The 143,053-nt window shown below is 36.0% G+C and overlaps 6 protein-coding genes across 12 annotated transcripts; 5 read left to right on the top strand and 1 right to left on the bottom strand.

The window, feature by feature from the left end:
• Positions 1-14,903: 14,903 nt before the first annotated feature.
• LOC124531806 (transmembrane protein 147) lies at positions 14,904-16,483 on the top strand. Its single transcript, XM_047106334.1, has 4 exons — positions 14,904-15,100; positions 15,189-15,327; positions 15,644-15,766; positions 15,990-16,483. The coding sequence occupies exons 1-4, from the start codon at positions 15,024-15,026 to the stop codon at positions 16,335-16,337; spliced, it is 687 nt and encodes a 228-aa protein (XP_046962290.1). The 5' UTR covers positions 14,904-15,023; the 3' UTR covers positions 16,338-16,483.
• A 3,712-nt stretch (positions 16,484-20,195) lies between these two features.
• On the top strand, positions 20,196-25,444 carry LOC124531970. The gene is made up of 6 exons (XM_047106572.1): positions 20,196-20,904; positions 21,435-21,613; positions 22,054-22,135; positions 23,604-23,944; positions 24,011-24,412; positions 24,474-25,444. Exons 1-6 carry the CDS (start codon positions 20,599-20,601, stop codon positions 24,703-24,705), a joined length of 1,542 nt encoding a protein of 513 aa, XP_046962528.1. The 5' UTR covers positions 20,196-20,598; the 3' UTR covers positions 24,706-25,444.
• Positions 25,445-30,289: 4,845 nt separating this feature from the next.
• Positions 30,290-80,216, top strand: LOC124531926. 7 transcript variants are annotated; one of them, XR_006966614.1, is made up of 8 exons: positions 30,298-30,890; positions 31,194-31,251; positions 49,145-49,195; positions 60,960-61,066; positions 69,011-69,187; positions 69,445-69,642; positions 77,792-77,939; positions 78,409-80,216. XR_006966614.1 is itself a non-coding variant. In XM_047106500.1 (8 exons), exons 1-7 carry the CDS (start codon positions 30,825-30,827, stop codon positions 77,873-77,875), a joined length of 741 nt encoding a protein of 246 aa, XP_046962456.1. In that variant the 5' UTR covers positions 30,299-30,824; the 3' UTR covers positions 77,876-77,903; positions 78,409-80,216. The 7 variants fall into 7 exon arrangements, 5 of the variants coding, with proteins under 5 accessions (XP_046962457.1, XP_046962456.1, XP_046962455.1 ...); XR_006966613.1 differs by having other exon boundaries at positions 78,364-80,216; XM_047106500.1 differs by having other exon boundaries at positions 30,299-30,890; positions 77,792-77,903.
• A 44-nt stretch (positions 80,217-80,260) lies between these two features.
• On the bottom strand, positions 80,261-84,495 carry LOC124531802 (protein lethal(2)denticleless). Its single transcript, XM_047106328.1, has 4 exons — positions 84,361-84,495; positions 84,070-84,266; positions 83,266-83,377; positions 80,261-83,073 (listed from the first exon to the last, which is right to left on the bottom strand). Exons 1-4 carry the CDS (start codon positions 84,401-84,403, stop codon positions 81,545-81,547), a joined length of 1,881 nt encoding a protein of 626 aa, XP_046962284.1. The 5' UTR covers positions 84,404-84,495; the 3' UTR covers positions 80,261-81,544.
• A 247-nt stretch (positions 84,496-84,742) lies between these two features.
• On the top strand, positions 84,743-87,822 carry LOC124531878 (uncharacterized protein DDB_G0286591-like). The gene is made up of 2 exons (XM_047106446.1): positions 84,743-85,057; positions 85,258-87,822. Exon 2 carries the CDS (start codon positions 85,262-85,264, stop codon positions 87,140-87,142), a length of 1,881 nt encoding a protein of 626 aa, XP_046962402.1. The 5' UTR covers positions 84,743-85,057; positions 85,258-85,261; the 3' UTR covers positions 87,143-87,822.
• A 26,358-nt stretch (positions 87,823-114,180) lies between these two features.
• Positions 114,181-115,515, top strand: LOC124532024. The gene has a single exon (XM_047106649.1). It carries the CDS (start codon positions 114,343-114,345, stop codon positions 115,420-115,422), a length of 1,080 nt encoding a protein of 359 aa, XP_046962605.1. The 5' UTR covers positions 114,181-114,342; the 3' UTR covers positions 115,423-115,515.
• The last annotated feature ends 27,538 nt before the right edge of the window (positions 115,516-143,053 follow it).

Here is a 143,053-nt window from a genome sequence, read left to right as displayed (position 1 = left end):
GGTACCATGGTTTACATGATAGAGGTTAATTATAATATAAGATATAAAAAAAATACAAAATCATCTCATTATCCACTAGTAACGAATATCACACGCACACTTATAGTATTACATATACGCGAGAGATTAACACAAGAACTCAATTTCATAGACATTCACATTTTCTTAAATTGGTTAAGGTACAATCTTCAGCATTATGTATTTCTAATAAACGACCAACCTATATCCAAATGACAACAATATATAAGGCGAAAATAAAAAGACAACTCCAAATCTTTCTCATTCTCATGCTGTATAGAAATAATGCCCACGAAATATAAGCGGGCATGCATTCGGTTGAATGTATAACATGAATGCCTGCGATGAAATGCCCTAAGCAGCCATTATACAGCGTTAAACATAAATTAAACACTTCCATAAACAATAAAAAATTAACTTTATGAGTAAGCATAATTATGTGTACGGTTGATCGGGAACATCAAAGGAAATACCGTCGAGCTGAATATCTAGCGCGCAACTGTGAAGAAATGGACTATTGAAATTTTACTATTGATGCATGTTTGGAGACGGTTATTTTAATGCCTTGCTCTCTGTTTGTTTTTGTTTCATATAAGCCGCCAATTCTTCGAGACTACTCGTACATTTATATGGACTCATTCGCTTTTTGTGAAATTGATGTTAAAAGGAATTGACACACAAAAAGGACTAAGGAACTCTTACACCATTTTATTTGCTTACCTATAATTCTATCTGCGTTACATATGAATGCTTTAAATTTGCTAAATACAAAATGTATAACTTTGTAGTACTAACACAGAACACATTTCGATTGATGAACCCGCCGAGTCAGACAATTACCACATATATAATTATAGTACAATATTTAATTTATTTGCCATATTAAATGTCAAGTAATAATTGACATCTTAAACTTGTAATGGCTGTAAGTAAGATGTGTACTTTGGAGATTATAAAAGTTGTTTACAGCTGACTTCTCTTATGTTTGTTTACAATACATTATATTCATATTTTCTCAGAACTTAATAAATTTATAAATGAAAACATAAATATACTAACCTACAACTCAACTTATTATTTTACATACGACCTTTTGCACTGTAGCGATATGAATGTACGCAAAATCAAGCATATATAAGTATACGTACTCGTACAAAGATCTTAACGCGGATAAGCCTAGAAGCTTAATTGCTTAAATAATGAAGGCATTAACAGTATCACTATAATTATCAAGTCATCGACGAAAACCGACGCACCGTGCGATCTTATGTTATTTTTTACTCATAATTTATAGACTTTATTAAAGGTCAAATATTCATGTTATTTTAAGTTACCGAGTAAAATATCGTTTTATTTAAAATTCATTTACTGAAGCAAATTATATAGTTTTATAAAAAGAATACGATGAAGTATGTTAACATGTACCTACTTTACAAAATAATATAATTAGAAAAAAAAGAATAAACCTAGGCTGTATTTTGTTGTTAAATTAGCACGAATTCCATGCACGAAACAGTAGTCATAGAGAGGAATTATTTAAGACAATATAACAAATAATTGTCTAAAACGTTGAAACAGCATCACAATGGCACCCTCGTTATCGCTAAAATAATAATGACAGTCATCTCGGACACGGGTCTCATTCCATTCAAATCCTCGAAGTCGTCCTTCTCATCACCGCTCGTCACCGTAAGTCCGTCCTGGTCCGACGGAATGCGAATTGTTTTGTTGCATTCCACTCCGATACCGTTAAATTTGAATTTGCGTATAGTAATGACGCGGTAGTGTGTGTCTGCGCGCTCAGTGGTGTGCGCGGTATGCGCATGCGCGTTGTCGCAGACTGATGGATGACAGTTGACGTCGGCGCCGCAAAGGGCCAGGGGTGCACAAATCTACGCGGAATTTTTGTAAATACTATAAATGCATAATTAACTAATTAATTATTACCTTGGGGAATTATATATATTTTTTAAATATGTCGAATTATTATCGGTGGCTAATACGTTTGCTAACAAACAAAAAAATAAAAAAAATTACCCAAAGCTGGAATATCTTAAGATCACTAACTAGAAATAATATAATATGTACCTTGGAAATATACATTATATTACAAATGCCTAACTTCGTCATCAACGAGTTTTTTATGAGAACACTTCAATCAAACGAAAAATAATGTTCTAAAAAGGCACTTTTAAAAAAAAATTGACATTAAAATCTACTGTCGTATGTTTGACAAACACACAATTGAACCTTCTATTTGCTAGTCGGGAGGAGCTGCGCTAAGCCCTGGCGAGGCGCAGATCATTAGACATTCATAGGTTTGAAGACTGAGACGGCGCGGATTCTGCGGTCGGCACAAAGCATGCCGACGCTGTGCATCGCAGGCTCTATCACGGCTGCCCTGTGACAAACGCTTACATTCAAATTACCTCACCGAGATTATGGAGATGGGTATCTTCACGTCATTAAACTGTCCTACTCTAAAATAGACACAAATGTATTTAACACACGCAATTGCTAGTTACTTAGTTTTATTTCGTTCTTCTGAATGTTATTTGAGTTAGATTTTTGAGAACAGGTTATAATTTTTAATTGGGACTTTTTTGGGACGATATCACAAAAAGTCATCTCTGCTCCCTCTACAATTTCCATTTACTTGAAGAGTACTTGTATCTTGATTGCTCGCAGATTCTCTTCAACTTATCTTATACTTAACTGAATGCTTAAAAGGTTGTGTTAAATATTGCAAAATTTTATTGAGAGTCCCAAAAAGACGGAATCGAATAAACAACTTTATAAAGTAAGCTTTAAGAATCATAATAGAATACAGATTTTAAACCTAAATAGTTAGAATTGTTCAGAAAAGAAGAGCCAGCGATATCGCTAATGAAATAAAAATAAGAAAATTTTTAATCTCTTCGCGTACAACGAACACAGTCTCGTGAGAATTGATTGGTAAAACTTGGAAAAGTTTCATGACAAGAACTGTAATAATAAGATCAAGAGTGCCGTAAATGAAAATTCAAAACATTTTTCACGAGTAAAACGTCGTCGAATTAAAAAAAAGTTAAACCTTCTACGGGTTAAACGAGTACTAACTTTCAGATCATAACTTACTACATATTTCTTTCCACTCCATAGGATGTACACTATACTTTGAGTCAATAGTCAATTATTTATTCATCGATCTATGACGATACTTAAAGGAGGCACAATTGTATACTATTTATTACGATAAAGGCAGTTTTTTACATGTTCCATAGGATATGTTAAACCACATTATATTTATTAAGTTCTAATGTAAATAAATCAATCATTTTGTAAAAAGAAGTTTAAATGTTAAAGATGATCAGCAGTCTTCTTTTCTATTGATTTTAATGAGTGTGCGGTTCAAATATTTGACAATAATTTTGAAGCAATGTTATGATCAATTAGTTAAAGGTCTCTGTGCGGGAGCGCGATAACAATAGGAAAGGCAGTGTGCGAAGGTCGTGGGTAGGTAAGTAGAGTTATGATATAAGGTCAAACTCACAGTTACGTGTCCTTGCAATATGTTATTCAAGGCGGGCTGCACCGCACATAAAACTGCAGGGAGGACATAAAATGTCATTCATTACACGTAAACGACGCCGGCGTTATTACACGCGCCCCACTTTTCTGTTCTTTAGTATAAAGATGTCTCACGGTGACGAAGATGTTGTTTTCGTAAAAAAGTATCAAGTGTTTGAGCGTTATAAGATACTTTTAGCTTTTCTTACCAATTTCAATTATCATTTCATTATTGACTGATGCAATATTTGCTCTATAAAAAACAAATCGGTGTTCTGAAATACCAATACATTGATACGCACGACTAGGTATATGTTTGAGGTAGTGGAGGCCGTGCTTGAAGCGTGCATTCCCCTAGCGGTTTACATGTATCTGCGTGAAAATGAGATAGTAAGCTGGTACGTGGGTCGGACATCCATAAAACATCTCGTGGGCTAAAACACGCCCGCGCCCGCGCGAGATAAGTCGCATCAATTTTTTCTACCGCCGCTAAAAATCCCCTGACGACGTCCTCGCCTAAAATATTCCCCACTTTATACGTAGAATAATAAGGATGGGTCGAGAGGGCTCTTATAAAAAGGCTTGTAACGAAATTTCTTATAAAATATTTTCATCATCTCAAGTTATTTTTAGTAATTTTGATTTGAATCGTAACAAAAATATGTACTTTTATGGTTATTAATTTCTTTTATTCAAAGTCCAAGTATGTTTCAAAACAAAGGAGATTTTGATACAACTAATTACACCCAATATAAATAAACCAAAGTATAAAACTTTTGTCAAAGTATATATTTTTGATTTTTAAGATGTATCCGTTTTTGCAAACGCCTATTATTAAAAATAAACTTAAAAACATTTCTGCAAGTAATACTCGTTTTCTGAGGACACTACCTTATTTTGTATTTGTAAGTCAACTCTGGAAGAATAACAAGGACGGAGAAAAAACGCACTAAAGTTCGGTAAAAAATACACGATCTTAGTGTCTCCCACAAAAACAGTGCGGCTCGCCGGCGATGTTTATTGTATGAGTCGCTGAAATTCAAGTGTTCAGCTTAATGGATTGTACCGCCAGACCTTAACTTTAGCCTACATAAAACGTGCTGAGTATGAAATAATTCTTGCCGCTCCGCATTTTTCTTGTCACATTATATCTTGTTATAATAAATGAAACATTGTCTCCGAGAGTAATTGTTTCGTGAAGGTTTACGTTTTAAGGAGACTACAGAATTAAAACAAGAATTGTGTAAGCTATGTTTTATATTTGTGTTCATACTTAAGTATCCATTTTTTTTAATTAAGTAAACATTGTTGATACGGAATTCAGGTAAATTTAGAAAAAATAATATCATTACATAGTATAAATCAAAATCGCTTGCCGCTGTCTGTCCATAGGTGTGCTTAGATCATTAAAGTTAAGCAACTGATTTTGATGCAATTTTTTTAATAGATAGAGTAATTCAAGAGGAATGTTTTTGTATAAGAAAACGGTAATTTTTAAAGTTTCTAATGTGATATATATATATAAACAAATTCTGTAGTATATTTAGTATCAGCATTGCACCCGTACGAAGCCGGGTCAGGTTGCTAGTAAATATATGAATGAAAAATGAAATATTTATAATACAAGCCCTCCCAATAAATCGGCAAGTCTAATTTTATATACTTCTTTGTCGACTAAAAATATGAAAAGTAAACAAGCAATAATAGAATGTAAACTAAATATACGTAGCGCATAAGCGATAGACAGCCGGTCGATTGGTTGCAGCAAGTCACGACTGAAATATTAATCACGAGGGTCTTTCAGGGTTGAATTTCATAAAGCAACTTTATGGTAATGGATTTGATTAATTGTATAACCAGCAACTCATGTTCTCCGAACGGCTGACTCGGGAGCCAACTTATTCTTTGGTTATTATAGAAGCTACAACGCTCGTTCGGAAAGTCGATACGTTGTGGCTTCACTTGGTTTAACTTTTACTCCCTTTATTGTTACATCATCGTTCTGTAAAGCTGTTAACTAATAGCGAAAACATATATCTTATAAATGTCATAATGTAGAGTCTGATCGAGATGTTGAAGATTGAATTGAATATACAATGAATCGTGTCTAAGCTACTTCATTGTGTCAAAGCACACAAGTTTCTAAAGGTTAAAAATACAATTCTGTCCAATCTATAGACGACAATTATCATTAGCTCGACGCGAGGTTTGCACGAAGGCGTCGATGCGTTAATGGCACTATCGCGTCTAAACAAAAGGCTCATCGATCATTTACTGGCGGCCATAACGCACTACAACCCTTTCTTCGGCGTCTACTTACAAAGTGTCATCTGCAACTATCAATCATTTATGATACTTTTACCTATTAATATACTTACGTACCTCTGTGTAGGTACTCATTGATTCAAAGTTTATTCAACACAAATTCTTGCGAACCGTTATAATTAAATCCATTAATCAATTTAATTTTTGAACAGTCAATAAGCTTTGAAGTTTTATTCAAATATTACATATAATTGCGCATTTGGCTTCACTAAAGGTCGCCTTATATTAACAGAAAAAGTTACAATATTTGCGATAAAACCTTATCAGGAACAAAAACTTGCGACGTCACGCAACGAAATACCTTAATTCCGCAAATGAAACCAATTTTTGCTGGAATATGGCTGTAGTTATTACGATCATATTTCCACGCTGAGTACGTACTGGGCAAAAATTATTACATAGCGATGTAGATGCAGTCGTGAAAACACAATAAAAGATTTAACTACGACACGCCTCGCGAACATTTCGCTTGCAATAACCGCGGACAATATCTCCCTTACGATTTATAATGTATCTCTTTTATTACCATAGGGCGGCGCGGAGGACGCGGCCGAGGCGATGAGACCGGCGCTCAATAATGCAGCGCAATAAGTGCATTTTATAATTCCCCGTAAAGCATGCACGGAACGCGAATGCTTCGATATGCTTACGAGCGTGTCGTAAAGTGTTTTATGCAATCTGCTGCGACGCGTGGGATCGACGCGATGAGAGAACCGCCAGGCATTACATTAGAATAAACATTTAATCTAAACATTACTAAGCTAATTAAATCTTAGTATGTAGATACTTAGTATATAATTAGCCATCCATCGAGACTTAGATAAGAGAACCATTTGAGATTCACCCAAAGACAATTACACCGAGCCAGGCGCTATTCGCCTGTACTGCACATTCCACTGCACATCCCATATTTCTTTATTGATATGTTTGTTCAATAACCTCATAATGTACCTTGAATTACTGGTTGATTGTTTAAACCTCAAAGTGGTCATTGTACCTTTAAAAGATAAATTATACGGACTTTTTAACGATCTTCCTCGTAGATATTAATTGTACTTATGCATTAAATCGAAATTGCATTAAAGTGAAATGTGCAACGCTTTCAAGAGCTTAGTTCTTTTTAATACTGTATTAGTGCCTTTTGTCAAACGCGCCAAGTATTAAAATAATTCAAAGTTATAACTCGTATTTATTAATAAAAGTCAAATTATCGCCCATATGTACTTTTTTTTGGATTAAAAAAATGACCATACCCTAAATCATAAAAACCATTACTAGTTAAGAAGCATTCCGTGTAATGACTGGCGAATCGTTAGAAACGGTTTATTGGTTTCCAGGATGTAGTCGTAATAGTAAAATGATCTTAAATATCGCATAAACCTCCTTTTACTTTCACGGTTGACATATTGACAATAAGTATCCCGACAAGACCGCGAACTATAGCTAACATTTACAAAGAATTTTACGAATGCGCTGCAATGAGTACGTTTTTATCTTCTAATAATTATGGTGTTACTCAAATGTCGCTCCTAATCCTTATGATTATGTTTAATTGACGTTTCCGTTTTTTTGTACATATTACTCGCGTATCGATGCATTTATTAGTAATTTGGCACCTGTCACCTCTTATGTACGGCGCATTGTGGGCCCACCGGACATACGTACACACGTATAGAGAACTAATAACTCAATTGTATTGCTTGCTAATAGTTTAATTTGTCGTCTCTTTTTACATCAAGCGGGCTTAAACAAAGTCTTTACTTCAGCAATATTAAAACATAGATATTTGATACCAATCACTTTTTGAGGAATTGCTTTCTAAAATTAAAGTATGACATTTTCAGTTCAATAAAACTAGATAACAGTATTAAAATGTATAACATTTTTTTATAACAACAAACTCCCCTAAATTGAGCCGCACAACAGGGTCAGAGGGTGAAATAGAAATTTAAAATAAATCCCTTACTAGCTCAAAACACCCTTGAATTCGCACTATTTTATTATAATGGGCAAACTGTAACAACTAAACTTAGTACTTATTGCGACCTAATAGAAATCAGTCTTCAACAGAATATGTCAGTGAGCGTTGCAACAATTATTTCGGCCGTACCAAACCGCTTTGTGCCTATTTCTCCTTTAGTTCGTAATGGTCATTCGCAATTTTCGATTGTTAGCTTAATACTCCATTTTCAACGCTTTTTCTGAACCGGATTAAGGCATCGTGGGAGTGTATTAATTTATGAATGGTTTGAAGATTTATTACATCGGATTTTAATTTTTATTTATTTGTTTTGCGACTGATCTTAGCAAGATCGATGAAAAGTAATTGATGTGAAAAATGTGATGATGAAGAAAAACATTTATAGGAAACCTGAAAGTTTCGAAAGTAATTCTAACATATGTATGTATATTAACCCAACGCGCAATAGAGCCACTTGATGGAATAAGTTCCAAACACTTTTCCTTCGCCCGGCGGAACTTTGACAGCCTATTTATATCTTACAAATTCCCACTAACTTGTATGTTTTATTATTAAAATATAAACAATGAGCTAATGAGCAGAATATCTATTTTTATCAATAACTTCCACTTACATACATACCGTAAGTGATAACTGTTAACCATGGGCACTGTAAGAAGTATAGGCCTAACAAAATAGATCAAGGGCTATGGCACTCTCCTTAGCGTAGACTACAATTACTAATTGTAAGAATTTTAATACTTAAATTTTATATTTGTTGAAAGATCAATTTTGATGAATTCATTATTTAGTATTTGAGTTGCCAATTAATTTAAGTATTTTTCGGGAACATGCACAACTCAACGACGTAAAAACAGGTTACATTATTAAAAACATAATATCGCTACATTGTTTGAGATGTGCTTTGTTTGAGATACCAAAACTGATGTTAAGCAAATGTATGTGAGTGACAACTCTTAACCAGTCGAAAACACTATGTATGATACAAATATGGGTATATCTTAGAATATATTTTGTTTGCACTAGTTGGTGTATCTATTATATAAAGAATACAATTATTTCCTGATAGTGTAAAAAAACATAACATTGTGTAAGTATGTTTAACGCAAACAACGAGTATCCATTCAGCAACGCGATCCCTTGTATCCAATGGCTCAAATCGTAGCGCACCTCCGCAAATCGTAATCCTCTTAGAAAACATTTCCAATTTAAAAAGAATTCCACCTTTTATCCCTTCGAGGAGGGCACGCGTAAAAAATAAAAGGAAAAACCGTGTGACACGCGTCCGAGACGGACGTACTCGTACCGTACGTATATATATACCCGGATTTTTCGGGTCCCTCCACTCGACTCTTTACAGGTCGCTTCTTCCATCGAGAAAGCATCTATTGAAACTCCACTCAGGCCGTGTTAGCTGCCTATTAAGTATAAAAAGGGTCGAGAATTTCCCCGAGATCCTTTTTTATCTAAAGGTGGGCCCACCCCCGTCACCCGTCGCCGTACGCCGTGGACCCGACTCTATGTAACGACCGAGCGGCCTTCAGTTTCATCGATGTGCTATTAAATTTACTTACCCTTGGTCCTTTTAAACTTATACAAATAAAACTTATGGTCATTGTTATTTAAATTGACAACCAATCATAAATTCAAATATTCAAAAGAATACATACTCATATTCATTACATTTTTCATAACTTTACAATGTGTAATCATCTGAATTCACTACCTGACCAAACCGATTCAAATTGTTACTCGTAAAACAATATTTCACATAAGAATTCGAAAACGGAAAATAAAGTTATCAGTTTTTATGAGTATCCATTTACTTCATTCCCTGTAGTAACATCAGTTCAAATATTTAAAGGGCGGCTGAATTTGATCCGGGCCCGCGAGTGGCCGCAATTGGATCACACGAGCGGTTTCCATCCTCCCAAGTTATTTCACTGAAATTAACTTATCCAAGCAAATTCGATTTCAATGGCCTAAAGTAAACTTAAATTTGTATCAATTTCGAACCCCGATCGTCGTAAAAGCTATTATTACTGTGAGCTATTCCAGCGATACAATTTAGTTTTCTATATAAAAATTGATTAATATGTATAAGATATATGACAAAATCCATGCGTTATATATCTACCACATAGCAAACTTCTCTGAATGTAATAAAATATAATTCTTCGCAATAATTATCCTACTTATCCTAAATCTCCATACATCCTATAACATGGCGACTCAAAAATGCGTATAATATAGGAACTTATTGAAAATAGAATATACCTATATTTTTAATGGGCAATATAAAAGTCAGTACATTAAATACCCTAATAACTCTAACTATTATTTTCTTATAACACAGATCCAAGAAAAAAGTAGGATTAGTTTTTATTTCAAATATAATACATACATTATTAAACCATGCCAAGGGGAATCGGACAGCTTTCCTTTCAAAATTTGACCGAAAATAGGAATTGGAAAACAGAACAATTCGCATAAGAAGACAGCGACGGCGAATCGCCTAGGGATCGGTTAACCCATGTTACTCGACGCGTCCGCTGCGCTCCCAGAGGAGAATTCCGACTTTCCACAAAGAAAATAGCAATCAAAATTTGATTTACTGCCACCCGCGGCCATACATCACATCTCTCTAATCCGCGAACAGAGAAAGCCTAAAATCTAAGGGGATCCGTCGAGGTCGAATTGAAAATCCTTCCGACATGAACTGTCTTTAATATTTATGAGGCAAACGTATAGCCGAACAGTCCCTCACTTTAGTTACATACATTTTTAGGAAAATTTACACAAACCTCGATATCGAAAAGAAGTTACAAAGGTCCTCGTTAAATTACACTTTTTTCACAACAAACCAGCACGGTTTTTCGTCTTGCAAAATGTTGCGAATTATACGGCGACCCGTCGCTCAATATTCAGTGGCATATAAAACTGAATTGGACTTTTTGATCAGCCACCAAAAAATTCTATGATACGCTCGACGATAGCCTATGCATAACGAATGAATCCTGCCCTTGCTTCGGCAGGCTATGTTCAAATAAACCAACATCATTGTCAGTTACAAACGAACAAATTATATTCATCATATTTTTTATTAAAATCTATGAAAGGGGGTCATAAATGAGAAATATGGATTTTATCAAAATTGGTTTGAGTTTATTAATTACACTGTGAAAATTTATTAAAATTCGTTTACAGTTTATATATTCACGTCATTTTAAGTGGCAATATTAAAATTTTATTGATACAGTCAATTATATGACCAACCGCTTCGTAGAGTACGATTTTTCTCGCTTGCACATGATTTGAAATCAATGATATTGAAGTGTTCATTCTAATTGTACAATGTAAATATAATTTTAATGTACCTGAAATACCTCAGGCAACAAGGATTTACATCGAATTGGAAAAAATTGCTTTGAAACCACCTTGCAAACCACCTATGGCTTTATTATTAGATTTAATTAGAAATATATAAAAATAATTATCATTAATTTATCTCAAAAGACAGACGCTATCGCGTTTCTTTAGACTTTTTACATTTTCTAATACAGTTTAAGCCGCCGTTAGTAATGTAAACGTAGAAAAACAGTTTTTTATCAAAGCACCGCCATAGTTCAGATGGTTTGTACAAATTATTTTAACAAATCACCGTTCATCGCTCTTTCTATAAGTATTTCAGAAGAAGAAAGTAGAATTAGAAACAGAAAGCGACTTCATTGTTTACTTACCAATGGGTATGCTTAAATACATCATATTCGTTAACAGGAAACGATAAAAATACAATCTTGTTTCTTGTATGACTTATCGGAAAAGTAGCATTATTACCGACATTCAGTAGACTTTTTATATTTCTGATGAAATTAACTTATCAGAGTATTTATTCATACATGAATAACGAATAAACTTATAGGAAATCTTTCGTCGGTGTCAAAAACCCGATACGGTAATAAAATAAAATTATTAGTAAGAACAAAACTAGCATCCCCAGCGGCGAGCAGTAATTTTGCATTGAGATCGATCGACGGAGGGAGCGGGACTCGGCTAGGGCCGGTGAGGAATGTCGCATTAGGGAGTTTGCATGGGGTCACCGTAAGCCGTTTCCGATAAGGCCCCCCGGCGAACTCGGACTTTCGGTATTCTCGGCTCAATACGCGCTTATCTGCCTGCCACACTCGCCTGCAGCGTGCGTGAGCTGAATAATGCATCCGACGTCCACTCACTCCCCAAATTGAAATAATTTTTCTATAACTTCATAGTAATGATGGCTATTCTTATCTTGTAGCTTAGGTGCGACGGAGACTCGATACATGAATGTTTTTGTTGTAACTGTTTATTTACGTTCAATGTTGTAGCTTCGAACCGATTTGAGGATGGAGCTGGCTAGATTACTCTTCAATATTTAGTCTCATTTGTTTTATTAGGTACTGGGTAATCTAGTACATTTAGATTTAGATAAAACATAACTTGTTAATACATTAGAGTAAAAGGAGCTAGTAAATAAAACGAATTACATCATATATCAAAGTAAATATTATAATGCTATTAGTTGCCTAATGAATTTGAAACAAACCCAAAAACCAAGACACTTGAAATGAAAAGTCGAGTAGGTACGTTAAACGCGGATTAAGTCCGTTAACAAAAACTTTCGCGCCATCTCTAGATTGAGATCTCGAGCTCCACTTCACATCTCCACATGATAAATAACCGCTTCCCCGCTTTTTACGCGCCGAGGGTGTCACGCAAAAAAATGAATAAGGAAATTTACCTAATGGCTGCGATTCTTTATACTCTATCTCCATTGTCAGAGGACAATGCTGTAATGGAGGGATAACGTGAGCGGACTGTGCTGAAGATTCGCATTTTATATCCGTCTATCTTCATGTTGGAAATTAAGCGCTCTAACCTGTACCAATGTGTTCATTTTTAATGCACGAATTAACTTTTACCCGACTCGCGAGATACTTTTTTTAAGTTACCGATATTTACTGTTTCTATAGCTAGTAAGTGTTGCGTAGTCTTCCTTTTAGTATTCCGTAATGGAAACCGTCTAATGATTATGATAATAATGTCAATGATGAATAAGGGTGATGTCTAATTGATTTTTTATTGGTGTACAATAAAGAGTATTTTAATTTTGTTTTTTTTTTTTTTACTTTCAAGAACTCAAGCACTTTTTTTAAATATATTGACGGTCGAGTAAATGGCCAGCTGACGGTAAATGCTCACCGCGGCCACCGTTCTTACATCGACAATGCGCCACCAATTTAGGGAACTATGATGTCATGACCCTTTTGTTATGGCCATAGTGACACTAATCTTCTGTTTAAATTTTTCGTGTCTATCAAAGCTAAAATATAACTTCGTTTAGGAAAGACATTTCAGTGATATCATACATTTTCATATAGTATTTGATAAAAAATTATACCAAAAAATGAATTTCTTTAATATTTAATACATAACCTACAATGAAAAGTGAAAAAATTTACATTATGTAAATTAAAATTATTTTAACATGCCTCATTTAGCTTAATATTGTTAAAAAAATCAACTAAAATTATTTTTAATAAAAATAAAGTATTATTGTTTTTTTAATTTGATTTAAGTATTATAGTAATCTATTCATTATTAAAATGCACTGTAGCATAAAAGAAACATCTTAAAATGTCAAGAAAATTCTTAATTATCATTGGTATTATATTCTTCTTAGCACACATAAAATATTGTATTACAATAAGATATGATTCTTATAAGATTCCATTAACAGTACACCGTTTAGGATCATTTAAGGAAATTATTTTTAGCCTTTAAATATATTTTAAATAAATTAATTTCTCTTTTTGTTCTCATTTTCTTATGATCATTATAAGAAAATTAAAAGTATACTTGAAAAAGACTCACCAGGTAATATATTTTCAGAAAAAACATCCATTTCCTTCAAATTTTCACACACCCTTAGAGAAATTGTAAAACTATGAAATATATTAATTTTAAATATCATTTCTTAAGTTGTTTCAACTAATGAAATTAATACTTAATGAATAAAAATGACTATGCATATATAAGAGACAGCATTATCCAGTAAAATACAAAGGGGTACTGCGGAGAAATGTTGCCCGAGGTCTCACCGAGCAAAGACCAAACTATTCTACGGACGAATAAAATCTGAATTTGATAAACTCTTCTCTGTGATTGGATAAAAATATCCGAACCCCTTTGCGCGTGTGCTAAAAAACGAAAGGGTTGAAAACGTTACCCTTTTTTTAGTGTCCCCTTAGCTTTCATCCCTTCCTGTCAGTCCAATATACTCTAAGCAAAGAGAATTTTATTGTTAAGGTATCATTTTTTATTGCAAATTTAAAATAAGATTTTTTTACTTGTTTATTAATATAACAAAAAAAAAATTACATTCATTTAAATTACTCACTTGTAGTTTGTTCAGTTGTTCCTACTTAAATTATGCTTTTGTAAACTTTTTTAATATCTATTCATAGTACTCCGAAATCTGCATTAGATCTTTAAAGAATTGAGTTAATAAGTAAGAAAGTAAAATTAAACAATCAAGAAAACAAATTTGTACAAATTTTCATGCACTTTGAATTAAAACCCCGCCGAAAGAAATTACGTTCCAATATACACAGTTCACATAGCTGTCATATACTGTTTAAAAATATTCATAGCATAATAAAGAATATTAATAATTAAATATTAGTATTATTTTATTAGTGTTAAGAATTGCTATTTATTGACTTGATAAAAAGTTTTATGCTGAACACATAGGAACCATTTTGATATAAATAATATATTACATCTTCCTACGTAGAACGTAATGTAATGAGGGAAAATATCAGCGATCGCATACACTAATATTTATGCTATTGATATGACATATTTTCTCTTCAAAGTAATACGTTAACGTTACTATAATTAGTTTTTCTTGAATTAATAAATATAAAACGAATGCAGAGAGTTTTGTGTCTGTGATTTTTTTATCTTCACGAGACTCTTGTCATTTACATTTGACATTATTTTGACAAGTCACTCAACTCTCGGGAAACGGAGTATATCGAAGTTAACTTTTACGGTTAATTATATTAAAAATATATTATAAATTATATTTACAAATAAACGTAAAGTCAAAATGACTTTATATCACTTCGGTAATTGCTTAGCGTTAGTTTACGCTCCATATCATATGGCGTATAAATTTTCGGGAATGTAAGCGTATTTATCTAATTAGGTTAAAGCTACCTTTTAGAGTTTTCTATCGCTGATATTATTATTATAAAATGAATAATTTTTCCAGATCTGAATACGCAACATTTTCGAAATGCGTGTATGCTGGAGGACTGTATATTTTCACACAGCTTTGTAAAATGTTGCTGCTAGCAACTTTTTTCCCCGATTCAGATAACATTCAAGGCGGTGAATATGATATATTTCTTGTAAGTATTCGTTGATTGAACAGCTAACTGATATATATATATTGACAGCATTAGCTCATTATAAATAGTAAGTAACACATTATTACACAGAAGCAAGGTTAGACTCATATTTGGCAATGTAAAAACAGCCAGAATTACTAAAAATGCACAAATAAAAAACAAAGTTTGTAATTCAGAATGCAAGAATTTGAATGATATTCTCAAGTATTAAGTGTTTCATTACTTCAATGTATTTTTAAAATAAAATATCTCAAAGCCAAATATATTGAAAGTTCACATAACTTTATCAATGAAAACATTTTTTTCTTACTTACAGGAAATTCTCAAAGCAACAGTGGATCTTGCTGATCTTCTTGGTTTATATTTTGCTCTGAATTCAATACCGGGCAAAGGACATGCAAAGATCTTAACAGCAGCTATAGGTTGGGCCAGTGCTGAGGTAAGCAGAGCCAAGTTTGACTTAATAAGGTCTAATAAATAATAGTATTCTTGATCTTTTTTTTATATGTACATAAGCAAAAGATGCAGAAATATTGTAATTAAACAAAGGTTTTTAGAAAACTACATAAGACAGTAAATATATAAATTCAAATTTTAAAACATCCTTAGGATATTTGTGTCATACAAAGAAAGTTCTAAAGTAAGAAAATTTCTTTTGACAGGTCCTGGTGACCCGCAGTATTCTTCTCTGGGTTGGTGCAAGAGGTTCAGAGTTTGACTGGCGATATGTGCGCTCTTGTGCTGAGTCCAATGTAGCATTATTACAGCATGCCTCTACTGCTGCTCTTGTTTGGCTCTGGACCCGCAGTGACCTACCTCGAAAACATTTCCCCATAGTTGTTACACTTTTAGCTATATCTCCGTACAAAAGTCTGATAGAAGAAGCCATTGGCAGTATTTTTTCTCTCAGTGCTTGGGCTTTATTAGGCCTTCGTACAGTACACGCCACTGCAATTGGTCTCACTGCTTTAGCTATGTATGCAGTCTTAGCTCAACAAATTGGAATATAACTGTTAAATAGTGATGAGTATAAGTTCATACCTTTGTATTTATTTTATTTGAAAGCAATTTGGTGAGTGTCCGATTAAGCAAAATAAGTACCTAATTTAAGTGTAGGTTAAATTTATAATTTAAAATAAAATGTTCATTGTTTTAATGTGCATTCATTAATGTCAAAACCCTACCAAACAAAAATCATTTTAATATAACCTTTTTTGTTATGACTACAATAAAAAACTTAAAAATATGAATAGTTTTATGTAGCTTGGAAGTATTAATTTTCTCCTTTAAATAGTGCACCATCTTATATTAAATCTGCATAATCTCATTGGCATTTAGTACCAGGAGTGATGGATTGCTGGTGAATGGCAAAAGTGATACAATAAAGATACTAAATTAATAATGATTTTTATTTTCTTGTGATACTATATCAATTTCAGTTATGTTAACTTAGCATTGATTTACTATTTCAAATTAACAATCTTTTCTAATACAAAATGTTGTTGAAAACAAACAATTAATAACTAGAACTGTTAACAAAGATTTGAAATAGTAAAAAATTGTACATAAAACGTATTTCGACGCTCGATGCATAGCTTGAAAGTTTCAATACTAATTATATTGATGGACGATGGCAAGGTGCTGCTGAGTGCGGCAATGTTTAGAGTTGCAACACTTGCTCTGTGATGTTCGCATCACTGAACATCATCTTCTAAAATAAAATGTGAGTAAAAGTAAACTCATACCCTTTGAGGCCAAAGCTAAGAGTATGGTTAACTTTTCAGAAGTTAAATTAAATGGAACGCCGTAGACTGACCTCTATGACGTCATAGAGGGCGCTGGCGGTATGGCCTACCATGAATGAACTCAGGTTGAACGTTACTCTACAGATGTTAAAACTATTCTGTTTATATCATACTGGGGTCGGCATTAGAAATTCGCATCCCGAATTTGATGATAGTAGGGGTTGTTTCTTAAAGGGGTTGTTCCCCTCTCTCGAAATTTACCACTCTCAACCCGCGGAAACCCATAGTTTTTTTTTAATGTGCGTTTAAAGTTACGTGTAACGGATCGATATTTTACATTATAATTAACCTTAAATCATTATTTTTATGTTTATTAGCTTTTTTCTGTATTATATTTTAACAAATACGATATTAATTTATAGTAAAAAAAACGTGTAAAAATTTAATTTAATTTTGTAGTGAAGTGATTCTTTTGTAAAGAAAATAATAATCACCCAGAATATTTTACGAACATGATAATAGAATACAATATAATATAAAAAAGATCCATTTATCGCATTATTAAATGTAGACAGTGATATATATACAGATAAATGGTTCTTATAAATTTCTAAAATATACCTATTGTTGTTTCTATTTTTCACCCAAAATTAACAGCTGTAAGGGGCACAGGAGTGGCGAAGCCACTCCGGCAACAAAAATAGTAGATAGTTATAGTAGCTAAGGATAGGTTAGGTTAGATTTTATGACCAAACGCTGCGCAAGCCGAGCGAGCGAAGCGAGCGTGCCGCGGCAGCGGCCGGCGCAGCGCCAGAAATCACATTGTATACCAATAATTGGAATTTTATATCTCTCCCCTTCGAAAATTTAACTAACAGTACGAATTTTGATGATTTTAGTATTGAAATTTAAAAATTGAAAAAAAAAAAAATAATGATTTCCGCGCGGGGGGAGTGGTGGTGTAGGTACTACACCACCCCCCCTTACCCCCCACCCCTTCCCCAACCATAAATTCGGGATGCGAATTTCTAATGCAATCCCTCATACTGTACTAACTACTAGTGCAGCATGTGTTTTTATTACCCTGCAGGTCCAGTACAACGATGCGTTTAGAATGCTGAGGGGGCTACCACGCTATTCTGTAGAGCGTCGGGAATATTCGCTTTCACAATATCTCGTTCGTTTTTAAGCTGCAATTAATAAAAGATGCGCAACGCTAGTGCAAAGAGTCAGTGGCAGCACTAACAGCATCCTTAGCATGATCGCCAGTAGGCTTTACTGCTTATGTATGTAACCAATAACTAATAGGGTAAGCAAATTGTTACTAACACAATAAGCATACCTACCTCTACTTTGAAATAAATAAGTTATTGCTATTATTGTAAAGATTTGGTGCATATTACTCGCCATCCGTTAAAAGTGCCATATGAATTGACATTTCTTAAAAAAAATAATTCTATATACATTTAGTTAATGCACCGTTGTTACCTATGCACTTTTGCCATTTCATGGGTAGTTTTTTAAGTCATTGATCTCTACTAAAAAACCATAGAACTGAAAGTCAATAAACTCTTTGAATGTGGTTTGGACTGCCACATAAGAGTTTAATTTTTTCCTTGTAAGAAGTTGTCCAAAAATCGGTAGGAAGGTTCGGGGACTGCGCTGAATGCTTCAGACCTTCTAAATATCGCTTAGCAATTAAAACAAAATAACAAAAAAAAGTGATTGTTAATTGTTGTGCTATGTGTGCTATGCATAAAGTAACAGTCGCCTAAAGCGACTGATTAATCTCGCTTGTTTAGTTGGCAGTCTTTCCTTCATGATTTATAGTTGTTGACATAAGACGTCTGCCGTAATCGTTTGACCAAATTTTAGAAAGGTGTAGTAAACGACAGTGCCAGTCCACTAAACAGTCACATCGCAGAATCTGGCTGCGTCTCCAGGATTCAGTGATTGCGACAAACGCTTCCGATTAACCTTACCGTATCACTTTTCATCACAAGATATGATTCGATTTAAAAGTCATTAATTATTGTGACCTTAGAAAAAATTAACACAGCAGTCGACGGGTTTGCAAGTTCGATTCATGACGTTCCATACCGTGGTTCAAATTTTTTTCTAGTACATGAATACAGTTTTATCACTTACCGCAGCTATATTTGAAGCTTTGTAATGGGTCTGCTTCCACAATATCCTTTAATTATTCATTTTCCACTTTGGTCTCCGGCCTTCTACCGGGTTGGCTCTGAAGGCTGAATTTTCCAGACCAATAACCCACCGACCTTTCTTTTGCAACACCAACGCCGTATTCAATATGAATACTTCGATCTGTTTCTGTAGCATTGGTGTCACCTTAGACTCAAACTTGTAAATATAGGTACCCATATTTCCTGTTTTCATTGTGCGGTAAAAAAAAAAGAGGGAAAACAAATAAATGACTGTGTTCAAACTCAAATGTACCAGTAAAATCAATTTATAAATTTGAATTGGGAATTCGTAACCAGAGATTTAAAATCAAAGTGACCGTATCCAACGCAAAGTGGAGTTCACGACGAATTCACTCGAATTAACGACGGTCAAGCCCTTTCCGATCTGCTTGATCCATTAGCTTTGCGTAAAAATTTTGGCTCACTCTGCATCTTCTACCGAATGTTTCAAGGGACATATTCCGAGGAATTGTACAGATTAATCACGGCTGCTGAATTTGAATTTCACCTTCAGATATCTCGTCAAAATTCGAGGTTTCACCCGCACCACTCAGATGTCTAGAAATGAACAACAGCACGTTTTTAAGACATTCCCTACCTCACTAAATCACTTTGTGGAACCAGCTTTCGCCAGCAGTTTACCGAACCGATACGACTTGGGAACCTTCAAGCCTTTACCTACCTACGTGCCTAAAAGAATCAAGATTTTCTTTGTTTATTATTTCATTCAAAACTGTACGAAAACTAGTAGGAACAAATTAAGTAATTTGCTCAGTGAACCAATAACTTACAAAATCAAACCGTGTAAATGGAAAATATTTTGATACAACAGTAAACTTATTGCCATGTATAAAAAATAATTTAGTAACTACATATAACCTGTGATACAATTGTCAATGTCAAATTAGTCTGTAATCTGTACTTTATGGTACGCCTTCAGCTTACCTATATCTTGATAATAGTAATAAATTTAATCAAAAGGTCACAAGTACAAATTTAGCTGAAGCGGACGATTAAACAAATATATTTTAAAGTCCTAGTTCGCTTTTGGAGGAATAAAAGATACAATTAACATGTAAGGCTGGAATAGCGTGGGGGTCGTGGAGCAAGGATCTCTAGGGGTATAACTGTTTATAACATCAGTGACGCTTACGTTACTGAAAAATGGTTTTTATCTACGACTAGAATTACCAGTTACTTTTTCGCAGCGATAACCCCCTGACCATTTGTTTTATAAATTTTACGCACTGTCCGTTCATATACAATGTTTTATAAACTATATAAGTGATATCGTTATGCCGTGATCGACAGCAATAAACATGAAGAAAAAGTTGTTTTTGTTTTTACTTCTCTGTTATTTAACTAAGGCTGAGTACAATGCCAAGTGTAGTGATAATTTACAAAGTGGATTAACTTTCGAAGCTATGAACGATGGTGTGGAGGGAAGATACAGGGTGGAGTGGTGTACGATGGCTGATAAAAATGTTACCACCTGGGAGCTCGTTATGCGATACGATGACACTCGGCCTCCCAGTCGTTGCGTGAAGTACAGTGTTGACATCCCACCTGGAGCAGTACACTCTCGTTTTACTGAGAGAGTGCATCTCAATTTAAATTGTACTAATGTAAGTGCTCTTACTTTCATCAAATATCAAATAGTTATTTGCCATACAACTTAACACGGTATATGAAATTATCCATATAATGAATTATAACATCAGGTCAAGACTTGATATTAACGTTTAAAAAAAGGTTCCTTAAGCACACACATGATACACTTTGTAATATTCACAACCAACCAACCAAACTTTATTTGTTTTTTTTGTAAACTTAATAAGAAAAAATGTCAGATTTAACTATGCATTATCTAACTCGTTACAATGCCAGAGTCCATATCATCCATTACATCAAAACATTAATTGTTATATATAGATCAACACTATTGTGTTAAAATATGAATATTTCAGTTCAGTTTTATTTATGAAGTTGAAAATAAAGGATAAAACTTCAAGTGGTTCATCACTAATCACTTTCAGATTTCTAAATAAGGCTACAAGTATTGTAATAATATGTAGTATCAATTATGATTTTCTACATACTTTCAAACCTAAAGTCTTAAGTTTAATAACATTAATGTCTCATTTAAATATTTCAGATCTGTTTCTCCACATACCTGGATTTAATATTCAATGGTACATGCTATCACATCAAGACGGTGCTCCACCGAGGGACCAAGAGCTCCAGTCCTCATGACTCTTTACACTATGTTTTAAACCCATATCCCAAAGAACATTTCACTGAGAGCATAGCTCTGGTTAGGGCATTGAGTAAGGAGTAAGTATAGTAATTAAATTAAAACAAAATAGATCTTAAGCTTCAACAAGGACCACAGTGACATATAATTTTCACTAATAAACTCAACAAGGCAAGACAAGAGAATTTTTTTTTATATTTTTACACTACCTGTGCCTGTGGCCTTGTAAGCGTTTGAATTTAACAAACAAAAATGTATTGTAGCCTAAGTTACTCCTTATTATATCAGTTATCTGCCCGTGAAAGTCACCTCAAAATCTGTCCAGCCGCTCTAGAGATTACCCAAAACAACCAGACAGACAGACAGACAATAATTGTAAAAAATGTTATTTTCGTATATGTACAAAAAGGCCCATTTATTACAAGCAGACACTCCAATTTTATTATATATATTTATAGATAAACATCTGTATGGTTAGGTTATATGGTGTTGATGCTAAATATAAATTTTCAATTTCCAGTGAGGAGCTCATTGTGCACTGGTACCTGGGCTATGTGCCGGCCGCTGATTACACAATGGAGCTTTGCACAGAAGACTTCCAGGTGAACAATTAAAAATTACCTTTTTATTTAATACCCTGCTAGTCTGATACAGAAAGTATTCTATTTCTCTGATCCAAGTATTTTTACAGCTTATCAAGTTACATTACAAATGGTATATCGAAAACTGACAAATTATAAAAATTAATCATTCCCATGGTCATTTCTTAATGAAAGCAAGGCCATTTCTATGTATATAGATAAAAAGTATGCTTTTACAAAATATATTATTGACTAAAGACATATTTGATGACAGAACAACATTCATAACGCTATAAAATTTTAATTGAAGTGACATGTGATAAGAAAGCCATTAATACAAGTAGTATTCTAGTAGTTATAATGTCGTCACACGGCAATCTTACCTCTTGATATTCTATTAGCAGCAAATGCGCGTCATAAAAACCTGTCGTAAAATGTTACAAACATAATTTATGAATAGTTCATGGCTATTTTGGGAATAATGCCACTTTTTGTCTATTTACATACACTCAAGGTTCTCGGCTTTGTACTTTGTATAAAGGCTTAAGTGTACAGTGAAACTGGATTTTATTTGACAGATATTCATATCAAATTATTATTGTAAAAGTATATGAAACAAGTTTTACAAAAATATTCATGTAATTAATACTTTTATAATATTGTTAGTGGAAATCAGTAATCTTAAGTGTCTTTTTTAGTGATAATTATTACTTATTACTTAATACTATCTGTTTGAGCTGAAGGGTCATGTTTTTGCAACAGTTGTGGCACATTTTTCTGGTTACTGATATGGTGCTGATTACTATTGTATTAGAGTGAACACATACACGATACAATATAAGTACACTATAAATAGTTTATTTTTATCACTACAGTTACAGTTTTATAGATATTACAAGTTAGTTGAATGAATGAAATCACTTAACTCACTGCTGTTCTGGACATCCTATGTACTCAGTGTATTTGTTTATATATCAGATATTAGATGCATATGTTGGTGCATTAGAACTTTACTGCAATTAGAACATAACCAGTTCTGAAGAAATATAAGTAAAGTAAAATCCACTTTTAAATAAAGGCCATCAGTACAATCGAATGTTATCTATAAAGTATAGTTAGTTGATACATAAAAAATACGATCTGTTTACGTTACGCACGTACGCTAGTGATATCAGGCCCCCTTGACCTCTCCTCGTGCGTACTCCTCCAAATTCGATCTCTAAGATTTTCCTCAATGTTTATGTACTACTACTAGCAAGCTCGCTACTACGCTCTAAATATACACAATGTTAGTGATTTCTAGCTTCAATATACAAAATGGACGTAAAGCCACTCCAATGACATCACAGCTACCAGTGTGATGTCATCGGATACTTCGCAGCACTCTCTCGGATTGTCTCCTATCGTACAATTTGTGGCCGAGATACTTTTATCGTGCTCAAAAATAGTCGCTAACGTAGTCAGCTAACGATGGCCATTGCGTCGGCAGTGGTGCGTCGACATCGGCGGCAACTGCAGCACGCGCGGCGCCGCGCGCACCGAGGTGCGCTGCGAGCTGCGCGCGCCGCCCGGCTGCTACAGCGCGCGCCTGCAGCAGCGCGCGCCCTGGACCGCCGCGCTCGCGCTCTTCCGCCCGCAGGCCAGCGCCGCCTCGCGCCTGTGCCACCGCGCCGCGCCCCCGCTGCCCGCCGCCGCCCCGCGCGCCACGCTCTGGGGCCTCTGCGCCGCCGCCGCGCTCGCCGCGCTGGCGCTGGCGCTGCTGCTGCGCGCGCACCGCGCCCGCCTCGCCGCCGCGCTGCGCCTGCGCGTGCTGCACCACTGGCTCGACAGGTGCGCGCCGCCCGCCCGGCCGGCCCGGGGACGCGCTCGCGCTCACGCCGACGGTCTCGCTCGCAGGTCGGAGGCGGAGGCAGCCAAGCCCATCAACAACAACGAGGCGGAGGAGCGGCCGCGCGTGGTGCTGCTGTACGCGCGCGACTGCGCGGCGCTGGCGCGCGTGGCGGGCGCGCTGGGCCGCGTGCTGCGCGAGGCGGGCTGCGCCGTGCTGGACCTGTACGCGGCCGACGCCGTGCGCGCCGCGGCGCCCGCGCCCGCCGACTGGCTGCAGCGCCAACTGGCGGCCGACGGCGCGCGCGTGGTGCTGCTGCAGTCGCCCGCCGCCGCCGCCGCCGCCGCCGCGCCGGCGCGCGCGCGCGTGGCGGCGCCGCACTCGGCCGACGCGCTGCTGGCGCTGGCGCTGCGCCGCCTGGCCGAGACGGGCCACGCGGGCCTGCCCTACCGGAAGTACTTCGTGGCGCAGTGAGTGTCGCCCCGGCGCGCGGTGTCGCGTCCCGGCTCGCTCTCACGGCTCGGGTTGCAGGGTGGCGGGGCTGGAGGCGGAGGTGCTGCCGCACCTGACGCGGCTGCGGCGCTACGTGCTGCCGGCGGGCGCGGAGCTGCTGCTGCGCGACGTGTGCGGCGGCGCGGGGGGCGCGGCGGGCGGTGCGGGCGGGGCGGAGGCGCTGTCGGAGCTGTCGGCGGCGGCGGCGGAGCTGGCGCAGTTCGTGCGCGAGCACCCGGACTACATGTCGGAGCTGTTCCAAGTCTGCTGAGCGGGTGCCGCTCGCGCGATACTTTCTGCCGTTGACGAAGTTCTGTTTCGTGTAACGCGTGCAGGGCGCGGCATTGTTGTCGCTGAAGTAAGCTTGTTTTATGACCGACTTGAATGAATCCTTGAATTTGATGCAAAGGTGAAGCTGAGTATCGAACTCGTAGCCACTCAATTGTGACACCAAAAATTTTGATAAAATTAGTCGTCAAATTTTGAGAGAACGCGGTGCTTATATGAAATGTACTTATAAAATATAATGTAGGATATACGGCCCCCGCTGTCCGGCAAATAATGAATTAGATATTAGCTCATAAATTTCTGTTCTGGAAAATACTTTATAAGACTGAAGTAACTTTTGGACACATTTAATGGAGTTAATCTGAGACATTGACATTTGCGTCGGCCGGCTCGGGGCCGCCGGGCGCGTTACGGGAATGCTCATTCGCGAGTACTTCGGTAGTGACGTTCGTTCGACGTTCGATAAGTGCGCTGAACAAAGAATCCTCAACCCCACGACGGGTCAATGGCTGTATCCTACTAACTGTTCGTAGAACATATTTTGTTTATGTCACATCGTAAATTCGACAAGGTGTCAAATAAATTATTTTATATATAGTGATATTAGATTTGTGCGGCGTGCAGGTTTAATTAGACAGAAGGTAAATAAACAAGTTTGTATAATTTCTAAATATTTGTCAATAGATGTCGTTGTTCAATAAGTTTGATATTCTAAATCATGATGTCATCTAATCAATCATTTGTCCAAAAAAATTATGAATAAAACACCACTCGTTCCCAAGACAAAGACAGCTTATTAATTTGAATTTTTCAGTGTTATATATTTTTTTAAACTTATTAAATAACGACATCTATTGACAAATGTTTAAAAATTATACAAACTTTGACCTCGAGTTTACATGACAAGAGATTCAATAGTCAGGGTGAGTTATTGAATGAACGTTTTAATGACTGAATGAGATTGATTTTACAATTTTATCACATTATGTCATATTTAATATATATTTAAACTTTTACGCTCTATCCAACTAGTTATTTACTTTTTCACGGGTGAATCTACTGATAACGTAACATTTTATTTGAATATTAATTCGATGCTACTAATCAAGTAACTCGTATTTAGTATCGATTAACAGTTTTTGTCCTGTGTCGAAAACTTAATAATCAGTTTTTAAGGTTTTTGTGACAAGTAACATCGTAAAAATAAGTATCAACTTATTTGTTTCATTTATTAAATGGGACAGGATACACATATGTTTATGGTAAAATCGTATTCAAGAAAGTCAAACCATAAGATAATACAAAAATAAATATCGAGCTGGACATATTATTAATTGGATATATTTATTAACTGTGACGTTTTGTTTACATTTTAGACATAAAAAAACATTATCACTCACGTCAACATCACAATGATTTCGCGATTATATAATATTATAATGATATTATGAATATTACAACGGGTGCCGATGTTACTCTGACTTCAATCGAAATGCTAGTTTCAGCCTGCAAATAATGCCCTTACAATATTATCGATGTCTTTACTGGTAGGTAGGTGCGTCACTTATTTATGTTTTTTTAACTGTACCGCTGGTCTAGTGGCTCGCTTATGCGCTTATAGGTGTCGGGGGTCACGGACCCCGTGCGCGCACGCACGCGCACTCACGCGCACACGCCCGAACGCACGTGAGCGTCTCGGGGTTGCGTGAGACGACGACGATATCGTTTTCAAGGAATATGAGTTGACTCTTACGTCTAAACGGAAGTGGCGACTCGTCGTGGAAATTCTTGTATCAATACTGAATATGTATCTTTCACACGTGTAGTGGCAGCTTTATTTTGTAGCCGAGTCGAGAGTCGATTTTCTTATTGTGATTTTAGTTTACAAGACGTACGCATCTGACACTTAATCGTTGTTAGTCCTCATATAACGGCTTTCATGACATAGTACACGTGTATCTACCTCCACTGATAAAACAAAGAATAAAACGTTTGCTTACACTCATGAAATAAACGACACGGCGAAAGAGAAGATTCTTATAAAACCCGCCCCGGTGTGAGGCGTGCGTCGATGTGTTCACGTTTGCCTCGTAGGATATGTATTCCGTTGATAGTGCCTTAAACCGCGTGTAGTTAAGTGTTCGAAATTTACTCTGATGTTACTTATACAATTTTGTATATTTATGAATTTTATAAATTAAGCATGTCGTTTTCTGGCTCTCATATGACATGATAATATTTCGTGATACCTCCGAAGTACTATGCCGTGACAATTGTCGAGTTTTAAATTATATCTAAAATGTAAAAGTGGATACGAAACTAACGAAAATTTGAACGAGGTGTTTTACATAAGGCAAATATTTTTTATGGTCGCCCTCAGAGTCGGATTTAAAGGTCTGGTGGCCCCCGGGCCACAAAGCAGTGGGGGCCCTAGACAAACAGAGGCGTGAACAACCTAATAATTATATTATCATGAATTAATTACTTTTTCATTTCAATCACTAAGCTATGATTTATGATTTTAAAATATTAAATAATAACATTATTATAATTTGACTATACCTCGGTATATGTTAACTTGCTGAAAAATGTGGCCCCCGCGCCCAAAGCGCCCGCCGCGAAATGAACGCTGACGAGACTACACTGTTAGTCCATTTCCTACTATGAGCTAGATTGTTTAAAAAAATACCCAAATTGTCTAATACGGTGATTTTTTTTTTAATTTATTGGTTAGTAATTGGACTGCACATCGCCGCCAAACTACTATGTTTATAAACAAAAGCAGCGGTGTGGTGTACCTATGATTGAGCACAATGCCCACATCGAGTGCGATTCGGGAATACTGTAATTGATGTCAGTCGACCCTTTTAATAGTTTAAATAATAATTTTCTTCTTTTCATCTTTTAAATAGTTTACTTCCCATTTGAGTTATGGCTATATCTTGATTTGTCTTAACTTTAAGTGTGATAAATAAATAAAAACACCTTTTTAATTATTATTTTATCAAAATTTGCAACACATATGGATGTGATTAAAATGATAGCACCAGGATTAAGAAAGTTTGATGCGTATACATGTGTGTATTAGAACAGTTGTCCTACACTTATATACATGAGGGTATTGTTTTTATTTGTAAAAATATATTCCACCTATATATTCTGTGGATTAGATTTTTAAAATATAATTCTTGAATACTCGCGTAGTGTAGGTTATGAGTATTATGACTGTATTTTTGTACAAACAATAATATGGTATTAATTATATCTCACTGAGTAGCAGAGATAACGCGAAGGTTTGTAACAGAACATATAAATATAAAAAAGGGAGTTCAATCGCCCCATAATTTGTATATGAGGTGAGCATTTTGGAAACGATACGTTAAACAATTATCTAATTATGAAGTGTACCGGTTAAGGCTAAAACAAATGTCTTCCATTTTTATATTGTTATATTTTTATATAAAAAGTATTTTTTCTCTATATAAAACGATGTAGGTCAGTGGGGCGAGCCGAGTGATGTGTGAAAATTGAACTGAAACATAATACTTTAAATGTGTTTTATGCATTTAACGAATTTATCGCGTCGCGATAAGTGCAGGGTCAACACGAATTTGTTTACACGCAGTTATCTCAAGATTGCGGCGCCCGCTATCGGTCACGGCGCGCGAAATGTTTTCGTAGCCAAATACTGTATCGTAAGATGTTATTCACATACTTTCGCGATAATTAATTGACGAGCGAAAATAACATCACATCCAAATTTGTGTATAAAATACTTTGAATAAAATAAAACAGTAAACTTAATTGTTCGAACGATTAATATATAGTACGACACAACTTAGATAGCATCGGCAAATTCATCAAGCTCCCTATCGCGCTACTCGACGCTTTTCGGCGCTATAGATTCTCGTGAAATCGACTTGTCAAATAAACGAATTTATTAGGTCATATGATATTACAAGTTATTTTTTTCCGATGCTACATCTAAGTTGTGTCATGCTATATGTGTCTTTAACTATAATTTACAAGATTGGAGTTGTTGTTAATAAATATGTTGAAAAATTGAATTACAACAGGGAAGATTGAATGTTTGCTCGAGAATTCCCTGATGTTTTCGCGAGCAAGTGTCTACGTCACAACATTAATCTCTAAAGTTGTTTAAAATCTCATTCGAAGTAAAGAATTCTATGTAGTTATTGTGTAATCGTTGACTGTATTTGTAAATAAACTAACACTTGTTATGAATTACTTTAAGCCAAAGTTTTAACATCACAGCAATTATAGTCTATTTTTGTAAAATTATAATATATTCTATTTTTACATTATTGAATAAGTATGAAGTAGGATAATCGATATACAGTACACACCCGACTTTGAAGTTTTTCAATATTTTTGTATACTTACTAAATTCTATTTGAAGCAAAAATCCAAAAGCTTGTGAAATATCAAGTCGTCCAACGATTTATTACATACATAATCATTATTGATCCAAATCCAGTATGCAGTGTGAAATATTACTCAGTTTTAAATGTGTTTTTTGTCGGTATACTAACTAAAGTTTTATATAAATACTGTACAATTACTCATAATATACCTCAAATAACAATTGAATTAAAACTACACTAATTTTAGTGATATGTTTTTGCATTTTCTAATGAAATTTTGGAGTCATTTTTATTGTAATTATTCTAATCATGTAATAACTTTGTTAATTGTATATTACTATAATAATGAATATTTTGTCGAGATACGGGATTTATAACTGTGATAGAGCTTCGATTTATAATGTCACGTGAATTGATCAACGCTATGGAGACTAGAACAAAGTTTACACATGTTGTTTTAACAAAGAAACGGTTACGACCCCAGATTGTGAACTGAAATGTGTGCGGCGTCACAACGACTTAACATGTCTCAAATATCAATTATTGTTGCGATATACGTTTGTTATTAAATATATTTCAAAAATCTTAAGTTGTTCTCATTGCCTTCCCCAACGAATGTCTGATACATTATTCAAATTTACCGCCTAATGCCGCTCGAGCGTTGCGTGCGAGAGAGACGGACGCTCGGCTACATTCGGAACACGCACGCAGGTAGGGAACAGATATGGCCGCTATTCATTATGCCAACTGATGTAAATGTAGTCTATAAAGATTCTTATAGATAAGCCAAACGTATAAAATAATAACATACGCAGTCTAACGTAAAATTATTGAAATAACATGAGCAATATTGAAATACAATTATTTATTTACTTAGTTTGGATGTTATGTTATTATATATTTCAATTTATGATAAAAGTATTTTAAATAATTTATTATTAAATGGGTTTGTCAATTTCGCTGACAAAAATAAAAAAGGCAAAGACATGAGATATCGGCATATCCATACACTTCTCACATCCGCAAGTTTTTATCAGCAATATATTATCAAGTCGGTGTTATATAACTTGAACCTGTGTCGCTATCGCTGTCTCGCTCTCCGCTACAACACTCTACCGATTGTTCGAGACGAGCCTCCCGCCTCGAGTAGTCAGAGAGGGACGAAAGATATTGCATTAAATTTCGATCCTATTCTGTAATGTTTTGTCCAATCGCGTCCGATCTCTGCGTGTTCCGGTTCTTTGTCATCAATGGGTTGCCGGGCGAGATCATTTCGAGTGGCACTTGAAAACGATTTACGCAATATTTGAGTTAGTTTTTGACATAAGAGGTGTTTTAAAAAACTGTTCGGGCTAATTTACACATCCCCTGTGACAAATATCATCCGAGACGAGAGTATTTAACGTGTTCGATCTTAGGCCCTTTCGGTATTAATGAGCCGTACCCACTTCAGCTGACTGCGTCGTACGCAAGGCTACTCTAACTAAACTAGTAGTAGTCCGGCGTTCGAGGAAGGCGGTCGGGTGTTCGCTGTGGCTGTGATATGCGGATATGTTATTGAGGTTTAAAATGTTTTTGGAACGTTCGCCATAGGCGTGACGGCGTCTAGATCGCAAGAGTTCGTGTCGAAATAGTACCGCGAGACCGGTGAGCGGCCGCCGGGTCGCAGCGCGAGTGAGTGCCGTGGAGGACGATCAGGGCGAGCCGAGGCTCAATAATGCTCAAATTCCTGACTCATAAGCTACGAACGCATTCGTTGAATGAGGAGAACGTTTCCGAGAAGGTGGGTGTCGGCACGTCCCAGCCGGCTTTGCGCCGTGAAGGTCACACCGCCACCAGAAAATGGCCGCCTCGCTCGCGAGAACAAAGGAGCGGAACGATCGCCGGCTTCTACACCGCGCGACACGTTCTCGTTTAGTCTAAATGCACTACGATCTCGTACTTTATTAATGTCGGAACCTACCGGTGAAAGAAAGTAATGGATACTCGGTACGAAAAGCCTTAAAAAGCGGCGTTTCGGTGGCGGTGTTTGTGATGGCCGACCCAGCGATTGATGAAGTGTTTGAGGAATTGTTTTCATTCGCAGGTGGAGGAGCGGGACTCCGGCACCGAGTCGGACGACGAGGCAGAGCGTGCCGACACCGGTGAGTCCCAACTCTTGTCGACTGTCGTCCGTCCCACTCGTTGTAGCGGAGCTGGCGAGTGACGACTGTCACTGGCCACTGCCGATTTGTGTACTTGTGTAGATTTGTGCAAGATATCAGCCGCGAATCGAATATTCATGCAATATTGCTTTCTATGAATACTAGCGCACCCTTATCGCGCGTGACCCGTCCGACTAGCTCGGCGAGCGTTGTAAATAAATAAAATTATGCAAAATAAAAAAGAGTAACAAAACAAGGTTGCATAGTTTACAATTGTTACTGACATTATTATTGGATTCTTATTAGCATACTGGTTTTGTGAGCGGACTACATGCTCATAGGCAGGCGACGTTTAAATTGGCCCGAGTGTGTCGTGTTTATACGATTTTCTTCAATTGATTAACAGCAGAAAGCTAAACTCAGTATGATATAGTAGCTCATGATTAAATTCGGTAATTTATATTGAACTAGTTCTTTGTTTTCTCTAGTGTGACCTTGACGCGCGACCTTGAACTTATACAAAATAAATAACTAAGTATGTAACATATAATAGGTATTCTATGGCATAATTAATTTAAATTTACGACAGCTCATGGCCGGAAATTGACGCATTTAATATAATTTTACCTTTTTATGGTGAATTTAAATTAAATACTAGAAATGCTATACGAATTTTAATAAATTGTTTTTCTATGTTAATATTTCATTCACGTGTTTACATAAAACAAGTTTAATAATTTATATATCTATTTTTATTGAGTTGCTGGTACTTTTATCTTTTTATTTTTAACGTTGAGTAAAATTCTACTTATATTGATTTTTCGTTTGCGCAAATCTCGTCTCATTAGCGACGAAATTATCGACTGAAGTGAAATTTAAACGTGATGTAATGAGTAGATCAATTTATTTGGCGACGCGAACGATTTGCACCTCAGTAGGTACCTATTTATTAAAAAGTAGTATAGATGTGAGGTAGAGGCGTGCGACAAAGTGTAGGTATATTTTATTATCCGTAACTTATAAGTAAATATCTATAACTTTATTAACACTTACGTAACAATATGCAAAATATGTCACGAATTCGGTTCATTGAATAAATACATACCTAGTATGTTTTATTGGGTGTTCTATACCTTCATCTTTATCGATTTTGATGTACTGTTACTGATTTTTTTTTGTTAAAAACATAATGGATTAACCATATATTGAGTTAAAATCCCGCTCAGACCTTTTAACATTAGATAGGTTCAAGTTTGTTTGCCCGCCTGTTTGTATGATTATATTTTCTTTTGCTACTGATTGCACTATGTACTAATTTTTATTACAGAGTCGTTTGCCATATACCCTACTCTTACATAGCCTCTTGTCCAATATAATATATCAAGGGGATTTACAAAAGGCATTGAATTTTACTATTTTATACTAATTGTTATATGTATCTACTCCAGCCGTCGGCTTCATTAATATGGTTATTTATATCAGTGTAAAAGCTGAAAGCAGATATTTATTACTGTACTGTATTGTTGTGTTTCGGATAGAAGGTTGTTTGAGCCAGTGTAACTACAGGCCCAAGGGATATAGCATCTTGGTTCACTGAGCAAGTGGCGCATTTGTGATGTTCGGAATGGTTACTATTTCTTACAACGCTTTTATAGACAATAGTGTTGGGCGGTGGTAACCTCATGAGGCGGCCTATATATAGCTCCCACTATTAGTTAGCTTATTAGCCTGATGATGCTAAGTACCTTTACTCGTATCCCGAGTTAGACAAATAAACTTTATTGAGTTTTCCTGTGTTAGGAACAACTTTGCGTTACACTCCTGTGCTTCCGAAAGCAAATGACACAGTTGGCCCTTCGCTGGTAACTTTCCCCTCCGGTTATAGAGGGATATCCGGATTATTAAGGGAATAAAGAGTGCGTCTCGAATTCCATGCGCTTACACTTGCGAATTGTATTATCCCATATCAGCATCCTATATTGTGCATTTTGTCAGGAGGACATCTTTAATTTATTCCTTTTGGTATAGAAGCTGGTCGTCAGCTGTTAGGCGTAAAAAATAGTCTGTCCTTCCTCTGAATTTAAGCTTAATTCATACCAAATTTCATTAATCCAGTTTAGTAGCAGACGGACAAGCAGAGTTACTTTCGCATTTATAATATTAGAATAGATTGTCTCAGCGTTGTTATTATAATGTCATAATTATATACTGATGCAACCATTTTGTATCCCTACATAGTTAAAAATATCCGCGTGGGAGTCTCGAGCTCTAAGTTTATAATTAGTCATGACAGTTTTTTAATGCAGCCCTTACGCCAACGTAATAAGCGATTGCATTCTTAGCGAGCAGCTTAAAAGAGAGTTGTGTGTGTTTTTCTATTTGTATAATATGATCTGTTACATCAACCGAGTATTTATTAGGCTTAGAGGAGATTCGAATCCAAATTAAGTTGAACTGTCATGTCCACGTTTTCGTGGACACAAATCAAACCTATAAACCATTTGTGCAAGAATTTTTCGTTATAAGATGTTCGTATTTGGTACATTTTGACGTACTGGCGCTTAAACCTAAATTACTAAGTAATTTATCATAAATATTTTACCTCCCATTATAATATAAGCCATAAAAGTAATTAAACATCAAAGATGTATCATATGTTATGTATCTCGTCGAATGCCTGTTCTCAATATATACTCCGACGTCGATACTTGTTGAATTATTTGACGGATGTATAAAGCAATAGGATTACGAGCTTTTCTTTTACGCTGCGATACTTACTACGAAGTGTAACAGCGTCCCGTGTCTTATCAGCAGATGCTTCAGATAAATCACAGATCACACCAGTAGGGAACGTTCTGCGACTCCTCCATGGCTTCGCATATGTATGTGCTTTAAATTTATCTCGTGACATCTGATACGTGTTGCGTGAGAAAGGATGATACAATTACTCGATCGACTTCCTCCACAAATATTTTTTTAATTTTCAACAAGATATTTGAGTAAGAGAACGGATTATATTTTGCTTGTACTGATTTTTTGTGAGTACACGCTGTTCAGCATAAAACATGCCTTTATTTACTTGAATATTTAGTATCCAATACGAAAATGTATTGGACGACACGTCATTGATAATATGTCATAGTGAAGTTATTGCAGCTTGATATATTTAAATTGTATATGATTATAAATGATTCCGATAGAGTAGCATCAATAGCTATCATGGCACGCAGTCTCAAGTTCGCAGACAGCTGCGTGCCATACGCTACACATTAATGCTACGTGTACTGTACATGCCGCCGACCACAGTCAAGCCATGTGAACCGAGAGCCCGCAGTCAATGGCAACCAGAGATGCGATAGAGCACTGTAGTCGGTACTGTACCCCTGTTCGTAACAAGCAATAAAATAATAATGAATCTTGTACAATATGTACGCCATTACCCGGACATCTCGAATTTACTATTGAGCAAAAGACGTGTTAATTATTATTATTTAAGCAGGGTTGAGGATACAGACGAATGAGTGTTGTCGTAATCGGCAGCTCGAGCTGTAGTAAGCAGCAGTATCGAGTGAACCCGGACGCGACACGTTCTCGGTTTTTATTTGTATATTATAGAATTTCTGTGAGGCGTCGGTGCGGCTGCGGCGCCGTGTACATCGGTCGCGATACGCGAAAAAATATTTGAAGTGACACACAAGTTTGTCATGTGATATTGACATTTCCACGGAGCGACACACAGTACTCCTCCACGCGCTATTTATCTAATATTTCGTACGTAATATATTTGATATTAAGTAATCTCTTCCGCCTTCATATTCATAAAGTAATATTGAGAGTTAAAATGAAATCCAATAGATAGCAGCTCATAATGGTTCTCGGAGATTTTTTCAAGGTCGAGTTTTCCCATGTAACTCGCGGCAATAACGTCGTGAATACCTTAAAACGTGGACAAGTTATCACTCATCAGTAAGAGTGAGTGACAATATTTTTATGCAAACAGTCCCTTTCGGAGAGAATCGATAGAGGTTTGGCGCGGTCTCGAGTCTCGAGTGTCGACACTGAGCCGCAACTCTGACACACCTGTGCAAATACATTAGACAACTATTGTGTGTTTTATTATTTATATAAGAAACTACACAAAAAACTCGACTGAAAGTGACGTAATCATTGTAATGTATCCAACAAAAGTTTTATATTCTTGCGCCTTGTGTACGGCTTATGTGCTTGCTTCAATGTTCGTTAATGCCCAAATTAGTATGCAGAATGAGTTTTCTAGAGTCGTCGATACATGTCTCCGAACAAGGCGTTCTCTGTTCAAGGCGTTACCTGTTACTCAACAACAACACCAACAACCTGTAAATTTCCCGCTGGGCTAAGGTACCTCTCTCTTTGAGGAGAACATTTGGAACACCATGCTGTTCCAATGCGGGTTGGTTGAATACACAAATGGCAGAATTTTTATGAAATTAGACACGAGTGGTTTTCTCACGATGTGTTCTTTTACCGTCGAGAAAGAGGAGAATTATAAACACAAATGAAGCACATGAAAATTCAGTGGAGCTCGCCTGTTCGAACCCGCAATCATCGGTTGTGATGTATGTTTTCTAACCAATGGGCCATCTTGGCACATACCTGTTATTCATACTGTTTCCAACGCGTGGTTGTGCTCGGCTACCGAACCACAGCACGAGGCGGACGACGCTTATAGCTTATCTATTTACTTCACACATGTCGGATTCTGACACCTTTCCTGAAATCCATTTGTAACTTTGACTGGCCACGTCGGCAAAATCAATATAATATAACACGCAGCCGTTATCTAAAAACGGCGTTTCAACAAATCTGAGTGCTTTAATACTTCGACATTGAAACAATCAATATTACATGCGCTATCTAGCTTAGTACATCCATATGATTTCAAATATTATGTAGATACAAGCACATTCATCCTGTTTTAGTTGTATTTTATAATACAAATTGCATTTATATTATATATTAATACCATTTACGCTTTACTATGTATACAAATATTACATTCAGTAGTTTGTTTTGATATGTTCTATTAAGAACTGGCAATTCGTCCCCGCTTCGCCCGGGCTTGTACTGAATACTACTACATACTACTACTACTGAATGACTTTGTATACATGTTCACAGTTTTTTTGTCATTAAATAATGCAAGCTAATATGTCCCTGTATTTTAAATTTGTGAAATATTCAAAAATATTACATTTAAATTACGTTCTCTAATTAGTAGGGCTATGTTGATCCACATTAAATGCACGTATTTAAGATATTTAATTGGATAAGAATTAATGCTTTATTAGTCATTATTTCTCATAAAAAGTAATGGATAAATGCAACAAATGTGTTCATTTACGACATCACATTAGAAACCTCTAGAAAATTGACAGTGTTTCTCTACTTTATTATGCATGTATTGAAACATACTATCTATTAACGAAAAATGCATCAAAATCCTTTTAGTAACTTTAAAGATCTAAGCATACACAGACAGCAGGTAGCGACTTTGTCTTATACTACGTATTGATTATGCTATTGTCAAATCGATGAATGTAGAGCTGTACCGTAAAAATTAAATCTCTTTGTATATCATAGTAAAAATCGCTGCAGAACACAATCTCTAAATGCTAGAAGTAATACGCGAGATTAACGATATTAATTATAACATTCAAAGGATACACATAAAAAAACATTATACGTTGATTTGAGAACAATGTTTTCCAATAACAGGTCTTACGGAAAAGCAGCACTTCGCAGGCGTTGTCGAATGTGGAATAGAGTTACAATCCTCCGGTTACTGAGTACACGTCCACACGTTGACAAATATTTACAATCAAACAAAATCATGTAACTGGTTAAAGTAATCAACGGTGGGCAGTCGAGTAAGGGGCGATAAATGCAATCTGAAAGCAACGAATGTATTTCTCTCGTCACTCGTAAACATACAAGTCATGTAAATAACGTTTGATTGTAAAAATGTAATTTCCACGCGGTCTCAATCTCGAAGCGATTACATTATCACCAAAGTCAAAGTAAAGTCAAGGTCTGGGTTAAATCATGCGCAGCCGGTGTTCTCGAATCTCACTACCTACGTGGCCGCGCCGACGGCCGCCGACGCCGCACACAATACGCCGCGTTATTCGATCGACGGCTATTGATTGTTCAAGAACGCCATGTAACATGCACTTATCAATAGTTGTCGTCGCGCTGTCTGCGGCGCAGGCGCAGCCGGCTAACTTACTCATGCGCTCATGACACGACGAACTAAGGGGCATTGTATGCACTGCGCTTCGATGACTAAAATTTTCCACGAATAGTTTCAATCTTTATAAAGCGTCAAAAATCGTCACATGTGTAATAAAATCCTGATAATAACACAGACAAAGTGAGCTCAATACTCTCAATAATCAATACTTTCAATATGAATAAAAAAAAGATACATATTATATCATATTGCGCACGATTGTCAATATTTATGTTATTCTAGAATCCTATTCGATCAGTACATGAAACTAATATACAATTCAGTGTAAAGTAGCGGGAAGTGATCAAGCTAAAGAGTTAAATGTGAGTTTCTGCTACAATCATTATCATTAGAAGTTAGGGTCATCACGAATAACTAATTATCTTGAATCAGCCGACATCTTTGCGGGCGAGGCCGGTCACGGCGGGAAGTGATCGTGTGATTGATGTGGTTTGACACATAGCAGGCGGTTATTGCCAGCGCTGCGTACATTATAAATATTATTAGGACCTCGACAAATGCAAATAGTGATTACTGTACAGCTGCCGTACATAGTACAGTACTTCACTCGTATGGGGGAAATTGTTTGAATTGCCTTATCAACGCTAGAGTCACATTTACTCTGTTTCATAAGTTTAGTTTCTAACAGTCAGGTGGCTTCGTTGTGTCCGTTAAAATATTTACGAGACGTGAATTGAAATTGCTAAAGTACCTACTGCTATATTTATGTTTCGCTTATAAAAAGCATTGTGAAGCCATCAGAGGTGTGGACTGGGGGGGACCGGCGGCGCCGTGGTGTGAGGCCGGCTGTCACACGAACTAAAGACAATATTTGACGCGCTGTAAAGTAGTTGTGCCATGAATAACGTCGCCAGTCGTACAAAGGCGATATCTTCCATCATGGTACGAGACCAGACGCCGGCGCCGCGCACAAAGCTTCAACAAATATTCATTTACTATCATTAATATACTCGCCGTAAACGCCTTAGATTTCAATTATGCAAATAAAAAGATACTTGTCATCTTTAATTATATATACGATTATTACGATTAATTAATCTTACATAGAGGTAGAACGCACACTAACATATGTCATCATTTGACGTTTGAACAATGAGAAATATTTGAATTGTTAGTATGTGGATGGAAATTATATTCATTCTAAATATTGTCTTCCAGCAAAAGTTCACTTTTTGATTTATTGGGAAAATAAATAGCGCTATAAAAATAATTTTCTTCTCACGTTGACGTCAATTAGTATTTAATAAAATTTGCTATCTTTCAATATTGTACTTCTTATCGTGTTCCTGTGTCAAGCTTGTAGCTTGTTGTACTTAATATAGTTTTTTAAAATGAAGAAGTGCTTTTAGTGCCTATTTCAATAAAGTATATTTTGATTTTGTATCAATCAAATGTGTCGTAGACAGCCAATACTAAATAATATGTGCATTTTTTAAAGCTAGTGTATTTTTAATACTAATGATTACTGCTCGAAAAATTTTCCCATTCAGTGGAGGTAAATAATTGGTGAATTAATTATAGTTCTCATCAAATATTAAAACAAAAATGTTACTAACTATTAAAGAACTACTCCTATTACAAATGCTTCCAAGTAATGATTCAGTTAACAAGAGGAGGCAAATACACATATACGTAGCTATATTTGTCAAATTTATATAATGATCTCGACGAATTGTTAAGTGTATCTGAGATGGACAAATATTTCATTTCTGCATAACTTTTTTCTTCGTTACACGCGTAGAAGAAACTATTAAAAGTTTTTCTCGCATAAAACAAGACTTGCCGCCTACCGTATAGGACAAAGCTATTAATGGTTTGAATTAATTGAACGTTTCGATTGCATCATCCATTGCAAAGCAGGTCGAGACATGTCGAGTCCTGTCCTTCGAACTGTTATATTAACGAATACGAATAAAAAAAGCATTAATTCTAGTTAACACGTTATCGCTCGACTGTTACAAAGGAACACATTACAATTATACAAGTCATGATTTATTGAAACCGAGTTTTACTGAGTATTCCCGTAGTTCAAAGCTTAGGTTCGTTAGTGTAATGCGCCGGTGACTAATACAACTCCATTGTGGCTATTTCACGAGGTTCATTGAAAAAGTAGCTATAAAGAAAATGACGCATCTCCTTATATTAGCCGGTTGTCTTTCTATGTTTTGTGGTTTACACTTTAGTTTGGTCTTTGCATTTCATTTGTGAACGTAAGTAGCTCAAGTTGGTATCCCTACTTTCTCAGATTTACGTTCCCAATCCTCAGGTAGTCAACTTTTTCTTTCGCTAGTATCTATATTAAAATATGAATGTTCTCCGTACCGACTTAGGAAATTGTTTCTACTTACACCGGTGCTATATTTTTCAGTAAACATTTTGAATGTGGATTTGATCTTCGTTTTTCAGAAATTCGTTTACATTCAGATTTTGGCAGCTTGATCCGACCTTCGACATTCGGCCGAAATTCGGTACAGGATAGAAGTACTATAAAACTTTAACTTAAATTAATGAATACTTTAGTATATATCAAAACTGCACAATAAAACTAAGCATTTATATACTCCTGGTCATTTATTTTTAGTAGGAACAGGTAAACGTAAACGGACAACTTGACAAAAATACTAAAAAAAAACTTATATATACAATACATACAATAAAAAAATACAACTTGCCCGAGGTAAATAACCGATCAGCTGTTGAGAGTTTATATTTTATGATATTTCAATACACATTGCACCCTATATGATAAGTTGTTACATTTGAGCACTACATTGAGTATCTTGGTGGTTATTCATATTTTTCATATAAACTTTTTTTATTATATTATATGTATATAGAAGAAGAAGAGAAATATTTTTTTATCACAGGTTTACTCAACCTTCGGCCGATTAATATTTTTAACCGAATGTTTGGTTGAATTTCATATTCGGTTCAATCCACATTCGACAAGAGATCGCTCTTACTTAGTAACTTGTATTTTACTTTCGCCTTTTTGTAAGCGTATTGAAGTAAACTTTGATTTTGTGTAATCTATTTCACCGTAACAGCAAACGGTAAACCCAACGTTAAAGAACAACTTAACTTAAATGGAATTTAGTTTCGCGATCAGTTACGAGTTACGAGTCCCATAAAACGCGATATACAGCGTAAATTGACTTTGTCCTTCCACAATGTCAGCCGCGAATATTGTGTAACAAAGTATATTTTTACTATCTCATTACTTAATCAAGATGGGCTCTGCGAGAGATTCAAATCTGAGTTATAATTGATACTTATTTGCTATATTATATCGCAAATTGCCTCATACATTCACTGTGTTTTGTAGAATTAATCGCTTAAGTTAAAATTAAATTAATTGCTGATATATGAATAATGAATATGCAATAGTTTAATGATGCTACCTGATTCAAAAATGTGACTCTTAATTATGTTTACAGTCACAATTACATTCCATTTCCAACATACGATTTTGTTCGTTTATTTTCTTCGTCACATTTTGAGATTTGAATATTTTAAAGACTAATAGTAAAAAATAAATACAACAATGACAGTTCGAAGACGTCGTCTGTCTCAGGTGACATGAATTAAACATCTTGCCAAAAGTGGATAAATTAATTACAACCGATTCCCCGAAGCTCACGACGCGAGGTTAGAAGATAAAGGCTGTCTACTCGACTAATAAATTCCTGGGTAATGTGTCATATGCTTATTTATTGATGTAGAGAAATTCGTTTTCTATAGGAGTCTCGAATGTATTTTGTAATTGTATTTATTTTTTTAACAGAATATGTTAAGAACAATTTTTGTACCCAATCGGGTATAGACAGCCCTAGCGTCTGTGAATTGCATTTCATCCCATCAATTGGCAATTGCACAGTGAATGGGCCCCCTGCCCTCGCTTCCCAACATGGCGCGACAGGCGACGGTCGCCGCAAAAACCACTCCTGCACTCGACTACGCCGACCGAAGATTAGCCAGAGAGAGACACACGCTCACGTTTCTCTGAACGTCCGCCGCAAAAACTATCGGCTTACTATCCAGTAGTAACAATGATTACACAGACGCGAAGTATCCGGGAATTATGTTTTGTAACGAACGTCAACACTACGCATTGATACACCTCAAATTGACATATTTCTGATGTCAGAACAGCACTCCCACGTGTTGTAAAAAGGATAATTTTCAATGTTTATATTGTAAAAGTCTTGAGATGTATTTATTTTGTAATCTACCAAGGTTGGTAAAGTATAGATGTTAGCCGGCGTGTAAAAGTGTCCGATCGTGGTGTTTATTTTAGCATTGGCTACGCATTCCGCTAAATGACTAGTTTGATTGTCGTCGCTCCACTGATTTCACGAGTGTGTACTTGATTCTTACTTGATATTTTCAAAGATTAACTGCGTACAGATCATTCTAGATGCGTTGCTTTTGTTTAATAATCCTAGTTATTTAGGTTTGAAAAGGAAACGTAAATTCAGTAGCAATTAGTTTGTATATTGTAAATATTTAATAGTTATCCTGGCAAATATTATGTTTCTAACTTAGTTATTGATAAATTGTAACCTAGCAATGCAAGAAAATATTAAAACGTGGCCGGCGTTAGCAAAATAGAGCCGCATGCGCAGCTCATTCGTGCAAGATTACGATCCCGCAACCAATAGCGCTGGTGTATCAGTCGCCTCCCCTCCTCCCTCGCATTAGTCAGCTGGCTCGGCTGAATCGTAATCAAACCTAACTGATAACCGCATTGCGTGAAAATTAAATCGATTTGGGTGAGTTTCTTATTTTAAATCTTATTATTCCTTTTAAAAAACCAGCTACTTCACTATTGAATTATTTATATATTTATAAGTTAAATACAATAAAGGCTGGAGACGTTCATCAATTCCATTGCGGACGATTTCCAGGAGCCTTCGGCCCATTCACGTTCTACATTAAAGCCTGTGGCAAAGTTCTTGCGACGTTGAATTAAGGAGATATGCGTGTAGTAAAAAAGAGCAGCATCGCTGACAATGGCTACGTGATTTCCGTCAACATTTCTCGTTTGCTGTTATAACTTATGTCACGAGAGCGGGCGCGTCCGACCGGTCGGCGGAGCCTGTTTTATTTCAGCGTCGTTTTTATGAGTCCTGCGCCCGCGCAGCTCTAACCGCTAAGTCGTGTCGCTCGTTCTGATCGACTGATCGATCACTGTGTGCCACGTTGTCGTTATCTTGCTCATTATAGTATTATTAATTGGCGTTCTACGTAGGGTTCAACTATACGTAATTCACCAATCCGGTTTTATTTGAGTCCAGGAATTAAATAATAAATTTGATTTTGGTATTCAAACTACAGAACCAACTACTCCAAATTTAAACTATTTTTTTATCTGTTATCAGTTTACTGACATCAAGAAACATAGCGGTTATTTATTAATATTTTTTTTACAAATTAAAAATTTTCTTTAATCAATAAATTAAAGGTACTTGTGACTCAAACTAAATAATTTCATACGCAATAATTTATTGTGTGTATGATAAGTAATTCTGTATTTATTACTTTTAATGTAAATATATAGTAATGCATAATAAAGGTGTTTCTGAATTATGAGTATGTTTTAAATATAAGTTAACTTTCTCTGCGTGATCTCAAAATATTTTACACGATTGGTAGGTAGTGAGAAACTATCGAGCCACGCGTTCACTTAGCAGAGATTCTTCTATTACTATTTAATTTTAAATAGACTGGTTCGTCAAGAATTTATTTTTTAGATTATTGTTTGTGTTATTTATTATTTCTTAAATGATTTCCAAATAACATCTCACAGTAGCATTATAATTTAAAAGTACAGTTGTCAAGGTCAGTGTGCCACCGGTTTATATTTTGACGACTCTTAGTAATGTACAGAAAAACAACAAAAAATCATAACAGCTGGCTATCGTATTCTGATCGCGAGGTTATTGACCCACATCGTTATCTACGTCTTGCCTAATACCGCAGTGTCAAAGTGTGCCATAGATAATCGGCTATTGTTAAACCAACGATATTATTGATATTTCAATTTTAAGCCCTGTCAAAGATATTACCTGGTCCCCGACAGTATATAGGCTCACGGCTGACACAATAAACATTTATATGTATAATATTGAAAATAGATCTATAACATTTATAAGAATAATTAAACATTCGGCGATTACATAATTAATTTATATATAGTTACTCGTGTAACTGAATTTAAATAACTACAAATATATCAATGTATGTATAAACAAGCATTTGATAACGGTTTGATTTGCTATTTAAAGAAAAGCTTATATTTAAATTCCAACATTTAATTGAATATTATGTGTTTTCAAAAGTCTGTACTTTTGATCGATTTCGAAATGTCTCTTTAAGTTGTATAAAGTGTATTCTTTTCAAATAATTTCTCAAACATCTTAACACTGCTTCTTATATATATAAAATAACAAGTCCTGACTGACTCATCATCGCCGAGCTTAAACTGCTAAAGTTAGGGCCTTGAAAATTGGTGAGAAGGATGGATTTATTGAGTAGGCATCCACTAAGACAGGAATTTTGGAAATTCTACCCCTAAGGGGGTGAATTAGGGGTTAAACGTTTGTATGGAAGTCTGTCAGTTTCTAAGTTAGAAACATAAAACATTTTATTTAATTATAATAATTAGACACAAAAAATACATAAATATTAAAAAAATTTACTAAACTGCTTGAGAAGAAAACCTTTTTCATTTTTTTCTATGAAATGTGACGGCGATATCATCGATGACGTATGAATTATTGTTATTTATTTTAAATACAATCTGTCATGAATTAATGACGATTAACGGGTAACATTATCGTGGATACCAGACTACCGGTGCATTTTTTTAAACGAACTTGTTTTCGCAATAATAGAATTTCGTCGACGCGAGCTGCAACATGTGTCAAGAACGATTGAATTGAAAATGGCGGCATAATCGAATGCCACGACATATTCGCTGCGATCGTCCCCGGGGAGATTGTCGACAATTTCTCCGTCACGACTCACCTCCAATAGTTTAAATTGCATCACGATGGCTACAGCACGCGTTTAGCGTCCCCCGGGGAATATGATTTATCTCGAATTCTCGATCGATTTGCATGTTTCGATAAGTTGTTGTCGCTCCGCGGACTGCGGTGGCCGCGACGTGACGTCACATACGACTTTGGAGGATTCTGGAGAGAGTATCGTTTTACAACTTATCACTAGCGGTATCCATATCCTCAACAGCAGTCCCTATTTGACACTGATGGACATAGGCCTCTCCTGATGCACGCCACTGTGGTCTTTCTTCGATCCATATCCTACGTTACATATTTGGCAGCTTTCAAATTCCATCATTATTTCAATTAAAAAGTTTTCATCAGCAAAAGCATTGAAATTACTTTTTGTTTATAACAACTTTTTATTTAAATAATCATGTATTCGTATGTAAAATCCGTTTTCTCAGTTCAATACCGCCGAGTCGATTCATAAATGAGGTTTGCTGCAATATTTCGCAAATGTCGATATAATTATAATGAACTGTTGAACGTCGCCGACGTCTCAGGCTCTTAGAATGTAGTTTAGCGCTGTTAGCGTCAGGAAGTGAAGCATTACGCGCGCACTGGCCGACTCCGAGTCTCGTTTCAGATTGTGGATATCTGTCACGATCGTTTAACAGACCAATATGTCGGCAGCTAGGTATCCTATTGAAATAATCTGAAAGTAAACATAAACAGGAGCAGCGTCAGTTCGAGATGATTACGCGAGGCCAGCTCATAAGCTAGGCATAGGCCATAGCTCAGAGCTAGTCTAGGCTAGGGCGAGGAGCGCGGGCGTTCACCCTCGCCGAAAGCGGGTCGCGAAGGTTACCGCACGTCGCGCCCCTCGCGCCGCTGACGCCCGCACGCTGCCGGCTCACTCCCTACTGCTCTCGAAATCTAACTGAATTATCAAAATCGAACTTCCGTAATGCACTTATCTAAATACCGGCAATTACGATTTGCTTTTAATTCATCGATTTGTGTATGACAAAAATAATCAGTTATTAATCTTACATGTGTGGCTATTTAATAATTCAACTATTATTATTTTTTGATTTTAGGACATACCTAATAGAACAGTTTGTAGATATATATTCGAGAGTTATAATTTACAATATATTTTTAGTTTGTATATTGAAGAAAATTATGCAAGGCTTTAATTGATATTCATGTCTACATGAGTTTGTCATTTATTTATTTCTATAGATTACACTTGTTATGTTCATTATAATTAATTGTTTATTTGCGTGCCGCTCTGTCAGTGTTACAAATACATAGAAGCAAGTTTTTATAACCCATGTATAATACTACTATTTCTTTTCCTGAAACTTGATATGAAATTCCTCTCGACTTTGAAGGCAGTTTTAATAATATTACGGGCGCTGTATCGCACGCCGCACGCCGCCGCCGCCGCCCGACGCAAGCTGAACGCAGCAAGAGCAGATGGCAACAACCTTTGAATTGAAACTGTTATAGTTCACGGAGCGATAACAATACAATCACTGCGATAGCGAGATGGTGTGACACGTCGCGGGCGCGTCGCGTGTCGGCCACCTCGACAGACACAAACACAAACACCTTCGTTATTTATTATTCTGTTATTATAATTCAACTATCCGTATCTATACCTGATGTGCTCAAAGAGAGATTCTATTCCTATTCTATCAATGTTTCAATTGATATCTAATTATTTCGTTTAAATTATAAGAATTCTAATGCTCCTTTTCGAATATCAGAAAACAAAGTTCGTCTTAAAGCGAGTGTTCGTCGGTTTTCAGTCTACAGACGACAGGAGCTGTCGCAAGAGATAAAGAAATTTGGACAATTTTATTGAGAGTTTTTAAGTGACCTTATTATTTATCATCGATTTGATAAGAGTCAACAACCAACTGAACAGAAGTCTCAACCAGAGGCCGCCTCGCCCCCTCCCCTCTCCCGTGCCAATTAGAATAATTCATTCAGTAGAAACTAGGCCGACGCCCGTATCGCCTCTTCTCGCCTCAACCTTATTTACCGCGTAATTATTGCCACCTTTCACATCGCCTAATCTCTAATAACTAGATTTAGTAAAGAGCGACGTTTCTATTTGTCTTGCTTGTATAACCCGACGAGGAACACTTTCACGGGTCCTTAAGTTATCAGCGTGATAACGAATAGTTGTGTGTAAGTGGGTCACGAATTACAATTTTAAAATTAAAGGTATTGAGAGTCGCGACTCGCGGCGCTATGCTTAATTGAAGTCATCGCGCGCTGCGTGTGGAGCGACCGGCGGGGGGGTCGACGTGCGCGGAGTGGGGGGGCGGCCGTGTATTTGCGTGTGCATCGACAGTTAGCGTGCCGACCACTGCGTTCAGCGTATAACACTTTTTCAGTTCCAATTCTTTTCAATAACATCTCATTACGACTAAAGGAGCCATTGTCAATATTCAAACTCTCACGAGAACAACATTATGTGTTAATATCGTAATGGAAGAGTCGTGTTGTAGAAAAGATTTCGCGTCTCGATTCCGGCCTGTTTTGAATTATCTCTCGTTTTTGTTCGACTTGATATATAATGGGAATTGAGTTTTTCATAATTATTGTTGAGTACGTTTCAGAGATATTTCAGAAAATTGAGCGCGGAGGTCGCTCCACAAGCGTCGAGCGCTAGTTCTATACACTTGCAGACATCCAGCCAAATGATGATCAACTGTATCGTATCGACTGCCGTGATAAGAGGAGGATAAGACAATCGAAGCTAATTCGTAATGAATTAGTTTACTTTTAGTTATCTAAGATTACTCGAAATTTGAACAATATATTATGATTAAATAGACAAGATAACGATGTACTAAAAAGAATCTGATTAAACTAAGCGCCACTCGTATCGGATCGAACCTTTAGCAATCGACTATGTTACTCCAACGACTCGCCTTGACTCTGCGCGACTACCCTCACCCTAAAGATATTTTATACAATTATGAACATTTCATAGAGTTGAACAATTTATTCCCATACTCGTCTGAATGCTATACTACGAAGTGATAACCTCTAACTATCTAACGAAAAAATAATCAATCAATTTGGATATTACATAGATATAAAAATCACTAAATGACATTAGTCATTACACTACTATCGCAGCGATATTACTAAACATATGTTTTTAATAAGATCGAATTTGCTTAATTATCATGTCTTATCAAAATATATGCGCTTTGTTAATCGCAGCTAAAAAGTTTTTGAGTGCGTATAATTTTGCATATTATCGCTTCGTGCATGCCACGTGGGTAGGTACCACTTACTTATCTGATATTCAATTGCCAAAGACCAATACTTATGTGTTCAATATTGTTGTGTTCCGGTTTGAAGGGTTACTAAGCCACTGGGATACATCTTAATCCAATGTTGGCGGTGACGCATTGGTGATGCAAATTAATGGTGAACATTTCTTATAACGCCAACGTTTCTAGCCGGTAGTCATATCTTACCATCAGATGATCAACCTGCCCGTTCCTTAAAATGCCAAAAAATATCACTACTAAGTATACATTACCGAGCAAATTGCGGATCTAATGTCACATTCACATATTTTTACAAAAGCGTTTTTTATAAGAAAACACCTATATTTAAATTTTAAGTTATCTTTTAGTTCTCTTAAAATATAAACAAGTGTACGAACACATGATCATAGAAACCTTGCTAAAAACTTTTAGTTTATAAAAACGTTGAAGTTCTAAGTTATTCGGGGTTTATTATGTTAGAATTCTACGTCCCCCAAGAAGGCCTGCCCTTGTATACACATAAAATAAACTCTACAAATTTAATTTTATTTGTCATTTTTAGTTATATTTCCTAGTAGTCGTTTCACGAAAACTAAGAATTCTTGTAAGAACGCCGATATTTAGTCATTTAAGTAATAGAAAGAGACGCCTGGAGTTAGGCTCGGGTTCCATCATAGGACACTAATTACTGTAAAATTGTAAACTTAAATTATATTTAAAACATTGTAAATTTGTTTATATAAAAAGAGCAATGTAAAAAACTATGCGAGTTTCTTGCCGTTTCTTCTCGCTAGAAGCTGCTTTCCGTAACGGTGGTAGTATTTAATTATTGATGATTCAAAAACGCTTTATTGTAAAGTTTACTTAAATAAAATTGTTTTGGTTTTGATTTCGACGCGGAGGGACACGCATTCGCGAATGAATAGATATAACTATACTATGGCTTATTGAATTAGATTTAGGTTTGTGATGTTATTTTCTGGCCACGACACGCTGTCAAGGTAGAGTAGTAAACTGCGCAATGCAATGATCCTATGCCTAAACTTTCTCCGAAATTTCCTGACCGAGCGTTATAAGAGTAAAGGCTTCGTGCAATTATATTTGTGAACATTTTTATGTCCTTCTCAGTTAGCTATTCACAGTCGCCTTAGAGAATAGCCATCGAGGTTGAAAATGAACAATAATTAAAAAAAAAACTACTATAAGTAACGTAATCGACAAACCATGCTAATGAGAATAACACACATTGTTAAAGTCAGTTGGATTTGCAGTTTATCAAACCTTTTTGCTTTCAGGTGAATACTGTGCTGACGTCATCATGAAATGGAATGACGTCACCGACATCAGTAAGTTTAGATTTTTCACTGAGAAACCCATTCATTGACATACATATATAACTTGTGTGATGATTCGTACGTTCATACTACTGGACTTTGCAACGTGTTCTCAAGATTTCTCATCGTATGCGTTAAGAAGATAATTCTGTCCCCAATATTGCAATTGTTGTTTTTGGCAGCGTTCGGCGAACGTTGGCCGATTGGCCAGTTGGCAAGTTGGCTAGCTGGCTACTACAGCTACTACATAGTGTAGCGTAGATGCGCACGTAGTACGGCACGTATACGGAACCGCGCGGGCTCGCGTGGGAGCCGCGTGGGCGTGGATATCGCTTAAGACACATCTGTTTGTCGAAACGTTTTTGTTCGAGACGTAAATCTAAGACACTAAGCTGCTTCCTCGATGTTAGTTTATCATTCCAAATTGCACTCGTTTCCTTTCCACGCAACCATTCGTTTCAAACCCAGGTGCGTTAAAAGTAAATTGTTAGGCTTAAGATTCCAAATAATTTCCTTGCTAAACATAAACAACATTAAAGTTTTTCAAATATATTCTCGGTTTTAATTCGATGGTTTTGATGTTTAGTTAACAGTTTATACTGAAATATTCTTTTTGGCACCGCGAATGCCTGTGTACTGTACAGGATTTTTTGGCACGATGTCCAGGATGTGTGCCGTCGTGTGTACGCGGATGCTTGTAGTGGTGCCATTCATACAGAAATAGTAGCAGGGCGGATCGCGTCGCCAAACGATGACAGATCGATAGTCCGATGCGAAACAAGTGACCATACGTCCCAAATAAAGTCATCGACGGCATTTTTTAAATCGCAATAAAAAAGGAATGTCATTACAAGTTGAGTAATATCGGCAAGAAATAATATACATTGTTGTAGTTGTAACTTGTATGTCGAGCGACATTCCAATTTAATTGTTCGTGTAATGTTCGCTTGGGAAGTGGCCGGCTGCGGTCTGCGGCCGCGCTTCGAGTCTCGACTGCGGTGGATCTGGGCATCGGACCGACTCCTCTCTTTGTACTCCCTATGCGAAATATTAGCTTAAATACTCGGATCAAGTATAACGGAAAAAAATTCCATAGAACGTGCCATAGTGTGCTAATTATGAATTATGATTGTTTTTTATCTAAAAATTAAGTAAAATTATGTTAACGAAACATAAAAAAACGCAACGTTTATGTGACACGCACGTTACAGTTCGCTTCGCAATTGCCTGATAAATAGTTGATTTTATTGACTAGATGATATCAAACAGAAGGCTCTTAATCCGTGATAATGACTATGGTTGTACATATTTTTTTGATTATCAGAATGCTGCAGCACAAAAAATAAAATGGTAAAAAATATTTATTCATCTGTGCGTGACGGCCGGCGGCCATGTTGTGCGCGCGCCGAATTTCTGATTACATCACTGCGCAAAAAATCGCGTGCGCATGCAGCACGGGGCGCGTGGGGAGTGCGGTGCGGGGCGGGGCGGGCACCGGGCCGGGGGGCGTGGTACGCTTGAACGACCTTGGCCTTGCTCAGCCGAAGCCAAGGCGAGCTCAACGTTATGCCGCAATTATACATGCGCCCACCAGTCTACCGGCACCGCTTATTATCGTACGTATGAAAATGAACTGCCCTGATGGGAAGACATTATCCGTAACCAAACGAACGCGAGGCTCAGGACACGTTACAAGTGGGGCCCAGAACAAACGTTTCAACAAACTCACACGAATGAGTGTCGTAAAAGGAATGTACGCCCGTTCGGTGGTATGATCTTACTCGCACAGCTCTTGGTGTTCTCGGGCCTTCCTTCGTAAACAGCGTCATTTAACACCTTTCCAAAGCCGATACAATGCACGTCAGCGACGCAGCCACACAATCTCCGAAGCAGGTTTTTAATTATCAACGCTTATTGTTGTCTCAACAAACAATTTTACACAGGCTTCGGATTGTATTAAGAGGTGAAAACCGAGAAAGGATCCATTAGCGCATATCAACGCTATATACGGAAAGTGACGAATAATCACACAACGCACTAGATAGGCTCGACATCAAAATCAAAATACACACATCTATATATATACTTACTTCAAGTAGACTTTTATAATTCATACGTAACTTTACATTTTAATTGTATTCTGTACAGAAATCAAGGGCACGAACTAAACGTGTTCAATATTGATAGGTTATAATTATAATATTGTTAATTGTATTTAACTCATATAACCTCGTATTTAAAATCTCAACAGAAGAGTAAATACTGAATTTCTTCTCGTTAGAAATTGTATAATATGTTTTATTTTCAACTTTAAACAAATATGTTGACACGATACACTATGAATGTTATGTACACTTGTAATCGATGTACATATCAGAAGTTGTTTTTCTTTTTTTGGATGTTGTGTAAGCCATCAATTAATATGTATATTGTTAGTGTACTTATTAAATAAATAAAAGAATCTACATTCTGAACCGGTGGTACTTATAATCGTAAGATAGATTTTTTAACAACAACCCAATAATGCTTGTATAATCCTATTCGAACAAATTATACTTTGATTTTGATTTATAATATAGATTTAGCTAGTATTTTATTGTATAGAATTTTTATAGATAAAAGGTAATAAATACATCTTTTGTTAAATTATTTTTACGCTCACTATAGTGAAATTACTATAAAATTAATAACTTGTATCTCGGTAGGGCCGCAACCACCCAGCACCCTTGTCTGCGCGTATATAAAATATAAATAGATCTTTAAGTTAAAAATTAAAATGCTGTGTTCTTAGGCAGCTTTACTGAGAAACAAAGCGTAAGGCCATTTTATTACTTTTTTTGATAACCACGAAACTAAATCAGTAAATTACAGTAAAAGTCGCTAGTGAATTTTAGAGTATCGAAATAAGATAAAATTAGAGGACGTTATAATTAGAATGTATTTGCAGCTGGTAGTGTAGCTACCTTCCAGTGCTTTAAATTAATCGAGAATTAATAGAGTTAAAACAACATTTCGTACTATTATTGTCATTACACGAGAACGAAACAAATAAGATTCTTGTGTCAGCATTCGCATTCGTTAACTTCGAGTGACTTTAAGTAGGTTATAACGTCATAAGAGTATTCGCCGTAAATTCTAATGGAGCTTAGCGTTGCAACATAGACAAACGCATCAATTTAAAGGTATTTATTTACAACATCGATCGCAAATGTTTTGTATCAGTTTCGCGCCGTAGAATACGTATACCTGTCGCGTGATTTATTTCCGACGAGCGCTAATACCGGTTTTAATATAAATAACGATGACGATAACTTATTACTTCTTTTATTTGGTACTTAATCTGTAAATGAGCCGTCGGCCTGAATGTAATCTAAAATTGATTCGGAGTGTGACACAGTTAGTGCAGCGCACGTAAGGGGAAGTATGATTGCAATACGACCTCTAAGATCACCGCTTACGCCGCAGGTCTTGCGATTTATACACTGCTTTGAATTTCAACAACGATCACGTATCATCCATTGGCTGGTTTATATTTTGCATACCTGTTACAGGGCCACTGGCTAATGATACATTATTAAGATAATATTGAATATATTTTCTAATTCGGGAAAGGTTAGGAAGTGTTATTTCTGATCAAACCGTAGTTCAGTGAGTCGGACTAATTATGAGAATAGATTTGAAGCGAGCAATCATGCATAAATAATTTATTCCTCCATTTTAATTTTATATTATTTTACTGAATACGATAGCTTTTTTTAATTTTTAGTATCTCGACTAATAGTAGGGCGTGATGGAAAAAGATCAAATAATTCGGAAAATAATTTATGCTAACAAACAATTTCCTAACAGTAGGTATCTTAAAATATGTAAGATTAAACAAAAACCAAACAAAAATCCAATAATAAACAATGTAATAATAGCAAGTGGGATCCTAATAATATACCAAACACCGCCTACTGAGATGCGTCGAAAACAACCGAATAATACCCGCGGCGTACATACCTTTCATTTTACAATTCAAGAGAGCTCCTAAGTGTTAACCTGCGATCAAGAATGACCATATTAAAGTTGCATTAAATTCATCCGGTGGTGTGTGGAGCTCGCAGAGAACGCACACACACTATCTTGCTTACGATCTGATGGGATTCGGTCTTCGGTCGCTTGTCTATTGTAGTATCTCCGCAGACCGATAAATGTATCTGTTCGTAGAGCATGGGTATATATGTGGTAACCTTGAAAACTTGCTCAAAGAGAAACTTGTGCCGGCAGTGGTGAAGTTATAACTGTTGGCATGCTTATTGGCAATTATTAGCATAGCTCCCGGTACCATTCCGAGCGCTGCATCGGTGCTATTTCGATTATGAACTTTGCTATGTCTCGCCTCATAAATCTCCAAACTGCGCCAGATGGAGCAATCATTTTTGTTCATATTTAAACTTTAGTCATTTCTTTACGAGACACTAGCTTGTGTCCCGGTTTCGTCCGTATAGTAAAAGTTTATGTGGGACATTTTAATGGTGTTCTTGGGTAAAGCGACACGTTTATCTGAATCAAGATCACAATAACAAACAAGAACACGGATCCGCGTCTTTGCAGCGATTTGTGTTCATTCAAACACCTTCAGATATCTCTGACCTGGCCGTAGCTGTAACTAGCTACTAATGTCAACGATATAGTACAACACAAATAATCTCGAGTGTAAATCAAAACATTTGATTCCGAAATATAAAGCGACATTATTTTTAAACAAATTTAGTGCAAACTATTGTTAATGTCTCACCCAATGATATTCTAATAAACAGATATGTTTTATCCATACTAAACAACAGAAAAAAGTGTGCCGCGCCGGGGACCGTTTATTTTAGTTTATTTTTACATTTCGTTAAGAGTAAAAAGGATAGCTTTATAAAAACAATAAGTAAAAGGGATAACTAGATGTTTTAATTACGCAAAACGTATTACTACGTAATTATGATGTATTATAACGTATTACTACGTAAAACGACTAAAGGCAAACGTCCCAATTAGGACGTTTTCTAGTCTTCACTTTTTGCGCGTTGATAACATATCTGTTTATTACATCATTGGTCTCACCTGTAAAAGAGTGGAACATGAAAAGGAATACATGGACAAACACAATCGCGGTCAATTGTTTTCACAGAGGCATTAGTAGGAGTTATGTTTTGAAGACGAGAAGTTTTCACGGCAGTCAGGAGCCCGGCCGCTGACCTTGAGTTTGAGTAGATTGGGTGTGTTACTGCTCAGAGTGCGTTGCCTGTGTGTGTAGCACTCGGCACTCGGCCCACGCACTGCCGCGCCCTCCCCGCGCCCGGTCACGTCGAGCAGTCAAGTCGACGCTGTGCCCACATTTGCATTGTGGTGCCCATCCAGCTGTGAGTGTCTTGGACTTGCATGGACCTTAAAAGTTTAAATATCTTTTGACACCTTTAAAAAAGCCCCGATCAAGAAGGCGCATGTCTTCTATTATAATTCTCTTTTTCTTTCTCTTTCTAACTATTTAAAGAAATGGTTCTATGACCATAACTCAAAAAATGGTAATAAATATCATGAAATAAGTCTCTCTGGCAAGAAAACAGACTGATGTAATATTACTTCAATGCAAATTACCCCGCAATCATAGACAAGCCTTTCTTACAAATAAAGGGCTTTACATAGTATGTCGGCACATATGTATTCAGTCGCACCGGATACGACTAATGTAAATAAGATAGGTACCTAATGCTTAAATATTTATGAGAATAGTAATCTGATTGAACTAACTCTATTTATTAACCGACTTCATTTACATTATATAAATGTGCTTATGTTTCTCATGGCCCAGGAACTCATATTGACATTTTGTGTTGCAACAAAAAGGTAAAAAATCGCTTTAAAATCAAATAAGCTGATACACCGCAGACGCATTAATAACATTAAATCATTGCAAGCAAACACAAGAGGCCGGAAACCCACATAAAGGTCCATAAACATGTCCGTGGACCGCAGACGCATGGCCACCGCACGGCGGTTCGACGTTTCGTGACTCGCTCCCGTCAACGACGCAATGAATCTTGATCTCCGCTGCACCACGATAACACCCACTGAAATACTTCCACACCATAAACGCCCTTATTCCGTCCACTTAGAGAGTGTTTCGGTTTCCGTCGTTTGCGGCCGCGAGATAAGATCTGAGCGCGAACAGTAAGTTAAGCGAGAATACAGACCTTTCAATTATTCACAAGGAACACTGTTATGGGACATACTTTGACTCTCGATATATCTTTAAAAAAACTTTTTGTCCGAGTCTAATTTGACACTTGGATGGTCAATTGACTTTTCGTTTGGTCCTGTGGGCGCACCGAATGCAATCGCCGTTAAAATTCCCATATACGGGGAGAATACAGTCCGATCCAAGTATAGACATATTAGTAATGTAGCTCTCTCGTCCAGCCCGGTTTCACTCGCGGTCGAGTTGGTTTTGAGCTTTCCTGTATTAATCTAGTTCTATGATACAATTTTTAGACGCATTTTCTATCCAAAGACCAGTCTTCAACTTTTTCTCTTTTTGATGAGGCGGTGAAACTTCGATGCTGTCCACTGTGAGTGACCTACACGCACATTTTCACAACTAAACTTGTTTGAATCATCGGTTTTCATGGATACACCACTAAGAGGTCCCGGCTGAATCGATGCAGATAATGATCATTAGTTTTCTATGTCATCTTGGGGTTGGGCGTTTGTGCTACCGTCGTTACTCCAGACTTTTTCTATACAACAACAACAACAACAGCCTGTAAATTCCCACTGCTGGGCTAAAGGCCTCCTCTCCCTTTGAGGAGAAGGTTTGGAACATATTCCACCACGCTGTTCCAATGCAGTTTGGTGGAATACACATGTGGCAGAATTTCTATGAAATTTGTCACATGCAGGTTTTCTCACGATGTATTCCTTCACCGCTGAGCACGAGATGAATCATAAAGACATGAATCAGCGGTGCTTGTCTGCGTTTGAACCCGCAATCATCGGTTAAGATGCACGCGTTCTAACCACTGGGCCATCTCGACTTTTTCTATAACACGAGTGCTTTAGCTACTTACAATCAGGGTTAAAGTAATGTACATATGTATGTAACGTCCAAAAAGTAAAAGAAAAAATAAGTAATCGATAATAATCCTTTTCGGGTAAGACTGATGTTGAATGGAATCTTTAATTACATTTGAGCAACACGTCATCGTATAATAAGGGTAGTGTTCGCTTTGAAGGATACAAAGGTAAATTGTTGAATCGTCCAATAAGCAAGCAAATAAGACCGCTGAAAACAACAGTAAGCGAAACGCCAGCACAGAGTAATGTAGCGTCAGAGACGGAGCTCGGAGCGAAGTGATTTATTGCTGCCTTAGCGCGCTGATTCAATATTCAGCCGATAGTGGCCGGTTTTTGTGGCTGGGATCCCTCATTGATTGCGTGAATTACGTTGCGATATTTATGTAACTCACAGCGATCCCGCGCCGCACAAGGGCACGATACATATTAACAATATTTGCCCTGTAATGTTCACGTGTAAGGGCAACCACCATTAAGGTTACCAATTAAATTAAACATATGATTATATTTAAATATCAGCTCGCTGCACACGCCGTCTTTACCGCGACCATTTTTATATATTCTCTTTTCCCGCGCTTTTGCGACGCGTGTCACTCGAGATGACAGATGCATAATTACACAGATAATATATATTTATAAAAGACTAACTATGCCGGCGACTATGTACGGGTTTGAATTTCACAAAAAAAAATTGTAGTTACTCCCTATTATATCTGTTATCGGCCAGTGAAAATCCCGTCAAAATCGGTCCAGCCGTTCTTAGATTCTAAGATTAACTGGAACAAACAGACAGTCCGACAAATTTAAAAAAAATGCTATTTTTGTGTATAGACCGTGTATACATACAACAACAACAACAACAACAACAGCCTGTAAATTCCCACTGTTGGGCTAAAGGCCTTCCCTCCCTTTGAGGAGAAGGTTTGGTACATATTCCACCACGCTGTTCCAATGCGGGTTGGTGGAATACACATGAGGCAGAATTTCTATGAAATTTGTCACATGCAGGTTTCCTCACGATGTTTTCCTTCACCGCTGGGCAGGAGATGAATTATAAAGACAAATTAAGCACATGAATCAGCGGTGCTTGCCTGGGTTTGAACCCGCCATCATCGGTTAAGATGCACGCGTTCTAACCACTGGGCCATCTCGCCTCAATGTATACATACATTGAGTAAAAAAGAGCTATTTGAATATTACAAACAGGCACTCCAATTTTATTATATGTATATATATAAATCTAATATTCATTAATATGTAAGTATAGATCTGTGTACACTACAAGCCTGGTACTTTTTAATTCTCAATATATATCTACTTGGTAGTAACGCCATCTCTGCTATACGTATAATGGCCGCCTGTTTGAAATTTAAAAGTGTCCACCTCACCGCGATGGAAATAATCTCACTCTAACGATTTTTTAAGTTATTTTTAACTCTCCGATTAGCGAATTGCGGTTCGATCCCGTTCCTTTAATTTGTTTGACGAGACGAGGGCGGCGTGTCGTGGCTACTTTACCGAGAAGGGGTGATCTAGAGGGCATCCATTTTATTTATGTTTTACATTGCAGTATTCCAAAAATATAAACTATTTATAATATCTATTATACCCTTATTAGTATCGGCTGGTAACTCGTTATTTTTACACGCTTTTCGCTTGACCTTTTTACGTAAGAGGTAAGCGAACGGGCATATAGGCCACCTGGTGGTAAGTAGTCACTGCCACTGTCGTTGGCACCGTAAGAAATATTAAACTAAGAAAAAAATGTTAAATGACGATTCAAAAGTGCTCGTAAAAGCCTACTTGAATAAAGTTTATTTTGATTTGATTTGATATAAGAGATTTTCGGTTATGTCCCTTATGCATGCAGTTCCACTAACTGACCCTTCACACCGTCGACCGGGTGGTACCTTCTCAGACGGTACCACCTACCATTCCTACCACCGAGCACTTGCATCGATGCAACGAAGTATTTGTAGTTAATTATAGTCGATATTAAAATATGTATTTCTTAAAGGACCGGTGCCTTATTATTATTATAAATAATTATTTTTATTTATCACATACCAACGCTTTATTTTCATTTTAAATCAATTCGAATACCTTAAATTATATCGATTTGGCCTATCTTTCGCCGTTGCATGTGTTTAAAAATATAGTTTTGAATTTTCGTTCACGGAGCGTTCCAATAAAGATTTTGTTGTTTTTTTTTAACTAGACTACAATATGTGAACGTAACGTAACATAATAGTTATGAAAATAAATGTAAAACGTTGGAATGGTACAATTATTCATGAATTTCGTTCCGGTTATGCAAAGTGTAGTTATAATATTACGTTAATTATTGTTTTTATTAAACGTGTTTGTTGTTTGGAGTATCTAAATTGTAACTCATTTATCAATTTCGAATAAAAATATACGTCGCGGTAAATTTACTTTCTAGTTCATTAAAGTTTATATATGTGCTTATCCAGTTACGTTTAATCATTTACTACACAAATATAATAAACAAAAACATCTTATTTCGAAAAGTACCACTTAATATTACACCATATAATATTAATGTTTTGTAACTTATTCGACCACGCTGCTCCAATGCGTTGGATTTTACTATGGACATTTATTAAGAACACAAATTATGAAAATTAAATTCAATCGTACGAAACCCACTATCATCGATTAAAATTCACACGAAAACGAGACAACATCTCATAATGAAAAATGAAAACTAATGAATTTTCTACATCGACTCAGCCGGGAATCGAACCCGGGACCTCGGAGTGGCGTACCCATGAAAACCGGTGTACACACCACTGGAGCAAGGAGGTCGTCGAGTTTAAATATATCACAAAACGCTTGCAGTCTGGAAGTCAATTACTTATCTTTATTGCGTTCGCGATGGATGGTGTTCTTAGCGCTACCTAAAAACTTTTCAACTTATGAATCACGACCGACGACCGTTTTAAAATAGAATTTCGTGCCAAGAAGGGAATTTTCGCAATAATGATAATCTCACTTAATAACTGCGCAGAATTAAAAGGTTCGCTCGCTATCATAGAACCCTTTAAATTGAAGTTGACCTGCTTTTTAAAAATTAAGGCACCCGAGCCGGCATTTCGTAAATTCACTCGAATTAAGATAATGTGATAGTTTAAAAGGATGCATTTTATTCGTTAGCGTCATACGAAATACAAAATTTTAAGTTTCGAGATTTGTATTTTAAATCTACGCTTTACATCATTTAAAACTGCCGCCATGCTGCAATATATGTATAGATAATCATATATACCCAAAATCGATGTCTATCCATATTGTCAATAAATACAATTTTGGAAATAATCACATTATGGCAAAACCACTGTTTGATTTTGTCTTTACAAATACACAAGATGGTTAGAAATAACGTAGAATCTATATCCATTTTCCAAAGTCGATATGAAATAAAATTATACTTTTTTTTTTCTAATGTCACTTTGATTGTAATAAAGACCGAGTTTTTGCTGTAATTTCGAGCCCTGACTACATCTTGTATGCTATGATCGGGTGCATCGCTCCACTCGTTATTGCACCGTTTCTACAGTAGAGCAAATTTTAGTATTTTGTCTTACGTGTGTTATGCGCCTGAAGCGCGACTCTGCCCGGAATACTTCCGCTAAACTCGAGACGAATTATCTAAAGTTGCACGTTGCGTCACGGCGGGATGTCGGTTAGCAAGGTGTCGCCGCGCCCCGTAGTCTGCGGGCTCCAGCCGACACAAGTTCAAGTCCACCCCTCCGCCCCGAGACTCGCCCCCCACCCCCTATTCCTGCCTGTTAGTACACTGCATCGCTAATTTTGTACTTTTCATACATTGTCATGCGTTTTTGGGTCACAGACGGTTGCTGACTAAGACTGCGTGCTATCCACCCTTTATGTTATTATAAAACCTTTTAGATGAGGATTCTATAGTCACTGGCCTGAATGAAAGCGATAGGTACGTAGGGGAGGCGTTTGTAGTGGTTTATTGAGGATTCCGTTTTACGTAACATGATAAGGGAACGGTGGGCACCTTTCCCTTATAACGCAGTGCATTTGAAATCGTGTGGATTACAATAACGACACACTAGGAAATATAAAAATGATATATTTATTTTCGTCTTCTTGTCTATTGATTGTCTTCCTCGCGAGCCACACCGCCTGTGAACCCGAATCTTGTGATTGTATTAATAAAAGAAAAATCATTTGATAGGAAAAATCCACATCCGTAGCCCCTAATTTTCCACTCTCGTTGAGTAAGGATATTATTTACTTGTTGTTTGTTTTTCTACCTCGATATTAAATTGCTTTCAGTGTTCTACGTCTAATAATAATAAAGAATATTAAATATTTTTGGGGACAATGTACAGTCAGAGTGAGAAAACCTTCGTCAGTTATCAAATTCATTCCTTTATCAAGTCTTAAAGTCTAGTACCTTTTGAATCTAAACATCAAATCATTGCGACCCAATATGTCATTCTCGATCGGTAAACTAGATTATCGCTCATGCTGAACGAAAATAGATCTTAAGGTGACGAACCTTTTCTTACCCTGACTGTACTTCAAAAATTTGGTTAAAAAGAGTATTCAATTTTGATGTAATTATATTCGGTTTTTGTTTGTGATATTGTTCAACTGAAATATGTTTTTGTGCTAGGTATGGGTGGTGAAGCATGTGCCTGCGCGCCTGTCCCGCCGCGACCGCTCGCTGCGCCGGAGCCTGACCAGCTATACGATCACCATTCTTCGGAGGAAGAACTAGAGGTGATTACCATCATTCCAAACATAATCAGTTATAGTACGACACAACTTAGATGTCACATCGGCAAAATTCGTAAAACCGATCACATCCGAATTAAGTACGCTATACCAAATTATCAATATTTATTTATATATATATATATGATCTTTGCACAAACGTAATAACTTGTAATATCATATGACCTAATATATTCGTCAATTTGACACGTGGATTTACATGCACTTGCTTTCTCTGAGGCGGGAATCTATAGCGACGAATAGCGTCGAATGGCGCGATAGGGAGTTATTTCTATTGGTTGTATAAATCGGCAGTAATCGGTTTTAATTTCATTCCATTGCGTTTTCCGATGCTACATCTAATTTGTGTCCTACTATACGTCATATCAAAGTTGTTGCAATGTCTGAAGCTTTTATTTGTGTATTGCTAAATCGCAGCCTTAGTGCTGAAAAAGTGTGTGTGCTCCTCTATATCATTTAAATGTTATAATAATTATATGCGATTTCGATTATATTCCGATCCGAATTAGATACCATCTGACGTCGCGCTCAGCATAGGAATATGGCTTGTCGTCGATTTAGTTATATTCGGTTACGAACGTCGCAACAAATGTGTACGACATGTTATTTCAGTCATACTTATTAAATAATTATTTATGGTTATAATTAATTTACGCGTGCCTCGATAAGGAGAACTCCGTATTCGCTATATCTCATGTCCGAACGTTACCCGTGCCTCTAGTGTAGCAACACTTTGCAACACATCTACGATTAGAAAATTACGATGAGTTAATAGTAATAAGTCATAGCGACTCACCGACATACCGGTCAAAATAGCTACAAATCGAAATAAATATCGAATAGTATAAACAAACACACATAAACAAATGATTTATCAAAATACCCCAGCGATCCTTCGTCTGCTAAAAATATCAGATCTAAGCGAATTTAAACAAGCTTACCAGTGCACTTTTGTCATTGATCATTTTTGCATGTACAATTATCACAGATGTTAATGCCACTAAATTAATATTTTAATTATTAATAAAATATTTTTTTTATCCTCGATCCGATGAATTCCTTCGTAAACGTCATATATGTACAACCTTTGAAAGTTACATTATGTTTTAAATTTTAATACAATGTTTGCACTTCTGAATTGTACCTCATCGACAATTTTGCAATCCGTAAGATATACAAATCGTTTCTGAAATATCTGTACAATTATATATATTTTATTTAAATGTCATGAAGTTATCGTAAATATACGTTTATTATTAGTTGAGTTAAGGAAATTATTATGTAAACAAAGTTATCTTTGAACATCCTCTTAACTTGAATGCAACGCCACACAAACTCCACTCATCATTTCATTGGTTAGTTTTCCCTGTTACAACATTTACGACCTAAGAAATGTATATAATTCGAATCAAACGTAGTGTGAATATGAACCAGACGTTAACGCATTTCTTTTTTTTGCTATAAATTGGCGGACGAGCGTATGGGTCATCTGATGGTAAGTGGTCACCACCATCCATAAACAAAGGCGTTGTAAGAAACGTTAACCACTCCTTTCATCGCTATTGCGCCAACAACCTTGGTAACTAACATGTTATTCCCTGAAACCGGAACACAACAATACCAAGAACTGTTTTTTGACGGTAGATTATCTGATGTGTGGATGGTACCTACCTAGACAAGCTTGAACAAAGCCCTACCACCGTTCGTATTATATTCGTGCATAAAATTTACTTTTAATAAAATATAGGTACTCATCGACACAGATAATATAATTAGCCCGCACGATGCAATAATGAATTCCGTTAAGACTTGAGTGTGTTTCGCGCCGAGCCGTTCGTGTCGCGCCTTGTCAATGTGATCAATACACAGGAGGGGTTGCACCGCCGGCAAGACAATTGTTGCCGACACAGAATTGCTGATGCGGTAATTGGCCGACTCGCCGACCACCCGTGCCGCGCTCGTTATGCTCACCACTTTTACCGACCGACGGTCCTCATACCGGAATAAATTTACGTTTGATCTACTACGACATTAAATTTGTAAAATTGCTTTATTGATATTATAAGGTGAGGCCTGATGCGTTAAAGATCTATGTGTTGAATATTTCATGTTTCTAATCGAAGTAATGTTTTTCTACCGACATTGATTCTGAACCTGTTAACTCGTAAGCATGCTAATATTGGTCCCTTTACACATCTGTCATCGGAACAGAATTGCGGACCGCCGGAGCCGAGTCGGTTATATCTCTCGACGACAACCGGCCGACTCCTCACGAGTCTCACGGCGCATTAATTCTCAACGACACACCGCAACTAAATTACACCGTCGCCTCTTCCTCTCGCCGCCCCCTCCCCTCCCCCCGTCGACCCACCCCTTTCCACGTCAAGGGAACTATTATGCGGAGACTTGGCATCCGTACTATACACTTCCTGAGGCAGAGGCAATTCGAAGGGCAGCACTGTAATCAACCCCCTGAAAACCGTGTTAGGAAACATCCCCGTGCTTTAACTAATTCTTGCGACGTGACCATATGTTATGAACAAATTGATGCATGGTGCAATTAAGTTAATAGTCTTCCTTTAATTTAAGGAAATGTTTACAGCTTTCAAAGGATGATATTAATATTGAAGTAGTAGTAACTTCCCCTCAATTAACCATAACGCCAAAGAAACCAAATAATGTGCAATGTGTGCATAAATTATAAATATATTATCTTTTTATATTATTGTAGGCGGATGAGCTAATAGGCATAAGCATTGGAGCTGTAAAAAGTATTAATCATTTCTCAAATCCCAATGTTCCACTTAAGGGACCTAAGATGTTATGTCCCTTGTATCCGTATTTGTAGATATCCAGCTCAAACGCTCACTATCTAATGATTTTTTAAATCAAAATACATCAATACTATTGTGATTTGATAAAATATCTGTACTCAACCAAATTGGATAAAGTCCGACCAAAAAATAACATAGTTACAATTTGAATAGTACCTCATAAAAGTAGTAAAAAAAATTCTGCCTTATTTAGCGACTGCGATAGAAATTTAATTATATAATAAGTGTCCTAAAAAAATTATTACAAAGAATTGAAAATAGAAAAAAAAATGAAGGATCGTAATTAGTATTAAGTTGCCGAACAATTTGAGAACAAAAAATGTTTACCCATGTTACGTAAAGAGATTAAAATATCACGAAAGGTGAACGCCCTCCGGCTGCGGGTAGCAAAAATTAGTAGACGAACAAAAACCTTATACGTATGAGCTGTTCACACGCTGGCGACTGAGCAGCTATTTCTTGAACTGCGACTCCCCACGACGGCCGACGCCGTACAAATAGTTTTTGTTACGAAATACAAATAGTTTTCATTTGAACTCATTTACTTTTGATGCAATTATGAAGCGACGCAAAGCAGAACACTTACTGGTTTGTTAATTTATTTGTGTTAAAAAAACTAACAGATTATCGATATTTGCTGTGTATAAAGTAAGGAAAAATTGGATGCTCAATCGCTGGGCTAAAGCACCCTCTCTCCCTTAAGAATTAATAGAAATAATGTTTTGTAATTATGCTTTACCTTAAAAAAATGTTTGATTAGTAAAAGGCAACATTATAGCTCTGAAAACACGACCCTCATCGTTGAAGCAAATGCCCATTGGCCCCGAGGTCCGAGGTGTAAATCGAGTTTATTAACGAATGAAACTATTATTTTCAATGAACTTTTCGGCGTCTATAAATACTTTCACTTTGAAATTTGCTTTACTTGGTAACACCGCCAAACACTAATACTCTGTGTTACCAGAAGGGCAAATGAGCCAATAGGACTACAGCCACGAGGGATAAACATCTTGTTGTCAAGGTTATTGATGATCTAAATGATGATTAGTATTTGTGACATCGGATGAAGAAAACCTAAGTGTTAGGTAAGAATAGGAGAATAGGGTCCTACACTATAGGACCTAGAAGAATACGAATTCATTAATTAACAGATGACTAGATAGAGTACATAAATGGGAGAGAAAATCACTGCACTGACCCCGAATAAATGGGATAAGGGCAAACGAATAAGGAATTAATGAATGATGAGGGTGTAATGAGTGTACTCTGTCACGTGACACGCTCTGATAGATCCTGTAGGCACTCCTGTCAGGTTTCGGTATCGCCATGGTCATACTCGTCTAATAGGCTACTATACTTCGTGAGAGAACCTGACAAATAGTAACCTTGTCATATTCAACATTATTACTTATTAATTTATATTAATTCCTCAGTTATATGACAGCTATAAATTAATTAATCTTTAACAAAAGAGTAAATTTTAATATTAAGTACAAAATAAAGTCAGAATGTTATTACACGTACTTTATTCAAGTGTTACCAGCTCTTCTGAAACGTCGCTTAATAAGATTATCGTTTGAATTAAATATGAAGCTAGCACATGTTCGTATTGTATACTGAAACCGAGCAAGAAACTCAGTAGATTCTAATTTGTATAAAAGCGCATTTTAAGCGTCGGTAGCGCAGCGGTGTGTGAACTGCCTACCTATGTACATAAGTCAACATTCGATCTCTTTAGGCTGACGTCGTCCTCGCTCCAGAGGCCTGATACGAGTGAGTTCAAATGTAATCACACCATTCCCACTTTTGAAGCGACTCCAAAAAGGAGCAGGTTATCAATTCACCTTTTTTTTCTCAAATATGAACGTGCAGTGCGTTAGTGCCTACAATTTATGCAACGAGTATAATGTATCATCAGCATTATCATTACATAGTATAAAACAAAGTCACATACTGCTGCCTGTCCCTATGTATGCTTAGATCTTTAAAATTACTCGACGTATTTTGATGCAGTTTTTCTAAAAGACAGAATGATTCGAGTGGATGGTTTTTGTGCATATGACAAAGACAGTATAGAAATGAAACTGATACTTTTAGGAGTTTCTTGGGATGTCGTAAATAAAAAAAAATCTGTAGTATATTTTTGCACCCTAGCTAAGCCGGGGCTAGTGAATATATTGTATGAATTTGGCACGTGTTTGTATGATTTTGTATGTCTGTTGGATGTGTAATCAAGAAGTACTTACTAAAATACTTAAATAGGTATAGCACCTCACAGTAAGTCGCAGGAGTAACGTCTGTCGTGTTGTTTGTGTGTGTGTGTGGGTGGGAGCGTCTTACCCATTGTTACTACATTTCAAGAGAGTTGCCGCACGCAACGAGCCTTCGCGCGTCGCTACTCGCTTTGTACCTGACAGTTACTCCAGCCACTTGTGTGTCTGTGTGTGTCTACGACGGCGGGTTTTACTACACCGCCCGTGGATTCTTCCCGTTTAAAGAATTATATTATTCCTTATCATTATCAATACATTATAAAGCAAAGTTCCTTACTGCCGTCTGCCCCTATGTATGCTTAGATCTTTAAATTTACGCAAAGGATTTTGATGAGTAGAGTGACTCGAGAGGAAGGTTTTTGTGTATAATACGTGGACAATTTAGTAAAGAGAAAGTTTAGACATTCTCTACTACATATAGTATCAGCATTGCACCCGTGTGGAGCCAGGTTGGGTCGCTAGTTTAAGATAAGTAACATATACAAAGAGTTGATCCCAGTAAAAATATGCGTACAGAAAACGAAAGAGGATGTAAAGTATTAGTAATTTAGTATTTGTAAAATGTATGCTTGAGTAACAAATCCCATCGAAGAGCGAGTTACAGAGAAATAGCACTAATAAACAAAACTGGCAAAATAAAAAAATGACCTTGGCCTCAGTTAGTAAATAGTGTTCGATGTTATCACAAACAGCTTAATAGTACGGCTCTGTGACTTTTGTTAAGGTTGTATCCGGAGTCGTACAAAATCGACTAACATAGAAATTGCATCGTTGATAATGTTTTAATAGTTTCCAAGCCATACAAGATTAGTCTGAATAAATCTAGGCGGATATAAATAAAGCGCTGCTTTAGTGCTGAGTTGTTAGCCACAGATCTAAGTAACATTGAGCCGGTCCCGGCTTGCACCCGACACAGCTGTATACTTCAAACAGCGCGCTTCCCTGCTCTACCGTTCTTCATCTTCATTCCGAGCTATTGCGTTCGTTTTGTTGGAATGAGACAAAACAGTGAAGGTTTTCCCTTTTTCGTCTGCCTCCTACATAGCATTTGTTTATCTTGCGCTTGGCTGGAAATTAGAAATTCTTTTGTTTGTGCCATGTTTTAATTGTAAGGAGTAAACGGACAATAGGTTCCTTATGAAAGCAGTGGATCGTGTGATGTAATGCGGCACTCGCTCTCGCCGTGCCTCGGTTGCGTTCCCCATCCTTTCCGAGGCATCTTTCGCGCTTCATACGTACCTATGGCTTGTTACTATATCATAGAAAACCCCACAGTAACTTTTATTTTATATCTTTGGTATATGATTTTAATGTAAATCTATCTATCTATACAAATAATGGAAATTAGTTTTTCAATGCAACATAAATAACAAAATGAAATAATAACAGCGATCGTCACCGCCACAGTCCTCCGGCAGGACCGAATACCGAGTTCATCTCGTCTATTCCAGCAATTTCACGTTACTCATTTTATTTAGCGCATCAAAGAGCTCTCAAAGTCATTCAATTTGAGCCGGCAACGTATATAGGCACGGGTAATTTTTAGCTAACTAAAATTTGCAGCGAGATTAGTGTAGTCGGATGATCTCTTTGTGTTCCACTGAACCGTGATATTCGGGCGGCCGAGACGCGCCGCGTCGCGACGCTTCGCCGCCTACAGCTATCCCTGATCTATAGCGCACGGGGCGAGCGGCTCCGCTGCAAATTACTGAAGTTTTACTCGACTCGCTCTTAATTTCACTACGTCAATACGCGATCGGTAAATATATACCACGGCTATACGGCGCATCGAAACTCCGTGCTCGACGCCAACGCTAACGCTGGGCTTCAATAACGTAATTATATATTTATCTCGGCGTCGTTTACCGATGGATACTTTAGAGACTCTAAAAGGAAATACTCGTGATCCATAAAACGCTTATGACACGCCAGTAAAAGGGCGCGATAGGTACTAAACGTCATCATAACCGTTAAAACACGAGATCGAAAAAGGTTTGATCAGCTTTATCAGCAGTTAAGCGCGCCCATAATCGCCTAGTAATTTATGCGATTCCATTAAACCCCATCCAGCGTCGGCCGGGAGCGAGGCGCTGCAAAGGCTGTGTGGTTTTTTTCGCATGGACTTTCGCATCCATAATAAATGAGCGGCCGGCCGCAGCATTAGGCCGTCGTTTTCGCCAGCCATTGCCAGCTGTTTTTTTTCTTCGTGGGGGGGTGTGTGGCGTGGAGGGGGACAACTCCGGCCATTAATTCAACCGTGTAATGACGCGACGCTTTGATGGACGAGAATTGCGAGTTCTGCAATTACATGCTGAAATATTCAGCGAAGACGTCGCGGGCCGAGCGCCCGCCTTTAACTACCGCGCTTTTCTTTCCTTTCTGCCGCGGCCCCTCCCCCCACCCGCCGGCCCGCGCCCCCCTAGCTAGCGAAACAACTCTCCTTCATTCACGACGGCATTGCATCGACTCGAGGGACCATTTTTTGTTGTCGGACCGCATCCCGTTACGAGAGCTTCGCTTCGGTCTGCTCTCTAGATTATTCGTTCTCGTGTGCCCAGCCTTGCGTCTAGATAACACTCGACCGATCGCGTACGTACAACGTAACGTAGCGATCGCACCCGTTTACCTGTCCTTGTTTAATTATTTTAATTGCATGGCTTAATGTCTCATTACATTCCGATGCAAACGCTGATCCGCCCGATGACTCGTGTCCGACACAAGCGAGTGCTTAAAGCGTCAGATGATCGCATGGCCTCGCTGGCACACGACACTCAGTAAGCACGACGAAGGCACGAATGAGAAGTGACAGGAGACTGGTGCAGGTCATCAATGGAAGCCCTGCGGGGTCCTCGACTGTGGCGGCGAGAGGCGAAGGCCGGCGGAGGGGCGCCTCGTCACCGGCACGTACAGCACCAGAGAAGCGACGCTGGCCAGCGGAACCCTACCTCGATGACGAGCTCGCTGCGAGGGCGCCTTCCTCGGACGACGACGACACAAAGGTTCGCCATCTAACTTCCTTCATCGCATGGACTAACCGTGCATTCCCAATAGAAATATGAGATCACAGGCACAGGGGCGCTCTTATGTGACGCCTCTGATAAAACTTGTCTAATAAAAGCAATCCATCACCATCACTACCGTCAAATAAAAAATATCGAGTCAGCTTATTTCGTCCACTTAGTTCGGGACGTTAGCGGGCTGTCATTTCATGTACCGTGTGACGTGGTAGCAACGAATGTGCTTATCGGTATTGCAGGTGGAGACCCCGGTGCGGTTCCGCACGTCGCCGCCGCTGGAGGCGCTGAAGCCCCGGCGCGCGGTGGGCGGCGCGGGCGCGGCGGGCGACGGCTGCGCGTGCGCCGGCCGCGCGCCCGTGTCGCCGCGCCGGCGCCGCCTGCCGCTGCCGCCGCCGCGCCGGCACCGGCCCGCGCTAGACTTCGATAAGATGCAGCAGGTACGGTGCGCCTCGATGGGTACTATACTATATCGTTAGTGAGATCCGAGTCTTACTCTGATAAATATAGAAATATAGCAGGCTCTCGCGAGGCGGTAATATTTGACTCTTGAACGGATTCATTATGAGAGATAATTCAAGCACATTTCGCAGCCTCCGATTGCAATAGAACACGTGTGCCAGCGTGAGTAATACGAGCACGATTCACGCGGAGATTACATTTATTTATTTGCGAATTAAATTTAAATAAATATTTGTTTATATTTTAAATACTTAACTAAAATTTTATCAATTTATTTCACTGGCAGTACGTGTATGTACCTGAATACCGCCACAGATTCAGAATCTGAAACTCAATTATGGATATTAGTATTCAAAAAAGACATGGTAGATTTTTTTTGAAGTTGGTGTTTTTTTCCGTCAATTCTTAATTAAACTGCTGCCACTAAACTGAAGTAACTATTAAGTAAATTGAAGTAACTCTGCGGTCATATCGCTATGTTTATATCTAATTAAATACAAAAATAAGCGTAAATAAAAATTCCCGATACACGTCTGTGTTATGGGTGCGCGGGGAGGGCGGCGGGCGCGGGGCGCGCGTCGGGCCTACACAAGTGCAGTGCATGATGCCGCATAATGAGCTAGCATATGCACTGTGTTCCCACGCCGCCGACACTGGCTTCTGCCGGGAGGACCAGTGTTTGTAGGCACACCGGACGCCCGGCGCGTATAAATCTCAACTCGGAAATTTATTATTTTTGTTCTTTTATATAATTATCGAGATACAATATTAAATATGAATCCGAACTTGTTGATTTAATTGTCACAATGAAAGGTTGGAGAATAAAGTAGTTAAACCTCGATCAGTCAGTTGTCTTCTAATTGGTACGATGGCTGAATTCGATTTTCAAACCCTTGGCACAGTGGAGCATGTAGGCAGGCAGACATTCATTTGATCAAACACTGCAAAATCACGAACTTTGTCAAAATTTGTGTATAAAAATGTTAATACTGTAATTTATATGAATATTGCAGCTGTATTATTTACATATTAAGTAAATATCATAACAAGAAAATAATCATTTGATAAATAGTAAAATATAGGTATGTAAAACATGTTTGCTATTAAACTATATAATAATGAAACTGCCCAATTAACGTACGATATAATCTGGTTACTTTGCAATGCTTTTTAGTCAAAAAGACATCCAAATGTATTTATATTCAGTCAAATAACGATAAATATAGATAAATGTGTCGTTATTTCAAATACGAATTGCTCGCTTATCAGATTTATAGAACCGCTAATGCAGGAAACAGGATAATATCAATAATATTCCGCGCAACCCGACTCTGCGTCTGGTGGCTTAGGAAACTGTTACACTGTTTACAAAACCTGTGTCTAATGTTATGCTAAGTCGTATTACGTTTACGTTAGTCGGTTGCACACAACCCATTTAATTTCGGAAGTCTTAAATTATGTCAATACTGTTTTACACAATCTCTTAAACTAATTCGATTAGACTTAAAGACTAGTTAGGCTTATGAGGACTTTTGAATGTTTAATTATTTATTTATTTTTATTATTTTATGGAATAGGTTGGCGGACGAGCATATGAGCCACCTGATGGTAATGGTCATCATCACCCATAGATAATGACGCTGTTATAAATATTAACTATTCCTTACATCGTCAATGCGCCACCAACCTTGGGAACTAAGATGCTATGTCCCTTGTGCCTGTAGTTACATTGGCTCACTCACCCTTTAAACCGGAACACAAGAACACAAGAATACTGCGTATTGTTGTTTAGCGTTAGAATGCCTGATGAGTGGGTGGTACCTACCCAGGCGGGCTTGCACAAAGCCCTACCACCAAGTAAAAAGTATTTAAAAGATTCCTTCATATAACAATATAATCAATAAAGTCTATTTATTTCATTTAGGATCAACATGAAATAATTTTAAAAACCAATCCAAATCTAACATATACTCTCTACATTTACGCTCAGCCTATCAAATTCAAAATAAAATGAATTACAGTATTAGACATAAGTCGCACTCGCAGATAGTAACTGTAATAATAGTAAGAACTGATAGAGAAAATACAAATTAGTAAACAATTCAATAATACAAAGGCTTAGTACACGTTATAAAAATAGGAACAGGTCAGATAATTTAATATCAGACACAACATTTTCGCAATCTCACTTGATAGTGTATCGATATACAATTTATCATGTAAATAATTAAATCGTTTCAGTATTATATTTATCGAAGTAAGGAGACCTAAGTTTGACTTATTGGTGGAATTTGAGGTCTGCGCGTCACAACGATTGATTCTTGACACTAAAGGTCAACTTCCGAAACTAAATTGTAATCAACTCTACTAACAGAAATAATCTTTAAAAATATCGGTAAAGATTACATGAACTAGGATTCGTGAATACTCATATTAGGATAAATAAATATAATAATATATTTCTAACTAGTAGTCTCATGTGTCTTCGCTCATGTTTTAGGGTATTGGTTGTCATGTAGCCTCTGTTCTTTATTGGAGTTCAAGTTTGCTTCATACCAAATTTTATCAAATTCGGTTCAACGATTTGGTCGTGAAAGAGCGGCAGATAGACAAACAACGTTACTTTCACATTTATAATATAAATATAGATTATTAAAAATAGATTCTACTTAACTCCTTATATGTACTTTAATATTACTTCCTATTTCATTTATTTCGAACGTCCCAACGTAATAGTCCGGCTTGCAAGTAACGATTGCTCAATCGCGTTCGTCTAGAACGATTGACTGCAACATCATTCCCACCAAGACGGTACGCGGTACTATTCATATTGCCCGAAAACATGAGAACGGAAAGTTTATTTAGACTTGAGTTTCGAAATTGTGTACGATATAATTGGCGCCGATGTCAGACCGATGCCCATTACAATATTCCAAAGCCATAGACTCGTTATGTATTTAGATTAAAGACAAGAGCCTTATAAAGACAAGGTTGTAACTTATGTTTATACGTTGTATATTTTGGAAGTGAAGTTTCTTACTTTTCTCAAACCTTCCTACAAGAAATGATTTTTTTTGGAAACATTAAGTCCATTACATTGCGTTACATAAGAGACTCCTCTTACATTATACTTACAACGCAGAAAAACAGAGTTCTATATATTGTAAAGTTTACCTTCTATCACGTGTACAGTACTCAAGCGCGATTCTCTTTGCGAGATAACGCCTATTATGTCAACATAATGGATGAAAGAATCTCGCCGGCCATCTTTAGCGAAGAAAACATTAAAAACTACAAGAGATTCATAAATCTTCAAAATGTCCACAGATGATATTTGCGGATTTAAAAATACAGTTTTATTTTAATTTTAAATAAAAAATAACAATATTAAGAGAGTATTATTTCGCTCAATGTAAACCAAGCTTTAAGGACAATAATGATCAGATTGATGTAACTTAAAAATGCATCAGGTAATTGCTCTTTGATTGTCGCAATTTGCATTTATAAGAATAATTGCGCCCTAAACGCGAAAACTTGTTAATTGCACGTATATACTTCGCGATAATCATTGTTTCCTTGTGGCAGGATTTTAAAACGAATTGACTTTATAACCTCAATCTATACATATAATAAAATTGGAGTTTTACAATTTGTCTGACTGTTTGTTTTTCTTGTCCGTTGAAACACCTGGACCGATTTTGATGGGACCTTCACTGGCAGATTACTGATATAATAAGGAGTAACTAAGGCTACAATAATATATTATTTTTGTTAAATTCAAAGTCGTACAAGGTCGCGGGCACGGCTAGTATATTTATAAAGTGCAATCTCGTAATATGTACATACATATACAATATGATTACATCCAAGAAGGCTCTTACGAGTCATTTTACAAGATTAATATTGTGTTACCGATAAGTATATTGCGTTCTGAGACATGAGAAATAAGAAAAATACATCGTCGGCCATTTCTTATACCTAGACATTCTTTAAGTTGATATCCTCGACTGTAAAATTAAACGTATCTGATATTACTGAGAGGCGAGGTGGTCCGGTGGCTAAATCGTGGTAAGCACCACACGGCTTTCTTGTGTGTTGATCTGATGGCTGGATTTGACACACAACAACAACAACAACAGCCTGTAAATTCCCACTGCTGGGCTAAAGGCCTCCTCTCTCTTTGAGGAGAATGTTTTTGGAACATATTCCACCCTGTTCCATTGCGGGTTGGTGGAATACACATGTGGCAGAATTTCTATGAAATTTGTCACATGCTGGTTTCCTCGCGATGTTTTCCTTCACCGCTGAGCACGAGATGAATTATAAAGACAAATTAAGCACATGAAACTGCGGTGCCTGGGTTTGAACCCGCAATCATCGGTTAATATGCACGCGTTCTAACCACTGGGCCATCTCGACTCGGATTTGACATCATGTGTGTTAATTATTTGTCTCCTCACATTCTATGAATTTGCAAAAAAAAATTTATTATATAAAACTTAAATAATACAAACGAAACTGCTTTTCATTTATAGGGTTTATTTTCGAAGTACCTGCATTTCTTAGGTTATATCAAAAATGTCGATATTAAATAATAAGATTAATGTATTTGTTGTATATTTTTTGCGATTCAAACATATTATATCATCGTTATCAACATAGTACGAGAGAATTCTCGGCTGGGAGACTAGCGAACGCTGACAGAGCTATACGAGACAAGGAGTATGTACAAGCAATGTTTGCCATGTCATATTATATCTGCCTTTTTATAGATAAGCTTAGGTACGGTTTTTATGTTCAAAAAATGCGGAGGTAAACTATGATTTTACTTAAACTAATTACTAATTAGTCGCAGATAATTAATCGTTTTTAAATCTGTTTCTTTACCTATTTAAAAATGTTCAAATACACTTTGCAACTTGGCCATAGAGTTTTAGAGATATTACAAAATGTTTGAACAAAATAGAAAAAAGATACAGCTAGAGCGTTTGTGATGTTGTAAGCAGTTACAGTACGGGCGGATTGATCGTTCGGGACGATACCGATCGTAAATGTATTAATATAACAATTATTTACAACGATAAATACTGAAAAAAAAAACAAAACCGTTTGGAATGGTGGCGAGAATGCCAGTAGCATTTCACTGCATCGCAATTCCGATCCTCTGGGCGAAAAATAAATCCTGTCTGACATATTTGTTTATGCCTCATTCTCAAAAAATCTGTCCCGGGGGATTATTAACTAATTATAGTCGTATTAAGTCGAGACTGGTAATGAAGTACAGGTTATTATTGGTATTCACAGTGAGATAGAAAAGTATTCAGGAACATAGTTGTATCTATTATAAATTTTTATTATCCAAATCAAAAAGCGTAGCCGTGGAGTTTTCACGGCGCTATCGGCTCTTATCTCGGGGTCTCTGACCGGTGGCGGTGGCCTCGGGCGGGTTCACTCAAAAACATCTCAATCTCATTATCTCATGTAAATAGTGCAAGAGCATTTGCGCGGACAGCGATTTGTGTACGGTGGAAGGCTTTTATATTAGCCGAACCGATGTGACCGATGTTACTAATAATAAAAATACGATTGACATTTTAATTTACTAAATTAATGGCAGGACTTTTTCGGGGAATCTATTCCGGTACGTTCCGAACCTGCTTTATATTTAATCTTTTAAAATACCGCATTAATATTTCACCTATATATGTAAACGTATTGAATTGTTAAAATTCTGATATTATGAAATACATTTTTAACATTTAACTCTTAAAATAATTAACTGATAGAGATTATTCAATCATGATGTATTGCCAGCCTCCTTACTACGTAATATATGAGAAATTCAAATATAGTCTGGCTGTAAGAAGTATAATTAATGGTAGTACACTAACTGCGGTCAGGTCTGTGTGAACGGCTGGGTATTTACCGGCCTCCGCTAACCACCACTTACCCCGAAGTTAAAGCGCTTTGTTTCGAATTTAATAACGAGAAAGTCAGCGTAGTGACGCCATAAATAACATAACTACTTTATTTTTAGAGGCGATGAATTGGCGGAAACGAGGCTCGTGTTATATACAATTCAATTATTTGAATATAATTAATAAATTTTGCAATTATTTTACTGGGACTAGAGTACTGTACTGAGTATCAGACTCATAAATATTCAAACACAAAGTTATCAGAAATCGCGAATCAGAAAACTGATCTTAAAAAAATAAAGTAGAGGCGAAGTATGCGATAGTCGTGTATACTCGTACCTCCATGTTTACGCAGAAATTGCTAAATCGCTATGGGGTTACTCGGAATAACTACATACAAAACTTGAACGCTAACTTGTGTCTACTTTCGCGAGCTCCACTGCATTTGGTCGGAAGGTTAGACAGCCGACTGACTTCCAGTCGGTCTAGATTCATACATTTGAAAATTAAACGAAGTTGATGATCGTCATGAATGTTTGTCATCGATTAACTAAATTCGTATCGGTTGCGGCAAAGCGGTTCCATTCAACAAGTGTTGTGATCCTCACTAATACATATTCCGTACATTATTGATAAACATCTGACTATAATTTAACTCACTGAGTTATTTTAAGCGTAAGAAGTAACTAATACTTTTATTAATCGGAATCATATACGTAAACCAGAGTACAATAGAAAAATCTCCTTTTGAAAAAACATACCAATAACCGAACAAATTTAACATTCTTACAAGTAAATAAACGGTAAGAATCCATTCAACTTCATAGACTAAGAGTCCTGAACTCTCCCAAGTATACAGAAAATACACTATTAAATATATCAGTCACGTCCTCGGGTCAGCCCTGGAGTGAGTCTCAATGGGGCGACGCGGCGCGCCATTGAGCGCTCGTCAATGGCGGCGGGCCTTGCGCGCGCAGGCCGCCTCCCGCTACATAGCCCGACGTGGAATGAAAACGCACTTTTTATCTCGCCCGCTATGGACATGAGCGTTTTCGATGCATTATTGATACCGAATCTGTTTTTCTACCCGCATACGCTCCGAGTTTTTATGCAGTAATTGACTTGCGGAAAATGCCGATCGTAAGATTTCCAGCGAGTTTACGGTGCCTCGTTTGTTGAAGTTCATCTAGATCGTTCTGCGGCGCGTTCGATCTGCAATTGTAGTAAGTGTAGCGCTAGCTTTTGGAGCTGTAGTCATGCTCAGACACTATTCGATACATTTTATTCATGTCAGATCGGTCGCTGACATAAAAGGAGTCGTAGGTTGCTCCAGCGGGCGAGTGTTGCATCACCGCCAGCCCCATCGCCGTCGCTAATTGCACCCAACACATTCAGCATTAACCTGCGATGTGTGCGTATCCGCCGCTACTTAATATTCCCTGCGAGTCGTGCCGCCGCTACACACACGACAAACGTATAGCACATTACGTCTTTCGCCATAATCGTACTCTTTAATTGGCACCTCGCTATCGTTTCTGCATTATTGTTTTATTTTATTGATTAATTTTTTGTATCCTCTAAACGACCCGTCGATCGTGCTCGATGCCAATTTAATTAATTATATTCACGATCGTATGATTGATATAATTAGGAATACTAATCGCGCCGAGCTCGGTGGCTCATTGTGGCGATAGAAACTAGTCCTTACTGCATCGCTATTTTCTCGATAATTTTAAATTAGCAAATATATAATAATCTATACACATATCGAGATTTGAGAACAACGAAAGTCTTGTGAGCTGGATGTTATTATTCAGTGTCAGTACCAGGGCCGTATTTAGGGGAGGGCAACCGGGGCAACTGCCCTGGGGCCTCCATATGAGAGGGGGCCTCCACATGAGAGGGGCCCAGTTTTCAGCAAGTTAACAAATACTGAGATATAGTCAAATTATAATAATGTCACCTTTAATATTTTAAAAGTTACCGATACAAATACGAAACAATTCATAGCTTACTGATTGAAATAAAAAAAACTAATGAATTCATAATAATATAATTATTAGGGTGTTCACGCTTCTGTTTGTCTAGGGCCCTCACTGCTTTGTGGCCCCGGGGCCTCCACACCTTTAAATCCGACTCTGGTCAGTACATTTCGAGAGATTTATTATTTAGAGTACATGTAGTACAGAGGTGTCGCTTCGCTTCGCAGCTGAAGGTGGGCGGCGGCGGCGTGCGGTCGTGGCGCGCGGTGGGCGGCGCGCACGGCGGGGAGCTCTCCGTGTTCTGCTGGTGATGGCGGCCGCCCTGAACACGAGCCGCGGGTTAGAGCTTGCTACTTCAAATCACACCTACGTTCTGTACGAATCTGACTGATTACCTCCGATCAAAAACATTTATCGACGACCTCCGTGGTCGAGTGGTGTGTACACCGGTTTTCATGGGTACGCCACTCTGAGGTCCTGGGTTCGATTCCCAGCCAATGTAGATTATCATTTGTTATCTATGTTATCTTGGGTTTGGGTGGTTATGGTACCGCCGTTACTTCTGATTTCCATAACACAAGTGCTTTAGCTACTTACATTGGGATCAGAGTAATGTATGTGATGTTGTCTGATATTATTACTGATAATTGTGGCACCAAAACGGCGCTATGACTAGTTTAGTTATTTTTGTAATTAATTAAAAACTAGAAGCCAGGCGAACAAATGGGACGACTGATGATAAGTCGCCATGGCATCTGCTAATATGAAACATAAACTGATTGATAAATTCACAACGCAGGTCCAGCGCTCCGGGCTAGACGTAATGTGTGTGTGTGCTGCGCAGGAGCAGAGCGGCCCCCCCGCCCCGCGCGCCGCGTCCGCTGAAGCCGAGCATCGCCCGTATTTACTCTACACTACCACTACCCACTTAGCGCAATAAGAAAACGATTCCGATACCCATCGCCGTCGCGGCCCGCCCGACACGCGGCGCCGGACGGCCGTCGGACTCGCCGGATCCGGATCGGAGTCGGCCGAGCGCAACGACGCTCCGGTGTTGGAGTTCCTTACGTTGCACTCAAATAATGATCAAAGTACAAACTTACTAATACTATTGTATCGAAGCGCGGCCGCCCCGCGTTGCCGACCCAATGTAGTTTTTGGAAATATTTACTCGTTTTGAATACTGTGTTTAAATTATTGCCACTCTTGATCGGTTTCGGATGTTTGTATCAGTAGTCGGACGCTACGTTTAGAGACCTCTCGTGCGACCTCGTGCGGCCTCGTGCGGCCTCGTGCGACGGTATCGCGGCGCACGCGAGTCCAATTGTATTAAATGGAGGCCATCGTTAGTTACACACGGATTATCATTTAAACTGTCGCCGTATTTGTCGATGTGACAGTTTCAGGCTTTCACGAGGTGCGGGTTTCCTCGATGGGAATCGTTTTCTACCGGCCGGTCGATAATGTTACTCGTGAGAATATAAAATGTTTCTAGTGTAGACGCGCGGCGTTAGATACGTGTAAATTTAAATATTAACGTGTACGTTACTTAGACTTACTTCGTAATTCTGTGCGCGTGGAATGTCACTGCGTATAATCGTGGCAGGCGAGACCCGCATCGCGTGAAACGGATTATAAGAGGTGACGTATCATTAGAATCGCCTCGGCTTTTGATCTCGAATTGCGACTGAGCGGCTCGAGCCGGTCCGGGATCGCTCCGCCGGCGCCGAGCCGCACGTGATTCCTTAATAGATTATCAAAATATTTTTATCATTTTAAAAATGTCAATTGATACGAACCCGGAGCGCCGCTGCGTACGCACGCACGCGTGACGTCACACGCGCGCCGGCCGTACGCACGCGTGACGTCACGCGCGGCGCCGGCCGTACGCGCGCGTGACGTCACGCGAGGCGCCGGGCCGTACGCTATATCGGTTGTACCTAGTTGTAACTTATGTTAGTAGTTTATTTAGCTGGGCTAATTCTGTTACTCTTGTTGTGTTATAAACGAAAATGAAAAAAAAAATATAATAAAAATGTGGTGCGAGTGGATACAGTGAATTTAACGATAAAGACATTTAACAAATTTTCAAATTAATACGATAAAAGTACTAAGACTTTTTTTAAAATCGCTTGGATAAAGATCGTATGTACATAGTGTTAAGTTACGTAGGGTTTAAGTGCAGTCCTAGATGTAGTAGGGATAACAAATTGTACGGCGGAGTACGCCGCTCTTCTGTTAACAGTTCTTATTGTGTTATTTTAATTTCTGCTGAAGTTTCGTTACTGACTCGTCCATGTTGTCTCCCGACCTGTGACCTGCGAGCTCGTGGCGTCGCATTTTGTATAATAGTTCAGGCAAACCGCTCCCCGGCCGGACACGGCGCAGAGGCGTCGAGTTTATTTTTGCGAATAATGACTTTCTCAAATATTTTTTGAAAAGGAGAAATTAAACGATTTTTACGGAGTTTCGCTTGTAAATTGGAACTAGATTTCGAGTAATTCAAATGTTCCCTCCGCCGTGTCCGCGGGGAGCCTCGCTCGCAGTCTGTCTGTTGCAACAATCAGTGGTGATATTTACAAGATAATTTATATTATGTTTTATATACTGAATTAACAAGCGTAATAAAGAGTGAGCAATGGCACATCTTAATTGTTGTTTTATTACCCTGTGTTCGATGACAATGAAACATCTCAAAAATTTCATTTCCTTTACTTATAAAGGCAATATTATCACAATATGCTAATAGACAAGATCTTATACATAGAGAAAATAATTAAATGACTAATTAACTTACTGTCACAACGAACGTTGCTGAACATAACATAAGACATTAAATGTTTTTACAAGTCAGAAATTTTTAAATAATATATCAGTCTATGCATGTAGCACTTGAGGAATCATATTTTAAAACTTACATATAATTATTTTTATAGTATACCTAAAGGATCTAAAACTATTATTACATTTGAACCGTCATATGTATTGAAATGATATTACATTGACATTTGACAACAATTTAAAAATAAACGAGTTAACTCTTACACATGTTTAAAGCATACAAACAAAATACAAGCATTATTTTTATGTAGTACGTAGTTGTTTTGTAAAAACACACACTCACACCAACGCTTTCCACTCTCATGTCAGACACGACAGGATATGACAGGATGCAACAGGACACGACCACAGCACAGGCGATGGGTGGCTTAACATGATTTTTTCCCTTTATTTCTGTGTGGGGAATTTGTGGGGAATTGGGACATTTCTTTTCCCCAATTTGGGGAATTTTGCCAAGATTTTTGGGGAATTCGGTGAATGGGATTGACAACCCTGTATCCGGGGCACGGGAGTGTGCACTCCGGCAACTTTGACTCTGGGCTGAACTACTCTCGACAGAAAAACAAATAAAATCTGCCCGACCGAGTCTTCATACTGAGGCCTCCAGTATCAGCAGCCTGATAGGCAGTCCCACGACACCGATGAAACAATTGATTAAATTTTTTCTGTTTACATACACTGCACATTGTTTTATTTCGCCCCGAGACTATACTAGAAAAACTTATTAGCTAAGATTCGATTGTTACATGACTTTTAAAACAAATTTGCAACAATCTAAGAACCCAATGGGCAGGCCCGTCTTCAGTGTTCAATCAGCGTGCGGTTGCGACTAATCAGCAACTCGTTTTGGTGGTCTCTTAAGGACGATGGTCAAATTGCCCATTGCATTCTTTTTAAATATTATTGGGGTCGCCAAAACAATCGCTTAATCCGAGTGCTCGCTACGCTTAAGACGAGGATGAGTACGACAGTCTCAACTCTTCGTATGGTCTGCGAGGCGGAGCAGTCGCATTAAATAAAAACTGACAAATATCAGCGTAGTGTCACAGTGATGTGTCATATCTAAGAGCGAGTTTTCCATAATAATAACATTTGTATTCGCGACTCGATGATCGCGGCAGCGTGTCTCTTACTGATTATTATTTTTCTTTTTTGGCAACACTGAAATATTTGAGTAAAGTTCTATTTTTACTACTGGATTTAGTAATTTTGTCCGTAACTGAGTTCCTGCGCGCGGGTACGTTTTCCTTCGGGCTGGCCGGCGCGGCGACGGGCAGCCTCTCGCCGGCGTCCGCCGCGCGGCCCCTCCTCTCGCGGACCATGCGCGTGAGCCAGTCGGTCGTCTCCGGCTTCTTCCTGACCGGCGACATGAGCCTCAGGTGGGGCGCCTCCCCGTTCAGCACGAAGTTGGGCAAGTTCTTGGTCGGCGTCGTGAAGGTGATGATCTTGACGGCGCCGTCGGGCGACGGCGGGCTGCGCGGCGGCGTCAGCGACGAGCCCGCCCCCGCCGCCAGGTACGCCCACTCGTCCGCGTCGCGCTCCGACTCCGAGCGCCGCCGCTTGGCCGGCTCCGGCTCCGGCTCCGGGCCGGCCGGGCGCTTGAGCGCGTCGGCGGCGGGCGCGGCGGGCGCGTCGAGGCGCGGGCGCTTGGCGGGCGCGGGGGGCGCGGCGGGCGCGTCGGCGTCGCGCAGCAGCTCGGCCAGGCAGCGCTTGGGGCCGGCGCGCGCGCGCTTGGCGGGCGCGGGCGAGGCGGGCGAGGCGGCGCGGCGGCGCAGCGCGTGCGGCGTGCGCGCGCCCCACTGCGGGCCGCCGTCGGCGCGCGGCGTCAGCTCGGCGCGGCCGGCGCGCTCGTCGGGCGGCGCCTCGGGCCCGACGCGCCAGATCTTGTGGCGCGCGTCGTCGCTGCACGTCACGATCTTGGTGTCGCCGCGCTGGCACCACGCCGCGCACGTGACCTCGGCGCGGTGCCCGCTCAGCCGCACGACCGGCTGCGAGTACTTGACGTTCCACACGTAGGCGTGCTTGTCGCTGCTGCCGCTGACGAGGTAGGCGCCGTCGGGGCTGAGGCCGGTCTTGATGTAGAACGTGCTGTTCTCGTGGCCGACGTAGCGCTGCTCGGGCAGCGAGCCGAACGTCGACACGTTGAAGCAGTAGATGACGTCGTCCATGCAGCTGGCGTAGAGGCGCACGCCGGCGTCGTCGATGATCAGGTTGGTGTAGCCGTTGCGCGCGGAGCTGCCGCAGTAGGGGATCGAGTGCTTGGGCAGCGGCTCGCGCTTGTAGACGCCGTAGTTCTTGCGCATGTCCCACACCTTGATGTTGCCGTCGCACTCGCCGCAGGACACGAGCGTGAGGTCGTCGCGGAAGGCCAGGCCCGTGATGCTGAGCGCGCGGCGCGGGTCGGCGCGGGCGCGGCGCGCGCGGGGCGAGGCGCGCGGCGCGAAGGCGTGGCAGCCCGCCAGGCACACGTCGGGGCGCAGCACGAGCGCGGGCGCGGCGGCGCGCGCGTCCCACACCAGCACGCGGCCGTCGCGCGCGCCCGTGGCGAACACGCCGGGCTCGCGCGGCCGGAACGCCGCCGTCTTCACGGAGCGCGTGTGGTTGGAGAACACCAGCACGCGCCGCGGCGCCGCCTCCGCCACGTCCCACAGGCACGCCGTGTGGTCGCCTGCCACCGAGGGCCCGCTTGTATTATTATTTTTAATAAAAACTATATGACTATTGAAGTTTGCAATTTATTAATTTATCCTGACTGATACCTCTTAAACATTAGGTTTAAACAAAACAGCGTTCAAGTTTTAGATAGACCTGGATTGTGTGATGAATGAGATGTACCCCTTAAAGTTACAATGTGACTCACCTGACACCGTGACAAACTTCATGTTCTGTGGCATCCACGCCAGGTCAAAGACTGCATTGTTGTGGCACTGAAAGCTTTCCATTGTGCTTGCTGTTTTCTGTGTTCTGGTGTCCTGGAAAGGGTAATTAAAACATTGTTCAACATTATTAATTTAGGGATTACAATCTGCAGCATACATTAAAGAGAGCCTTTTTGACATAGGTTGCATAATGTAATTCAATAAATTGGGAAACCTGCCACTAAGAAGTAAAAACACTCTCCATTGAACTTAAGAAATTATTTATTTCGTGTCTGTGATTGCACATGCTCACACAACTTTTACAAAGAAACTCAACAATATAACAGATGATGAAATAATTGGTGAGAGAGACCTGCACTGATTTACTGGTGGAAAACAAATTACTTATTTGTAAGTATCTCAATAAATTAAGATGTGGCAGTTTGACATGAACCCACTATAAAACTACTAAAACCTATTTATTCATATTATATACATTTTCCCTTTGGTAAATATCATCCTAACAATTATTGTATATGTTAAAAAGTGTTTTTCTTTGTTAGCTAGAGGTTAAAGTATCTAATAAATTTCAAATCCTAACTCCTTCAATGTTTAAATTACTTTTCAATTAAGTTCTTAGCCAATCATATATTACTAAAATATTTTACTCAAGATTCAGACCTTCTATATGAGTTATTATGTGTCTTACATATTATTCTGTTGATGAATTCAATGATTAGCTTGTAATTTCAATGCATTATAATAGTGAAATAAACTGTAAGTAAGAAGGGTTTGACAGTCTTTACCTGAATAGCAACTCGGCCATCCTCGTTGGCGAGTGCAAGGATGTGTTCGTAACCTGGAGCTTCAGAAAAACGACATGCAAAAATCGGAGGATCTTGGTCAAAGTTCGCTGGCGAGCTGGCGGTTTGTAGTCCATAAAATGATTCTTCGTTTTGTACCGACAGCCTCTTCAAAACATTATCATAGTTGAAGCGAGAATCTAGAAAAAAAACGCGCGTCCTCGTTATTTACATATTCAATAAAAAAGTTACAAATAATGAATAGTGTAAACATTAATCACATGCTGAACTTACAAATCCCAAGTTGACGGTCAATTATATTTTGAATGTCGTTCATTTTTCTTAACTAAAGTAACATCACTCTATGAAATCGGATCTTAAACGAATTTTACCCGCAATTTCGTTTTAATGACAGTGACACTACATGATATAGACTCAAAACAAAACAGATAATATCTCATTCTTTTACTGTTTTAATATTGCTTACACTAAAATTAAAAATAAAATGTGTTTAAAAACAAAGCTGAAATAGAATAAGGTGTATTGAAATTTGTTGTATTCAAATAAAATATATATTTTTTTCATATCAATGATATCCAAAACAACTGTTTTTTTTTATTAAGTTTTTATCTGCAGAACAAAACATTTTTACAAAAGTAGGTGGTTATCTGTGAAATTGTGAATCTTGCTTTGCTGCGAATTAATGCTGTAATAATGTTTCTTTTTTTATTTTTATTACTTGTGAAATATTAGATAATTTCTAATGCGTAAAAGGTTTTTTAAAAGAGTTTGGTGTTTTAGATTGATGTGAATGTTTTTCATTAAAAGGTTTCAAGTAAATAGATACTTATAGAGACTTCTACCTGACCCATTTACTTTTAGTTCAATCGTTTAAAAAACGTACGTTGACTTTACTTAAAATATAATCTTCGTCTTGTGGAGACGTGAGAAAAGGATAAAATATATATTTTGTCGCCCAGTTGTATTAACAGTAAGTAAACATAGTATATTTGATATCGTTTCCATTTCGCATCGATACGGCGTCATAATGTTACATTTGGTTGACAGATTTTGAAGCTACTTTTCACTAAACCATTATTTGTGTAAATAATTGCCTAACATTAATAATGCACCAAAAGTATATGAAAGTTACGCTGTTTAGTTATTATAAATGAATGTTTACATCTTCAGGTGCATGGAATGTAATGAAAATGGGCGACAGCGTACGTTACCGGCAGCGACTTGCGGCCGTGGAGTCAAGCGAAAGTGCCGAATTGATCAAGAGAACATCTTGCAGCTGGCGTTCGCCCCTTCACTGCCTGACGCGAATCATTCACACTCAATGCGCGTCAATCTGGTGCCGTATTGCCCGCCAGAGCAACCCCTTTCCACCGCCAACATTCAGCCAGCAGACCATCCCTTTATGAACAATATGGATGAGATATCATACTGGGTCTACACAAAACGAGCTCCTTGCCTATATAACTATGATAATGTTGTCAAGAAACAGATTGATCAACCTCATTGTTCCAAAACAAAACCTGTAAGTGTTCAGAGTGCTTGTGAGGAGGTGCCTTCACCGAAAACAAAGAAGAGAAAATTAAAGTTACTGGATGATGATTCAGTGTCCACAGAAAAGCAACAACATGTGTACTTTGAAACACCCAAATGTGAGAAACAAAAGACTGCACCAAGCAGTTGTAAATCTGACGCAATTGCTTCAAATATCGATTTTAATATTAAAAATTCACCACAGCAGAACACGAGTAAAAGAATGAAGTTGCAAAGAAATTGTCAAACATCACAAAAGAAAAACAAACTTGTAACTTCGACACCTAAAGCCACTAACTTGAGAAGAAGCCTCAGAAAGGCTCAACAGAATCATAACAATTCATTTGAAATTTTAAACTCAAATGTTAATAATGGTACACAAGAAGAAAAACAGGAACACAGTGAGAAAGGAAAATTACAGAAATCACATTGTGTTGAACCAACAGAAAATAAAGGTAAACTAGCTGCGGATAAGGACAAAAGTGCAGTTGTACTTAATGGCCAGTTTGAAGATATGAGTGATGTGTCTGGTTTTACTGCTAATTATATAAGATCTACTAAGATTCACTCCTCGAAAACACCCAGAAAGTTAAGAAGCAGAAATAGTAGAAACCTTATGAAGGACGCAAAACCTAATGTAACTTCTGAGAGTGAGAAGATGTTAGTGTGTGTAAATAAATCTATGAACACACAGCTCCCTGACACAACAGTTCAGAATTGTAGCACAGATTCATCACAGAATGTAATAAATCTTGTAACTGTGAAAAATAATGACAAATCTAGCAGAGTTAATAAGAGTACTTCCCTCTTAAAGTTCATGGATGCTAAGGGAAGTGCATCTAACAACAAAATTGATAAGCAAGGGGGTAAGAATAACCTAAATGTCTCATTTCAGTCTAAAAGTAGTGGCACATCAAGGTACCCTCGGCGACAGAGGAATAACATGACAGGAGACTCTGAACAAAACTGCTCTAAGATGAACAGCACCACACTAAACTCTCTAGGAACTAGGCATAATGGTCGCAGAAGTAACAGATTACATAATTCTAATAAGAAAGAAAATTCTCAGGATAGAATTACTTCTAGGACAAGGAGTGGGAGAAAAATAGGACAACCATTGGGTCTTGAAGAGTCTGGCTGCTCTATGCTACAGTTAAACGATTCAAGTGAACCAGTTAGTTCAAGTGTTGCGTTAAATTTGGCTACTCCCACTAAAAGGAGTAAGAATGTGAACAATTCCTCAGTGAGATGTCTCCGCAACAGGAGATGTAGGGACAAAAGTGGACAAGATTTGTGTAAAGACTCAGTCAGTGATAAAAGTGATAAAAAAAATGAAGACAATGCCCATGCTTCCGCTTTACAGTCATCAACACCGAGACGTATTGGACGTGTAAAAAAATTAATGGACAAAACTACCTTATCATTGCGGAGGGACTCCTTAAGAGATAGAAGTGGTTTCGCGGCTTGTTTCTCAGACAGTGACAGTGACAGTGAGCCTTTAAAACAACGGAAATTCTTCTGTTAGCATTTAACCAACATAATAAATAACTTAATAGCTTTGAGCAAGTATATCGATATTGGAATTTTCATCTAGTAGCTGTTTTTGGCGTGTGCCACTCGTCTTAATAAATATTTGATCCCTTGGCATTTGAGATGCCCTCAAAGTGCCCCCATTAATGCACATTTTATATAGATAATGATAATTTTTTTATTAGAAATAGATAATAAATTTGCATATTTGCAATATTTGTGAGTACTGCATTTGTCAAATAAATGAAATATTTGCAGTGGCATATGTAATAACACAGACAAGAGATGTTAATATTGTATTTAAATTAAAGTAAGCTTGCTTGAGATTGCAAGGTGCTTGGTCTGGTGTCTGGCAATTGACGAGTGCTACATGGACTCGGTGGCAGAAATGTGTTACTAGGTACTAGCCGCTCTGTTAATTTATTGTATTTAGAGGACGATATGAATGTATACTACAAGCTGAATGTGACACGAATAAAATTTGTGTATCAAATTTGTATTATAAAGTGCCATTTATGAAATATAATTTAATGGGATGTATCTTTGTTTTCCATGACTATGACTTTGTTATGTGTTAGTTAAGATTTTAATTTAGAGTAACTATACTGCACTCTATTGTTTATTTTGTATTAAATTTTTGTGTAATAAATACATTTACTGTTTTTTAAGATTGTACTTTATGTGTACATGTTCATTCCTCTGCGAAATATACAATAAATGAATGATTTTATTTTCCTTGAATGCAAGCGACTGATGATATTTAGATGTTTTACGATACAATATTCATTCAATTAACATTTTGGCAGTGTGACCATGTTTACCAAGTTTCCTAATTAATATGGAATTTTAATGATACCTTCATTCATTGCTTATTGATAGTTATTAATAAACCATATTTAATAATTTTTATAAATGTCTAAAGTATAAACAAGATAAGTAAGTGTTATTCATCACAGGAAGGTTGATCTCCACAATAAAGATTAAACACTAATATAGGATAGAATGGGTCATATAATGGGACCCACCACTGAATAATGATTATATTGAACAAACTAAAAAATCTGATATCTAAAACTATTTAATTACATCACTAAATTCCAATACATTATCTTGAAAATAAAAAAGGCCTAGCTTGTACGTTTTCGAACCCTCAGTAGTCGAGGAAGGGGAATAGAAGTCTGAGTTATATCATGGGTATATTTTATACTAAAAGGTTTCTCATTGTAACCAGATGAGATAACGCGTAAGCAATAGACGTGTTAAATAAATTATGCATATCAATGAAGTGCACGAAAACTAGAATTAATTCGTAATTTTGAGACCAGTGTCCTGTATATCATCTTTTATAATAAATACAAGTTGTTCCCGTTCTCTCTTTTCGGTGTTAGTTAGTTATTATTAGTATAGACTATATCCTTAGTTGGTCTTATTTTTATAATAGCATATATATTTATATTTAAAAGTTGTTAGTTTTGTTCATCGTAACATTACAATAATAATTTGTGATTACATACTTTTGCTCAAAAGTGACATCTAGGTGAACAATATGAAACTAGTATGAAGAAACATTATGTTCCGAAACGTTTTCCTATTCAACAAAAGATGGCGTTGCTCTTAAAATGATTAATGTACTATCAGACAATAGATGTCGCTATTTTTAATGTTTCAATTAATAAGGCTCAAGTTTTTTGAATGCCATTAATTTCTTTTATTTTAAAATGATTACTGTTCTGTAATCTGTTCTGAAATCTGTTAATCGGCCGCGTAATTTGGGCATTAATTTAAAATATGGGTGGAATCCATGTTGTTTGGTCTTATTCTTATATATTCAGTAGTAAAAAAACTTTATATATAGACTAAAAATTTAACGTACTATTAGTTACGTTATATTTTTCCACCATTTCAAACCAATTACCTTATAAATTTAATTTCATACTTAATACGTGTCTTTGAATTGAAAATAAGTAAAATGAAATATAAAACAAAAATAAAACTAATGAACACTCCTAAAAATGCCAATACCTATTATAGTGTAAATATAATTTAATCTAATGATAAAATGGTATACAGAATCTCACCGTTATAAAGCACCGTGAAAGCAAAAACCACCAAACATTTTATGGGCTCTACCTGCCCTGCGTAGTGTAATTGACATAGGCGATGTTTTCAAATGTGTTCTATTAAATATAAATTCCAATTATTAATATTCTTATTTATAATAAGTATTCTTTACATCGTCAATACACCTCCAATATTGGGAACACAGAAATTTTCTCCCCTGTGTCTGGAATTGCTCAGTTCCATGTAAAATCAGAACACAAATAAGAAGTATTACAGTTTTGCGATAAAATATGTGATATGTTGATTGTACTCACTTAGCATTTGCTTGGTGGTAATGCTTTGTGCGAGACTGTCTTGGCAGATCCCACTCATCAGATATACAACAAAACGACAATGCTTAGTATTGTTGTGTTTCGGTTTGAGAGGTCAGTGAGGCAGTGTGACTACAGTTACAAGAGACATCTTAGTTCCCAAGATAAATGCTTCATTGGCAATGTAGGGATCATTAATATTTTGAAGCGCCAATTTTTAAGGTCAGGGATACTTGTCATCAGGTTGCCCATTTATGTGTCCACCTACTTATAACATGAAAAAAAAAAACGAATTCCTTCCATAAAGTGTCTTGTAAAAGTCAACCTTGGGATAAATACTTGAAATAATAATCATATTTAAATAACTTTTCGCTTCTCGCTATTCAAAAGAAATGTGAAGTGGTCTCTGTACAAAAGTCCATTCGATTGTAACAATAAAATTAGCACCTTACGTCGATTTGCACCCATAGCTGTGCTTTGAAACGTTCACAATAAGATGTCATCGAGTGGATCCGATCATTCCGCATGGACACCTCCAAGGTGGTTCTGCAAATCAATCCCTGGGTCGTGGGAACCCGTGGAGCCGTCAAGTGGCCGCTCTTTCGGTAAGCGGACCTGTACTTTAGTCGTTATTATATTCGATAATTTGAAAAAATACTTTAACTATACTAAACTAAGCAGTTTGTCTTTATTGTTCACTGAAACGATAAAAACGTATATCATTCAATATACAATTGAGTTGCGAGTTTTCCACGAGTAAGGCAGAAAGATAAATTGTAGAAAAATTTAACGTTTGAAATTTATAAGCGTTAAATTACAGCACTCGCTAAATTAGAACATAAATGACAAACAAACACTTGTAGAACGGATTACATAATTGCAAACACCGGAAATCACTCCACAGATAATATTAAAATTGAACATTGTTTTAATTTAATAGAACATGTTTTGTTTAACTAAACTAAAAAACTTTACTTGGGTACATCTTCTTCCACTTATGGTGCGAACAATGTATTATTTTATTACAGACAAATTTATACTTGTGCTACCACTGTTTTATCAAAATAGGCAATATTATAGAATTTTAAACTAACATGGTAATTTTTATTATTAAAGTTATTAATTTCGGGATATTTACCAATATTTGTTCTCGTGAACAAGACATTCGTAGACAATGTCGAAATATCGAGCTCCACCGAACAAAAATAAAAAACATGGTAAATATCCCGAAATTAATAACTTTAATAATATTATAGAAGCTGTTTATAAAGCTATAGGATAACATATAAGGTTGGATAGTTTTGTTGAAGTTAAATTATAATGTAAGTTGTATTTCCATTACGGATATCTTCGTAGACCGCCGCGCCGTCTCGACAGCGTAACTTTATACGGCTCTACATCGCACTGATCTGTGTGTGCTGTGTTTTGTCTGCGTTTTTTTGTAAACGAAAAGAAACATTCGAAATGTTCGCGTCACGTGACGCAAGTGTAACGGAAACTGTGTAAACTAGTTTTTATGTTTTTTATTATATTGCAAAGGAGTACTAAAACTAACAGTGTTATAACGTTTTGTAAAGCGAAATCTTCACATAATATATAATTGTTTGTTATGATCTGATAACTGAAAGCAGAGTAGATAATGGCTACTTTTACAATGAACATACAGACCTGTGTACCTACCTACATTAAACTATTTTTTTTTACTTACACTGAAGCGCGATGCTTAGACAAATGTAACTTAGATTTGCATTATTTAAAGCTTTATAAGTCATATATAAATATAGTCTTATAAGTCTAAATATAAATATCGCGCTTCATACATAATAAAATGTTATTCCAATTAGTGTCGTTTTAAAATTAATGAAACAATTATATGTTTTTTAATCTCCCGAAATGTTTCATTTGAGTCCGCACGCTACGTGGTCGATGTAACGCGATACGCCTATTTGTACAACTGTTATGGGTTTGATTCTCGTTAGCGTAAAAAAGCAGAATTGATACGTGTGTCAGTGACGCGTAAACCGAGATGTTGTTTTAAATGTTTTGGAAATATTTACGTTGTCGGTTATATTTAGCTTTTAACATTGACAATTTAAATTTAACGTAACGATATTAATTGTTCAATAATAATATGCTATTTTTTCTATTTATTTATTTATTTATTTATTGTAAAAAGTTACACCATCGACTTATCACTAAACACTTAAAACAAAATCTATATTTAATATGGGTAACATTCGAGGTGATACATCTTTATAGGTGTAAACAACATTGACGTTCAAAATTAGTAACCAAACTAACCTATGTAAAATATAAAATCTTATTTTAAACTAAATTATGTAATAAATTTAAGAATTAAGAAATAACTAAAACAAATCATAAAAGCTAATTATAAAATTTAAAAAAGAACAAAACTTAAACATATTACTTATAGGGTGTGAGATCGAACTATGAGATCTTTGGAATGTTTAACAAAATAATTTATATTATTGTGAAAGATGTCAATATCGCCGTTAGATGACAAGTCATTAAACGAATTCATAAGTCTGTTAAGAGGAGCATATTTACCCAAATTTGTTTTAGATGTTACAGTGGTAAAGGGTTTTTCAATTGGACGTCTAGGTATAGTACGAGGAACTGCTAAGTTGATATGCTGGATTAATTCAGGTGAAGATATATCTCCGTGAATTAGCTTGTATAAGGTCAAGGTATCAGTGATTTGACGGCGCATTTCAAGCGATATAATTTTAAAGTGAGCTAGTCTCGTATTATAGTTAGCTCGATAAGGACAAGTGCGATCTTTATAAGCTAAAAAACGGGTAAAATTACGCTGTATACGTTCTAATCTTTCGACATGAATTTTATAAGACGGGTTCCAAATTGAAGAGGCATATTCGAGGTGAGATCTTACAAGGGAATTATAAACACAAAGCAAAGTAGGTATATTTTTGAAGTCCTGGCCAGTGCGTTTTAAAAAACCTAACATCTTCCATGCCTTCAGTATAATGGTATCTAGGTGATTATTAAAGTTTAATTTACTATCCATTATTACTCCCAGGTCACGAATTGTATTAGACTCAACTAAAACAGTGTTAGAAATTGAGTAATTGGATGAAATCGGGTTTCTGTTTCTAGTAAATTTGATATGAACACATTTATTGATGTTGATATCCATTTTGTGTATTTCGCACCATTTAGAGAGAGCATCTATATCTGCTTGAAGTAGGGTAATATCGGATGGTGATTTAATAGGCCTATATATTTTTAGGTCATCAGCGAAAATTAAGCACTTACTAAATTTAACATCTTTTGAAATATCATTGATAAAAACTAGGAAAAGTATCGGACCTAGATGAGACCCTTGGGGAACACCAGATGTAGGCACAAATGCAAAAGAAGTATAGCCATGTGTAATAACACGCTGTGATCGATTTTTTAGGTAAGATTTGACCCAACCTAACAGACTACCATGAATACCGTAATGTTCTAACTTTGTCAGTAAAATGGCGTGGTTTACCTTATCGAATGCGCTACTGAAGTCAGTATAAATAGCATCTATTTGAGTTTTATCATCAACATTCTTGGAAAGATCAGTTACGTAGTTTAAGAGATTACTAATTGTGGACCTATTCTGTCTAAAGCCATGCTGTTGCTCAGATAGAATATTTTTAAAATAATGAGTTATAACTGGACAGATTAGTTTTTCAAAGAGTTTTGGAATTGTACTTAATATTGAAATTGGACGGTAGTTTTTCACATTACGCTTATCGCCTTTTTTATAAATTGGTACTATATTAGCAGCTTTCCATATTTCAGGAAATATCGCAGATTGTAAGGATTTCGAAAACAATATTTTTAGAGGAAGCGTTAAGTGCTTACGTGTCATCTTTATAAATACTGGAGGAATTCCATCTGGACCAGCGCCTTTGCTTATGTCAACGGACTTTAGGGCTTTAGAAATCATTTCTTCCGTTAAATTAATTTTATTGAGGGAGAATTGAGGAAAACACTCAGATAAACTTGGCGTAAAGTTTATATCAGGAGGAGAAAATACTAATGAAAACTGTGAGGCAAATAAATTACAAATATCCTCACCGGTGTGAGCTACCTTATTCTCTAGGAACATTTCTTTTGGTAAGTCTGAAGAATCCTTCCGATGATCTTTCACAAAGGACCATAATCTCTTTGGATTTTTTAGAATAGATTCTTCCGTGAGATTTAGATAGTTGCTATAACATGAAACTATTAAGGAATCCACTCTATCACTACTTAATCTAAGTTCTAGCTGGTCTCTGGGATTTTTATATATTTTGTATCTTGTAAGAATTTTGTTGCGTTCTGCAATAAGTTTGATCAAGTTGCGCGTAAACCATGACGGATATTTTAAATTACGAGGTTTTGTTTTAGGAACAGTTGAATTGATAACGATAGTAAGCAAATCATAAAATTTTGCAACGGCCATATCGACATCTTCAAAATGGGATAGCTCTAGTTCCCAATCTATTTGACTTAACTTTAAGTTAACTAATGAGTAATTGGCCTTTTTAAAATTATGCGAAGCAAACTGTTTTTTAATAATGTGAGAAGAAATATTTGGTTTAAAGTCAATTTCTAAAGCAGGATGATGTAAATCAATTTTTGTTAATGGCCTAAGGCTTTCACTCACGGATAGAGCTCCACTGTTACTCAGAATTAAGTCAAGAATTCGGTTATTGTGATTTTTTACATTGTTAAATTGTGACAAGTTGTTGTGTGACATAAAATCCACGAATAGGTATCCGAGATTACAGTTATAATTAATAGGAGACATAATATGGGTGTCGTCACATTTATCTGACCAATCTATGAAGCCGAGATTAAAGTCACCCAGAATTATAATATCACTAGCGTGTGATTGCATAAGTAAGCTAATATTTTCTAGTATTAAGTCCAGTGATGTACTTGTTACTGGCGGAGGAAGATAGAGGACACAAAATAAAATTTCCTTTGAGCCAGGTTCGTCAGACTTAACAGAGACCCACAAATCTTCTAGACAACTTTCAAAGTGTTCGATTCGCTTAGAACAAAGATTTTTGGAGACAGCTAATAAGACACCCCCTCCAGATTTGCCAGAAAGTGGAGTCGATGAGCGGTCTCTGCGATACACTATATATTTATTACTAAATACTTCACTATCATGGACACTGTCATCCAACCATGTCTCTGTACCAGCAATTATATCAAAATCGGATGTTAATGAAGACAATCTTATACATTTGGTTTTAGTTTTAATTCCTCTAAAGTTTTGATAGTAGACCTTGAATTCTAAGCAGATAAATATACGGACATTATGTAAGGTAATTTTTTATTCAAAGGTTGTCAAGAGATTCGTAACATTTGATTTGCTTGGCAGGTGATTGGTCATTTTTACGTACGAATATCCTTCCGTTACGGACCCAAGTATATCTGTATTCTTTTTCTCGTGCAACTTTTCGAGTGCGTGCATGAAGAGCTTTAAAATGTGGTGATAGGTGTTCGGAGACATATATTGGCGATTTGTTAGTGCTGTATCCCAGATGACTAGAGTTAAGTTTATTCGTTAAATTTCTTTTGTTGAATTTGGTAACACCTGCTAATATTTCATCTCTAGATCTAGAAGTCGGTAACTTAACAATAACAGCACGAGGTCTTGGGTTGGAGTCGTCTATTTTTCGTACCCTAGTACAGGACAGAATATCGGAGTCGTTTATTGGTATTGAGATTGCAGCGCATAATTGCTTGACAACAGAATTTAAGTTTTCAGATTTATTTTCTGGTATACCATTAATCTCCACGTTCGTTTCACGCGAATGTTGTTCAATTAGGTTAAGTCTATTAGAGAGATCATTGACTTTACAAGTAAGATTTGCATTTTCTTTGCTTAAAATTTTAATTTTATCATCAGAAGCCAGAAGGTCGGATTTTAAACGATCGTATTCGGCACTGAGAAATTCTATGCAATGTTTAAGATCGCTCAATGTGGCCAATTCGCTTTTTAAAACTGCTAATTCTTTCATTATAGTAGATTCTAATGTCGTTTTAATTGAATTATCTATTGAAGTCTGAATTGTCATATATATACGTAGATTGATTTGTCCAAGCCCGTCTGGGTAGGTACCACCCACTCATCAGTTATTCTACAGCCAAATAACAGTACTCAGTATTATTGTGTTCCGGTTTGAAGGTCGAGTGAGCCAGTGTAATTACAAGCACAAGGGACATAACATCTTAGTTCCCAAGGTTGGTGGCGCATTGACGATGTAAGGAATAGTTAATATTTCTTACAACGTCATTGTCTATGGCTGATGGTGACGACCTACCATCAGGTGGCCAATATGCTCGTCCGCCAACATCTAGCACAAAAAAAAAATTGAAAAGGGTTTTGTGCAAGTTCATCTGGGGATTAGTCACTCATAATACATTCTAAGCCTAAATAAGAATATACCTGTGTATACATGTAACCTACTAATATAATTATATTTCTATTGAATTTATAATTATATTGTATTCAGTTTAAGGGCTGAGTTAGCCCTGACAATATACCATATTAGCTCCCGAGGTTGAAGCACGTCTATGGCTGGTGGTTACCACTTACCATAAATAATGAAATGATAAAAATAAATCTATTTCCATGAAATATATTTAATAATAATATCGTTTTGGTACGGTACTTTTTATGTTCACTGAAGGATATAATTTACTAAGATATATATTACTGAATTCAAATATATATATCAGAATGTATTTGAATATAATATTAACTTTAATATCAAAATAGTCAAGATTTAATAAAATATAGGGAACGTACTATCGTTTTGGAAAGTAGATTCTAAATAGAAGAACTGTCAGGATATTAAGAGGTTCATTCTTTATAATTAATTAAATTATAAACAGTACAATTAAGACGTTGTTTGAAAATTAAAATTCAATTATTTTTTTTAGTTTTTTATCACCATTTTACATTTTCATCAGGAATAATACGATTTTTTAATTAATGTTTTTAACCATACGATGTAAATTTATCGATCATCGTTTGAAAAGTACCCGCGGGACATGGTTTTATAGAAACGAATACCTTATTATACGACTGGACACTCAATTGGCACTAAATAAACATAAATAAATATTCAACGAAAGCTTTGCCCTTTCCCTCACAAAAGGCGCAGTCTACCTTCGCATACCAATCTCATTCATTACCAAATACAAACCAAGTGCCGACTCACAATTAGTGTTGCCCAAATAATGGGTACAATGGTGGGTATCAGGTGACTCCGTGGAGGTGGGAAGACGAGGTGCATGGAACTCGATACGACGGGTTGAATCCCGACTTCATTTAGGACTTATTGAGCTTTTTTCTCAAGGTAAGCACGCCGCTCTCCGCCGTGGAATTATTTCGCGGGAGTTTTATGTATATAAGTAGTTGGCTACCAATTATATGTTGTAGGATTATTGATAATCTTTTGATTTTAGTAGAATTCTGTTGTTTCATAACTGTAATTTGTCACATTTTCTACGCTTAATAATTACATAGTGTAGAAAGAAACGATGGTGGATAATGTAAACCGAACATAACTCGAATACATTCGTGTAACGTTAAACCCATAAATTCATATTTTAAACTGTTTTTATTAATTAGGTATAATGAGCACATTCTATCATAAAATAAAAGTGATCAATACTTACAGGCTAACTCAACCTGCAATTTATATAATTATACTCCAATATTATTTGCTCTCAATCAGAAATTACATAATTTATTATAATTTATGTAATTTGGAATTTTTAATGCCGCTAAAAACGAAATAAACTGTTACCAAAACATATGTTAAAACTACTTAACTATTATAATATAAAAATGAGGTTTTATATGTGATGACGTTTTGATGTATAAATAGTATCTAAGCCGGTGTACCGAGGTATTACAACAACACCGAATAATGTGGCTTACATTGTAACAAACGTGAGCGATACGCGATCAATGTACTCGTATGTGTCTGAAAGCTGAGATAGGAAACTGACTTCGCAAATACTTTTACATTGAGGTCAATGTGGCTTTACTCTGGCAGTGGATATCGGATGACAGCTGCGGTGAGGCCAGACGCACTGCATTCGACATTTCCACCCTCCGTGCTTCGGAGAGCACGATACACCGGCCTCCGTTGACCAATCGATGAGTTTTATTTGGGTCTCGACAAGGACATTTCATTGGTCAAATGTTATTTATACGTGAAACAAAAAGGAAATACTTTTTTGTAATTTCTTTATGCGAGCAAGCTTTCGACTTTTGTGACAGATTTAATTTACCGCTAACACCGCCGAGTATAGATTGTACTGCATGAGACTGTAGTTACTGATTTTCTTTAATCATGCGTTCACATTATACTAATCACCATAAAATGGTTTACAATTACATTAGTATATCTTCTCTTTTCAACCAATACTCTACAGCATAGGTCGGATTTCTTATACTGAACAACATTTGACTAACACTTTAGTTCTATAGTAGATTATATGCAAAATTTTATGATAGAACCGTTATGATAGAACCTTACTTATCTATATAAGTAAAAGTATATAGAGTTTGCGACGACGGAAACTTTATTACAAATTTATGATCATACAAAACTGTTATTTATATTAATATTGTATATTTAACGTAGACTGTTAATAATATATCTCTTTTAATGTAAAACAACAAACATGCTTTATTATTCAATAATTCATAAAATAACATACACATATTATAACATATTAACACGAGGCCGTGTTATCGCTAAATCGAGTAATTTCACCCAACCCTCGGCGTTGAACTGGCAGCTGTACTCAGAGATGTCAATTACTTTAAATGCCAATTAACTATTTTCACAAATTGAGTTTTAAAACAATAACAACCTCATTCAGTATTATTAACGAAACATAAGTTTCAACATTTTAAATTGGTTCAAATATAATTTCTTTTAGATATTAAGTACATTAAGTAAGAAGTGTCTTTCACTATTTTTCACTTTCGTAATGGCGGTAGAGTAGAAATATTGACGATTCAAAAAATGCTTTAGTGTAAAGTTTATTTACATAAAATACTTATTTTTATTAAATATAATAAATCATGAAAAACTGTTACTACTGCAAACGTAGCTCGGGAGTTGCATTTGCCAAAAGTTAGAATTGTGGTTATATTTATAAAATGATAAAGATTTGAAATGCTTATTAGTTAATTTAATTAATTAGGCCTTGTATTATTTTTGTTCTTCAAAAACTTTGGTGTATTTATAGTTAAAATAAAGAAAGTGTAACATATTTCAAGAGTTTTGACGAAATGATGGTGAGAATGACATTACGTATTGTTACCTTTCTGGTGGTGTGGGTATAAAGAAACAATATTAGGTTATAAAATTTTTAATGCACAGTAACTTAGTATTATAAACAACCAATTACTTAATTTACTTATGTTAGTTACTTATGTTACTTCTTATAATGACTATTATATAAAATTATGCCAGCTAGACTCAGCGTGGGTCACTTGGGATAAAAGGCAAGCTTGAAAATTCAATATTAACTAATCCAAAATTTAAGGTTGAAAATTAGGCGCCACTGACGAATAAATTAGTTGATGTGGTTTGAAAGAATACACCGTTCGCCAGACCGGTGTAAACGAAATTTATAATATAATTAAAAGGGGGTACATCACCAAAGTTTCCAGCTACACGTGGATACCGACAACGGCTTAGGGAACAGGCCTGCCGTCCTTGGAGTTGCACCAGCCGCTATCTGGGCACACTCGACCAGGAACTTGGAGCCGTTCACTCTTAATATTTCCATTCAAGAAGTCCACGTGGTGGGTAAATCCGATTAAAAAAAAAACCTCCTGTAATACGAAATATACAGGTTCAATAAGTTAAGCAAATAAGCAAATGATAAATACCTTAACGAGAGATGTAAGCACGAATTTACCTTCTGGAGGTTCAAAGTCCTGCTTACACAAATTGACGATCTCAACTCCGGAGAACCATTTCAATGGGTCACTGGAAACCACAATTTACACATGACTACGACTTTTCGAATTGTAAACCAATGTATTTAATCAAAAACAAGAATAAAGACTTACAATTTTTTACGAGTCGGTAAACATGATATAAAGTTCTGTCAAACTTCAAAACTTCATTGTTAATATAAATTCTGAAACTGCCGGCACAACTAAAAGTCATTAAACTAAGAATTGAATTGAATTAAATTCTGAAAAGATAACTGCTATTAAAGCACTGAATACTAAACAACCACAAATTAAGAAACTCAATTATTAAGACAACTCACCGATACATTCAGTATATCGAATTAGAATTTGGATTCGGTGTGAAGCCGATAGTTCCAAAATTCAAAAAGAACGAAATCGAAAGTTCACGAACCTTTGAAAGGTTAGCGAGTGTGACCAGTATCACTACCAAAATACCCTTAATGAAAAAGGAATTATATCCATAATTAAATCAGGGAAATAAGTATGGAATAATTATTAAAATTAAGAAAAGCCAAATATGAGGCAAAGTAAATTTATCATAACTAGACTCCGATTCCTACATCAAAGAACTAACCTTTAAACTGGAAGACAGCTATTAAATTAATCTGAAACGATGTGAAATGACCTCTAATCAAATTCAGCAAACGAATTAGATGATTAAAATCTTATTTTAATAATTGTTTTAATGCACCTTTAAAATAAATGTAATTTATTTTATTAATTAAAATTTTTGAAAATGCCAAGTCGAAGCGTTATACTAGCAACACCGAACTAAATTAAGTGGGAAATGGATCAATGTCACGGAATTTAGCGAATTGACACTTTTTTGACGTTTTATATAATTATAAAAAAAAGTTAAAATTATGAAAATAATTTTTAATGTAACAGTATATCCAATAACCTTGTTTGAAACATGCTGAATATACAAGTGTCACAATTATTAGCGATTTTTACGTAATGCGAGATAAAAAAACTCTGTATAGATATATATTATCTTTATATATATAAATAAAGAAGAATTGAACAAACCATTTGAATAATTTGCTATTAATTATTTAACCAACCATTATGTATTAATACGAGTTACTTTTGATACAATCACAAGTTAGTATACTTACTGGTTCTATTTGTTTGTTTATAATACAATATCAATTGACATACATATGTAGTTGTTTTAATTAATATTTTATACTTTTATGAATCAATGACATGTACATTAAATATATAATCGTTTGGATTAAAAGTATTATTAAAATACTTATGTAATTACGAAAGCTTTAGCCTAATTTCTATATAAAAGTAATCTGTTCTTGAACAAACAATGTTTATTCGAGTATTTTTTCTGCATTAGAAATAGTCAAAACACACAATATCTAAAGTCAAAGCACACAGTTACTAAAACTTTTTTGACTATAAAATGTTATTTTGAAATCTTTGTTCTTGTAATTAAAAAAACAATACTTTTGTGAAAATATTAGTTGTTGAAAAGCAGAAAAAGCAATCAGCTAACAAACGCATTATATCGTTACGTCTGGCGTGTAAACGTCATCTCAATATTATGAAGACAACGCTTTGGAAGTGATAATGTAAGTCTATTGAGGGTATATTATGTTTTACCAAAATTCAAATAAAAGGGTTTGGATGTAAGGGGCGTGGTTTCGGCGCGTTTGATCTGCCATTCAGGTGCGGAAAAACAGGCTCAGATTGCTACTTCCTCTACAGCCTTCGTTTCATGTCGAGGCCACGTCACCGAGGCCCAAACGATATGTCTGTCTCTCTCTATTGTTACCTTTTGTCTAATTGCATCAGAGCGTTTTACCGAAATTAATCTTTCGTTTTTAATTTTGGTATGTTAAATGTTAATAATAATGAGTTTTACTTTATCATGAAATACGGTACTAATTAAATAAAATGTCAGGATGGTAAAGATGTACATTCTATAGGTATATGTAGTATTACTTATTTAATTATGTTCTTTAAAATTACGTAAATACATATGCTTTGGGCTAAATTTGAGATGTTTCTACTTCTGAATTAGTTCGAAGCGTACTTTGTTATAAACTCGCACATTATAATCTAACTTAAGGAAATAGTATAGATCCTTAGCTAATGTGATTTTCTTTCCCGACTTATGATATACAATTTGAATCCATTATATGTTTTGCAGTCAAATCCCAAAGGTCTTATCAGAAGGTCTTACCTTACATAAGACTGGGTCATTTGTGTATTCCGATCGTTACGAGGACAGATGGTACAAGTTTCTGACGTAAAATTAATTGCATCCGTTCTTAACGTTACGGCAGGATTCGTCTTTTCATCAAAAGAAAATGTTTTTCAAACATTAGCCGGTACTAGTTATGACGAAAGTGTTTCCATATGAAATGGTTTTGAGTTTCGATGAGCGCAACAATCGGATATGTTTTCTTTTAATAAAGTCGTAGCCAGCTTTCAAAGTTTTCTTTCAGTTACATAAAAGATATAATGTTACGAAGAAATGCTTCTTAGTTGCTTCTGCATCTACAACTCAAAATGGTTCACCATTCCAGGTCATTCCCCAGTTTCATTTCGTTTTCTGTAATCCGTATAAATCCATGTCAAATGAAATAAAATAAAAGAGCATCAATTACGTAAATAAACTTAATTCCAAACAAATTTAAGCGGCCTATCGGGAAGGTTGGCCCGACGTTTTGTCTCTGTTCAAACAATCAACAAGAAAAAATACATCTAGAGGATAAATCACGCCTGACACGAGCTAAATTAGCATGTTCGAAATGTGACAGCGAATTTTCTGACTATCGTAAACTTAAAAAATGCTGAGTTTTGTTTAAAAATAAACAGGCGGCCGGCGTGACAAGTAAATTAGCGCGGCACCTCCACATGGGGACTTATTTATTCGTATTGCAATCAGCGTCCTGCACGCATTTTATACACCAGCGAATCTAACTTACCTTATATAATGTTAAAACTAACCCTATATGATTTACTATAGGGTATAAAATCATACGGATTTGTTTTTTCGATATGCTTTGTTGTTAAGGCATATTGTACCTTATTAATTATGTATAGAGTTTAAATTGGTAAAACTAACTCTGAGATGAGGAAGGGCAGTGGTATTTCTAAATAAATTGTCTCCGATATATCCCTGCGCGTATATTACAATGAGTTTACAACTCTGAGGGGCCATCGCATACTAAGATTTTCAAGTACATTAATAAGAAGATCACTGCAAGACATGCTAAATTATTATATTATATATACATAATTACATCAATATGTAATTATGTATTTTTTGAAAATTTCTGTTGCTATTATTTATATCATTTTGGTTCGATTTAAAAAATAATGGTCCATTGGTTTTAAGAGATTGTTTGCAGTTAGTAGACTTTAATTAGAAGCTTGCTTTTTATTTTGTTGTGAGTCAAAAAGATATCTTGTAGTTCGATGTGAGAAAGTTATATAATTAATTAGATCACACCTCATATATAGAGAGTAGGTGCAGGGTATAATACTCAATATATCACAAGTGTGCGACGTTCCTTACAATCCTTAAGCGGCGTATCAAAAAGGATTATACGAATGCTATAAATATGGACGCCGAGATTATAATAATTTGAATAATAACATTAAAATAATAATAATACGCCTGTGCCGCGTCCGCGCCCGCGTCGATGGAGATGTCAACTCCTAATAGATTTATCTGCCTCCATACATCAAAATTATTGTGCGTTAGTGTTGTTTAAGTCTTTAGCGGGCATCTCCGATGATTATCGGTTCATTAGTCACTCGCTACGGCGATTTTTATCGATATTCACAAAGAGAGAACCTCCGACCGACGATATTTAATACTTTAATAACATCGTCATCTAGCACGGCCTTTTTATTAATAATCAAATCGATCGAGCGTAGATTTGACAAATAATATATTTAGTTTAACGCATTTGCATAAATATATTCGATTAGAGTCGTATAATTCTTCAAAATGAGGACGTCATTATTATTTGATTGTCAGATGTCAGAATGACATTCGTTACAGCCGTTTCGCAATTAAATAAATAAGCCGTGTACGGTCCGGTGCAGTTTAATAAATCAACATGTCAATACGTCGAGTCAATTATGCACATAAACAAACAAGGACAATAAATATTATATTAATAGAGTATTTAGCTCAATTTTTTGAGTGAGTGATTATATTGAACCGACTGAATTGGCGCGCTTTTGTGACGTACGCTTACTTTTTTTTTAAGAATTTATTGGAGCGGACAATGGTGTGTTAGTGCTGTGCCAGCCGTGGGTGGTTTATTGTTTTATGAGCGACATTACACGCTTCTCCCGCTTTGTGTCCGAGTTTTACGGCGCACAATGACAGGACAAATCGAAGGAATTCAAGCCTGTTGTCAGATGCGTTGATAGAGTGCTGCAATCATTCTTCCTGTCACATACACGTTTTGTGTCGCTGAGACTGCGTTTCTTTGCATCACTAACATACGAACTTATACATATACATTGGTTCCTATATGACGCTTTTATTAAAAAAGGATATAAACGTTGATTTAGAATTAAATATAATATAGGTATTTAATTTTTTTCTAACCGAATATATATCTATAAAACATTGACATTAATTAGAATTAATTCGATAATATTACGATTAACGCGTGCTTTATTAGCAAACTAACGTCAATTAAATAATATTTTATTAATAACGATCATTAAAAGTAATGTATGTACGTTAGATGTCACAATCTATCAAATCGCGATTGAAGCAGACAACTCCCGATGTAATTAGCAGTCTGAGCGCTAATACGTTTTTATTTTAAAGTTTTTATTATTATAGTTGCGTAGGCGTGACATAAATTACTCGAGCCATTACGAGGATTGTAACAACAAGCCTGTGTGCGCTCGAAACGTCGTAACATAACAAGGATTTGACGATCTGTCGCAGTTTAATATAAAAAACAGGAAAAGGACAGAAATACAAGCTAACACTTCATATATATTTCTATCTCTTTCGTTTTAATGAAAGATGCGTATAAATATAGTCCACGGTGTACTGAGTAATGGCTGGTTCCTTGAAGCGTCGTATTGTTGGCTCAGCGGCGCGGCGCTGCGTCCGTTTTGTCGCGCGCTGAGCGCATTGTCTTAGTGCCCCGCTGGCTTGTGATTTTTGTAAAGGTTCATGTTTAAGTAGTAAGTTCGCCCATCAATCACTCGCGGTGGGAGCTACTGCGCGGTTTAGGCGTCGACCTTGGAATGTTTCCGTTATCTTCCTTGGAACCTGTTATATAGGGTGTACAACACTCTTTATGTTTACAATAATATATGGTAAAGGTTAATTTATGCGGGCGGGTAATAGGAACTTAGTCATTATTTATAAATCAGCAATTGATTGACTGATTTATTCATTCAATTAAATTATTGCAAAACATAATTGAATATAAAACATTTTAGTAATTTATAATGTAATAGCTTAATCAGGTAAGTATATTATGCGTCATTTATATGTAGTGGATATATTATAGAGATAGCTGATTCTTTTCACGAAAAGTCTGACGAGAAATAAGCGTGTTTGTTAAAACACCCTGTAAAAAGGCCAGTGTCCCTCATTATTTTAAGTACATTGTACCCTGCGGCCACATTGTCCGCACAGTGGCAGTGAATGGAGACCTAATGCCTGTTTATAAGTTAGAACAACACCTACACAGAGGGACATGATGGCTGAATGTCTGTAGGCCTTCGTTCTCCGTATTCGTGGAATACGAAAGTTGACTTACAAAATGGCGCAAATTGATGGATTGCTTTAAAATTGTAGTGAGTTAGACAAAAGTGAGTGAGATTACATAAACAGTGATGGATCAATGTTGTTTAAGAATTTAACAAGTGACTACTAACTAGAATACGATTATAATCATTTGTAAAAAACAAATATTTTACTCGCTTTTACAAGTACCTACTTACTTATCGGTCTTGTTACGAATTGTACCAAAATTGTACCTATCAGTTTTTTTATATTAAACATTATAAAGAGTGATCGATAGTATTAACAGATAACATATGAATTTTAAAATGACTTGATGATTTGATCTCGATTAATCGACAAATAATCGTAGTGAAAGGAGAGTTGTGTTCAGAATCGATTATTTATCTTATTGCTGTACAACAATTTCTAAATTTTCCGTTTTTAGGTAAATGTATTTCTGACATTTAAGGACCTAAATATACTAATACTGATTACGTTTTTATTCCAATGTCGCCGTTAAATTTTTAATGTCCTGTCAAGTCGTAAAACCAAATTGATTCCTTTAATGAATCACTCTAAAACATAATCTCACGTTTAAAATATTAAATTTTATCTTTATTACAAATATACAACGTTTTTAAAGTTGCGTTTTTTGTAAACGGTAATCTTTAAATTCTTAGACAGATACTTTGTTAACTACGCAGATTTTTATTAAGTTTAAAACGAAAATAATTATAAATGTATTATAAGATTTATCTGTCAGGAGTAAGGGCTCATATCGAGTCCGCGAAGATTCCGTGGTTCTCGTCGTTGAATGAAACTGCGTTCAGTAATCAGTTAAGATCGAAGTCTCTATGTATCTACTGAGCCACATGAAATAAAAATGTAAACGCAGTAACTAAAGCTCTGAATAATTTAAGGAGCTCGTACAAAACCTACAAAGTTTCTGTTGAATTTTAAGAAATCACTTGTCACAAATTTCTACTTCCATCCCCCGTGGATCAAGACACAGCGTCGTATCAAAACAATGAAAATACAACAATACAACAATATAGTACAACCAAAACAAATTAAGCCTCGTATTGTATCGACTTTCTTTTGTATAATGTTGACCATTCGGGTACCATTCTGATAATTTACAGCGGCTGTAAAAATTGGGCGAACACAAGATATTTTATTATACCCATATGACGACTGAATAGAGTTCATATATTTTGGAAATTTTTGTTGAGCCGTAAATTGTAATTGTTGATTATTTGAATTTTAGCGTAGGAGCCAGTTGATCTTGAGATTGTTATACAATTAGTGATTTTGCTATCGAGCTGTTGTTTGATGTTTTGAAAGTTAGCCACAAGGGATATGTAATATTACAATTGCTTAAAACAGTGTTCACTATGTAATATGTATATAAAGTTGAGATAAGTTAAGAAACGTATTTTAATTATTTTTAAATCAAAACTATAATTTGTATAACATAGCTTTCATTTTTTTTCTTCTCAAAAAGTTAACATTTTAACAACTTTTTTCCAAAAAATAATACTATTGATTTTATTTTGGATCGCTATAGAACATAATGTTGCTCGTGTATGAATCTGAACTCAACAATTTGCGAAGTTAGCTCCTACACTACAAGCCGTGATCTCAGCCACAGAACGCGTTGTTAAAAACAAACAAAAAGTTCTAACACCTCTCAGTTCCTTTGTTTATAATAAACTCAAATATAAACAATTGTAAAATATAATTTACGGCCTCTCGGTCTATTTATGGCACTCAAAGAGTTGCACGACGATTGACGACAAGTCACTTTGTATAAATATTAGTGCGGACACTGATTACTTTGTTTATTATTTAAATTGGATCAAATACATACAAAACTTTTTGGTGTCATTCTATCAAAACGTTTTAAGATCTGTTACAGATTAAAAAAACATTTGACAACAATATGCATACTATAATTTGCACAGATACAAAATGCTTATGTTGAAAAAATAATTATTAAAATAATAGTTTGAGTTTTTAGAAAATTCTTTAGTAATTTTAAATAGTAAAATTGCCGTTAGATTTCAATTCATTTCCACTAATCTTTTTTGGCAGAAAAAATTACACATGATTGTCAAATACTGATAAACTACGCTCGTTTTAAAAAATATAATTTCTAAAGTATATGTTGACTCGATCAAAAACTGTTATTACTTAAAAATAACATACGCTATTGGAATGTATTAAAATATTTTAAATATGCATTAACAAGCTCAATTAACTTATTTATTTAATTGAGCTATATATTTAACAAGTAGTACGTGAATAAAGTCTTAGATATAATTGCGTGTGATTCAACCTCATTAAATACAGGATTATCGGATTAATAAGAAAATATAAATTAATGATGTTGTGTGAATTGCGCAAGACTGAGAAGTTTCCATGATGACAATCATAGTATTTTAGGATTATTAACCCGTCGATGCAGTGGGCGGTGAACGATTTTTTTTAATGGATGCCATAACTGTTACTCTAACTTTTATCGGAACTTCTCGTATGTTTATTACATGTGATACATGTGTTTCGTTAATATAACATACATATTAAACTAGCTGATCTGATAGACATTTCATGATTATTCAGAAGGTACTCTCGTAAGTAAGACCACGGACTCCTTGTCTTTGTTTCCACATTAAGCATTGGTCTTCTCCACGTGCTAAAAGATGCCTCCCCGAAGGTATAATCCAGGCGAGTCCTACATTGTAAATTATATATTTAATGGAAATTATATTTACGTTTATTAAAACAGTGAGTTAACATACTGACATATACAATAGGCTATTTGACTGGTTTTTAAAATCCTTTTTATATTATTTAGTCGAGGTTAAGGAACCCAGTAAAAGTTTATTTTTTTATTTCTAGTACATATTTGCCGAAAAATATCATATTAAAAATTCCATATTTAAATAGCGCGCGAAAACGCTACTCGGACAATATGGCGCTACAATGGGGTCGGTGATGTCACTTTGCTGTATTTTAATCTGTGGTACATATAGTAGAAAAGCAAGGTTTACAAGAAAGTGACTTCATCATAAGCCCGGCTAATCAGGAGCGTTTTGTGTCACGTGACAAACGTTTGAAAAAATGCATTTGTATTTATTGATTTTTGAATAAATTAAGTATTATTTTCAAGTTTCGTTAGTAAATAACCATTTTTAAACTTATAATATACACTGATTACAATAATTCACAATTTATTTTTCGCATTGTCAAATAGTCTATTGTTATTAACTACCACGACTGTATTTTTAAATGTTGGAAGAGAGTAACTGCTGAGTTTCTTGCCGGTTCTTCGCGGCTGGGTTCGCTTAATATAGTTATTAAATGACGATTCAAAAGTGCTCGTAAAAGCCTACTTGAATAAAGTATATTTTGATTTTGATTTTTATAGTATATTAATAAAAAATAATCGTTTAATTATAGCTTTAATATTAATAAGATTAAATAACACTGTAATTAATTTTCACAAAAACATATCGGCACGGCGTTTATTATTAAAAAAACACTGATAGTAATAAGGCTAATTTATCAAGTTATTTTTATTACAAACTTATATCCTCAAAGATAATTGTCGACGTAGCAATCTGTTGTTCGGAATCAAGCTGTGAGCATCTAATCACGATCTATACCCGCTCCATGTTTTATTCGCCGACGAACATAAATCACACCGAAACGCGAATAATGATATGGAATGTAGAACTAATGACGGTGTAATTGAGAACATATCCAATAATTGTTAACATTTGCGTCGTTACAACTCGTCAGCTAAACGTTTGTACAACGAAAACCGTTAGTATTTAATTTGCCTTCATTGTTTAAATAATAAAAGCAAATTGGTCTTGTGTAAGATATTTTTTAATTTTTTTTTAGAATTGATATTGGTTTTTATTACAAACATTTAATATTAAATAACATCTTCGTCGAGCACCTGTTGACGTATGCTATGACACCAGCCAGGGCACCAAGCAGTCGGTTTATATAATTGATGAGCGGGGCCTGACGGACCCCCGCCGGCAGAGCCGGGTCACGCTTTTGCCTCTGTTAAAACTATAAGCTCAGAGCGAAATAATGGCCAATAAATTTGCCATTATTTAATTTATTTACAAAGTTCATTTGATGAATTAAATTATATATTACAGTAAATGCAGTTCTTTTATTTTTAATCTATATTAGGTATGATGAATAAATAAGTATCATACATAAACTTAAATTACTTATTCATTAAAAAATTAAATGACATCCAGAGTACACACATATATAAAAATAAAATGTCTATTATTAATATATGTCGACGATAAAGTATAAATGGGTTAACATATAATCGCGACCTCCCTATACCTTGGACTGCCTTATGTGAAGGGTATCCCAATCTACGCTTGCCAAAATAAAACATTAATATTATAACATTTTAATACAATGCGGTATGCACCTGCCCTAATGAGAGATTTTTTAGATAGAACATAGTTTTATACGAAAATAGCACCCGTGAATAAATATGAAATAACTTTTTGATACAGTGTCTTACAGATGTATTTTAAAAATATATTGATAATGTAAAAATTTGCTGTAAAGATTTATAAAGTCCGTTATAATAATGCGAACCAATGATGTTGTAGTAAACAGATGTTATTAACGCGCAAAAAGTGAAGACTAGAAAACGTCCTAATTGGGACGTTTGCCTTTAGTTGTTTTACATAGTAATACGTTATAATACATCATAATTGCGTAGTAATACGTTTTGCATAATTAAAACATCTAGTTATCCCTTTTACTTATTGTTTTTATCAAACTATCATTTTTACTTTTAACGAAATGTAAAATAAACGGTCCCGACGCGGCACACTTGTTTCTGTTGTTTAGTAAGGATATAACATATCTGTTTATTAGAATATCATTGATGCGAACTAACACTATTGTTCTACATATAACCGATAAGTAGTCGCTCCCGGTTTCGCTCGCGTTTTAGCGTAGGTCTGTATCCTTTCTTTAAGTACAAGTTTTGCTTCATACCAAATTTCATCAAATTCGATTCAGCGTTTCGGTCGTGAAAGAGCCATAGACAAACAGAGCTACTTTCACATTTATAATATTAATATACATTAAATCGAAGTTGGTAAGAATATCAAAGCCTGCCTCTAATGTAAGTAAGGTACATTATATTATGAAGTAACTTACAAACCGACTCGCACTGTATCTAATGAGCTGCGAGTACCGAGTTAGCTCGGAGGGGTGAGCCGGAATGAAATTACCTATACAAAAGACTTGTGCGTCTCTCCACGGGGCGCCTATTATCACAAGCATCGTATAATCTACTCATTGACAAACGAATATAACCTCTATACACTTAGATATAAGACGTAACTTAATCCACTAAACGATTTGTTCAGAATATCTTTATTATACAAATAAATACGCTGACAATTGTTCGAGAGAGCACTGAGATGTTATCGGGTCAATTTAACCCCCAGCAAGTGGGGTACGGTTTTAGGAAACTATCGAAACAAGTGTGAAATGTTTATTCATTGTTATTTTTAAAATGTTCCGTTAAAAAACAAACGCATACATATTACATGTTTTAATGATTATAACGTAACTAAATAAATATCTGTTTTAAAGTTTCGTTAATTAGATTGAGTTGAGTTGAGGTCTTTTGAATATATTTTGATATCAATAAGTACAATTATTTTTGATGTTAGTTCTAAAATTATCGTGCAAATACGAAATGGGTCAGGCTTATAATAAAAAAACAGTTGGTTTTTAAAAAAAGCTATATAAAAATTCAAAAAATAAAGTGCGGGACATATTATGAGCTGAGATGGCCAGTGGTTGATGATTACGGGTTCAAACCCAGGCAAGCACCATATATATGTGCTTAATTTGTGTTTATAATTCATCTCGTGCTCGGCGGTGAAGAAAAACATCGTGAGGAAACCTGCATGTGTTTAATTTCATCGAAATTCTGCCACATGTGGATTCCACCAACCTGCATTTGAACAGCGTGGTGGAATATGGTCCAACCCATATTACACCACGTGGAATTATTGGAAGAGGAGGCCTTATCTCAGCAGTAGGAAATTTACAGGCTGTTACTTTACTTTTCTTTTACTTTTACATATTATGACTATTAAATATATTTTGTCGTGAAGACCGAGACACTTCTATATATTTATATATTGTTTATCCTTGTTTTGTGATCTTGTCCCCTTTCCCCTGACGTGAAAGGAACACTATGAGTCTATCATGACGTAGTAGCCGAACGAAAACGCATAAAGTAACTTTATTACTTAACCCACCTGTGATATTATTAACGACACTGTGTTTAATTGCTTTTACGCGATCCGAGACGCAGTTTACGATTCCTTTATCTCTTAGTTTGTTTTAAGCGTAATATAGTAGTGTTGGTCAGCAAGGCGTCGTTAAAACGGAATACGTGCCCAAACCATAGAACTAGCATATCTTAGATCGGGCACCAGACACCATTACAAATCAAATCAAAATCTACTTTATTCAAGTAGACTTTTACAAGCACTTTTGAATAGTCATTAAACAACTATATTAAGTGAAGCTACTACCAGTTTGAAAAGTAGAAACTAGCGAGAAGAACTTGCAAGAAAATCAGTAGTTACTCTTTTTTGTGTATAATATATCCGGCCTGAAAGGCAACAGGTAATTCCACGCTTTTTTTTGTATTCTCTTTACAATGTGGATCAGTTTTTAGTCGACTATTTAGAAATCTGAAGACCTATGTACATATATGTTCAGAGGACAAATATCCTTCATTCAAGTAGGTTTTTCATGACGATCTACTGTTGGAATGTAAAGTTTTCGTTCTTTGTTGCTATTAAAATATATATAATATCAATCAGGTACATGCATGTTTTAAGTTTTTGAGTGATATGCTTGTTACGATTGTGCGTACCTATTCTGAGATGTTATTGCCAACATTACACTAATTTTCCCGCTTAAGAAGTATGTGTACCACAGACATAATGTTCCAACTCCAAATCAACCCAATCAATAAATAACTGCACATATTTATACAATTTAATGAAAAAAAATCAAGAATTTATAGAAAATAAATAATGATCGCTTTGCTTTCTTCTTAAGTCACTGTCACTAAGGTAAGTGTCTTCAGAAGTATAATAAATTAGTCTTTCGTCCGCTGTAATAAAGGTCACTTTATTTGGAATTCTTTGAAATAAATGTCAAAAATTAATGCCGCTTAAAACCACAGCGACATTTGTAAATTGATTGTCGCCATAATATTTTTAATGGCAATGCTTCACGTCGAAGAAAAAAACCGCTTTCCCACTGTTTTATAATATTATTATTTACACAAGATCTTTGTTGCTGCATTTTATTGTTTTTCAAAACGTAATAAAATATTTATGGCTCTAGAACTGGTTAGAACATGAGATCAATATTAAATTTACGTTAAACAACTATTTTTTACCGAATATTTTTCCTACGGCTCGAACTACAGATAAATTAATTATTCATTCTAAAACACAAAATGTGATTTACTTAAGATACTTAGAAGGACATTTTATTATATATACTCGCAGATATTTCTACAAGTTTCATATATAAGCTAATGAGAATATTTAAGCCACAATAATAATTATAGCGACATTTGTTAATCCGATCGGCATAGCAATGTATACAAGATTTTCTCAGTTAATTAATACAATTTAATAGCATATTTTGGGTATACACTCCACTACCCTATTCCATACTATGAATATATCAATGAAGTCATTTTATTTCGAACTAAGTTTAAAGTATAAATGATATATGTTTCTATAAAGATGTCACCGGCGGAGTAACTCCGGCAGTAATTGATAGAGAGAGAGCTATCGGGGATGGACACATTCCCTTGTTTTATGGGTGATAAAATATTTATAGTGACGATATGATCGGGACGCTGTAATTTTAATTGTGGCCCACCGCGCGTTAATTTGTATTTTACGAGCGTTCACTTATATTTACGAAGGAATATTTATATATCGTACATACTCTTACATTAGACGAATTGTGATCATTGTTTCAAATCAACTTGTACTTATATGCGTCCGGTGCAGCTAAAATTTATTTTATGAAAATCATGAGCCGATTTTTTCATTGACTCGCCAATGATCGAATGCTCGAGGTTAATTGTCATCTCAAGATGACAAATGAACAATTAGTGAATCGTAAGCGTCGTAATCAGGCAAGCGCACGCGCCGTCCAGCTGCGCACACCACTTCCTCTGATCTTTGACTCGGACAATTGCACGCATCTGCCGTCTTGACGGGCCCTCGTCACCAAGCATCTTCCCAATTATTCCTGATCCCCCCTCAGTGGCCACTCGAACGATGACAGAGAATAACAACAGATCTTCCTAAACTGGTCAGGATACCTCGCATCCAAACGTACCGATGCAGTCAAACACGACCTTCTCGTGATGGCGCTAAGGTATGTTTGTATTGAAGTAGTGGCAAATGTATGTTTGTAAGGAAATATATTACTCAATCCCTTGTTGGCACGAGATTATGAATTGAAGTGGTTCGCGATCAACTAGGAGCTTCCTCTGCATCAGCTGTTTACATCCTTCTGCAATGATGTTTGTTTTAATATTAGAAATATAAATTGCAAGCTTTGTATGATCTTCCTTAATTTTATAATAGGATTCTCTATTACAATTTCTTATAGTTTAAATCACAGTGAAAACTTTAACTCTTTCGAGAGACGAGTTAGCGTTGTTGTTGAATAATTTGATAGCATTTTAAATTATTTTTCTACGTGTAAATAGATTTTAATACTGCATAGTAATTTGATAAATAATACAGTCTATAAATAATATGAATATAGAAGATTAAAAATGTCAAACATTGACACAAAGACAGAACAGAAACCAAAAAAATGTAAACACAATATTCCTTTATTCTCCAAAACACGGCTTTCAATAGTTGATTCTCTCTGTGTAGTTTAACTTAGACTCTTTATTTAAATAGCAAACGGACGGAACTAGTATCATAATGAACTATAGCAGGGAGGAAGGAAGACAAGCAAGGAGACCTATTCTTCGCAGTTCCGATGATGTCGAACGGATGGCAATTGAAAGTTCACGCGCAAGGCTCATGATGCAGTTGCTTCGGAAACCAGATGAATCATCGACTGAAATTGGTTCTTATCTCCGAGGTAAAAGTAATGAGAGCGCTCGATCTGCTGTTCGGAAACAAAACTTTCTCGCGTATCCGTCGATCGTCCAAGGTCTTCACTGGAGTCCGTCCGTTGAAAATTATTCGGGTGATTCACAAACTGAAACCGCTGAAAATCTACTAAACTGTAACTGTTACAAATGCCAATTGAATAGAAGGCACGATTGGGAACACCCGATGAATATAAATAATTACAGTTTCAAGGAAAACATTGTAAGGTTCTGTGACACCAGTACCATGACGCGTGTTTTAAAGGACTCGGGCTGTGGCGTGAGCACGCCCTTATCTTCGACGGCCAATACTTCAGATGTTTCTATATCAACTTCCGACACTACAGATGTGGTGAAAGTTCTACGACCACAGGCGTACACACCAGCGCCGATATTAAAGAAAACAGAATTTGGCAAAGAAATTAATCATCGGGTATCGATTAACTTAGAAGATACGGGACGTAAGCGGAGCGACTACGAAGATCTTTTGAATACTCTCACGAAAGAACCAGTGACCATCATTCCTTTTAACAGTAATAGTAAAGGCGACCTCCAAAACTCGAGAAAAGTTTTGTACAACGAGGGCATCAGCAATTTAATAGCCAATAAAACGTTGCCAAACTTCCCGTTTCATGCAACGCAAATAAAGTCACAGATGAAACTGGAAAGTAGTAACCGGCCTGTAGCATCTAAAAAACGTTTTGGCCGTAAGAGCACCGTAATACCGTACACCCATCGAACCAACTCGAAATACCATTACGATTGCAAGGACACTAATCATTTATACAAAGGCAATGTCGAAGATCATCTAATTGGTTCACCCATCGTCGTTTCACTGAAGAAGACCATGAAAAATGATAGGACTCATTTCGTTAAGTTACCACGAAGAGTTTTGACTTCGGCATGAAATGTTGTGACGTCAGTTTGAATCGTCCTCTTATTTAAAACAGAAGTGTAATAATAAATAAAATGGTTTTCTTATTAAAAGTGATGACGACGACGTTTTTTTTACTTATACCCATAATTCTATATATTTATTTTAATTATATACTAAAACAAATAATAAAAGAAATATTGATATATACATAATATGTATATACAGGCTATCTGTCGAATTTGCATGAGTGAAACTATGATTATACCTCATCATATATAATTAAACAATAAAATGTACACGAAATAAGTTTGCAGCCTTACTTTACTTAAAACAAATATATTGCAAAATCCTTCTGGTGTACATTGCAAACTATAAATGGATACATTTATTTGCACAAGGATTAGTACTACATCTATTTTAAATGTCTTCAGTAACCATTAAATGTTCGAGGTGTTGCAGTTTAAAAAATATTGAACTGTAGTTATTATTTATTCATATATAACAATTTGTATGTATAGGATTCGTAGCGTGAGATACTCATAACGCTGGGATAATTCGGTACCGAAGATCAAATAGGCTGTATAATATAGAAAAGTGTGTACGATACATAGTATTGTGTGTTCGAAAATTGTTAACAAAAAATGATATATTTATATCTCCCATTCCAGCGTTATTAAAATGTGTGATAGTAGGACTTATATGTAATGCTATTTACTATTGTATTCATATAAAAAAATAATCAGTCTTTTGGTATTCGAAAGTATGTTATATGTTTTGTGCGTAGGTTTGTGCCTACTAACCTACGCACAAGCATTGGTAGACTTATTTTCAAAGGAAAGTTGCGCATTGGCGATGTAAGGATGATTGATATTTCTAACAGCATCAGGTGGTGACAATTTACCTAAAAGATTGAAAACAGTAGACAGCTCTATGTTGCGAACAGCTCAGAATTGTAACACAGGTTTTGAGCGGTACTTTCTGTTGTCGATTATAAATCGAATTGAATATTTTATACAGTAATAGCTTACTCAAAAATATTCGTCATTGGAGCTCCTGATAACCATTTCGAAGTGTTAAATTTCCTGAATGAGTTATTTGTTAGTTTTAATAAGTGCGGTTTCGCATGAATCACGGTATCACATGAGAGTAGTGCAGAAGCAGAGAGCAGGGTATCGGGGTCAACAGCTGCGGAGAAAGCATCCTTGATTGGTTAATCTGGAGCCAATTGCTGCGCGGACGCCGACTGGATGAACAACATTTTTAGGATTTTGTATTTTATAAGTTGAACGAATTATACTATTTTTTAAAATTTTCGTTATTTGTAGAGTTTGGCTTATTTTGTTTAATATTTATTTTAGAACATTTCTGATGAATAAAGCATCATAACGAGAATAATTGAAATCAATTGCGTTGGTGATTATATAATTGCATGCTTATTTAAAGGTGCAAGATACATAAAACAAATTTTATTGATTGATTTATAAGGCACAGTCACAGTTCTAAATTGTGAACTGTTAAAAGACATCTATCTACACCAGTCTAATTCAATAATAAGATGATATGTCTTATCCAGTATACGCCTATTCACTGTTGCCCAAAATATCCCAATATAAGTCTATTCACTTTTGCCCAAAATACCTATTGTACCTATTCGTATTGATCGGGAGAAATAGACTAAGGGATGTATTCCATATCAATTAGGCGGTGGTCTGGTGGTTGGTTGAAGAAATGAAGGATGCATCGTAACTTAATTAGCTAAAGTTTAAGTCAATGTTTGAATAAGTACCATTGAGCACGTCTACATAAAAACTAGCAAAACGCCCCGGCTTCGCACGTTTGCAATGCTGATACTAAATATACTATTTTTCTTTTACTATATCGTCCATGTATTATATACAAAAACCTCTCGAATTACTTTATACTAAGCATATATAGAGACAGATAGCGGTAAGCGACTTTGTTTTATACTATGTAATGATAATGATTGAACACAAAAGTTGAGCAGACCTGTCGGCGAGGGCCGGCACGCGTCGCCCGCGCACCGCAATCTGCAACTCGGTAACATTGTCATTTATCTCTGCTCTTTGTTTTTTTTTTCATTGAACATGACCTGGGTTCAACTGTTACTGCATATGAGCTTAAATGTTACATGCATCTTTTAATACGATTACTTAGTTTTATAATTAAAATATTATCAGGAACTTAGGATAACAATTTGTTAATTTATTTATCAGAATTATATATTTGTGATAAGATACAATTATCTTATGTGCCTAACAAATACTAGTTATATTTAAAAAAATGATTATTGTCTTCTAACAGAATACGGCTGTTTAATGTTGGGTGCATTACCTACTCAACTACACAAAAACGATAACTTTCTGTGTCAAACACATTAATATTTATAATAATCGACAGATTTGTTCAATCTTTAAAAGGAATGACACACAAATATTACTGACGGTTCGGTCGTAATTAGACAAAATAAGTAACTCTTTTATATTTATATTAAAGGATCGATATCGTTCAGATGACTATTACAAATAGTAGTAGTAGAATATTATAGAGATTAAATGGACCAGTAAAGTGAATTTGTACATATTAATATTAGTAATTAAACATCAATTAGAATAGATTTTTTGTGTTAGATTTATGATTTCTAGGAACAGTATCAATAAAACATTACAACGAACATACACTGAGGTATAGATTCCATAATATTATTAATAACATAAATTAATATATCAAAGGTCGTATATCACATAACTTTTGATAAAATGTAGTGCTTACAATGATCATAAATGGCGCAGGAAGAATATTTATACTATTCATAAAACTAAGCAAATGTATTGTGTTTTATGACCTTATGTTAATTAGAGTATTTTACTTAAGACCTTTCAACTATGAGCAGTTTAATTCGTAGAGCATATAAAATCGAGCAACAAATCATAATAACAATTAATTTAAAATATAAATTAGAACAATACGAATGTATCAGGTAAGTAGTCGAACTAAATTAACAGAAGGTGTAAATGTAGGCGATGTAATAAAGATACGTCACAGTTATCAGTCATAAAACCGCCTCTATCAGTTTACGGGATCGCATCGTTTTTTGTGCAGCGGCCTCAGCTATTTAGAATTTTATGGGGTGACCGTAATTTTATGACGGAATGAAATTATTTTTACGATTGTCACAACTAATCGAAATCATCATAGTATCTTGATTATTTTGATAACTGCGTTTTATTACGATGTCAGGAAATGTATTTTAATAACATTCTTTTGTACGTTTTATTTCACTCCGTAGGACTTTAGTTCTAAGAATATTGTAGTTTTTTTAATTAAATATTTTTATAAAGTTATCGATGAGGTGGAGAGCGAAATATTGGTATCTTATATTGTAAAATAAATTCTAATTCAGCACTTAAGTTTTGTAGATGGTAAAAAGCTTGGTATTAATACCCGTTGACTTCCAGGCAGGATACATTGCATACATATATAATTGTATTTAACTAATATGATTGTATTTTTTAAGGTTGAAAAGGAGTAACTACTGAATTTCTCGGTAGAATCTACTTTCCGAACCGGTGGTAGCTTCACTTAATTGTTAAATGACGATTCAAAAGTGCTTGTAAAAGCCCACTTGAATAAAGTTTATTTTGATTTTTATTTTTGATTTAAAGCCTCCTATAGTATAAGACATACTAAAAAACTAAATTATTTAATATTTAGACTACATTATAACTATTATTGAAGTTCTTCATTTATAGAGGTCTTGCTTATAAAAATAATTTAAATTTAAACAGTCAGATGTAGACTCTTTATACTTACCTAACTTAATAATATATAAAACTAAAGGAAGTTGCAGCGCGTTTTAAAAGAGGTTTTAGTATGTAAAACATCGTAGACAAATCCTGCCAACGGTTTTGCTCGTTAACTATCATATAAGTCGATATTTGATCTATAAAATAAAACTTTGCTATCTCAAAATATGTTCCATTCAAGTAGTCTCTTAGTTTTAAGAATTTGACTTTCGGTTTGCCATATTTATAAAAGAGAAAGTAATGACGCGAACTCTGGAACTGGCAGGAAAATCAGTAGCCTATATGCTATAATTTTCTTTTTTTGAAATTTATAAACAAAAAAAAACATCGGAATATTGTTTAACCTCTTTCTAATCTAACCTACTTTGAGTGGTATAAATGTAGATTATATTAGTGTTTATTATGAAGCACCTGTGCTACAATATCATTGAAGTTCATGGGTGTGTCATGTCCACCCTAACGTGCCACGGTTGTCCGTTAGTCGAAGATACCATCGATCATTCGACCACTGGCAGACAGACAGTTATTCCCTGTTTGTATTCATATTTGGGGTAACTTTGATAACTTTATTACCGTGATAAAAATTATACTTGTTTTGAATTTCGATTAATGTTATTACCGGAAACTTATTTATTTATAAATAAAATAAAATATGTTCTCAAATGATTACAATAATCACAAACAGATTTGTCGTAATTTTTGATTGATGGCTGCGGGGAAATTTTAAATCTGATTCGATATTACTTTTATCATTCATCTTTAGTATTGATTAAACTATAGATAAACATTATGCCGATGATTTGCATGTACAAATATACAAAATATATATTTAAATGTTATTATATAATAAGAGATATCTTTATCATTGTGTTAGTAGGTCGGGTTTCAAGTTTTGGAACATTTTACTTTTTATAATAATTATTTATGATAAAGAAGAGCTACGGATTTTATTTTCGTACCTATCTTACTTTAATTCAGTATTGTATTGGCTGTTGTCAGGAGCGGGGTAGATGGCGATTCGGAAGTTGTTAGCATACTGAAATACTATAAGTGTGTATTAAGGTATTCTTTCTATTTATAAATCAAGTAGGCGAACAATCGTGGTAATTGATCACCTCTATCTATAGATATTAGAGACATTGCCAATGCGATGCCTAACTTGAAAACTAAGATGTTAATTCCCTTGTGCCAGTACTCCAGTACAGTACTCAGGCCCACTCAGTCTTCAAACCAGAACTCGCTAGAAATATATTCTTAAGTTTTAAGTATTTTCTTGTTTATGTTTAAAAAGTTATGTGTAAAATTTTGCATTCACACACAATGAAAACAACTTGGTTTTAATAAATTTATTATTCTATTTGTCAATATTTCAAGATTCTCATAATTTATAATTTAATTGTTTATTAAAATCTGGAGATTAATTTGTATCTTGTAAAACGACGAAAATAGTTTGCTGCATCCTACTTGAAAAAATATACGGGTAATTGATTTTATATCAAATAATTCAAAATCAAAGTGTACTTTATTCAAGTAGGCTTTTACGAGCACTTTGAATCGCCATTTGACAGTTATATCTCATCATGTAATCCTCATTTATCAGTTATATGTGAAGCTGCGAGAAGAAAGAAGATTCTACCGAGAAGAAGCGGCAAGAGACTCAGTAGTTACTCTTTTTCAAAATTTAAAAACACAGTCATGTTAATTGAATACAATTGTATGTGTATGTAATATATCCTGCCTGGAAGTTACCAAATATTATATTATATAGTTTTCTAATGACTGACAATTAAAGTAAATAAATATGTCGAGAGTTTATCGACCTCTATATCAATGAACAGCACATGAACTCACGATCCGTTCAATCAAGAGCCGACAATTCAACACCACGGCGCAGGAATTCACGACTTGGAGTTTAGATAAGATAGCGCTTATCTCTCCATTTGCAGATCACAATCAGAGACCCTAGATGAGATGAGCGATGAGTCCACGGAGTATTTAATAGCTGATTAAATATAATGTACACATTTCTATCTCTCAATAGTAGAGCATCAATTCCAATAAAACAATTTGTTCTCAAAACTTTATAACAAAGAATGATCTTATACGATTAAAAGTATAGTAACAGCCTATAAATTTCCCTCTGCTGGGATAAGGCCTCCTCCATTAAGGAGAGGGTATTCCACAACGCTGTTCCAATGCGGGTTGGTGGAATGCACATGTGGCAGAAATTAGACAATTGCAGGTTTCCTCACGATGTACTCCTTCACCGCCGAGCATGAGATGAACTATAAACACAAATTAAGCACATATATATAGTGGTGCTTCCCTGGGTTTGAATCCGCAATCATCGGTAAAGATGTTGATGATAAGTTCCCGAAGTCGATTTCACCAAATCAAATCAAAAGTAACAGCCTGTAAATTTCCCACTGCTGGGCTAAAGGCCTCCTCTCCCTTTGAGGAGAAGGTTTGGAACATAATCAACCACGCTGTTCCAATGCGGGTTGGTGGAAAATCAAATCAAATCAAATCAAAATAAACTTTATTCAAGTAGGTTTTTACAAGAACGTTTGAATCGTCATTTTTCAATAAAGTGAAGCTACCACGGTTCGGAAAGTAGATTCTACCGAGAAGTACCGGGAAAATTCAGTAGTTACTCTTTTTTAACATTCAAAAAAATACAAAGTCATGTTAGATAAATACAATTATTTAAATTAATATACCCTGCTTGGAAGTCAACAGGTATTAACTCCACGCTTTTTTATCATCAATATAACCTATAAATTAATTCGGTGTAAACGGCATTAGGAGTCTATGGGTGATGACGTAATGACTAACTTACTCCAATAAAGTCACAGCAATTACGATGGTGTAGTACAATATCGCGAGGAATCCTGCATGTGTCGAATGAAATGCTTCTACATGAGAATCGATTAATTCGAGTGTTGAACCATCCATACTATTGTTACCTTGTTTACTCTTAACCACAAAAAATACCTCTTAAGTCTTCAGCAATTTGTTGATTCTAAACAATTGACACATGACACTTGTATATGAGAACTGATTTTATCACATTAAAGCTGAAGATGCCCGAGATTATAATAAAGATCGAAAATATTATGACGTCTCTTATTGTGAAATATTTTGCAACAGATATACTTATATAAAATAATCAAATTTGATAAGGAGATGACCAAATGCTCTATACTAGTGGTCCGTTTCGGCTTCGCGTGAATGGACATGAGTTTTTTTAAATATTTTTACTTTTTATTTATATATTTTTTGTTGCTCTTTTCCGATATGTTTAACAATTGTCGTTCTATTTAAACTTATTTACAAAAACCTTAATATATTGTATACCTAAACCTTTCCTATGAATCGCTCTATATAACAGTGACTATCGCTTGATAATCCGTTCAGTAGTTTTGGAGTTTATTGTGAACGTACAGACAGACAAACGTGGTGGAGGACTTTGATAATAATAAGTAGAGACACCTATTCCAAATTCGAAAAAGGAGTAAGGATAAAGAAACCTTATATATATAAAAATCGTGTGATTTACTAATAGTTATGCTGTGTACAACACTAGGTCCTGATTTACATACAGACTTTCTTTCTTTTCCACTCAATTATAAACACTTTAATTTAACAAACAAAGCTTTTATTACTTCGCCGATATTTATACGTCAATTTTCAAAAATATCACAGATTATTAAAGATCCCAATGATAACGTTGTGTATCTGTGACGTTTATATCAATCACACAAACATCATTAAAGTAATTGAACAATTGAAAACTCTTTTCTTTGAATGCTATAAAGATATATGTTCTTTTAAAAAGATTCAAGTAGAGTATTTGTATGGCAATCACAAGTTAATCGATCGAGCCCGTGATACAGCTCCACCGTGCTCCAGTGAGCACGCACTTATTAGATCATTATATCATCGGGTGCAAGTTTAATAATTTTGTTATTATTTGTCGGTAATCATCAAACGATGTCAAAATGCTGACAGTTCAAGCGGCTTTGAAGCGCCGCGGCCAGGGGTGACCAACCTACGATACATTTACATAGAAATAACTTCATTTATTTGGTAAATGTAAGGCACTCGACGCGGTAATGAAGACAAATGATCATTTAAGATTGTACGGCGGTTATGTTCATTTGTTTAGGTCCTGTTTTATATCGTGTTACCTTAATTCCTACGATTTTATTACTAATATTTGAAATGTTTTAAAACTCTTTTCCGTAATTCAAATTTATGTACTTATATGATGAGTTACTAAATAATAAAAAAAATATCGTTTTGGAAAATTCTATTGCAATAATATTTCAAATTTTCAATGTTGTTTTATACAACATTTATCTAATATTATACTTTATGTATTATCTATAATATTAAATAAATTGAAAATAAACATAATACTGAGTAACTGGTTACAGCACAATCATTATTAAGTTCATAAAATTAATACATATTACAAGTAGAGTTCTATTAAACGATTTTTAAAAACCGAACATTGTTTATAAACAAATGATTAATTAATTGGAGTGCTGTTCGAATGGGTTACACATCATCAAGCCTACCAACTGCTGGCTCGATACGTTCGCAGCGACGTTTGGGCGCTGTGATCAATCTCGGCTGTCATCGTGGTATCATTAGTGCTTGTTTGACTGTACGCTGTATTTACTAACTACGTCGCTAAATAAACAATGTTGTATTCATTAGCTATGATACACGAGCTGCTGTGCCCCGGACTTTATTGACAGGATGCAAGGAAAAAGTCCCTAGGGATGCTTTCATTTGCTGAAAGCTACATTCTTTTATTTGCCTATAGTTTGACTGAAAAGTGCGTTTGTCGGGTTTTAATAATATAAAAATTTATTTAAGGAGAAATGAGATACTTGCCATTTACAGCTAATCCTTGAGTAAAGCTCAAAGCTCACTAAGTAAGTAAGACATGGTCGTGAAAAGGGGATAAGTAAAATTCATTATTGATTTATTAGACAATATTTTACATTTAATTTACAGAATTTAAGGGATGCAGCCATCAAAACGTGTATATTAACATGTCGGAAGGACCTTCTGCAAGACCGTCTGTGTATCACTCAGTCATCAGATATTCTGTTACCAAACAGCAATTTCTCAGTACCGTTGTGTTCTGGTTAGAAGGCTGAATGAGCCAGTGTAATAACAGGCAAAAGGGACATAAGGTCTCTGTTTCCAAGATTGTAGTGTATTGGTTTTGTAAGGAATGATTATCATTTCATTCGGCGCCAATGTAAATGGGTGAAGTCAGCAGTGGTGCGCACGTATCGAAGCATAATGGAAACATTGCAATTAAATTCGATATTTGTGTTTTACTCAAGTCACTTAACTTAAAATTAGCGCTACATTACGGATTAATTTCATGGCACCATTTAGATTATATTAAACCACTAATTAAAAATCCTATGTTGTAGCTAATATGCAGCCCGTTGACACGCATATTTATTATTTATGAGATTTTGGTGTTGTATTTATTTGTTTTATTATTTATGTTGTATTTATTTAAATTGTTCGACTGTGCAATGAACTGTAATTATTATGCGAGTTTATCACTTAGCATATTTGATGTAGTTTGTAATTATATACCTAATGTTTGTTGTTTGTTGATGATAGAAAAGCATGGAGTTAATACCTGTTGACTTTCAAGCAGGATATATTAATTTAAATAATCGTATTTAATATAAATATATAAAATAATTGTATTTTAATTGTCGAAGAAGAGTACCTATTGAGTTTCTTGCCGGTTATTCTCGGTAAAATCTATTTTCCGAACCGGTGGTAGCTTCACTTAATTGTAAAATGACCATTCAAAAGTGCTTGTAAAAGTCTACTTGAATAAAGTTTATTTTGATTTGACTTGATTTGTTATATGGATACTTTAGAAATAATAATTCAAAATGGTATTCGGAAACCTAACATTGAAACTGGACAATCTATACAACAACAAACAAGAACAAAAATAACAGCCTGTAAATTTCCCACTACTGGGTTAAGGCCTCCTCTCCCTTTGAGTAGAAGGTTTGGAACATATTCCACCACGCTATTCCAATGCGAGTTTGGGGAATATACATGTAGCAGAATTTCTATGATACGACACATGGAAAATTTATGATTATGTATTTTAATAATAGATGTACTTGTAGGTTTTTGCAAGTTGGCACGCACCGCACGTCCGACCGCGTGAGCGTCATTCCGCATTATCGACCATCTGAAAATGCCTAAACATTTTGATGTCTTTTTCATTTTGTCCTCTGATCTCACCCCGTCCCTCCCCGCAGCATTGCTGTCACACAATTGGTTTTGCCTCTACGCGATCAAGACGCCGCTACCTTTGATCTCGCCGCCCAGTCGGATCACTTTCAAACGAAATTAAACTTTATCCTCAGTCGATAGAATCAATTTCAGTTCGACAATGGGGTATCGAAGGCATTTAATATCTTTATTAATGTGGCCAAGCTCCGATGATCGATGATAACTAATTATTCGAAACATTTCGTTGACCGTGCGATCCTGACTTACTTTAGCCGTTCAATATTTAACTCTATCGCTCCGTGATAAGGTCGAGGCAGTAATCGAGAGATTAGCGAAAGATAATCGCCAGTTATTGTATTTGGTTATCGTTGAAATGGTACCTGCCGCAGACCTAACAAAGATTAGAGAGGATGTTTTTTATATGTTTTAAAGGCTTTTGTTTGTGACTCGAGTGTTTAAATATCGTTTCTTGGATAAGAAGTTGCGCTAATCTTTTTAAAAAGATTCAAAAATATATTTTAGAAAAGTTTACAAAAGTTTTTTAAGTTATTACCTTTGGTTATTGTTGAATTGTTGAAAGTGTGAGATTAAACGGGACACGGCTAATATTAACTTAAGCAACTTAGACGGCTTGAAGTATTTATAAGTAAACGCTTATGATGAAAATAATTTAAGCCTTTGTTTGACGATCATAAGTACTGTCTAAGTTGAGCCTTATATGCTACAGTGGAAGATTAGTTTAGGTAAGGTTGTTTGTTTTTCAAAACGAAAAATGGTATGTATATGTAACTTTAAAGCTTATCTACATTACTACTTTAATAGGATTGGTGGTAACGAGTGATGAACAGTTAATCTAGCAATGGTAACTACGGATGGTACTAAGCTACTGTTGATGTAGGTTTTAATTGTGTCGCTGTTACTTATTAGTAGGACCTTTAGCCCTTGAAAATAGAAGAAAGTAACAAAGTTTTAAGAATCAAAATGTTCTTTATTAAATTACATTTAACGGTTTGAATTATATGTAAAGCTACTACATGTCCAAAAAGTAGATTCTACGGAGAAGAACCGGCAAGAAACTCAATAGTAACTCTATTTTTATAGAGTATGTCAGTGAAATATAATTCGTTTTTTATATACCCTACCTAGACATAAATACGGTACACGTACACGCTTTTTTATGATATGATCTTGTATTGAGTAATATGCCTTATTTATCTATGTTTTTTACACGAGTTTTGATTTTTAAACGATTTAAAATGTATTTACTTCTTAATTATTTTACGCTAATCATCCAGCCAACTGGACAATGACTGTCGTTTTTAAAATCTATTGCTATAATTCGACTCAGAAACGCAAACAAAAATACTAACCGGATTAGGAATATGGAATATATACAATTATACATATAATGAAATCGTAACTGGTCGAAATCTATACATTGAAGATATTTGAGAAAAAATGTATTGGTGGCATTTATTAACCTAATAGTATAAATAATATTTTTCTCTTTTTATCTGTTCATTTGTTACCGCTAATTTCGGAAATGGCTTCATTGTAGTTAACTTTTTTTACAAGAAACGGTTCACAATTAAAAAAGTTATACCAATTTAAAAAAGCACATCACAAAATTTTGGGATAATTTCGATTTAAATAAAATAAATGTCAATTTGATTTGTTTGAACTTTGATTATCTATAGTCTGTAAAACGATTATAATTTACAGTTAATGTTTAATAAAACTGATGATTTCAAAGGCCAATGTGATGAACAATGAACAAAAATCCTTAAAAATGTAGTGATTTTTGTTCCTTACGCTTACACTCTGTGATGTGTGCTAACCAGGGGGTTTATTTCATCACAGGCGTTATGGTAAATGGGTCATCTCATGGTACGAGGTAAGGTGGCACTGTCAATAGACATTATTACTTACTTAGCTTATAAATATATATTATATAGAAAATATAATTATGAAGTTGAGATAGTTTCGAACGTCTATGGCTAGGAGATGTAATCTCGAACTATTCTTCGCTATGATCTTAGCGTCCTGCAATCTAATTGTAAGACAATACGAGCATCTTAATGGATAGCATTTGTTTATTCTCTTTGAAGCCGATGTTTATCGCGGGCAGCCAATACGGCTACCAATTGAGCTGCCAGTCGATTACCGAATCAGTTAAGATGTTAGCTATAACAATTAACTAATAATCATTTTTAGATAACCATCGTAAGCGCTGTGATTGGTTGATTTTAAATGCTGAGATGATTTTAATTGGATATTTTATTTAACATTTACAAAATAAATGAGATTATTGTTTACAGATTATAAGTTTTCGTTTAGAAAGGCAGTGTCGTAAGAATTAGTTTGATATTTAGGGTAAGTATTTTATTCAAGCTATGACTATATAGTGTCAATTAGTCGCTTACATTCGTCTGTATGTATGCTTAGATCTTCAAAATTACGCAACAGATTTTGTTGCGTTTTTTTCTACTAGAGTATATCACTATAGAGTGATTCAATAGCGAGGTTTAAACGTATAATACATGCACAGGATAGTAAAAAATTACTGAAACACTGTAAACATTGTAAGACATTCAGCAACGACCCGCCCGGCTACGCAGGGGCGCAATATTGATACTAAACATACTAGAGAATTATTTATTTACGACTTTGCATTAGAAACTCTTAAAATTATCAGTGTTTTTTTACTATTTTTTCCACGTATCGTATACAAAATCCTTCCTCTCGAATCACTCTTTTTAAACCTCATCAAAATCCGTTGCGTAATTTTAAAGATCTAAGTATATATAGGAACAGACAGCGATTGCGACTTTGCTTTAAACTATGTAATGATCAAGTATTGAAACTAAAGATAAATACGTATATTTTTGTATATAGTTAAAGATAATGGCATACATTAAGAAGGAAAAAAATGAATGTCAACCGATGCTCAGTGAGGTGTAGTACTCGCGTCGGACGCGGGTTTGATTCTCAAAGGCGAGCTAAAACAGTTTCCATGTTCCGTGCGGATCGGTTGTTAACAGACGAATGATGAAAGTGACACGTCAGTCGTTTTAAAACAAAAATATATAAACGTAAAAAGAAATGGATAAAGTTAAACTAACTACGTATCTTTTAATTTGTCTGAAATTGGTATGAATATTATGTAATATTACATTTTAAATCTTAAAAATGTTTTATTGATTACAATAATGAGTTGAAACAGTAATTAGTTTTTGTACTCGTGTTGTATATGACAAGCAACAGAAGTATGTGCATAATTTGAGATCAATTAGTATTCTTATAATGTCTCTAATACATTTCTAATAAGTAGGTATTTCATATTTACTTTTCAGTGAATCTCTTCAAGATCATACTTCATGATTCTTTAATAGCAGCAGCAATGTTACATTTCATATAATATTTGTATATAATAGGTACAAAGAGACCTCTTATACTTTATGGGTTATTTACATAATCTGTGTTAAGGATAATTATCCCAACCTCTAATAGATAATTAAAATTAAAAATAACAAATGCATACATAGCAAAGTCGTTTAAAGAAAAACAAATTAAAAAAAAAAAATTACTAAAAAAACAGAACATAATTTTATATAAGCGAAAACGCAAAAAAAAACTTGATAAAGCAAAGAAATTCACTTTAGCAATACAGATCAAAATTTTGATCTGTATAGCTAATAAATGTTTCCAATTATTCGAATGTCTGTGAGAGAAATAGTTTCGAAGCAGTAAGTCAAAACTATTATAAAGCAGGCTGTAATTTAACTACCCTGGAAGTTAATATTAGGCGTTAAGTTCTGTCACTCTACACTTGTCACGTCAATATTCAAAATTGAAACGGCGCTACCTATAGAACGAAAGTCTACGACGCATCTTTTGCCATAATTTTGTTTATTAGCCATCTATCAGGCTATCTCCATAATGAGGCTGTGTCATTAAGTGACCTGCGTAAGGTCATCTTGCAAATAACCCCGTGTCGGGTTACTCTTGGCACCTCGGAGCGCGAATTCTTAACCCCGCTGCGCTGCGTAACTCGACGCGTTCCGTCGCGCCGCACAATGGCCCATTCAGTTCAGCTTAAGATGTGTATTAGCTTACATTTGTTTTTGAGATTCGACGGACGACTCAGGTTGTTTTGTGTATATTTGTGTTTATGGCTCTCGGTTAAATGAATTCCACTTTTTTCTTACCAAAAGGAAACTAATAATGTTCTAGATATTAGATACGATACTTCTCTATATATACTACTAGTTCTTCTGTATATTCTACAGCTTATTATTGTTATAAATGTAATTCTTTTTGTGTTTTAATAGGGATTTGGTTAGTTTCCACGCTATTTAGCACAGTGAGTAAGTGTGGGAGAATGCATAGAACATGAAGTTATCAAAGTATTAAAATATAAAAACACATGCACAATACAAAAATGGATTCTGAAGTAAACAGCGGCGTAACGTAAGTTCAGAGGCGAACAAAGCGTTACTCCTTGTCTTTTATCTATTTAAAAAAATTCGCGTACAGATCGATATCGTCTTACTGAGGTTTATGATGTCAAAAAGGCCGATGTTAAGTAAATCTGTGTGAACGTAAAACAGGTGGGAACGGGTGAAGCCATTTTTTTAACAAAAAAACACTAATGTTGCATTGTGGTCCATAATGCCTCTATTAGCCATTATGCGGGCGACATATAGTGTTTCTTTCGCAAAAAAAAAACTCAATCAATCACAATTCCGTATCGCCAACAAGATAATCGAGTTTTGCCTCCATTAATCAAAAACGTATCGATTCCCATACGTTGAGGCTAGACTATTTATTTTTTAATAATATGACAGGTAAAATGCCCGGCATTTAGTGTTCGGCGTTATCTTTTTTCTAAACAATCTTTTGCGTGGGCCGACTTGAAATTCCAACACTGCCTTATCTACAAAGACTTAAGTACCATATTTGCGTGACGCTAACATGATTATGCGGTAGACTTAGGATGGTAGAGTTATATCTTTTGTGGCGGCATGACTCAATTAGAGAGGCGGCGTGTTCCGACGCAGCATCTCGATGTCTCGATTCGGGACTCGATTTATTAATTAATCGATATACAAACAACAGACGTCATCGTTTCGATAATGTTGGAGATAGATCAGTTCTGTAGCGGCAGATATGTCTTTTGACGTTGTGTCGGGCCTATTAAGTGTTGTTGAGTCTTGTTTAAGCTATTTTTGATTGCTCCTCATATGCATTTTAATTACAAATTTTCTTGGTGACAAATATCAAAGGTATTTTACACAGATTAAAATTATCATTTCATCAAATCATCATTATAATTATATATATATCTTTATCATTTAAAACTGAACAATATGTTGTAAAAAGAATAACTACTTAAATATTTTAAGCAACTTTACCAATAATTTATCCATGCAATAACTAAGGCTGTGATAGTAATCGCTATTTCGAATGGAGACGTATGAAACGACTAGTCCATACTAATATTATAAATCTGAAAGTAACTCTGTATGTCTGTTGCTCTTTCACGACCAAACACCGATTTGAAATTAATGAAATTTTTGTATGAAGCAAACTTGAAATCCAATTTTGACGACCTCCGTGGTCGAGTGGTGTGTATACCGGTTTCCACGGGTACGCCACTCCGAGGGCCCGGGTTCGATTCCCGGTCGATTCAATATAGATTATCAGTAGTTTTCTATGTTGTCTTGGGTCTGGGTGTTTGTACCGTCGTTACTTCTGATTTTCCATAACACAAGTGCTTTAGCTACTTACATTGGGATCAGAGTAATGTATGTGATGTTGTCTCATATTTATTTATTTATTATTAAGAAAGGACAAAGTCTACTTTTTTGCCTAATACATGATAAGCAACTATTAAACGCAGCGAAGCCGCGGGCGACAATTACTATGGAATAATTGGAGTGTGTAATTCAACTAAGATGTAACGCCGGCAATTATTTATTCAAATTAACAACGTGGGTAGAAATTACAAATTTAATTAATGTATTGAACTCTCTATTTTGTACTTATGTATTCCGCGATTAAATATACAATATTTGTTTGTTTATACATAAATGTCATAGCGCTTAATATTATTTAAACTAGCATCTATCTGCAGCTGTAAATTTTAATTTATTACATAATCTTCACAGCGTATTTACAACGGGTTATAGTCCTAAATAGATTTATTTGTATTGTCTACTTAAAACGTCATCAAAAGAGAGTATATTTGACGTAGTTTTTGAAATAGAGACAACTAGCTTTGACTCGCATCTTTGCTCGCGTAGAAAATATGATATTTAGAAATTAACTTAAAATATTACATTGATGTAATAAGACCTCTTGGTTTACAAAATTTTTTTCCAATTAAAAAGTAGCCTATGTTTATGGCTCTAGACTATTTGTGTACCTAATTTCATTTAAATCGGTTCACTAATTATGGCGTGAGAGCTATACAGACAAACAGAGAGGCAGAGTTACTTTCGCATTTATAATATTATTAGTAAGGATTGGCGTTTTTGTAACAATACTAAAGCATATTTAAAAGCTACGATAGAAATCAAATATTGAACCCTTCACACGCCCGCTTTTGCGAATTAACAAACATTATTAAATAAATCCATACTTAACAAAGCCTGGATATTAAAAGAAAAAAATGAAGTATAATATTCAATGTTAAAACTTATTACAAGCATCCCTTTTCTGAATACAATATTTTTTAAATGTCGAACACTAAAAAAAGGTTGTAATTCATAGAGGATATATATTAAAAGTGTTTTTTAGAACCTTTTAAGAAAATCTTTTTTAATCTGTTCTCTAAGGGTTGTTAAATAGTGCGTGAAGATGGTTGTGGCGTACGGTTTTCGTTCGTGTAAGTGTTGCCGAATGTGTCAGAGGTGAACTTTCGGGTGAATCGTTTTGCAAACTGCTACGGTGTCTACACTTTGTGGTTAAATTAGGAAAGTGAGACCTCCGTGGTCGAGTAGTGTGTACACCGGTTTTCATGGGTGTGCCACTCCCAGTCGATGTAGAAAAAGTTCATTAGTTTTCTACGTTGTCTTGGATCTGGGTGTTTGTGGTACCGTCGTTACTTCTGATTTTCCACAACACAAGTGCTTTAGCTATTTAAATTGGGATCAGAGATGTATGTGAAATTGGCCAATATTTATTTAATACTTTTAACTGTTATGATACGAGTTATCCATTTCATATATTATATCATATAATTGCGTTTAAGGGACAATCATGCCTTGCCTTATTGTTTCGCCAGAGTTTCACCTGTCGTGGTCACGAGCTGAGCCAGATCTCCGCTCGCTCTTGTCGTCGACTGCTCAAGTGTTCTTCTTTTACCTCTATTGAACATTTATTGTCTCAAATTTTATTAGAATGAAAAAAAAAAAAATTTTCAACCGACTTCAAAAAGGAGGAGGTTATCAATTCGTCTGTATTTTTTTAATCACTTCGCGTACTAAACTTAGGATACAAGTAATATTAGATCATTGACAGAGTTTCGATCGCAGCTAACTGAAAGATGACATGACAATGATATTGAGAGTTTAATTTAAGTACGGATATATGTATGAATCTGTGGTTGCAAGTTGGAAGTTCAAGAACAGAAATGTCTGCCTCCGGACAAGAAACATCGTCACCCTAAGACACTCAAGTCAGCTTGTCCGCACGACTGCTTCCCTTTGCATTTATTAAACATATCTTGTATCAATAATAAATCTGCTCGCATACATATTTTCATTACCTTAAGCCTTAACATTAGAGTTTAAAATCGCTTAAAAAAAAAAAGCGTCTTGGACAGAGGTTGGATGCGCGAGCGCAGATGTGTTACCTCTTTGTTGTATAATTTGCGTTTTCCGGTTTAGTGAGCGCGTCGAGTGGGATTACTGCGGTACAAAGTGCCCGTGGTGGAGATGAAGGGTTAACTTTTATTAGATTACGGTTAAGTTGGTATTAAGTGCGCCCGCGCCGGTTGCGATTACTTGCCTATTTTAACGTCTCATTGCTCTCGTGTAGTTCAGGGTCGAAAGGACTCATGTCCGTTGAAACTAACAAGAATTAATACATATTTCCTTAAAAACAATTCTACTTGATTGTTGATATTGATAGTTGTAATTGTGATAGTGAGAAACAGATTTAAGCAATAACTTTTTAGTTGAAAGAAAATATTTCATGTAGAAGATTATTTTCAAAAGTAATATATTTTTAGTCATAACAGTACTAAGGTATCAGATTAAGGGCGATATCAGGCTTTGAAATTATATTTATGGGAATCTAATCATGTGTGTTTAAATTAATTTAATTAAATGCAGACGAGATAGTAATAATTCTCTAGAATATTTTATTAAATCCGATTAAATATATTTTCGGTTAATCGGATTTAATAAAATTTTCTAGATATATATAAATATATTTAATCGGATTCCCAGAAAGATAAATATATATATGTTCTCAAAGATAATGTTTTTCGTGATACCGGTTACAACCAAACTATTTTTTCAACAACATTATATTATAATATAATTCAAAAGACCTTTATGTTTGTACATATTAATCTTAAGAATGTATAAATCAAAGATCACATACAAATAAAAATCACCCGTATTTGTATGAAGTAACACAACATCCGTATTACTGACAATAAACTAATATTTTTTTTAAAACAACGTAATAAATCTTAATATGTATACACACAATTTTGTACCCTACGTCAGTTGAGTAAGGTTTATTTTAATTTATTAGGGTGTGGGAAACGATTATTGTCATCACATCGTCAACCCTTTGAAGCCGTCCTTGATTTAGGACCAGTAATTATTCTCTATGGGCGTATAAAACGAACCATGGCTGACACATATGTGTTGTGTGTTCGTCACGCCGCAGACGAAACGGACGAACGTGTCACTATAATGTCATAATTACGCGTGGAAATTGGAAATATTTATATTATACAATTACACATACATATTATTTCATTGGGTCCTTTATGATTTTAATGTCATATATTTTAATTAATCTCAAAGTGTCTAACTTATCTTATAAAATATTTTTTTCGTTAATAATCTTACAGTCCTTTATTAAGAAACATAATCGTCTTAATATGATAGGGTATTATGAAAAATTCTATTGCAAAATATTCAATAATATTATCAATACAAAGGTTGTAAAGAATAGTCCGCGTGTGGGAGTGGAGCGGGCGGCGCGGGCGCAGCAAAGCCTTCCCGATTGAGACATCCGACACGCCATCAAACGGGCCGCCTTCTATGGCCCTTTACTATCATGCAACGACGTGTTTACCTCACAACCGACTCCCAAAAAAAATATACACCTTATCACTTCGGCATACAGTACAAAATAGCTTGGTTGTATAGATTTTATTTATTTTTGGAGTGTTTTATTAAATTTGTAAAATTCTATCCGTTTAACCCTTAAATCATTCTGTGCGGTATTGTTGTTGTAAAATTTGTCAGATGCGAGTTGTATAGGAACTCTTTAGTTGTGTTTCTGAATGTTGGTACATTAGACGGCGTCATCGGATCGCGGGCGACTGCTAATGTGCTAATGTAGCGTTGCATTGTGCTCCGTAATGTGTTATATTGTTGTCACCCTTTGACGTGCCTGTTTTGATCTCTATCTATTTCCATTATTAGCTTCGAGTGTGTACATCAGGTTCACAGAGTCACACATCACTGCCCATAAAGTTTTTAATATATTTATAATACAGAGTCGAGATAGCCCAGTGGTTAGAACGCGTGCATCTTGACCGATGATTGCGGGTTCAAACTCAGGCAAGCACCGCTGATTCATGTGCTTAATTTGTCTTTGTAATTCATCTCGTGCTCAGCGGTGAAGGAAAACATCGTGAGGAAACCTGCATGTGACAAATTTCATAGAAATTCTGCCACATGTGTATTCCACCAACCTGCATTGGAACAGCGTGGTGGAATATGTTCCAAACCTTCTCCTCAAAGGGAGAGGAGGCCTTTAACCCAGCAGTGGGAATTTACAGGCTGTAAAGATTCTTCACCACTGCTGGACAAAGCCTCTCCAAAAAGATATCACCGTTTTTCAGTTCACGTTTCGTCAATTTGTCGTTATTTCATCTATGATGCCTTTAAGATTTGAGCGACTCTTTCACTGAGTTCGTTCTGCGTTACTCTACGTGTTTGTTACAAACGGTGTCATCTGATTATGCCCTAAAAGTAAATTATAGATAATCGAAATGTTTGCAAGTATTAATTTTTTATAAAATCTAATTCCTTCAGTTTCGAGAATCACGCCGATACTGTGGCGTCTATGTGTTAATCATAATTGCTTAGAATAATTTTCTTTTAATTATGCATCGCTTTCAAAATAATTAATTGTAATAAATAAGTTAAGTAAGGCAGTCTGCCTTACTTAACTTGCCCACTTGAATAAAGTTTATTTTGATTTATTGATTTTGAATAAATTTAATTCTTGATCAAAAAACTTCAATTTATAGGCGATTGTTATCTTATCTTGTACATGATTTTCTAGCGTGAAGTATGTTATATAGTATTTATACTTTGATTTGTTAGAAATTCCATGCTGGACATTTTAATTTCATGCCGTATATGATGATGTAATTTCGTAAATATATAAAAAATAAGTAAAAATTACTTTACGGTAATTAGGGTAGAGAAGTTATATCAGAAATGGTGGTAGCTTTAAAATCCTATTCATCCAGTAAAATAACGATTTAAAGACTTCGACGTGGCGTTCAATAATCTAAAATAAAATTATAAATATTAAAATTACTGTATCTGTCTGTCGGTCTTTCACGATCCAACCACCAAACCGAATTTGATAAAATTTGGTATGCAGCAAACTTTAAATCTAAGAAAGGACATAGGCTATTTATTTGCCTGACACGTGACAACCAACACCATTAAATTGGAGTGACGCCGCGGGTAACAACTAGTATATAATGAATTGCGCTAAGATAACCTTATAGAATGAGTTGCGTTTGCTCTTCTCAATTAGCAGCCGCACGCGCGGTCACGACCCCTCTCCTTCCCTCAGCCTCAGCTCAGCCTCAAATTGTTTCATTTCAAACTCAATGCTACTTGATTATGATTTGTATACAAACAAGGGAACGCTGATTTAATGCTAAATCAAACCGTGATTGTGTATCGCTGACGTTCTATGATATATACCTCGTTATTAAACGATCATCTGCAACTGGTTATATAAAATAGCCTTACAGTTGATACGAGACCATCTACTCTGTACATAATTAATGTTTCAAAGAAATATAATTTGTGTGCAACACTAATTCGCTAAAGAATGAAACTTTTTTAATTTTGTTAATATTTTTTTCTATGTAGTCTGTTTGAGATTGTATAAAATAAAATACAATTTAAGGATATATCTACTATGCTTATTTTAGTATGTAAGGTGTCTACTTTAATTAAGGAAAATGTATATAAGTTTTATCAAACAGCGTCTTGGATATCGTAAAAGAAGATAGAGGATATATCCCCCTAGAGCTTGAAACGCTCGTGTGGAAGGCAAACAAGGAACAAAAGTATCTTCTAGGTAATTTTGCATCTGTTGATCGAGAGTCAGCAAAGTCTGGATAACTTTTTCTTTAATGTAGATTCAAAAATGTCTAAAATGAAGGCAAATTATACATACATAGACATAACTGGAGTGTTCACATTGAATTGGAAGTATCGGAAATGAATGTGCTTCATGAAATACATACATAAAATGATAGGTAAATGTTGAAAAAACAAACATTTATTATTGTAATTTTTTTATGGTATAGGTTGGCGGACGAGCAAGTGGGCCAGCTGATTAGTGGTCACCATCACCCATAGACAATGACGCTGAAAGAAATAACTATTCTTTACATCGTCAATGTGCCACCAACTTTGGGAACTAAGATGTCATGTCCCTTGTGCCTGTAGTTACACTGGCTCACACACCCTTCAAACCGGAACACGACAATAATGAGTACTGTTATTTGTACTGACTTATTCGAGATCATTCTAGAATACAAGTAAACTGTGTCAAACGAAAAAGAAAAATCCTATATTGCCAGTGAACATTATTAAAGACCTAATTATTAATTGAGCAAATTACAAGAGCCATTTTTGTAAGACCTAATGCCTTATGATATTGTTTACATTAGACAGCTCTAATACAAGGCGCGGCTATCGGTCAGCTCATAAATAGGAAGCGAGCGACACGGCGCGCAAGTAGAACCGAAGACGCGTTCTCAAGCAAACGATTACCGTGATGAGGATGTGTTCACTTGAATAACAATTGTTTGCCGCCTCTCCTGGACCACATCCTTCGATCTAGTGAGCCAGTGCTCCTTAAACTTTACTATATTTTGTTTGTTACGATTCAAATCGTATGCATCATCTTTATGTTTAAAATGTTGATAAAAGTCAGAGATATAAATATATGCTTGTTACATTTAAAGAGTTTTGATGTCTCAGGAGTTACTAGTTTTGAATTAACAACCATGACTAACATATCAGTTATATGAGATAAAAATCAGCATGAGGGAATCTGGATAAGAAACTGTCAAATGTACTAATCAACAACCCTCCTCAAAGAGGCAGAATAGGCCCAGCAATAACACATTAACCGGCTGTTGATTTTGGCAGACTGCTGTTTTTGTGTCATTGAGCAGACATCGGTTTCAGATCTGACTCCATGTGCTTATTTTAATGGGCATTCTATGGTAGACTAATTATGAGTTTAGTATAATGTCATTAATAAATCTTAAGAAAAACCTTTATATACGATGATTATATAAGATAATTACTACTTTATGTTGACAAACATAGCAAGAGAGTAAAAAGTTTGTCGTTAAATTTATTTAAACCGAGTTATGATGTGGCAGCGCTCGTTTAACAGAAGTTTGAGAGCACGTGTCGCGTACATTACGGTATGTGACAACAATCGTGTAAGGAGTCGCTGACGCAACGCCACAACAACGCCTATTGTCGCAACAAACACTAACACTAAACGAATGATTGCCGTTCGGGCGTTATATAATAACGATTCAAGGTTTTACTCGTTATCATTGATTTGCGACCTCTAAACTAACGCGCCTCGCGGCCGGACCCACATCGTTTGTGCTGTGATGATTTTATGATTTCACGACCTCGTCAACAAAGAAGTTGACTTCAGAAATAATTTATGACTTGTTTCACAGTGTATCCCTAAAATATTCCAGAGATTTTTGTTACGTCTGTTTTGATGACAATTTCGATTGCTTTATTTTTACAAAATAATTTATTAGTTTACTTTGTATGCTGAGTGTAATTACTTGTCTTGAACGATATCTGACATTGAAAATCAACGTGTTTCAAATTAAAAATCGTAATTAAAATATCAATTATAAATAAATTAATAAATATTTGAATGCTTAGCATTTGTTAAAACGTTTTATTATTACTAATGCCATCGAGCGCACTTCTTATACTTCTGGTGACTTCTTCCATGAGACGATTATCTTGTTTTATTACTCGTAATTTTATGTCTGATGAGCTGAGATGGCCCAGTGGTGAGAACGCGTGCAACTTAACCGATGATTGCGGGTTCAAACCCAGGCAAGCACCGCTATACATATATATGTGCATAATTTGTGTTTATAATTCATCTCCTGCTCGGCGGTGAAGGAAAACATCGTGAGGATACCTGCAAGTGTCTAATTTCATCGAAATTCTGCTACATGTGCATTCCACCAACCCACATTAGAACAGCGTGGTGGAATATGTTCCAAACCCTCTCCTTAATGGTAGAGGGGGCCTTATCTCAGCAGTGGGAAATGTACAGGCTGCTACTACTTACTAATTTTATGTCTCCATGGTCCCTGTGGACATAATCTCTTGGCTTAATTTATATCACATATACATATAATATTATAAATGTGAAAGTAACTCTGTCTGTCTGTCGGTCTTTCACGACCAAACCACTGAAGCGAATTTGATAAAATTTGGTAAGAAGATAACTTAAACTCCAAGAAAGGACAGTCTTTTTTTACCTTACACATGACAACCAACACCCTTAAACTGGAGAAAAGCCACAGGCAACAGCTAGTATTAAATAAGACTTGAAAGTGTTAACGAAATAGAAAACATTTAACAACCAAATTTTGTCGATCAAGTATTTCAAAAAGCCTTGCCTCGTTCTTATTGTAGTTAGCAGCGAATTTAAGTATGGACTCCGCTGCTAACTAAGTAGAGTATGGACATATCAGATTCATACTGTTTGTAAAACTAGCTTGGAGTGAAATAGCTCTGGATTTTTCTGTTTGCTGTTATTTCAAAGCTTATAATATTTATTCTAGTGCCTCGGATTGCATGGAAATAAGTCCGGATGACAAGATATACGGTCCACGTCTGATCTCTCTCCGGTATTACTTACTTCTTTCGTATCAACAACAACAATAGCCTGTAAATTCCCACTGCTGGGCTAAAGGCCTCCTCTCTCTTTTGGGTGAAGGTTTGGAACATATTCCACCAAGCTGTTCCAATGCGGGTTGGTGGAATACATATGTGGCAGAATTTCTATGAAATTTTTCACATGCAGATTTCCTCACGATGTTTTCCTTCACCGCTGAGCACAAGATGAATTTTAAAGACAAATTAAGCACTAGAATCATCGGTGCTTGCCTGGGTTTGAACCCGCAATCATCGGTTAAGATGCACGTGTTCTAACCACTGGGCCATCTCGACTCTCCTTCTTTTGTATAATAATTACATATAAACAATTATTGTGTTCGTGCAGGTGTATCTGTAGATAATGGAAAATACACATACAATTTTCGTGGCTGCCACACATCTGGTAAATCTAAATAATAATAATAATACGATCCGTCAGAGAAAGATTAACCTTCGTCGTCATAAATACTCATCGACTTCCTCATTAAAGACACGTTCACAATCCAAGGCCCGGATTTCCACGTGTAAACGTATTAATAATATAATATAATTATTTCGTGTATCTGTGTAAATATTGGAGTCGTTCACGAAACAAAAGAATATGACACGTGTAATTTTATTTGCCAAGCAGCAGACCCTTCCCATCGCGTCAACTCTTGTGTATCGGTAATTAAAACCCTGTCTGTGTGTGTGTGTCTGTGTGTTGTATGTACACAATACCTTTTATTTACCAACATAATATTTTAAATTATTATTTATTTTTTAGTTAGTAATTTATTCCAATACGAGTGTATCTATTGGATTTAAAGTTTATTTTCAATCTTTAACAAGTTGTGACGCATGTGATAATTTTATTTAGATCTTTCGTTTTTTTATGGTAAAGTTTAGCGTACGAGTATATGGGCCACCTGATGGTAAGTGGTCACCATCACCCATAGACTTTGATGAAATTTTGTGTGAAGCAAACTTGAGCGACAATAAAGAAAAAAGGCTATGTTTTTGGCCTAAGACATGACAACCAACCGCTTAAATCCCAAGAGAAGCCTCGGGCGACAACTAGTATTATATATATGCTTAGACATTATATGTATATTTAAAGATCGCTGTAACGATGGATCACGTTTCTCGTAAGATGCGTTCTATGACTCCTATCGTAGACATCATTAAGATTTTTATTTTCATTTTTAGAATTTTTTAATTCTATTGTTAAATTTAATTCATTTTAATAATATTGTTGAAAAAAAAATTTGCTGAGACGACCCAGTGGTTAGAACGCGTGCATCTTAACCGACGATTGCGGGTTCAAACCCAGGCAAGCACCACTATATATATGTGCTTAATTTATTTATAATTCATCTCGTCCACGGCGGTGATGGAAAACACCGTGAGGAATCCTGCATGCGTCTAATTTCATCGAAATTCTGCAACATGTGCATTCCACCAACCTGCATTGGAACAGCGTGGTGGACTATCTTTCAAACCCTCTCCTTAATGGAAGAGGAGGCCTTATTCCAGCAGTGGGAAATTTACAGGCTGTTATTTTTTAATATTATTTAATGGTAGTTCGTGAGTGAGCTTGTGACCAAAATTTAAGACTATATATTTCTCGACTATTTCTTTCCCCGTGGAATACTTTCCGTGGTTTTAGACAATTTTGGACAAATACATGAACTTGCACTGCACTTCAAATAACGACGACATGATTGTGTCACTTTTAAAACAAAGAATTTGAAAGTGTTTTTTTACTTTACTTTATAGCATTTGAATACAATAGTCGTACGTTTAACGCTTCTGCCAAACTGGACAGTTCAAGTTTAATCAAGGTTAATTATTTACTATCACCATTCCATACTTAATTGCTTCATTAGATTAAAAAAGAAATATAACGTTGTAGTGACCACTTTTATAGATAGACGAACAGTTATAGATACCTACGTACGTACTTCAGGTGTATAGGTCTTACATTGCGAGTTATGAATTCCTTTGTTTAAAAAATACTAAAATTATACATGCATTTGAAACTTCACATGATCTAGGTTTTAGAATAGAAAACGATGAAATTAGTTTATGTTAAAAATATTGTTAATTACTATAGTTTAATGTGGGTTTATTAAGTATTATAAAATGGTAACTTTATTGGCACGATGAGAAAGAAAATTGCTTAGACATGATTCTTTAAATTGAAGTATAGAGCAATGAGTGTTTTATTGATTTTAGCAATCTCATCTAGACTTGCGCTGGTGAGTGGTACAAAAAATCTTATCAAGTCTCAAATAAATATTTTAATTTTATATTTTAGTTTCAAAGGCATTAATTACATATAAATCCAATCAATTAATGAGCTAATTGCTGCTGGATAGATTTAATTGTACTAAGGATGAGGAACAAATTTGATACAATTTAGTTGATTGAAAAACTGTGAAAGCCTTTCTCGGTATATAGGTACCACTCACCATCTCATATTTTAACGTGAAACAGCAACACTCAGTACTGTTCCGGTTAAAACGGTGAATGAGCCATTGTAACTATATGCACAAGGAACATTTTTCAATTTTCAGCTTCTTACGAAGGAGATGTAGTGATATGATAATTATTAATAATTAATGATTAATATTTCTTACACGGGTGGTGGTGACCATTGCTCATCACGTGACCCACAAACATATCCCTCTATCTATAACATACAAACACATACAATTAATGAATGAGTCACAGTGAGATAATTTTACTAAGGTTGATATTACCTCTTTACTACAGTACCCAAGGATTCGGATCCTATTTCTCGCGTTTGTGTCTGATCCTTCGATCGTGTTGTATGCTTTCAGGTTGTGGCTTTGCTGCTTATGTCAGGTCTCTCCAAAGAGCTCATGTGCTGATCCATAAATAAAGTTTACCTGTACCTTAAACGCTCTGATATAGATATCTTCGTAATTCACAGATTGCATCTTACAGGAAAATGATTATAAATATCTTCATAGTAAGTATACTGTTCGAAAAAACATGATATTGAGGAATCCAAAACAAATATTACCTACGATAATTAGGGCACAGAGTGAATTAGAAACTCGTTCCAATCGTGCCTATTAATTA

This window comes from Vanessa cardui, chromosome 8 (genome assembly GCF_905220365.1).
Source record: "Vanessa cardui chromosome 8, ilVanCard2.1, whole genome shotgun sequence".
In the NCBI taxonomy this organism is placed as follows: Eukaryota; Metazoa; Arthropoda; class Insecta; order Lepidoptera; family Nymphalidae; genus Vanessa; species Vanessa cardui.
This window is presented reverse-complemented; position numbering and strand designations above follow the sequence as displayed.

Coding starts and splice junctions, on each gene's coding strand:
- LOC124531806 (XM_047106334.1), top strand. CDS start 15,024: ATGACTTTATATCACTTCGGTAATTGCTTAGCGTTAGTTTACGCTCCA. Junction 15,328..15,643: donor GTGAATATGATATATTTCTT/GTAAGTATTCGT, acceptor TCTTACTTACAG/GAAATTCTCAAAGCAACAGT. Junction 15,767..15,989: donor TAGGTTGGGCCAGTGCTGAG/GTAAGCAGAGCC, acceptor TTCTTTTGACAG/GTCCTGGTGACCCGCAGTAT.
- LOC124531970 (XM_047106572.1), top strand. CDS start 20,599: ATGAAGAAAAAGTTGTTTTTGTTTTTACTTCTCTGTTATTTAACTAAG. Junction 20,905..21,434: donor TCAATTTAAATTGTACTAAT/GTAAGTGCTCTT, acceptor TAAATATTTCAG/ATCTGTTTCTCCACATACCT. Junction 22,136..23,603: donor TTTGCACAGAAGACTTCCAG/GTGAACAATTAA, acceptor TTGCGTCGGCAG/TGGTGCGTCGACATCGGCGG.
- LOC124531802 (XM_047106328.1), bottom strand. CDS start 84,403: ATGAACGACATTCAAAATATAATTGACCGTCAACTTGGGATTT. Junction 83,378..84,069: donor ATGGCCGAGTTGCTATTCAG/GTAAAGACTGTC, acceptor TACCCTTTCCAG/GACACCAGAACACAGAAAAC. Junction 83,074..83,265: donor GAAGTTTGTCACGGTGTCAG/GTGAGTCACATT, acceptor CCTCGGTGGCAG/GCGACCACACGGCGTGCCTG.
- LOC124531878 (XM_047106446.1), top strand. CDS start 85,262: ATGGAATGTAATGAAAATGGGCGACAGCGTACGTTACCGGCAGCGACT.
- LOC124532024 (XM_047106649.1), top strand. CDS start 114,343: ATGAACTATAGCAGGGAGGAAGGAAGACAAGCAAGGAGACCTATTCTT.
- LOC124531926 (XM_047106500.1), top strand. CDS start 30,825: ATGCTCAAATTCCTGACTCATAAGCTACGAACGCATTCGTTGAATGAG. Junction 61,067..69,010: donor CTTCGGAGGAAGAACTAGAG/GTGATTACCATC, acceptor AGACTGGTGCAG/GTCATCAATGGAAGCCCTGC. Junction 69,188..69,444: donor CGGACGACGACGACACAAAG/GTTCGCCATCTA, acceptor TCGGTATTGCAG/GTGGAGACCCCGGTGCGGTT.